At 46.7% G+C, this 134,765-nt stretch overlaps 2 protein-coding genes across 10 annotated transcripts; one reads left to right on the forward strand and one right to left on the reverse strand.

Moving 5' to 3' along the window:
• The first annotated feature begins 7,050 nt into the window (after positions 1-7,050).
• Positions 7,051-118,430, forward strand: TET3 (tet methylcytosine dioxygenase 3). 9 transcript variants are annotated; one of them, XM_027099092.1, is made up of 12 exons: positions 7,051-7,334; positions 11,454-12,179; positions 26,496-26,552; positions 63,658-65,779; positions 91,849-91,939; positions 99,192-99,285; positions 106,580-106,788; positions 108,186-108,336; positions 110,927-111,016; positions 111,531-111,668; positions 115,248-115,584; positions 116,213-118,430. In XM_027099092.1, the coding sequence occupies exons 2-12, from the start codon at positions 11,877-11,879 to the stop codon at positions 118,015-118,017; spliced, it is 5,397 nt and encodes a 1,798-aa protein (XP_026954893.1). In that variant the 5' UTR covers positions 7,051-7,334; positions 11,454-11,876; the 3' UTR covers positions 118,018-118,430. The 9 variants fall into 9 exon arrangements, with proteins under 9 accessions (XP_026954893.1, XP_026954894.1, XP_026954895.1 ...); XM_027099093.1 differs by lacking the exon at positions 7,051-7,334 and adding an exon at positions 9,062-9,408; XM_027099094.1 differs by lacking the exon at positions 7,051-7,334 and adding an exon at positions 10,141-10,161.
• Positions 9,444-11,556, reverse strand: LOC113616001 (basic proline-rich protein-like). The gene is made up of 2 exons (XM_027099122.1): positions 11,544-11,556; positions 9,444-10,660 (listed from the first exon to the last, which is right to left on the reverse strand). The coding sequence occupies exons 1-2, from the start codon at positions 11,554-11,556 to the stop codon at positions 9,465-9,467; spliced, it is 1,209 nt and encodes a 402-aa protein (XP_026954923.1). The 3' UTR covers positions 9,444-9,464.
• Positions 118,431-134,765: the final 16,335 nt, after the last annotated feature.

Consider the following 134,765-nt stretch of genomic DNA (forward strand, 5'->3'; position numbering starts at 1 on the left):
CGTGCCCCGGTCCGGGAAGATCCCACCTGCCGCGGAGCGGCTGGGCCCGTGAGCCATGGCCGCTGAGCCTGTGCGTCTGGAGCCTGTGCTCCACAACCGGAGAGGCCACAACAGTGAGAGGCCCGTGTACCGCAAAAAACCGCAGCGCATTCTGTATGCTTTCTATTTCACACAGCGCTTTCTCATTCATCCTCTCCTTGAAGCCACACCCCAAATCTTGCATTACATATTACCATTTTACAGATAGACTGACGTGCAGTTAAATGACTCACCTGAAGCACACAGCTAGAGAGGCCCCTTGGCGCTTGATATCAGGTCCTGCAGTTCCTCCTCTGCCAGGCCACAATGGCCTAGACTCCTGGGGAAACGTGTGATGGCTCGTGCAGACACATCCCAGCCTAGCTGCACATTATACCCCCACCCAAGAGTGCCTAGATATTGCCAAGGGCATAATGCCCTGGCCCCTGCTCAGCACGAATCTCCAAGGGTAGGGCCCAGGCAATGGCTTCTTTAAGTCCTTTAGGGTGGCTACAGTGTGCAAAGTCAAAACCATTCTGTTAATCATTATTACTTGGTTCCTGCTCTCTCGAGGACCTGCTTTAAGGCATAAATGTTCCACTTGCCTGTTTTCAAAAATAAGTTTCTATTTCTCAATTATAAGAATTATATCCATTTATTGTAGAAATTTTAGAAGAAAGGTATAAAGAACAAAAATCATCCACAGACCCATTATTAGTATTTTTATGTATTCCCTTCCAATCTTTGTGCATATTGACTTACAAGTTCTTGATAATACAATATATACTGATTATTTTCTTTTGAATTCATATGGTAAATATTTTCCAATATTACCAAATATTTTTCAAAAGCACTATTTTAAGAACAGAAACATTTTTTTTTTTTTTGCGGTACGCGGGCCTCTCACTGTTGTGGCCTCTCCCGTTGCAGAGCACAGGCTCCGGACACGCAGGCTCAGCAGCCATGGCTCACGGGCCCAGCCGCTCCGTGGCATGCGGGATCCTCCCGGACCAGGGCACGAACCCGTATCCCCTGCATCGGCAGGCGGACTCCCAACCACTGCGCCACCAGGGAAGCCCTCAAAAGCACTATTTTAATATTAAGACATAAAAGATTTTTAAAGATATGGTCCACAACATTAATAGTGATTAACACTGGACTGCAGATTCTTTTCAGATTTTTCTTTTTGCTCATTTGTGTACTCATTTTTTTATAATTAACTTGTGTTTGTTTACTTTTTAAATTAATGAAATTATTATAATGGCTGCATCATGTTCTGCTGTGCTTACATCTTATGAATTAATCATTCTTTAATGTTGGACATTTAGGTTGTTTCTAATTTTGTTGTTATAAATAAGCCTTCCATGAAGACCCTTGTACCTTGATTTTTGTGCACCGCTCTCCTAGCAGTGAGATTATTGAGAGGGTATAAACATTTTGAAGGTATTGACAAGCATGTGAAATTGCTTGCCAAAAGGGTATGTGAGTTTATGGTCTCATCAGCGGCATATCTTGGCAAAGAAAACCGTTAATAGTATTTGCAAAACTGAGTACATTTGATCTTTGAACAACACGGGGGTTAGGGCACTGACACTCTGGGAAGTCCAAAATCCCGGTATAATGTAGTCAGCCCTTTGTAGCCTTGGTTGCTCTGTATCCCTAGTTCTGCATCCTCAGATTCGACCAACTGCAGGTGGTGTAACACTGTAGTATTTACTATTGAAAAAAATCCAGGTTCAGTGGACCCACGCAGTTCAGACCTGTATTATTCAAGAGTCAACTGTATTTTCATTTTGTGATCTGTCAGCTTGCTATGATTATGAATGAGGTTGGACTTTTTATATCTTTTTTGGTCATTTGTATTTGTGAGTGTTCACATTCTTTGCCTTTTTGTCCCCTTGTGGGTGACTTTTTTCTTACATAACACTTTTCCTTTTCATTTGTTTTGTAAATATTTCCCCTGAATTTATGATTTAAGTTGGGTTGTTGACATGCAGAAGGATTTAGTGATTTTATGCTTAGAAATACTTTTCGATTGCTTGATTAGGTAAATAGTTACCATTTTTCTTCTACAGGTCTCAATGAATAAATGCCTGCTTAAGTAAGAAAACTTTTTCTGGTTAAGCAGGATTTTAATGGTCTGAACTAAGAAACAGTCCATCTCCTATAGGAACCAGACTTGGAATTATCAAAACGACGATACTTTTATTGTATACGTTCCTTGAACTACCCCACTCGATACATGTAAAAAAACATGTTGGTAGTTCCCACCTTTGTAGGGAAAAACGTTTAAAAAGCAAACTAGATGACATAGTCTCTCACAAAAGACTGCCCACCCTCAAACTAACAAAAGCACATTTCCACTCTGTATTCAAAAACAGGGTGGGTCTTAGGATGGTACTACTGGGCCTCAGGTAGAAACTTCCTCTCAGGTCAACCCCTGCACCCCCTCCGCCCACCGCCCTGGCCCCATGCCTTGGGTACAAACTCTAATCCTGAGTAGGGTTGCTCTGGCATGTAATATATAGGACATATGGACACTAAAATATTAGTTGTTGTTTCTCTGACTTTTGAATTTAACTGGATGCTCTGTATTTTTATTTGCTAAATCTGGCAACCTTAATCCTGAGGTTTTCTTTCAGTGTTGATGTTGGAGGCCACATCCCAGGAGTGCCCACAGATAACAGTAGATAGACCTGGCACCTCTGGCATACCACATGAAGGAATTTACCTGCCTTCCTCCAAAGAGGGCTCTCGCAGCCAAGAGGCCCCAGAGATATTTTCAAAAAAACCCTACTCACTGACTTTTCTACAGAGATCAGCACGTGCTTGTAAACCTGAGCTCTTCTCCAGGTCTCTCAGCGTGTGTGTGTGGGGTGCTTCTAGACTTCCTGTACTTCATTGTTCTTCTTCCTTCTTTTTCCAGCAGCTGTGAGGCTCCTCTTGAGCCTGTGGACCTGGGCAGGCCCTGTTGAGTGCTCACCACTGCTTCACTCAGGTGCCCTTAGCCCACACACATCCCTGTTTTTTGTTTTGTTTTGTTTTGTTTATAAATTTATTTATTTATTTTTGGCTGCGTTGGGTCTTCGTGGCTGTGCGCAGGCTTTCTCTAGTTGCGGCGAGCAGGGGTTACTCTTCATTGCGGTACGTGGGTTTCTCATTGCAGTGGCTTCTTTTGTTGCAGAGCATGGGCTCTAGGTGCGTGGGCTTCAGTAGCTGTGGTTCACAGGCCCTAGAGCGCAGGCTCAGTAGTTGTGGCACACAGGATTAGTTGCTCCGCGGCATGTGGGATCTTCCTGGACCAGGGCTTGAACCTGTGTCCCCTGCATTGGCAGGCGGATTCTTAACCACTGTGCCACCAGGGAAATCCCTATATCCCTGTTTGAACGGCCAATCTTTTTGTTCACTGTGGCCTCTTTCTGCCTGAACACCCATTTTCTGTCTTACAGGCTTTTGACTCACTATAAATAATTAGATTGTTTCCCAAAGGCTCAATGTTCAAATTCAAGTTTTACTGTGGTTTGAGATGGCTGAATATCAGGTGGATGTGGGTAATGGCCTAGTCATGCTACCATTAGGACCATCCTAGAAATTGGCGAGTAGACTGAGACATAACCTGATAATCCCCTCCCTGGTTTAGCAGATAAATAGTACAATGTTGGGAACACAGAATACCTCTCCAGGAACGAGGCTAGAGCGACCTTGAATGACTGGATCCATTAGTGCAGGTATTTCCAAGAACCTCTCTCCCAGGTCCATGGGGGACACCGGTGTCCTTTTTATCTCTAGCCTTCTTATCCCTAGCCCCTGTAGACTCCTAAAGCAGAGCTTCTCAATCTTTAGGGCACCTATGTATCACAATGGCTGAGTGGGAAGAAAGGGGTCTCTGGTAGGGGTTCTGAAGATTTGTCCCCCTGCACTGCACTGTTCCTGCAAATGGGACTTGACCCCCACCCATAAAAGGGTATGGGGAAGGGGAGCCTCAAGGATGATAGAGGTTGATATCAAGTTCAGGTCTCAGGTGGGACAAGTAGTCCCCTGCTCAGCAGGAGATGGGATGGAAACAACATACAGAAATAGGTTATTGAGACAAACTGGTTGAAGTTGAACCAATCTTTTAGGGAGCTCAGCTCTTTCCATGAAGCCTTTGCACTCCTCTAACTGGATTCTCAGGATTTGTAGTTCAGGAATTTCACAATTTTTATTTTCACGTATTTTCTGTGGCTTCCTCCCCCTAACTCCCCACTTTTTTTCTTTTTTTAAAGTTCCTTTTAAAAATGATGACCTCGTTTGAGGATTTGATGTTGAAATTTAACCAAGAGGTAGATCTAGGATCTGAGTGCAGCCACTTTCCCCTCCTGAACCCCAGGCCCTTCTATGCGCTGCTTCCTGGGTCTCTCTGTGGGCCGGTCCCACAGGCGCCTCAAATGGAACATGTCCTTGCTGACCTCGTTTAGCAAACTGCTCCTCCTCTAGGCCCCTTGGTGCTACCATCCGCCCTGCTGCTCTTCCAGAAATCTCCCCCCCACCCCTCATCCAGTCAGCCCCTTCCTGTTATTTGATTCCCTAAATCTCTCCAATACGTACTTTTCTTTATCCCCACCACCACTGCCCTAAAGGAGGCCATCATTTTTTTCCCACCTGGGTTCCTGCAACAGCCTTCCAACTGGTTTCTCTGCCTCTGTTCCAAGACCCCAGACTGAAGCTGGCACTGGACAAGATATGGTCCCCATCCACTACACAGTGGATGGGACAGACTGACTCATTCTTATGATATGATTGGTGGGCCCAGTCTCGAGAGATCATCAAAGGCTTCCCAGGGTGTCACCTGGGTTTAGCCAGGAAGGATGAGTGGGAGTGAATGGCAAGAAGGCAGGAAATGCTTCTGCCACAGCTATGCTGTTTTAGTAGTTTCTTTACTAGGCAGGCCCCTAGTGACATATATACCGAGTCCCTTCCTTTTCTGGATTCTTTTTTAGTTTACACATTAATTTCTACTGAGTTTGCTCCACTGTCACTCTCCTCTCCCACCATGCTTCCCTCAACTCAGGTTTCTTTCTACTAATCTAAATCTCTGAACATGCATAGTGGGAGGAATGACACCCATTAGAGTGGAAATCTCAAATATATGTCCCCAGGAGGGAGAAATGCTCTTGAAATGGGCAGAATTGATTGCATTAACACATGCCTCAAATACACACACACACACACATCCACCGCACACATATGCACACATACTATTCCCTGTGTATTAATTATTAGTGCTGTTAACCAAATATTTTTGCTTCTCCTTCCAGGCACATGGGAGCATTGCACCTATGGCATTCCCCTGCTCCCTTATGACTTGCTTTGGCCAATGAAGTCAGAACAAAAGTGATGTGTGTTACTTCCAGGTAAATGCTTTAAGAGTTAGTGCTCTATTGGCCCCACCCTCATTTCCTGTCTTCAGGGTTGAGGAGGCAACATGCTAGTTGCAGCAGCCTGAGTCCTTAAGTGGCTATGGAAAACAGAGCTCCTGTTGGTCCCCAGTAGACATATTTCATGATGGAGAAATAAAGTTTTGTCAAACCACTGAGACCTGGGGATTGCTTCTTACTCTAGCACAACTTAACTGATCCTGACTGATACACCCAGTCAAATCAAGGTTTGGGGGGCACCAATGCCTTTATTCCTGTTGGGTATTCAGCATCTTGAGTCTCCGAGTCAATTGAAGCTCCCATCCTCCTGCCCGGCCCCCTTAGGCTGGAAGATTTCCAGGTTATTCAATCTCTTTCCCATTATGAAGGGGACACTTGCATGCTCCTTGTAAGTTATGTACCTATTTTATTGAACCTAAATTCAAACTGAAGTCACAGAAATAGCTATAAGACATGAAAGCATTTGCTGAGTTATCCAAAAGCATAATCTAGATACCCTACATGTGTCGCACTAACCAGGGCATGTCCAAAAGCAATGCACTAACGAATCTCCCTTTCACCAAAAGCAAAATGCCAGTTTCTTCCCCCAGAACAGCCCTGGCACTGGTAGGCTAATTTCAGAGGTCCTGGATTGAAGGCCTGATTCTGACACTTAGTAGTGAATGACCTTGGAAAAATTACCCCTCTGAGTCCCAGTTCCCCCATCTGTAAAACGGTTATAATAACAATAATAATTATGTCATAGAAAGAAAAGGAAAGTAACATTTGCACATTTGGTGTACAAGCCACTCTGCAGACAGAACTGGAAAGGGTGTGGAAGTGCTTTGCAAAGGGAAAGCTCTATGCAGATGTAAGGTGATAATATTTTTAACCAACACATGACCAAAGAAGAACACAACAAAAATCAAATGAACGTCCCAATGCCTTCAGTCTTTAACACGAAGCTCAAGTGTGGACATTGGAGTATATTTACGTTTCTGCAAAAGGTCCCGTAATACAAAGCTCATTCTTCAAATAGGACAAATTGCTTATTAGCTAAAGGGAAGGAGTGAAGCCAAGTGCCTCAGAGGAGGTCAGTCACGTTCAATCATTTGCAGGTTGGGCAAACACCCAGCAGTGGCGGCTCCACGCAGTGGCTTCCTGAAGAACCACACGCGCGCACATCCAATTACACTTCTTGTGTCCTTTGCCCAGTGCGGAATTAACTTCAGTTCATCAATGGAAGCCCTACTTATTCCCCAGCCCCACCTCCGTCCCCATCCAGCGAAACGCCCCCTGCCAATTCTGTAGCGCCTGCAGTCCCTCGGGCTCTTCCTTCTCGAGACGGGATTTCCCTTTCTAGTCCCTGAGGCAGCAGCGCAGCCAGGTCCTAACCTCACCGGAGCAATTGCCTAAAAGGCTCTGCCCTCGGCCACTGGGGGTGGGGCCCGCCAAGCCGATTTATAAAAGGAGCCTCCCGGGGTCTGCCTCCTCTAAGCGCCTCCGGCGTGATCTTGGCCGGCGCCTAGGTGCTGAACTTGCTTCTCGCCGGCTTCTCAAACTTGAGGGTGCAACGCCTGAAGGGCTTGTTAAAACAGAACGCTGGGCCCCACCCCCAGAGTTTCTGCTTGAGTAGGTTTAGGGTGGGGTCCGAGAGCTTGCATTTCTAACAAGTTCCCCAGGTGTTGGTGACGCTGCGGACCTGGGACCACACTTAGTGAACCACTCACTGCCTCTGGTTTCAGGCTGCTTTCAGATAGAGAGGCTCGCTCGCCACCTCCACGCCGGTCCCAGCTGTTCTCCTGCCCTGAGCGCTCCTCCAGTAGGGATAACCCGGCGGCACAGGAGGCTGCAGACATAGGAAGGCAGGGCCTGAGGAGTTTGGAGTGCATTTTGAGGGCCCCTGAAGGGTTCGTGCAGGTAGGAAAGCAAGCAGGAATAAACCTTGGAAGCCTGTGGGTGCTGGGCGTTACTGGGATATTTCATTTATCAGGCTCTACTGACCTCGTGTCTGCATTGAACACGTATTGATTGGGTGCTTAGCTTTAGAGTTACAAAGGTGAAAAGACAGGGTCCCAGCCCTCCAAGGGCTCATAGTAACTGGGAGGGAAATGTGCAAATGATTACGATACTGGTAAGATTTTCCTAGGGAGGCAGCGTCAAACTTCTGGGGAGGGAGAGTGTGTGGGACTCTGGAATCTGTCTGAAGAGCTGGAAGAGGTTTCATGGCATTTAAGCCGAGACCTGCAGGATGAATGGGAACTTGGCGGGTAGAAGGAGTAACTGGGAAGGGGTTGAAGTGGGAAGGGGTTTCCTTGGGTAGAAGGAATGAATGACAAGACTGCTGAAATACAAGGCTCCAGAGAGAGACTGACAGCACATCTCAGACCTGGGACTGGTTTTCCCTCCTACCTCTCTGGCCGCTCCTTCTGTCTCCTTTGCTGGCCCCTTGTCAGCTGCTGTCCTCATGAGCTGGTGTTCGCCAGGGCTCTGGCCTGGCTGCCTTTTCTTCTCACTCTCCATGTCCACTCCTAGTGAGGTCCTCCACACCTGAGGCCTCACGAGCTGCTCCCTGTTGGGGCCCACAGCCCCAGCCTCACCTCCTCAGCTCCACACTCAGCTCCACGCAGATGTCCCCAGGCATCTTTCCTCCTGTACTCTGCCTTGGTGAATGGCACCAGCATCCATCTTGTTACCTAAGCCAGAGGATTTAGTAAAATGACCCTTTCATAGATAGCTGGTGAAGAGTAAACTGGCACAGCAAATTGCTGGTGCCATTCACCAAGACAGAAAAAAGGAGGAAAGATGCCGGGCTCAAATTCTGAGTCTACAGTTCACTAGCTGAGTAACCTTGGGCAAATTACTTAATCTATTTCCTTATCTGTAAAGTGGGTTTAAAGATAGTATGTACCTCACAGGGTTTTTATGTGGATTAAACAATAATTGTTACTTACTAAGCACTATGTTAAGTACTTTACTTGGATTCCTTTGGAGATGATGAGTACCTTGTCCAAGGTCACTCTGCTACCAAGTGGCAGAGCCAGGCCTGGAACCCACAGTTCCCTGACTCCTAAGCCACCCTCTTCATTGTCACACTATCTGGAGATTGTCTATCAAATAGGGAAATACTTGCAATATAATGTTAAGTAAAAAGTGGACAGCAAGCTGCATAACCAGTGTGAGTACAGCCATGTTATTATTTTAAAAAAGGAAATAATCTACAATAGAAAAGGCTAGAAGGAAATATAGCAAAAGGTTAAATGTTGTATTGGGGTTATTTTTGTCTTCTAATTTTCTATTGCCTGTTTTCTTTAATATACATAATTTTTGCTAAAAATAAAATACTTAAAACGTTAAACATTCATTACATAAAAAACAAAGTCCACAAACTGTTCTCATGTTTGACTGAAAATTGCACTCTATTGGTATCTCTTCTCAGTTCTAGTCTTACTTCCCTGAACAGAAATTCTTTCCTACTCTCAAAGGCCAGAGTAGGAAGTAGGTATTGCAGCCATGTTCACCGCCCTCCCACAGCTGACAACCTGGCCACTGGAGCAGGCTGTCAAAATCAGGCCTGTGGGGAGGGAAGTTCCAGACGGAACCCGGGCTTCTCCTACTGCCTAGGGCTTTCTGGACAGCGCTACTTGAGATCAATTACTTTTTTTTCTTCTTCTTTTAAATAACCGGCCGAATGCTCTTTTTCCAGTTTTGGCTGAGTTGTTAGCTTCATCCCGGTGGCGACGCCTGCCAGATACCTGGTTCCTTGAACACCGCCCAAACTGGTCAGGCCAGTCCGCCCGTGGTTGTTTCTGCCAGGACTTGCCCGTGTTTGGGTGTGTGTGGTGTGTGTGTGTGTGTGTGTGTTAGAGACCCACCCTTCTCCCCAGCAACCCAGGTAGGTGGAAGGAAGCTTCGGGGACCAGCCTGGCAGTCAGGCCCGATGGGTGGAGCTGAATTAATCTAACCTGGAATTTCAACTTGGCCTGAACAACAGGTGAGGGGAAAAAAAGCAGCAGAGAGAACCGGCAGTTTGGCAACTGGAAAATATTCTTACGCCTTGCCCCTTGGCTGGAAAATAGCCCGGGGTGACTTTTCAAAGTGTCTGCGCTGGGTTATAGGGCTCGGTTCCGCCACGGCCCCCTCGGTGGCTGTCCGAGCCCCTCCTGAACGCTGTCCTCCTCGGTTACCCTCCGCGACGCGCCCGTTTCCCCTCCTCTGGGAGGCAGGGCGGGGGTATCGGATTAGTCTTTGTTTTCGAAGCGAAAGAGCCGAGAGCGGCGCGGGGGAGGCTCGCGATGGTAGGGGCCCGGGGTCCGCCTGGGTAGGGCGCTCGGTCGCCACCCCCGCGAGGGTGCCTCCCGGCTGGCCCTCGGCCTCTTCTCGCGGGTATACCCTCCTAGCCGGCCAGGCTGACTCGGTACGCAAACGCGCGATGTACCCCATTGTCCTGCCTCGGAATGAGCGAGCGAGCGGCTGCCAGGAGATGGGGGTCAGTCGGGCCCGGAGCTCAGGACTCCCGGGGGCGCCGGGGCCGTCCCAGGCCGCTCGGCCCGCAGGGAGTGGCAGGAAGTGGGGACACCGAGGCCAGCTCCGCCGAGGGCCTAGACTGGGAGGTCCGCGTGCCCCACCCCGCGCCGCCCGCCGCGCCCGCCCGGTCTGCAGAAGCGCCGGAGGGCGGTGGCGGCCAACCGGAGGAGGGCGGCCGGGTCCCGGGAGGACCGACCGCTGGGGAGGGGAAGTACTGCAGGTGCAAAGGCGCGGCGTCCGGGCCGGGCCCTGCCCCCACCCGCTCGAGGACTGCCCGCGCCGTCCCCTCCCCCTCCGCGGAACTCCCCCCTCGCGTAGCCCCGAGCCCGGCGGAGAGGGCGGCGGCGGGGCCGGCGGGGCTCGGCGGGGCTCGGCGGGGCCGCACGTGCGCGCCCTCCCGGGCGGGGGAGTCCCCGGGCGAGCACGTGCCGCGGCGCGCGGGGGGCGGGGAGTCCCGCGGACGCCTTCATTGCTGCTGCTGCTGCTGCCGCCGCGGCCGCCGCTGCCTCTTCCTTCCTCCTGCGCCGTCCCCTCCTCGGCCCGGGCGGGGGGCTCCGTGCGCCGAGCTCGGCCGGGCCAGGCGCTCCAGGAGGCGGGCGCCCCAGGCGGCGGCGGCGGCCGCGACGGTGGTGGCGGCGGCGCGGGCCGGGAAACTTTGCCCCTTTGTGCGCTCCGCCCCGGAGGCGGCGGGCAGGTCGGTGCAGTCGGTGCCTTTCCGGCTCCGGGGTGGGGGAGGGGAGGCGTGGGGGGGGGGCCCGGCCCGCGGGGGAGGGGACGGCCCGGGGGCCGGCCGGGGGGCCGCTACTTTGTTGCGGGAGACTAGGCGGGGGTGCTGTGGATCACAGTGTAGCGGAGCCGGGCGGGGGCGGCGGGGCGGGGCGGGGGCTGCGGAGCCGCCGGAGCCGAGCGGCCGAGGCCCCAGAACAAAGGAGCCCGAGAGGCTGCGCGCGCGCGCCGGGCCTGAGCCGGAGCGCGCCCCCCTCCTAGCGCCCCCTCGTCGGAGCGGGCCGCCCTCACGGGTCCGGCCGTCGGGCGGGGAGCGCGGCTGGGCGGCCGGCGCGGGCTACCCCGGGCGCGCCCCTCTCCAGGCCGCTTCCGTGCAGGGGGCGCCCGGGCAGCCCCGCCGAGTGAAGCTCTCTGCAAACTTTATTTTGAAAGCTGTGCTCCCTTGGGGAGGGCCTAGCGACCTCCAGTGAGGGGTGTGTGGGAATTTTGGCAAAACTCTCCCAAGCCCATGGGGGTGGGGCGGAGGACAACTTTCTTAGAAATCTCACCTTGACCACCCCATTAAATTCGCCGTCCAGGTTTCCTTACCACCTCGTCAGGCCCTAGGCCTTCTCCCTCAGGGAGCGGGTGCTAGTGTGCCCTGCCAGAGGTTCTGGGCAGAACTTCATGAGAGCAAGCCCATTCTCTTCCCCCATCTTCCCTTTTCCCAGAAGCAGGAAGAGGTAACATGTGAAAGTTGTCCCCGAGCCCCGAGTGATGCGCTTCCCCTTTCTGTCTCTTTTGCAGGCAGCGCTGCCTTCTCCATCATCCTGACCCGGGAGAAGAAATACAGGAGGAGAAACTCCTCACCCTGCCCTGCCCCCATCACACACCTACTGGCACACCTCATGCCTGGGTCCAGAGTGGGTGAGGGTGAAGAACCCACCCATCCAAGATGATCCCGTCTCTGGGGACTGCCGCTGGTGTCCTCCCCCAGATCCCGGGCCCCATCAGGTGGGAGAGTGGCCCCCAACTGAGTCCTATCAGACTGCTGCAGAGGAGGTGAAGAGGGGTTGAGAAGAGGCACCCATCCCGGAGCCTGGAGCTACTTGCCTTCACCCTGTAGATTTTGACTGCTTTAGGAGAGAAGGACCTGTTGGTGGCCTTTGGAGGCAGGAAGCTGGACTGTGGCTCTGTCCCAGCACCTATGCCCCCACCTCTGGCAGCGTCATGAGTCAGTTTCAGGTGCCCCTGGCAGTCCAGCCAGACCTGCCAGGCCTTTATGACTTCCCTCAGGGCCAGGTGATGGTAGGGGGCTTCCAGGGGCCTGGGCTCCCAATGGCTGGGAGTGAACCGCAACTCCGAGGGAGTGGAGATGGGCGGAAGAAAAGGAAACGGTGTGGTACTTGCGAGCCCTGCCGGCGGCTAGAAAACTGTGGGGCTTGCACCAGCTGTACCAACCGCCGCACACATCAGATCTGCAAACTGCGCAAGTGTGAGGTGCTGAAGAAAAAAGTGGGGCTTCTCAAGGAGGTAAGATGGATCTTGCGTGGCTGCCCTGACCCTTCCTTGAGGGTGCTGTGTTCACAGGGGTCTTGCTAAAGCCAGTTAAGCCCGTTCTCCCGCTTTGATCCTCCTGGTCCAGCTTTGAGTGGGGCCATAAATAGGAGTGTTGCTGTGTTTGGAAGCTGCTTTAGGCTCCTTTGCCGGGCCGACAGTTGATGGGAGAGGAACCGGGTTGTAGAGGGCTCTGAGCTAGCAGTCTCATCTCTGATGTTTGCATTTGATGCAGGACAATGATATCCAGCTTTATCTCTAGAAGTTTCTTGTCCTGCTTGAAGCCTCAGATGTGTTTCAAGGTCACACCAATGCTTGGGTGATGTGGGGAGTGATGGTGTCAGGTAAGGGTTGGAGGCTGATGGGTTTGGAAATGAAAATTTGGAGTGACACGGTGTTTTTTATGCTTCCCTGATGGAGTGGGATGTTTCTTTCCCTAAATCTTTTTGGGTACCATCATTTTTGGGATGATACCTAAAAGTGTTTGGGAACTTAATGAGAAACCCATGATTTGGGTTCCCCTACTAAACAGTACTTCTTGAGGTCAAGGACCATTTATCTCTGTGTTCTCAGGGCCTGGCTCAGTTCCTTGGTGTGTAGTAAGCACTCAGATACTAATTGAATGAATGAATGATTGTTTTTGAGACACTGTCAACCCCAGGAAGGAGTACTTCCTTAATTATGAGCAGGGAGGCAGAGAGAGGGAAGGAGTTGGAATGAGAGCAGAGGAGGAAGTGGAGAGGCAAGTGACCCTGCACTGGCCATCTTTCCTTTCCATTCTGGTGGTGGGCTGCCAGCATGAGGTTGGTAGCAGCTGTAACAGCGGAGAGTTGGCAGAGGTAGGGACGAGTGAAGTTGAGCAGCTTGGGAGGAGCAGTGTAGCGGCCGAGGTTGCTCCAGGCAGCGGAACTGGCGCTGGACAGAGACGGAGGCCTGCACAGTCTGTGGGACTCCCCCGCTCTGCCACTGATTTGTCCGAGGGCTCGGACAACTCAGGTCCCCTCTCTGGGTCTGTCTTCTGCCTGGGGAGATGCAGGGGTTGTGCTTGATGGCCTTTGAAGCCCTCTCTAGCTGGGCTGGAAACCGCTGTACTTCTGAGAGCCGGGGTACCTGTGGCTTCCATGGGCTGGCGGCTTGCACTCGGGATTTCCCTGACTGCTGAGTTCAGAGCTGTGCCGCCAGCTTGGTGGGGCTGTGGTCCCGTGGCCGGGAAGAAAGATCCAAGTGTTTTGGTCAGGAAAGTGGGTGTTGCTGGGATGTTTCTGCCCCTTCTCACCTTGTCTCGCCCACTCCCTGTGGAAGCTGCATATCACGGTCCAGGGACGGCGGACTGATGCTGTATTTCCCCGGTCTCAGGTTAAAGCAGACATCTGGATCACATCTGCAGCTCCCCAGCCCAGCCTGGGAGACCGTGTCCAGCTCCTTTATGTTGCTGGTGTTTGGGGGAGTTGGCATCCTGCTGGCCCAGTGCTCTGTGAGTCATTTCTGAAAGGGAGGTGGGATCAGGGGTAGGCTTCACTCCTGGGCATGAGATCTCGTGTTTTGGTATAAGTAGGACCTGCCTCGGCTACCTTGTGAAGCTTGATTCCTTTGCTTGCTTCCTGGTAGGGTTTACCTCCTTCTCTTCCACCTTTCTCTCACTCCGTTCCTCTCAAACCCTGGGAGATGAAGCGGGCTCAGCTTTCTGGGCTGGAACACGTGGCTCTTGTGAACAGTGTTTAAGCTCTTCTTTCGGCAAAAATGAGGCATACCTGAGTGAAAGGGGCTGGGAGTGAAGCCAGGGGCCTGTCATCCTTGCGTGTAAGCTGCTGGCCTGGGCTTCCGGTGGTCGTGGTTAAGAGACCGGGGATCTGGCTTGGCTCAGGCTTAGAGACAACCCGGCGGAGAGATGTCTGCATCCCTGTGGACCTTGCCGTGGCCGGCTGCCCCTCTAGGCCCCCAGGGTCAGGAAAATGTGGCTGGTGTCCTGTGATCCCCCCTGGACAGAGGGTCCACGTGCTGATCTGTGCACCTGTGCTGTCCCATGACAGAGTTCTCCCAGTTTCTGGAGAAACAATGGAAAGGGGACAATGGAGTGAGCTTTGTCTTAAAGTTAACTTTCTTTGACTTAAAGAGCAGTACTTTGTTTTAAGGATAGATACTTTCTATTTCTTGATGTTTAAAAGTGTGTTTTTTTTTAATGAAATGGAGGTGTTGATAAAAATTAGATCTATTTTTTTTAAAGTCTTTACTTGGCAAAATACAAAATGGTAACTAGTGTCTGTCTCCACAATTTTTTTAAATTGGTCCTTGAAGGCTGAAACTGTGGGAACCACTGTCCAGGCTACACTGCATTTGACGAATGTATCTCTGGCAGAGTTGACAGGCCCGAGAGGCTGTGCCTGAGTGAGGGAGCCCAGGGAACCAGCCCAGCGTTTACAGCCCCCAGGGGACTGCTGAGACCTTCACTAGGTCTGAGCAGCCATGTAGCAGAGGGGACCTGTCCCAGGATTTGGGAGGTCAGCAAAGGAGGAGACCCGTAGAACTTTATTGTTTTTCAAGCTGTACATGCTGTTTATTATTTTACTTTTTAAAATTTTATTTATTTTTTTATACAGCAGGTTCTTATTAGTTATCCATTTTATACATGTTAGTGTATACATGTCAATCCCAATCTCCCAATTCATCCCCCCACCACCACCCACCCCCGTCCCAGCCACTTTCCCTCCTTGGTGTCCATGTGTCCGTACGTTTGTTCTCTACATCTGTGAGACCCATAGAACTTTAGAACTTGGCCCCTGCTCTTCAGGTGGGACAAGACACAGCATCCCAGGAGCCTCTTGGGAATCAGACCCTCTCTTTGCACCTGTGCTTCTCAGCGTCTCCTCTTCTGGGCACCTTTCTTTACTTCCATCCTGTCTCTACGTCCTCCAGCTTCCTTTGGGGCTTCTTCTGAGCTATCTGCTGACAGCTGCTTTGTGTCATCCTGTGAGGGGGGAACATTACCTTGACTATCTTGTCTTCCTTCCCTGCTCCTCAATTTTTTACCCAGTGCGGGTAGGTGGTGCAGCAGAGCCCATCTACTCAGAAAAGTTCAGCATTTTAGTAGTAGAGGCAGCTCCCAGGGCTGGTCCTGTCCACCACAGATGTAGGTGACTACTTACTTCTCTGGGCCCTAAAGAGAGGTAACACACCTGAAGGTGTTCATTCCTGTAACTGAGGTCTTCCTTCCTAGTTCCAGGGAGGATTGAGATCCTAGGCTGATGTCGGAGGCTATTTGACTTCCACATTCTTTTTACCTGAGTGGTGGCTTGTAGCACAGTGAAGACGGCTGATTAGAAAAGTAGGATTTGGTGAGTGTGAAGATACAGAACCCAAAGTAAGGGCTGTGCCGCTGACTCTCTTGAGCATTGGTTTTTTCATATGTCAGATGGGATAACCCTTCTTTGTGAGGATTAATTGAGATAAAATATGCAGAACGTCTAGCACATGGTAGGTAATCAGTGCACGGTGACAACACATTCCTAGAACATCTAGAAAAGAATTAATCTTTATGCATAAAAATTGTGTCTGTTAGTCTCTGAGCTTTAATTGTTTATTAAATGTTTGTTTCAAGACATCCCTGCTTGCTCATAGAACTGTGGGGCCAGGCAAAGGGAGGGAGACATTTGCCGGCCTCTTTGCTGGGGGAGGAGGCTGGACACCCAGGAGCAAGGAGCCGCTGTGGCCCAGGGCCTGACTGAAAAGTTGCTCATGGTGAGGGACATAAATGTCTGATAAAAAGGGTAGGAGAAAACCCCTTTGTGAGAAAAACTTCCCTAGAAGTATGTATACATAAGGCTGGAAGCATGACCGAGAATGGGTGAGAAATGAAGGGAAATAGAAATATATATGGTGTGTCTAGCCCTCAGCCAGTTGAATTTAGTGGCTGAAACAAAGCTCTATGCCAGTTTTGAGACAGGATACCTTGGAATCGGGGATCTCTCAACAATATCAGAACCTGACCACTTCTTGCCTCACCTGCTAGTAGCTCTGGCTTCCTGAAGATGGAGGCTATGAGGAGGGATGCTGTCAGGCGGCACCAGTTCCCACCAGCAAAGGAAGAATTGATTGGTAAAGTAGAAGTGATGAGACTCTTTAGAGAAAGGGACCCCATCTCAGCATTTCTGAATCCAGTGAGAAGCTTGGGCAAGGAGAGGTGTTTACCATAGACTTTAGAAAATTGTTTTTCGGTTGTAATCAGTTTTAACCCCATGGCTACAGACTCTAAAAGGGAAGTTAGCTGGAGGGGTAAGATTGCTTTTGAAAAAGGAAATGCTGACTTAACTGTCCTAAATGGTGCCCTAAGGAGGAAGGTGGTGGGACTGGGGAAGATCTGAACCGTCCATGTGGCTGCTTGGGCTGCTGTCTATGAGTGCAGATAGTAAAAGACCGTGCTTTTTACATGGAAAGGGGTGCGCTTCAAGTGTAGTCTGACGCTTTAAGAGGGACATAAGAGAGTCCAGTGGCCAGAATGTGCTGAGGTGGTGGAAAATGCTCAAGACAATAAAAGGCTTTTATATATTCCCAGCAAGAGCATAGAAGGAAGAGACAGTCTTAGAGCTTTGGAGCAGAACTAGTGACAGAGAGAGAGAAGCCACTAGATCCCTGTCATGCCAGGGAGTGTAAACTGGGGAGAGACCACAGCATGTGTGGTTAGGAAAGGAGAGCCAGCTACCCTACCTGAATCTGAGTCATTCACTCCCTACTGCACACCTTCAGATATACTCATGGAATGATATCGTTATGGAATTCTGATGGTTGGAAGAGGGCCAAAAGACCAGAGACAGGCAGAAAGTTCCATTTTTCAAAGAGATTTTGGAAATTGTAAACCAATGTCAGTTTTTGACAGTTCTAGAGCAGATTTTTTAAAAGGTGGTTCGTGAGATTTAGAAAGACAGTGGTGAGCTTTGAGGGTCCCTGTGGTTCTTTACAAAGAAACTCAATCAAACCAATGGGCCTGGATTTCTGCAGATAAATGTTATTTCCTGCCAGCTTCGTGGACAGATCAGAGGACCAGTTTTTATTTAAAGTCATCCTGAAGAGGGCACAGGTATAACTGCCTTGTTCAAACTTTTAATCAACCAGTGTGGATCAGGGATTCCATGTTGGGATCGCCTGGATCCCACCCCGAGGGATTCTAGTTTGATTGGTCTTGGGTGGATCTCTACTGGGCTGGGGCTCCCCAGGTGTATCTAATGTGTAGTTACAGTGGAACTCCTCTGACACAGGTGAGAGCTGAATGATGGGCACCCACCTGGACTCTTTACTGCAAATTGCTCACCTGAGTCTTAGGGCACCCGAATGGTTTACAGCCATACTTCCTCCTTGCTAATCAGTGGCCCAGCAGCATCGCATCATCTGGGAGGTTGTTAGAAATGCAGAATCTCAGGCTTTACATCAGAATGACTGAATGAGAATCTGCACTTTAACCACATTCAGGTGATTTGTATGTCCATGAGAGTTTGCGGAGCTGGTCTATGGCATTTCTGTGAGTGGAGAAGGGGACAGAAGTAAGTCTTGATGAACAGAGGTAAAGAACTCCAATTGCAGGGACTTCCCTGGTGGTCCAGTGGTTAAGACTTAGCCTTCCGGTGCAGGGGGTGTGGGTTCGATCCCTGGTCGGGGAGCTAAGATCCCACATGCCTCGTGACCAAAAAATCAAAACATAAAACAGAAGCAATATTGTAACAAATTCAATAAAGACTTTAAAAATGGTCCATATCAAAAAAATCTTTAAAGAAAAAAGACGTAATGGGAATAAAAATTTGATATATTACACTTAAAAAAAAAGAACTCCAGTTGTCAACAAGGGTAAGGAGGGTGATCCAACCCATTTACCCTGTATGCCAGGGAGACAAGAACATCTTGAGATTTACTTCATGTTTATTCTTGTTTTTCTGGAGTCCATTTCTTTCTAGTCTAGTGAGTTATCAATAAAATAAGCCCTTTAAGAACTTGTGTGTGTGTTCTGAGAACAGTTGGGAAAGGGTTCTCAGAAGACGTCTGCTGCTCAGCAGTCTGACTTGGAACATGGGAGCCCCACGAGAGAGTATTAGCTGGTGGTAGTTGTGAACAGGAGGAGCACACCCATAGAACCCGGGGTCTCATGGAAGGGTCTGGAGGCTTAGGAGCTGAAGGGATGTGTGCCCCCTCTTCCTAAGATGTAGGTAGGAGCAGGTGTGATCAGTGGGTAGGTGGGTGGTGGCAGCGGTAGTAGTGGTGATGCAGATATTTAAGTTGAATGATAGAACAAGGGGTTAAGAAGATTGGGGGCAGTCTGGAACAATGGGCTTCAGCCAAACTCAATGGAATTTAATCAGGGTAAATCCAAAGCTCTGCACTTGTTTTTAAACAAAGAAAGAAATAGCAGGTAGGAATAGCTGAAACTCTGAAAGGTGTGTTGACAGCCTGTCTCTAGGAGCTCTGTCAGAGTAGTCACATGCAGGACAACTGAAGAAGATGAGTTGTTCAGCTCGGACATGAGTGGAGGAACGCAGGCTAAGACGAGTCCTGTGTGGAAGAGGGAGTCAGTTCCTTTGTGTAGGGGAATGTGTGGAACTTTTATTCGAGGGTAGAAGTTAGCAGGTAGACTGAATCCATGTTTGTTTGTTTATTTGTTTAACATCTTTATTGGAGTATAATTGCTTTACAATGGTGTGTTAGCTTCTGCTGTACAACAAAGTGAATCAGCTATATGTATACATATATCCCCATATCCCCTCCCTCTTGCATCTCCCTTCCACCCTCCCTATCCCATCCCTCTAGGTCATCAGAAAGCACTGAGCTGATCTCCCTGAATCCATGTTTGAAAACAAGAATTTTCTAACATTTATAGCTGTTCCAAGACTGAAGAACCAGCCCTGTGCCTGCGTGGGTCTGCGTAGAGGCTGGATGTTCTGGCTGGGATGTTACAAGGACGTCTTCTGTCAGGCGGGGTCTTCCACACGTGGTGGTCTCTTGCTCAAACTGTGTAAAGTATAACATATTCCTTAGACAACTACATTGCAGAAGAAACATCGCTCTTAGGCCATAACGTTTTTGGTCAATTTCTAGACCTGATTGATCTCAGACCTGGGTTGGAATATGGTCTGTAAACTCTCTGAAAATTTCAGCCAAGTGTGTGAATGTGCAGGGGTATATTTTCTCAGGGGAGAGGGGCTGTGGTTTTCAGCAAATTCTCAAGAGTATTCATGACCTCCCAAATTTAAGAAGCATGCTCTACCTGAGCTGTCCAATATGATAGCCATTAGCCATGTGTGGCTACAAAAATTAAAATTAATGAAAATTAAATTCAGAAACTCAGGCACACTAGCTGCCTTTCAAGTGGTTTGTGTGTTCGATTTTTTATCAATATGAGTAGTTCTACTGGACATGGAGTTTCCCTGCGGGGTCTCTGAACCCTCACTGAAGACTGTTTCTGGGTTGGGGACATAGCTGTCCCAGTTGGTTATTCCTGGAAGGATATTCTGGGATAGGGTTCCTGTTCCCACCCCAAGGTAAGTGGTGAGGGGTATGGAGGGGGCAATGCTTTCCTGGGTTCTAAACAACCCACGGCAAAGCTTATTGCATTTTTTTTTTTTTTTTTTTTTAACTGAGCATGCTCTCTTTATTTATTGCTTCCCTTGAAGGCATGGGCCATGTTTTAATTATCTGCTGTGGGGAAAAACAATAGGAATGCGGTGTGGCTCCCCATCTGAAGGTGCTCTCTGAAGCTGCCTGGGGGAAAGTGGCTTCTCCCACCCTCACTCGTACCCAGCAGCCCCGGTGAACCTTGCCTGAGGGCTCTTACTCGGGCACATGCCCCACCCCAAGTCAGCAGTCACCTCTCTGCCTTGGGCCTCTCATCCTGGAGAAGGGAGTGTGGTGGCTGGGTGAGTTGAAAGACCACATCAGGGGTCTCGGGAGTTGTCACTGATTCCTCCTCCCCATCACTTCTTTATCGTTCCCTTGTGGACTGAGAGCAGGATGCTCAGGAAGAGAGAAGGTGTTGGAGAGGAATACGACCCCTTTATCTACCTTGAGCCCTGCTGCACTTTGGCTGGGAGAGTCCTTTAGGGTTGCTTTGGGCCTCTGCCTGAGTGTGTCTGTGCAGGGCCCAGGCTGCTGGCACACCTGGAGTGGACACACCCCTCTGTGGCCTTGTCTCCTGTCATTTGCTTAAGAAATCTGATAACCTAAGTTTTTATTAGTCACTGAGGGAGGGAAAAAAAAAGCCGGCGCCCCGGTGTGGGGTAACTGGCCAGCCTTCCGGTGACCACGGGGGGTTGCTTGCTTCAGGTCGCACAAGCTCTGTTCCTGCGCTGCTGGCTCTGACCTGTACATGTTCTAACTCCCTTGTGCCCTGTCTCCCCACACCCAGCCAGGGAATTCGTGGACAGAATAATGCACCTCCCACTACTAGTAGAGCAGCAACTCTAGATGCTCCAAATGGAAAGGGAGTTGCATTAGGTAGAGTCATTTGGGAGCGTTTGCCAGAATGCACGTGTCCCATAGTCCCCCACCCCATTTAATTACTGCCAGAGGAAGCCTCAGGAAGGGGTGTGGAGATGCTGGGTCAAAAACAAGTAGCAAGGTACCGGACCATAGAGTCTGTTCCCTTCTGAGCCTTTCTTGTGGGAAGGACACTGGGTGGCTCTCTCTGGTCTCATTTTGTTCTGTCTTTTTCTTGATTTCTCTGCCCTTTAAGAGTAAGCTCTGGGTACCCCAGTTCCCTGGTTGATGCTGGGAATGATCCTGGAGCCCCAGAAGAGAGAGGGAATGGCATTCTCTCACCGTGAGCCTGGGTCCTGTCTGGATGGTTGACGCTGCAGGATGCGGTGGGGGTGTTGGGAGCCAGTGAGAGGAGAAGAGCTGGTGCTAGGAGGATACGGAGGAGAGGCACCTTCCTGGAATGCTTCCTCAGTCCCAGGACCTCCAGCGTCCCCTGTGCCGGGGGAGGGCAGCTTCTCTCTCTGGCGTCGCTTAAGTTTCCAGAGACAGGACGTCATCTGCTTTGACTGGTAAACCTGCAAGTTGCCTTCCCAGCCTCCTTCAGCACATCTCGCCTGGGACTGGCTGTGTGCGAGGCGCTGCGCTGAGCCTGAGCCATCGGTAAAGGGGAAGCAGCATTTACTCTGTCCTTAATGAGCTCACAGTCTGGGGAGGGAGGCAAGCGTGGCAACAAACTATTAGTCTGGTAGGGCTACAAGGGAGGGATGCCTTGAGGGCAGAGACCAGCCTTAGTCACTGTTAGGTGAAGAGAGACCATCGTGGAAGGGAAGGGACCTGTTTTGAGAGTTTCAGCGTAGGGATATGTGAAAGATGAGGGGGGGTACTTCTAGGAGGAGGGAGGCATCTCCCCTGAAACTGAGCTGTGCAGAGATGCTACTCGAATGCTCACGGCTGGTGGCAGTGGTGTGGAAGGACGCGGACAGACCACAGGGCACCAGCTGAGGGTGTTCATGGGTCCTCAAGGTGGAAGGTAAGATGCTTTGTGTTAATTATTCTTGGTAGTCTTCCCCTGGGGCTGCCCCCAGGTTTCTAAACCACTCAGTATTCCTGTCTCAGCTTCTCAACGAAGGTTCTGTGTTATTTGCTTGGATCCTGGAACATTTGGTGGTCCAAGGCTATTGAATTTGGGGTGGGGAGACCGTGATGAGGTTCATAGAATATAAGACCTTCTTATAAGCATTTAGGATGGCTTGTGGGGTGTGGGCAGAGCCACAGCTGCTGCTTGTCAGCCTGGGGGGGTCTGGGTGCATTCTGTTTGTTGGTATGGAAATATGCAGGTGGAGTTGCTGGCTGGCTCTGCTTTCCCTCTGACATCACTGGGTGCCTGAGTTCAGTCTGGTTCTATTGCATCTCCAAGGAGGAGCACCTTTTCTTCCTTTGCTGCTGTTCTTTCACCTCCTTGTCTTTCTCCTCCCTGAGATTGCCGTTGATACAGACTTCCGCTGCCAAAGCTAATTGTGAGGCCTGATCTGTGAATGAAGGCAAAGGCAGTTCCCATGACAACTGCAAAGAGTTTGAAATATAGGGGATGATGTGTGTGTGATGGGCTGCAATTACTTGGGTGGAAATTGATGTGTGGACACCGGTGACTTCAAACATAGGTTCTGAAGGTGGAGAGGATGTTGGGTTTCTTTGGCAGATCCTTTGTGTGATGGAGAGGGAAGGGAAGGTCACAGATTTCCCCCACAGTCGATTCCAAGTGCCTTCAGTGTGTGGAATGCTGGGAAAACAAAACAAAACAAAACAAAAAAAACCCCAGGGCTTTGAAGAGGCACGACTCTAGCCATTCTGGTTGGAGAGGCAGGACACACAGAGACAGATAGCAGTACCAAGTGTCAAATGAGAAACATTGGAAGTGCTGTCAGCTGGCAGAGGTCTAGGGTAATCTGAGAAGGCTTCCTGGAGGAAGTGGGGCTTGAACTGAGCTTTGAAGTAAAGCCCTGTGGGGAGTGACCTCCTTTAGGACACAGGCATGGCAAGAGAGGAGAAGTTGTCATCTACCCCCTGTCAACTCTAGAAAAGGTAGGTTGATAAGAAAATCATAGAGCTACACAGAGCAGCACCAGCTGTATTGCTACGAGTGGCGGGGGGGGGGGGAGGCGAGAGCCCTGCTCAGTCTCCCAATTTTTCAGTCTGTAGAATGGGCATTAATAATTCCTGTCTCATTGGTTTGTTTTGAGGGTTAAATAAGATACAGTACATCATGGTCCGGTTATGGGGCTTGGCGTGGCGTTGCTGCTTGGTTGATCCTCCTATAAACCCCCCCAAATCTGTCTCTGGATGCATCCCCATTTCCTAGTCTTTATATATCTGTGTAGGTTCTGGCCTGTAGGTAACTGTGTTTCTGAGGTTCTCTGTGTTGGGGTATTTTGTGGGTTCTGAGAGTGAGTTAATCCATTCACCTCTCCCTAGTGGGGAGGGCTGTGGCCCCATTCCTCCTGCTGGGAGTGCAGTGGTGTCTAGGGGTCATGATGGAAGGTGGGGAGGGACCTCCAGCTCCTATGCAGAGGGGTCCCAGGCACCTCTGGGTTGGTCACTGTGAAGCCCCAAGTGTAGAAAGAGGGGCAGATAGGGGAGGGGGTCAGGTGTGAGGTGTGGAGAATGTCCCCGCTGGAGGCAGAGTGGCCCCAGCATGCGCCTCTGTGTCTCCTTGGAGCTGTAGCGTTCCAGGTGCTTCAGAAAAGGGCAGGAGGCCAGGGTGGGATAGAGATGGTTGCAGGTGCCCTGCCTTGGGGACCACGGGCTCTGCTAGGGTGTCTGCAGTCTGCGGGGGGTGAGGCGGGACCTGTGGTTCAAGCAGAGAGTCAGGGTGGCTCTTGCAGCCTTGTGAGGAAGACGTGTGCTGGCTGAACAAGGCTCGGCCTCGGCTATAGTTCAGATGGCAGGTCGTGCCCTCCCAGGAGAGCAAGTATTCCTCTGATCCCTGGGGACCTCAGAGAACAGGTCGACCAGGAGAGTGTCCTCTACGTCTCAGTGCCCAACCCCCTGCCTCTCCACCCTCCTTGTGTAGAAACTCAGCTCAGCACATTCCAGCTCTGTGCAGAGCCTAGTGAGTAGGGAAGACGGGGCCCCTGCCCACGTGGGGAAGACGGCCGTGTAAATAAATAACTGCACTTGGTAGTGACGGCTCTAGAGGAGGCCCCAGGAGGAGTGGGTGAAGCTCCTGAGGGCTAGATGAGCTGGGAAGGTAGCAGTGGCAGGTGACATTTGGATTAAGCCTTGTACCATATTAGCTTGCCAGGTGGGGGAGAGGGAAGGGAACCTAGGCAAGGAGCAGCATCGCCAAGTCTCTGAGGCATGAAACTATTACTGTTCTTAGACCCATAGCTTAAAGGGAAGTGGTCTGGTTCAAGAGACCCTATCCCTCTTTAAGTTTCCCTGAGGTTGGCTGGGAGAGAGGGCTTAAAGAACTGGAATGAGAAACACCTGGGTTGGAATTCTAGCTCACCACTCACCAGCTGTGTGTTGATGGGCAAGTAACAACATCTCTAAGCCCATTTTCCCATAAGGTTGTGTGTGGACAAGTCAAATGAGATGCTCCCACAGCATGGTTGGCACAGGGCCTGGTACCTAGCAGGGGCTTGATAAACTGTGGCAGCCACAGCAGCAACGGTATTGATTGTTACTGTCCAAGCAGTGTTAGTTGCTCTTATCCAGCAGCAGACTGTATGAGGGTGGGTGGGGCAGGGGTTTTGGGGACTAGGATAAAGGAGGGACTTCACTTGGCCTGGCCGAGGTAAGAGCCAAGGGGTGCAGAAGCCCATGGCTCAGGACAGTGCTCCTTGCCCTGCCTTGTCACCTGCCTTCCTCCCTGCCCTGGGGAGGAGCCCAGTAGGGCTGCTCTTTGCCCCCAGAGGTGAGGCAGGTGTGGGTCCTGGTGCCTTCTGGAGTCTCCTCACCAGAGCCCAGCTTTGCTGTCTCTCATGAGGCAGCTCGTCCCATTCTGAGTACCCCCTTGGAGCTTCAGGGAGGGGGCAGTAATTGGGCAGGTGTGGTGGAGTTGGTAGCAGAGCACATCACTGAAATGAGCTCTCCCACATCCTAACTAGTCCTACAAGTCACATCTGTGAGTTGAAAAGTAGCACACAATGAACTCTCTCAGAAATTGAGTGGTAGCTAGCAGCACCTGCAGTGTGGCAGGCACTGTGTTGCATTTTTTCACAGAATCCTCACACCTTTGTATGAGGTAGCTGCTTCTGTAAAATAGAACTGCAAAGTAGGCTAAGGGAGGTAAGGTACCACCACCAAGGTCCTGCAGCTAGATAGTGGAGCCAGGAAACAACCAGATACATGAGTACCAGAGACCATATAAGGGTCCCGCTCCTAGAAGACAGAAGCTCTGGGGTGTTCAGCTACAGGGAGGGGATGGGGTGAAGCAGGATGTCTCCTGGGTTGCCTAGGAACTGCAGGGCTTTCCTCTCCCCATTCTGTTCTTTCTCCTTCAGTCTCCTGGGTGCTGCAGCCTTCAGAGGCTCAGAGTCTGGGCTGCCTCCCCTCCTCAGCCTTTCCAGGGGATGGGAAGCCCTGAAGTCTGGAGGCACCTCCTCCTGTGGCCTTTCTAAAAGAGGAGGAAACATTGAGGGTGGTGGTGGTGGTGGTGAGGCTGTCTGGAGGGGGTGGCCTATGTTCAGGCACTAGGGATGAGTATTCCTAGGGTGAGGTGGTGTTCGTGTGCAAGGGAGGGCAAGTCTGACTTGGTGAGGCTTTGAGCCACAGGCAATGTTGGCTTCAAGAGGAAATCTGCTGGAGGGAGGGAGGAGTAGGACTGCATAATGGTTGAGAGTCTGGTCTGTAGAGCCGGATAGACCTGCCTTGGAGTCCCAGTGCTGCCGTTTTCTAGCTGTGTCACCTTGGGTAAGTTACTTCACTTGTCTTGCCTTGTTTCCTCATCTGCAAAATGGGGTAAAGGTTCATACTGCCAAGGCTTTATTTTTTTCTTCTAAGATTGCAGGGGCTATTGCTTTTATAGCGCCTAGCACTGTCCTAGCTGCTGCTAGGATGAGGCAGTTTGCTGGTGTCCTAGGGCTAGAGAGTGGCCTGAGGGGGAAGCCTGCCAGCATCTGCTCGACCCCGACGCAGTCTGCCTTTGACCCTGTAGATGCAGAGGATGCCTCTGGGTATTACCTTCTGGTCCCCGACTCGGGAGTTGTTGAGGGTGTCCCGGGATTCCCCGCCTGTCGGGGAGCGGCGGCGGGCCTGGGCCACAGCCAGCTAGGCTCCGGCACCCTTGGCTGTGCCCCCGCCTCCCGGCTGGGCAGGTCCAACCCCCGGCGGCCCTGCCCCCGCTCGGCCGGCGGCGGGGATTGGCTGGCGAGCGCGCCGCCCCCTCCACACCAGCCTCGCCGGCGGCGGGGAGGGGAGCCAAGCCGGCAGCTGGCCGCCGCCGCCTCTGCAGTGCCTCCCTCCGTGCGCTCCGGCGGGGATAATGGGAGGCCCGCCGGCCGATGCACCAGAGGAGGCCGGCCGAGGTAGAGCGGGCAGGGCGGGGAGGGACGAGGCTAGACCGGACGCAGGAGGAGGGGCAGAGCCCTCTTGGATCTTGGGAGGGTGGAAAAAGGAGAAATGAAAACAAAAACACTCTGGAAGGCGAATGAGCCCTTCCACCGCGCGTCTGGGTGGCAGCTGGAGGCAGGAAGATGGTCCCTGCTATCCTTTCTTTCCGAGGCCCCGTGCCTCCCCTTCTCCCCCTTTCCCTGCAGCGGTGCTGGGGGTGCAGCAGAAGGACTTTGCTGCTTTCCTGGTGTCAGCCTGGCTCATCAGTCTCTCCGGTTTCTTTTGCAGGTGGAAATAAAGGCTGGTGAAGGAGCCGGGCCGTGGGGGCAAGGGGCTGCTGTCAAGGTACCTTGTGTGTGTGTGTGTGTGTGTGTATGTGTGTGTGTGTGTGTGTGTGTGTGTGTGGTAGAGGTGAAGTGTTTGATGGGATTGGATAAAAATAAAGGGTCTCCTCTGGTGATCCCTTAATCTCCCACTGTGTGTGTAGCAGCAGCTGAGGGGGAGGGGCGGCGGGGGTGTGGGCGGCCAATGAATTCTCAGGCCTGTGTGGGTTTTGTTTGGATTCTTTTTGCTTTCTCAGCTGGATGGTTTGGGTGCAGTTGGGATTGGGTTTGTTGAACTGGTTTTTTTTTTTTTTTTAAGACATGCAACCCACTCCCATCCTTGCCTCTGGAAATCTCTCGAGAATGTCCCTGCCACTGTTGGTTTGCATCCAATCTGCAGAAATCCCGGGGCCGGGGGGTGGGGGGGGAGAGGTTAAGGGGGTGGGGGAATTGTGCTCCTGAGTCTGAAGCTGATAGGGTGTCATTAGTCATGCTGCTGTCACCATGGAGATGGCTGGAGGAGAGGAGGTGGTGGGGGTGAGGATATTTTGGGTAGGGTGGGGGCTGATGCAACATCATGACTGGGAATCCTGCAGGCGGTCGACTGCTGTTACTCTGTGCAGCTTGGTGTCTGGGGGACTGGAAGGGAATGTTACCAGGTGCGTGGGAAGTGGAGAAGGGGGCACTGAGCTTCTCCGTGTGGTTGTCTCGGGGCCAGGGCTGGGGTATTTGGGGCAGGGCAGAGTCTGTGGAATATAAGCCATTACGAGGAAACACAGATGTTCCTCCCTGGTTGGCAAGGACCAGGATCAGTAGGTTTCCTTGGGCTTTGCCCTGTTTTCAGGGCTGGGGATCCGCCGTGAGTTTGGGATTACTCAGCAGTATCCTCTGCTGGCCCAGGGTGGAGAAAACAGAGCAAGAGGCAGCTCAGTGTGGCTGCCTCTCAAGTCAAGAGAAGAGAGGCTGGGGAAGGAGTGTAGGAACAGGTAGGCAAGGCAGGACTGGATGGGACTTCTAGGAGGAGGGAGCCCATTCCTGCCCCTGCCTCAGCTCTGTCTTCTCCTTCAGCCCCTGGAGCCTGTGAGGAGCTGGGGGAATCTGGTTGCTTGGGTAGCAGGTGGGTGAGCTGCTCATGTCCCCAGATGCTCTGAGATTTTTCTCCCTGGAAATCCTCCTCTGGCTTCCTGGGAAAACTGCGGGAAGCTCCCTGGAGGCGCTGGAAGTACCACCCTCACTGCCTGGGTGGGGACGCTGTCAGGGAGGGGCTCTGCCTTCCCAGAGGGGATGGGGGCTACTGGGTGAGGCTGCGGGGTGGATCAGGAGCTGGGGTGGTTCCCTGGCTTCCTCCCAAAGGAACTTACATCAAGGAAGTACTTGGGGGAGGGCAAGAAATTTGCTTCTGGGAGAAGGAGAAGGGCCAGGTGGCATTGGCTCTCCTGGGGAGCTGGGCAAGCCTTGATGAGGACGCTAGTAGTGGGTGACCACCTGGGACAAGACCGTGGTAGGCCCCTGAGGCAAGCAGAGGTGGTTGATACTGGCGATGCTGTGCGTGGGGAGGAGAGAGCTGTGAGCTCACTCCACACCCCTTCTCCAGTGAAACCCCCAGGTGTCACCTCCACTTCCGCCTCTGGCCGCCCACTGCTGTAATCACCTGTGTGCTGTTGAGGGCTGTGGACACGGAGATCATGGAGTACACCTGTTCTGCCCCCCACCCTGGGGAAAGCAGGACAAGGGGATGAGGACAGGTAGGCTCAGGGAAGGGGCAGCTCCCTCCCTCCTCTGTGTCTTTGGCCTTGTCAGGCAGAGCTTCTCTCTCTGCTGGGAGGAAGGACTGCTGGCAGGTTTGTTTACTCCGGAAAGCACCCCCTCCTGCCTAATGATGGCTTCTTTTCAGGTCTTTCCAAGTGTGTTCTCCTTTCCTCCCTGCCTGCATTCTGCTGTCCCTGCCGTCCTGATGGAAGCTCCCAGCTTAATACCACCACCCTTAGTGTTGTGGGCATGGAGCAGGGCTGCCTGGAAAAACAGAGGACGCCCTTCAAACATGTCTTCCTCCTTCCCCCTTCTCAGAGTGGGGCCTGAGCTGGTGGCGTTTTTATTATTTATTTATTTTATAAAATGTATTTATTTTGGCTGCGTCAGGTCTTAGTTGTGGCACGCGGGATCTTCATTGTGGCACGTGGGATCTTTCGTTGCAGTGCGCGGGCTCTCTAGTTGTGACGCGTAGGCCCTAGAGCTCACGGGCCCTAGAGCGCGGGCTTAGTTGCCCCGCAGCATGTGGGATCACAGTTCCTGCGTCCCCTGCATTGGAAGGTGGATTGCTAACCACTGGACCACCAGGGAAGTCCCGGGCAGCGTTTTTAAAGCTCTGAGGTGTTTGTGCTTGTTTTCATCGTTGTCTGTTGGAAAAGCCTAGCCTCCTCTTGGTCCAGGTTGCCACTGCCAGCAAGCACTTGGATCTGAGCCCCTGTTCCTGGTGCCACCTTCCCCCCAGATAGTTTTCTTAGGTGGCCAGTTGAGTGTGGTGTCCCACATACTCTGGTGGAGCAATTTTGCTAGATCCTCTTCCGTCAGGAGGTGGTGGTGTAGGAAGATGTGTGTGGCGTGTGAGCTCATTCAGATCAGGCAAAGACTCTGGGACACAGGACAAAGGGGTCTCCCAGTCTGTGTTCCCACAGGATGGGCACAGGATGGGTAAGCCCCCTGGGTGAAGGGTATCCAGCAACCAACGGGAATGTGCTCATCTACTGTGTGCTGAGTCCTGCCAGGGTTTCAAGAATATTCATGATGTAGGGTGTGCGTCATGCCTGTCACAGGCATAGAGTTGAGCTTGATGAACGCACGTGGTCATTTACTGTCTAGCGTGTTACATGTCTACTCACGATACCCCGAGGAACATGCCATAGCATACGCTGTTGCCACTGCCTCCCTCTTCGCAGCCTGGACAGGAGTGAGTGCCCAGTGCCGAGAGCACCAGGCTGCCCTGCTCTCGGGCTCCCACACTGCTCCCATACTCTGCCCCATGGGAACCCTCCACTGGCTGAGGATGTGTGGAAACTGTTTTGGAACTGTGCCCGGGATCTCTGCCTTCTGTCTCTCCTTTGGGCCACTGCTCCTTTTGTCAAGGATCTGTGATCCTCAACTTGCCACACACCGTGGGTCACTCCTACTAGTTCTTTCTCGCCTGCTCTTCCCACTCTCCAGCCCTCTGTGTGGGTCCAGCAGGAAGTCTTTTCTCTCTGAGGTATGTTTACAAGCAGTAGTGAACTTGGGGAGATATGGAAGCAGGTGAGCATATCAGACGATGGTAGGAAAGGAACCAACCAAGAGGATTTCAGAGTTGAGTTTGAGAATGGAAAGAGAGGGCTTCACCATGCACAATAAGTGGTAGAGTTAGAGTCCCAGAGCTCAGCTCCACCTCCTTGGTGACCCCAGCCATTTTTTAATGTTGTGGGAGAGCGGGAAGACTTTGTAGTACAGGTAGGTGAGTGAGCCGAAGGGAGAGCCTTCCTGCCCACCACGGTGCAGGCCCTGGAGCTACCTGCAGGGGTCACTGTGATGGCTCCTTAGCCCCCTTGCTGGGCTGGCTGAGGAGGGACCTAGGTGCTGGGCTCCCTCCAGCTGTAGATGGACATTTCTGCTAGAAACCATCATTGTGGTCTTGCCAAGTCCCCTCCCATGCCCCCGAGGCTGTAGCAGATAGTTTGGCTGGCTGGGGATGGGGGCAGGGAGTATTGGGAGGCCTTGGTTTGGCTCAGCTTTTGGGTATCTTGTCTTTCCCACCCTGACCTCCTGGGCTTTTGGCCTCATTTTCTCTCCTACTCTGGCATCTGGCAGTCAGCTGAGGACTCCCCCTCATTACCAGCCTGTCTGGAGCTTCTGAGGAGGAGATAGCTTCCTTATGGATTAGTTTAGGAAGCCTTTGGGCAAATAGAGATGGGGTGGCTGAGACAGTTAAAATCCACAGATTATCACGCTATCCAGAACTGTGATCCTCTTCCCATTCACTTTATCTCCCTTTCTTCCTCCCTTTGTCTTTCTGCATTTACTGAGTGTTTACCACGTTCCAGGTATAGTACTAGGTCCTGAAAAATAAGAGAAATTATGATTTGATGTTCACAATATCACTAGAAGTAAGAGACATCGACCAAGTTGCCTAAAACTGTAACACTGAGCGTGAAAACCATCACTGGCAGGTGTTGTCGTTGTTGTTTTTAAATACAGTAAATGCTTTTGATCTTTGTGCTGTGGTTGTGAACTGGCACGGGGCAGACCAAGCCTCTCACCCCCAGCCAGCCCTGCTCTTTACATCTGCTTTCATCGTCGACTTAGTGGACCTCCTAGGACTTTGAAGGAAGCATCAACATGCCAACCGTATGTTCAATAAGTTAGTGTTTCCAGGATCTGGCGAGTACAGATTAGCGTAGTGGGGGTCAGAAATGGACCTGCTGAGACGATAGCTTAACTTTGTTTTGTTTTAATTTTTAAATTTTATTTTAATTTTTTTGGCTGCACTGGATCTTCGTGGCTCCGCGCGGGCTTTCTCTAGTTGAGGCGAGCGGGGGCTACTCTTGGTCGCGGTGCGTGGGCTTCTCATTGTGGGGGCTTCTCTTTGTTGCGGAGCACAGGCTCTAGGCACGCGGGCTTCAGTAGTTGTGGCTCGTGGGCTCCAGAGCACAGGCTCAGTGGTTGTGGCGCACGGGCTTAGTTGCTCCGCGGCATGTGGGATCCTCCAGGACCAGGGATCGAACCCGTGTCCCCTGCATTGGCAGGCGGATTCTTAACCACTGCGCCACCAGGGAAGTCCTGATAGCTTAATTTTGAAAGGAAGGTGTTGGCTTTAGATGTGTTGGGTTTGAGATTCAGGAAAAGCTGGAAGAAAATACTGTACCTGGGCAGTTTACCTTGAACCTGAAATTGTCTTCTACTCATTTGAAGTGTGTGGGTCCTGGAGCCCTTACTGCTTTAAGGAGCGCCCATGAGGCCACTGGCTGGGAAGAGGAGGATGAGAAGTGCAGTTGTCCAGTTTCTTTTCCTGTCTAATCCCAACTCTCCTACTCTTGGGTTCTTTCATTAGCCATGCGGCAGTCCCTGGACTTTAGTCTCCTCTGTAAAATGAAGGGGTTGCCTCCAGAGTTAGTTTTTCTCAAACTAAAAGGGGGGAAGGACCTTTTTCCGAATTCCCAAAATATTGCAGACCAAAACAGGTCCTACTTTGTACAACTAGTTGGCAGCTCTAGCCACGTGTGGCTCACCTCAGGAGTTCAGCACCATCTAGACCAATCTGTTAGCCATTGGATGAGATGGTCCAGCGAATGTATACTTGGACGGAGCAGCAGGTTCAACTTGCAGTGCTGGTTTCTAAAGGCTTATTCTTGGTTCCTGTGTTTATGTTGTGGTGAACTGGTGATAAACAGTTTATGGGCCATTCCCTGAACAGCATTACTTTAGAACTTTGCTTCTGGGAGAGCAGAGGGTCTCTGTTTTGACCCCTGTCTTCCGTAGTCTCAATCTTGGGGACAGAGCCACCACTTGGAAGAGTAGAGATCTTGCTGCCCCCGAATTCTCTTGGAATACCTCAAAAGATTTTACTTGCATCTCAGCCTCTGTAGATAAGGATGCCTCCTGTCTGTCCTTTTATATCTGCAAGTCTCAGGTTCTCATGGTGGATCGTCAGAACCTATGGGGCAGGACTGTGTGTGTGTGTGTGTGTGTATGTGTATGTGTTTGTGTGCTGCAGGACTTAGAGGAAGAGAACAGTTAAGGCAGAGGCCAGGCCCCTGTAGTTGCCAGAGTGAACTTGGGCCCTGCCAGACACTAAAGTTCCATTGCCTTGGGCAGGGTACCTTGACTTCTGAGCTTTCTCCATTTGGTGGCTTGAACAAGTTCAGGCTGTGTGAAGAGGGTGCTGCCTGACTGTACCAGGCTGTGCTGGAGCCAGAGCCAGGAGACCGTGCCTTCCCAGTTGGGATCATTGTTGCCCTGTACCAGAACTCTAGTGGGGGAATACAGAAATGGATTTCCAGTGGAGTGCTGGAGGCTGTGCTCAAGAGATGCCTACCCTGTTTTCCCTGGCACTGCAGATTCCTTTCTCTTCTCCACCTGTGCTCTCCATCCTAACATGCTCTTCTCACAGCCTCAGCCCATCCCCATTCTCACCCCTCGTGCTTTGAGCTCAGCCCTAAGTAGACTGAGCAGAGAGAGGGCCTCCAAGAGCACTGCTTTGCAGGGCATGGGCAAAGGACTCCTTGTGTCAGAGTTATCTAGGAGCTTGTAAAAACGCTGCAGGGCTGCCAGGCCGAGAGAGCCATCTGTTGGGGTCACTCCTGTGGGTTCCAGTCACATAACTAGGTAGAATGGATGCAGGATGACTGGGTGTGGGAGCCCCAGAGGTGAGGGTTGCGTGGCATCCCCTTTTCACGGCCCCTACCGCTTGTCCCTGAGTCAGGTCCTACCTGACGATTGAGCTATACACTGACCTCTGCCCTGTGGCCCTTTTTTCCACTGTTACTTCCCCTTGGTTCCTGTTTTCCAGCTGTGGGTTCCCAGTGGTGTCATTTGGACCCTGGGTAGTAGTTAGGGCTTAGTTCTGGGGTTGTGTGGTTGGAGTGGTATATGCCTTGGGGCTGTATTGACAAGTGATCTGGAGCAGTCTGAACACCCAGCTGGGAGCCAGAGCCCAGGGTTCGGTGTCCAGCCCCTGGGAAGCCCCTCCCCCTTACTTTCCAGAGGCTGCCTCCTCCATGTGGGGGTCTCTGCTGAGGTCTGGGGAAGCGGCATGTGGAGGGAGACCTGGGCGGGTGGCAGGGCGCTTCAGCCCTAAATACTTGCTCCCCTCCACAGCCTCCACCAGGATGCGCAGGGGCCACGCTTCAGCTTGCCTCCAGAGTTGCCAGCGGCCGGGCCCTCTGGTTCAACTAGTTTAGTGCATATTAGAATCGTCTGTGGAGCTTTTGAAAAAGAAAATATCAATGTCTAGGCCTCAGACCCAGAGAATCTGATGTAACTGGTCTGGGGTGGAGCCCAGGCCCCAGCATTTTTCACAGCTCCCTAGGTGACTTAAATGTGCACTCAGGGTTGAGAGCCACTGCCCTCATTCATTTTGGCTTTCCCTGTGTCTCCTATATCCCTGGCTTGCCCTGGAATTTTTTTTCTCATCTATTGATAATTATAGTGAAAATCTTTCCAGATGCTGTATTTATTAAGACAATGAGACATGTCAGGCAAAATACTGGATTGAGTGTTCTGATCCATAAGTTCATATTAAAACCAGAATTTAAGAGGGAAATTCTGTAGCTGATGACAGAAACTCAGTGTTCTCTCAGCTTTTAATTTTAAAAAACTTTTATTGAAGGATAGCATCCACACAATAAAAGCACATACTGTGTACAGCTTGGTGAGTTTTCACAAAGTAAGTACACCTGTGTAACCAGCACCTGGATCAAGAAATGAGTACCCTCACCCCATTGCCATTGTTCAGAATTTCTGAGGCATTTGGGCAAAGTAGGTGAAGCTATGCTTAGTATAGCAGTGTTTGCTTGCTTTGGGCCTGGAGGACTTCAGCTGGTCCTCTCTCAGGAACACCTTTACATGCCTGTGTGGGTGTTCCTGAAACTGAGTGGATTTCGAGGTGATAGGGCGCAAGGCAGAGGAGTCCTGCAAGCCCCTCCCTGGTGTTACCCTCTATTCTGTCTACCCTTTACTTCCTTTTCCACCTTGGCCTTTAGGCTTGCCAGTCCTCAATCTTGGCTAAATCCAAAAGTCTGTAACATCTTTTGGCTTTTTAATCTCTTTTTTGATTGTATAGATACTACATGTTCCTTGGAAAAATTAGAAAATAGAAATAAATAGAAGGGAAGAAATTTGTCCATAACTCACAACCTGTTTAACCATTTTTAACTGGAATATCCCTCTGCACTCGATTCTATGCACACTGGATGCTTGTTCCGTGTTCTTTATAAAATTGGAGTCATGCTGCATTATAGCCCACTTTTCCCTACATAATAACTCACTGCAGTGCTATCTGTTGAGCACTTACCATGTGTGTGTCTCATGGGGCAAAGTTTTCATAGTTCTCTCTCTCATAGTTCTCATGACAGCTCCAAGTCAGATGGTGGTAGCCCCACCTTTCAGATAAGAAAACTGAGATTCAGGACAGTAGTATGACCAAGGGCCCATGTTTCATAAGGGGGTGGAGCTGGAATCGAGGCCAGGGATGTCTTTTTAACATGGTTTGAAGATAAAAGATATTTCTCCTTCACCTACTGATAAGGTGAACTGTGTTAATACAACTCTTAATACTGAACTATCTTTGCATTCCTGGAATATACCATGGTTGGTAATGGGGAATTTTTTTTTTTTTTTTTTTTGCGGTACAAGGGCCTCTCACTGTTGTGGCCTCTCCCGTTGCGGAGCACAGGCTCCGGACGCGCAGGCTCAGTGGCCATGGCTCACGGGCCCAGCTGCTCCGCGGCATGTGGGATCTTCCTGGACCGGGGCACGAACCCGTGTCCCCTGCATCGGCAGGCGGACTCTCAACCACTGTGCCACCAGGGAAGCCCGGTAATGGGGAATTTTTTTAAACATGCTGTTTTGATTTGATTTATTAATGTGGGAGTTTAGCATCTATATTTGTGAGTGAGATTGATCTATAATTTTCATTTTGTGTTTTTATTGTCAGATGTTGGTATTAGAGTAATGATAACTCCATATAATGCGTTGTGAAACTTTTATTCTTTCTTTATGCTCTGGAACAGTTTAAATAGTCATTTTATTCCTTAAGGATTTGGGGAAAAAAAAAATCTGCTGGTGAAACTGTCTGAGCCTGGTACCTTTTTTGATGGATGGGTCTTTGCAGCTTTCAGATGTTTTTCCCCCTGTGGCTGTTGGTACAAAACACTTACTTTGCCTTTTCCATGAGATCTGTTTTCAGATTTATTATTGATAGCATAATGCATATATGGTTATTGGTTTTCAGTTTCCTCAGTATCTGATTTTTTCACTTTCTTAATTTCTAATGTTGTATATTAATTTTGTCTCTTTTCCTTCCTTAGCTTTGCCAGTTTTATGTGATATAAAAGCAGATTTGTCAGTTGTGCTTTCTGTTTTCTAAAGCATTAATTTCTGCTTTCATCTTTATTAATTGTCTTTTTCTTAGGTTTATTTGGTGCGTACTTTTTCTTTCTTTAAAATATTTATTTATTTATTTATATGGTTGCACTGGGTCTTAGTTGCGGCTCACCAGCTCCTTATTTGCGGCATTTGGGCTCCTTAGTTGTGGCATGCTAACTCTTAGTTTCAGCATACATGTGGTATCTAGTTCCCCGACAAGGGATCAAGCCCAGGCCCCCTGCATTGGGAGCAGAGAGTCTTACCCACTGTGCCACCAGGGAAGTCCCCAGTATGTGCTTTTTCTAGATTCTCAGTTGGATCCTCAGGACACTCTATTTTTTCTATCTTTGTCTGCTTTTTTCTTCTTTGATCACAAACACATTTAAAAATATGACTTTTTCTCTAAGTTATACTGTGGCCTCCTTCTCCAGGTTTTGATATTTTATGTCTGTTGGAGTTCTTGGGGAGATGCCGATGGCTTACCCAACCTGAAAATACCACATCCTGATGTAGCCTGACTCCCTTCCTCCTAACACAGGCCTAGTAGAGAATCCCTGTATGTGGAAAAATGTCAAGGCCAGACAATGCAGTGCCTGCTTACTTTTGGGGGCTTTGTCTTCAAACCCCTAGGAAGGGACCTAGTAATAGCTTACCAGCTTAGCAGACGGGACCTGTGGAAAACTTTTTTTTTAAACCCAACAAGCAAAATCAATTTGAATTACTAGGACCAGAGCATATCCTAAGCCCAAATTGAAGTTTTAGTAGTATTTAGAAAAGCCTCACACATTAGCACCGGAGAAAATGAAGCTAGAAGCTAAGGATAGAGAGAAAGAAACATTTGACCTAGAGCTCATGGCCCAGCTGAGCTGGCCTAGGCTGCAGGTTCAAGTCTTGCTCCCTGTTCTTTCATGCACCTCTAGAAGCTATGGCCCAGTTGGTGTCCTTGAGGCTGTGAATAATGTCCTAAGATGGAGAGGACAGTAGAAGACAAGTGAGGGATCCATAGTGCTAGAAGAAACAGGGTGGGCATTGATCTCCTCCTGTGCTCCGCTGAAAATCCGTTTCTGTGTTCCCTCCTAGAACTCGGAGTGCTGGCAACAATGGTTCCAATTAGGAAGGCAGAGTCTCCCCTCTCTGGGTGCAGCAGGGCCTGGTGTGGTGTGGGGAGGCCTCTGTAGCCAGCCTGAACTTGTTCAAGCCAGCAGAGAAGGACTTGGCCCAGGGGTCACACTAAGGGAAGACAGTGCAGCACCTTGCTGGGTAGAGTTTCTCACCCTTTATCTTGACTCCCTAGAGGACACTAAAGGCCAGGGGGAGGGTATGGGCAGGGGACAGAGAAGGGATGAACTTCGAGTTCAACCTAGAGACCGATGACAAAATTATTTTTATTCTTTCGTTTTCTATTTTTCTCCAAAGTGGAAAAGAAATTTTGGGACTTTAAATAAAAGTAGTACAAGCCCATTTAAAGAAATAAAATAATATCAAAGTATGTAAACTGAAAACTGAAAATCCGTTTATCTTCTCCATCCCAGTATAATCTCTATTAACAATCCAAAATAAGTACATGACCCCAAAATGAGCACATGAACGTAATGCCTTTCCTGCAGTAATGTGTTCATACCATACCTTTTTTGGGGTAATCTTTTTTTTTTTTTTTAAATACAGTATGTTTTATTTGTTTTTAAAATGTTTATTGGAGGATAGTTGATTTAAAATGTTAGTTTCTGCTGTACAGCAAAGTGAATCAGTTATAGATGTACATATCGGGCAATCTTTTATTTGCTCGTAATATGTTGAGGCTATCTTTCAGTGTTGGTACACTTATCTTAGCCTTCTAAATGGCTGTGGAGTCTTTCATTTTATGGGTTAATTGTAATTGTTTCCTTATTGATGGACACTTATAGTTACAATTTCTTGCAATTATAAATGATGCAGTAGTTTACATATTTGTACATATATTTGGGGGTTCTTTGTTCAGGTGTTTGTATAGGGCAAAATCATATGAATGGAGTTTTAATTGACACCACCAAATTACCCTCCAAAAGGTAATTTGATAATATCTATCAAATTTGCTCTCCTACTAACACTGAATGAGGAATTACCAGTTTTTAATTTTTGCCAATTTGGTAGGTGAAAAAAGATATATCATATTAGTGTATTTAATTAGTGAACTTGAGAATGTTTTATGTATTTATTTATTTTGGCTGCACTGTGCGGCTTGCGGGATCTTAGTTCCCTGACCAGGGATTGAACCCAGGCCACCACAGTGAAAGTGCTGAGTCTTAACCACTGGACCACCAGGGAATTCCTGAGAGTGTTTTAAATGTTAACCATTTTGCACTTATTCTGTGTATTACCTGTTATGTCCATTACCTACTTTAAATTAGATTGTCTTTTTATTGATCCATTAAAGTTCTTAATATATTATCAGCATTAACCTCTATTATATTTTGAAAAAAAAATTTGGCTTCTCATTTGTCTTTCACTGTGTCTGTCAAATGGAATTTGATTTTTGTACAATTGGAATTCATCAGTATTTTGACATCCAAGTTTTTACTTTTTTTTAGAAGGGAACCATGCAACTCTTTGTTTTTTAAGTTAATTAATTAATTTTTGTCTGCGGTGGGTCTTCATTGCTGTCCGTGGGCTTTTTCTAGTTGCTGGCGAGCGGGGGCTACTCTTCGTTGCGGTGTGCGGGCTTCTCATTGCGGTGGCTTCTCTTGTTGTGGAGCACGGGCTTTAGGCGAGCGGGCTTAAGTAGTTGTGGTGCATGGGCTCAGCAGTTGTGGCGCACGGGCTCTAGAGCGCAGGCTCAGTAGCTGTGGTGCACAGGCTTAGTTCCTCCGAGGCATGTGGGATCTTCCTGGACCAGTGATGGAACCCGTGTCCCTGCATTGGCAGGTGGATTCTTAACCACTGCGCCACCAGGGAAGTCCCGAGTTTTTACTTTATAGTATAGTCTTATTTTACATATTTAGATCTCTTTAAGCTGAGATTTATTTTTGTATATGGAATAAGATAAGGATTGATTTTTCCCAAATAGAAAGACTGTTATCTCCAGTCTGTTTATTAAATATTTATAGTTTCCCAAATGGTTTATAATTCTACCTTAAGCATTTTATAAATACCCATATATTCATGAGCAAATGTTTTAGGACCTCTCTTCAGTTCCATTGAATTATTTGTCTGATTCTGTGTCAGTATTTCATTGTTTTAATTACTGCAATTTTTATGTAACAATTTGGTTTAAACAAAAACAAACTCATTTTTTTCCACAACATTTCTTTGGCTTTTCTTTTGCCAAATGATTTCCTTTTCCAAATATGCTTACAAACAATTTGTCAAGTTCTGTGAAAAATGTTGGGATTTTTCAATTGGGATTACATGGAATTTATAGATTACTTGGGGGAGAATGGACAGCTTTATAATGAGTCTTCCTATCCAGGGAATAGGAAGTGTATCTGTTTATTCTAGTCTTTTTGTGTGCATCAAAGTTTTTTAAAGTTTTCTTCATATGGTTTTATACATTTCTCATTAAGCTTATTCCTTGGATACTGTAGATTCTGTTGTTGTTTTTGCCTTTATACTTTCTAGCCGGCTATTGCAGGTATATTAGAAATGCTCTGGTTTTTGTCGGCTCCTCTGTGATGGCCAAGCAGCCCCTTGTTCCCTCACTCCCTGTATGCACTGTCTGTACCAATGCAGTGATACTTTAGTGCCTGGTATGAATTCCTCGTGGTGAGGTGCTCATCTTGCTCAATTTCGTTCCCTAGTACCTGGCACAAAGCCTGGCATGCAGTAAATCCTTTTAATAAATGCTGTGGAATCAAATTGATGACAGAGACAATGAGCTTCACCTCCTCAAAGTGTGACAACCTAGGCCAACGTGAGGAGCAGAATCTAAAGCAGCCCTGGCAGCCAAGCCTGGGAGCTGTGAGGCGGGTAACAGAGACGGGGCACCTGCCCTGTCCCCACAGTAAAAAGAAGGTCCTGGGCCATTTTCCCACAGGCCGATATCAGGGAGGAGCCCTCTGAACCCATACCTCATAATTACCCTGGGGCTGATGCCCACTGGTCATTAACCCTCATTAGCACTAAGTAATAGGGAGAGCTGCCCTCGTGGTTTCCAGATACCTGAGGACGGCATAAAACAAACTTATCTGCAACTGCTCTTTGGGGATGAGGATTCATCAAGGCTGGAAGCAGAGCTTGTAAGACCACTGGTGAAATTGGCTCCGCGTCTGTGTGGCTGGTCTCCTTTCTCAAATGTAGTGTCTTCTCTCTACTGTTCTCTTCCAGAGTCTATGACCGCCCCCCGCCCCCCCCACCCAGCCCCCCGGCCAGGATTTCTAGGTGAAGTTTATTCCTGTCAATGTGCTAATCCTTCTCATTGTGTTTTCATTTTAAGTTTTTACTTGTAACTGGGGAATGGAAGGCACATTTTCTTGGTGGAACTGTCCAGTGCAAGCCACTCTGCCTTGCTGCCCTGCCGGTCTTACCATAACCACAGGTCCCTGATTGCTGCTGCCTAGGAAGGCTGGACCCACCAGGACCCATGAATGAGGGACTCCTCATCCCTGGGGCATGGGGTCTACAGACCCAGAGACACGAGAATCCCCGCTGCCGTTAAGCAGAGGTTGGGATTTCTGCCTCTTGGCCTGTGTAAAAAGAAGGTGGGGCCAAGCCACAGGAGAGCCTTTCCGGCACCACCCTCTAACCTGTGCCTTGCACCAAGTAGAAAATAAACTCCAAGCAGCCAGCAAAAAAAAAAAAAAAAAAAAAAAAAGGTGTGGGGGAGGGAACCAGCTTGGCTCGTGCATGTGAAAGAAATAGCAATTACAGGTGGGCTGTGAGCCACTTCCCAACCCTTGTGCATCTGGTTCAGTGTGTCACCGCGTTGCGTTTTACTGCAGCAGTGAATGGTTCTCATTTAGCCTGTGGTCTGTGCTCGCCCTCTCCTTCAATGCTCAGGGCGGCGGAGGAGAGATAGAAATTCTTTCTCTGGCTCTTCTGCTAGTTCATTTAAACCCCTGGAAACGGTGGAACCCAGGGTACCCCCATGAGGCCAAGGAGGAGGCGGGAGCACTGCTCTGGGCCCCTGCCCCATCCGAGTCTTACTCCTTCTTCCAGTGCCCAGCTGGGGTGGAGGAGGTCGCCATGGGCCCTGCTGGGGCCATGACGAGTCCTCCAGCTCCTTGTGGCAGCCCCAGCTGCATCTCTGCCAGCTCTGGAGGAGCTGCCTTCTCAGGGTGCTGAGCAGAAACTCTTGACAGATGGGCCTCTGTGAACCCATGGAGTTGGTCCAAGTGCTTCTCCCAGAGCAGAGTGCATTCCGGCAGTTACGCTGCAACGTGGGGCTGCTCAGGGCTTTGGCTCACCTGTTGGAGAAAGCATTTTCCTAGGCCCGACCCATACCTGCTTGTCGCCCTCTTCCAGGAGTAGGGGCACTGACCCCTGACAGGTGGAGCCTGCGTGTGCACATGGTGGGTGGAAAGAGACTGATGTTCCCTGCCAACCAGGAAGACACTCAGTTCACCCAGTTTCTGAACTAGCTGGGACTTCCTGCTTTTCTGCACTCACCCTCACTCCCATAGGGTTATTGGAGGGGGATTCTCAAAGGGTAGTTTGAGGACCACTGTGTCTGAATCCCCTCCATAGACACACAGGGTTGCTATCTGGGGGTGGGACCTGGGAATCTGCATCTGCGGCCAGCTTCCTACAGGTAATTCCTCTGTCCACAGGAGTTTGAAAACCTGCCAGTCTATGGAGTAATGTAAAAGGGGCTCTGTTTATTTGGGGCTCCCAGTGCTTGATGAGGACAGAAAAGACATGCCTTTAAGTGCTCTGATGGTTTGTGGAAAGGCATTATGCAAACGCTTGTGAAAAACCAAGAGAGACTAAGTGTAAAAGCTATTAAATTTCAGATAATATCAAACTCTAGGAAATTGTTAACTTTTTTGTTGTTTATTACGAAGAATGCAAGTTCATTGTAGAAAAATCAGGAAGTTCAGGTATGCAAATAGAGAAAATAAAACATCTGTGATTTTACCACTCAGAACTCCTGTTAATATTTTTATAGCTTTTAAAATTTTATAATCTTTTTATAGCAGTCATATTTTTTAAAATTTAAAAGTCTTTATTGATTTTTACCCCCGATTATAAAAATAATGCATGTTTATTATAAGCTATTTTTTAAAATAAATTTATTTATTTTTGGCTGCGTTGGGTCTTTGTTGCTGCGCACGGGCTTTCTCTAGTTGCGTCGAACGGGGGCTACTCTTCGTTGCAGTGCGTGGGCTTCTCATTGCGGTGGCTTCTCTTGTTGCGGAGCAGGGGCTCTAGGCGCGCAGGCTTCAGTAGTTGTGGCATGTGGGCTCAGTAGTTGTGGCGCACGGGCTTAGTTGCTCCTCGGCATGTGGTATCTTCCTGGACCAGAGGTCAAACTCGGGTCCCCTGCCTTGGCAGGCAGATTCTTAACCACTGCACCACCAGGGAAGCCCTAAGCTATTTTTAATTGGTATAAAAATTGGTGTAAAATGTTTTGATTTGCAAAATTTTTATTGCTATATTTAGTTGTGATCTGCACTTCTTTGTGAATATATTGTTTTGCTTTGCCTGTTTTTCTTTTGTGTGATTTTTCTTATGAATTCATAAGAGAGCTTTATATTTGTGTTAGTGGTATTAATGCTTTGTTGTACCTTGGCAAATATTACAAATGTCTGTTACTTTTTTTGTGTGTGTGTGTGTTACTTTTTTAATGTTTTTGTTTTACTTTGCCAAACTTTTTTTTTTACATGTTTGTATGATTAAATCTAGTTCTAGTAGTTTATCAGTTTTTTTGGTTTTTGGTTTTTCCAAGAAGAACAATCACTGCTTTTGCATATTTTAAAAGGAATTGGACAAGGTCAGACAGATATAGGCCTGACCTATGCGTCTCACATTTTAATGTTCATCCAAATCACCTGGAAATTTCTGTACAATACATTTTCTAATTCAGCAGGTCTGGAGTGGGGCCTGAGATTCTGCATTTCTAACAAGCTCTCTAGTGATGTTACTGCTGATGTTCATTGAACCACACTTTATTATTTATTTATTTGGCCCTGCTGCGAGGTTTGCAGGATCTTAGTTCCCCGACCAGGGACTGAACCCAGGCCTCGGCAGTGAAAGCGCAGAGTCCTAACCACTGGACCGCCAGGGAATTCCCTGGACCACACTTTAAGTAGTAAGGGCCAGAAGTTTCCAAACCTGGCTGATCACAGAGGTTCTTAAGGAGCATTTTAAAACACTGAGTTTTCTGGGCCTTCTCCTGGAGATGTCAGGCTGTGGCCACATCTGGCTGGGTGATTGAGAGACAGTGCCTTGACCCTTCTGAGCCCTTGGAGTTCTTGTCTATAAAACAGAGAGATAGCGCTTACCTCACAGGGATGTGGGATAATTAAAGAATAAGAAAGATCAAAGAAGGAGGAGATATGGGGTATATGTATATGTATAGCTGATTCACTTTGTTATAAAGCAGAAACTAACACACCATTGTAAAGCAATTATACTCCAATAAAGATGTTAAAAAAAGAAAAAAGAATAAGAAAGATCAGCATTTTTTATGAGCTAGAAAAATAATGTAATAAACAAGTACCGGGCCTGGTGCCTTTTTTCGAGGGTAGCTCTCTGACAGATTTCTACTTGTTTCCTGATTAATATTTTTAATATTCCCACCTCTTTCCTAGAAAATCATTCTTTCATCCATGTTTTCAAGCTTTTTAGTAAAGTACTTCATGTCTTAATCACTGATGATGGTTATATTCTTTTTACATTTCTAATGTAAATTATTATGTTTTCTTTTAAAAATCATCAACAGAAGTTTGCTTATTTTATTGGCCTTTTGGTGAACCATCTATTAGAGTCATTTATAAATACCACTACATTTTGTTTTCTAATCAGCTGTTTCTGTCTTTACTGATTTCTCTTTCCTGCCTTTTATTTAGTTCTTATTTTCTAGCTTCTTGGATTGAAACCTCTGTTTACCTTCTTACTTAACAAAAGTATTATAGAAGCATGAATTTTTCTCTGTTAATAATTGATGTTTTCATTGGTATTAATTAATCTTCAAATCTGTAATTGTGACCTTTTTCCCACAGAAACAACTTTATTTTTATATTCATATCACATTATATATTAATGATGTTTAAAGTACATACTTACCATAACAAGTACAACTAGCATAAACAGATTGGAAATAAATGTAACTGTGATTTTGATTTTTTTTTTCCTCTTGACCCTAGAGTTATTTAGGAGACTTAAGATTTCCAGATGCTGTGTTCTTTTTGGTCAGAGAGGGCCAAAGGCCGCCCTCCCAGGGCTGTACTGCTTGTCAGCTCAGGCTGTGATTCTGTGCTCCACATGAGCCTGTGTGTTCTGTTGGAGCTTGTGTGTGTTGCTAAAGCTTCAGGTTAGCCCTCTGGGGTGTGCTCTGTACATGTAGGGGGAAGGGGTCTAGGTGGGGAGTGGAATAGCCCACATCCTGAGGCTCTCCAATTCTCCCGACAGCCAGCCTGACACTGCCCAGGTGTCCTATTTCTTACTTGCCTTCTGCTCTGCAGTTCTCATCCAGTGCCTGGGGTAGCGTGTGGGGCTCACTGTCCTTCAGCGGTGGGGAGAACTTGGGGTCTGGTGGCGGGGCAGGACTTGATCAGAGACCTGAGTTCTAGAGCCTTCCTCCTGCTGCCGAGGAGCTGTGCTCACCCTGTTTCCTCTTCCTCGTCTGTAAGATGCGGATAATGTTACCTTTTCACAGAAACTGGAAGAGTCTTAGAGATCATCTAGTAACATAACTCTTCTAAAAAATATTTTGGGGCTTCCCTGGTGGCGCAGTGGTTAAGAATCCGCCTGCCAATGCAAGGGACATGGGTTTGAGCCCTGGTCCAGGAAGATCCCACATGCCCCGGAGCAACTAAGCCTGTGTGCCACAACTACTGAGCCCACGTGCCACAACTGATGAAGCCCGTGCACCTAGAGCCCGTGCTCCACAACAAGAGAAGCCGCCACAATGAGAAACCCGCGCACCGCAACAAAGAGTAACCCTCTCTCACCGCAACTAGAGAAAGCCCGCACTCAGCAGTGAAGACCCAATGCAGCCAAAAATAAGTTTAAAAAAAAAATTCGATTTTGGCACAATTTCAGAGTTTTAGAAAAGTTGCAAGAATAGTACAAAGAATTCTCTTCACTCAGATTCCCAAATGTTAACATTTTGCTACATTTGCCGTATTCTTTTCTATCTCTTTCTCTATAATTTTTATTTGAACCATTTGAAAGTAAGTAGCAAATGCGACACGCTTTACTTCTAAATACCTGAGTGTGGAATTTCTAAAATCACATAAATAACCAAAGTGCAATGATCAAAATCAGGAAATTAACATAGATGCAACACCAATGTAGACTTAATCTTGTGAACACTAATAACACTAATCTGCAGACCTTATTCAAATTTTGCCAGTTGTCACTACCTCTTTTGTAGGGGGAAACACCCCAGATCACACATATTCATTGGTCAGGTTTTTTTAGTCTCCTTTTGTCTGTAGCAGAATCTCAGTTTTCCCTGACTTTTTTTTTTTTTTTAAAGCAAGTGGCCCAGATAGATAAAATGACTGGTCCAGGACTCACTGTCAGGCAGTCTTAGAAGAGCTGGGGCTAGGAATCTGGTCTCTCTGCTCAAGTGCTCCTGGTCACATGCCCCTCCAGCTCAGGTGATCACTTAACTCCTAGGACTTTCTCATTTGCCAGCTCCCCAGGCAGAGAGGTGGCACGGGGCCCAGTTCTCCAGGGAACTGCCTTCTGCACTTCCCTTTGCCCCTCTATCTGCAATGCCAGACCACAGCGCCCCTCTCCACCCCTTCCTCAGCTGGTTTGGTGTTGGCCAGGGATCATGGCCAGAGGTGGTGAGAGAGAGGGACTTTAAAACTGGTCCAGCCAGCATTACCTCAGGACAAGTTGCTTCACCTCCTATGCGTCAGTTTTCTCTTGTGTAAAATAAGGGGTTATGAGGATGAAAAATGTAAAGCTCTTAGAACATGCTTGGAAAGTAGAAAGTGTTATATATACGTTAGCATTTGTCCAGCCTCTGAGTCAAGTAGAAAAAAATCCCCAAATATCTAAATAATTCACACTAAAATGCTCTGATAACTGAAGCCAAATAAAAATATGCTTCTCATTTTCTACAAACAGAAAAACTGGTGCAGCCACTGCCACTGCCACTCCCTTTTGCGAAAAGGGCTGAAGAGCAAGGATCTCGCTGCCTTGGGTGGGGCATGGCTGCTTTCTGAGGAGTGACACCTGGGCTGGAGGTGTGGGATTAACCCCTTTGGCAATTTTTGGGTTAGTGGCCAGACAGCCAAAAGTGGGAGCCTTGGATATGTCCCACGGCTTGGCCAGAGCTAGCAGGTCACCAGGCCCCAGGTCCTTCTGTGGAGGTTCTGGAGTGGTCATTTGCATCACAAGGGGGACATGGAACAGATAGTTATCTTGCCGTGGCAGCACCCTCTTGTATTGTGGGTATTAAAAACATGATTCATTTTTTTCAACAAAACTTAGCTTTTGGGCTTCCTGGTGGCGCAGTGGTTGAGAGTCCGCCTGCCAATGCAGGGGACATGGGTTCGTGCCCCAGTCCGGGAAGATCCCACATGCCGCGGAGCGGCTGGGCCCGTGAGCCATGGCCGCTGAGCCTGCGCGTCCGGAGCCTGTGCTCTGCAACGGGAGAGGCCACAACAGTGAGAGGCCCGCATACCGCAAAAAACAAACAAACAAAAACAACTAAAAAACTTAGCTTTTTAAGGGCATACTAATTGCTTAATACATATTCTCTATCTTATTTGTTATTTTACTGAATCTCTTGCAAACTTCTCCCCCGCCCTTTTTTAGAATAATAAGGACCTTTTGAACCATCCTACATTTCTTGTCTGACTCATCTGTGACTCTGTTCAGCTGCTCAGCAGGTTTTATGTCAATGGTTCTTGGTTTGGGGGACCTTGGCATATGCATTTTCAGAGCTCATCTCTTTCTTCCTCAACCCAGAGCTCATGGCCACACCAGCTTGATTGCCATTCCTCTCAGAAGTTATAACCCTGCTGTCCTAAGGGGTCTTTCCCTTCAAAACTTGGCAATGGAGTGGGAGGTGGTCTCCCCATCTTGACTACCACTATTTTCCCTGAGATAAGGCCTCTTGTTTTCACTTTCATTTGTAACCCAATGAGGAAATAAGAGGAGTGATAAACACTTATGTGAGGGAGTTACTAAGAAGAGTTTTTTTACGATATTCCTGTCATTCCTCCATCCTTTTCCCTCCACCTTTGGGGTGGGCTCACCAGCTCAGCTCTCCCCTCCTGGAGCAAGTATTCATTTTCTGCTTTTGTCTTGAAGTTTCTTACAGAGATAGAAATGAAGGTTTTCTCTAAAGGTTTTTTTTTAAATTTCAGTTTTATTGAGATTTAATTCACATAACATACAATTTCTCCATTTAAAGTGTACAATTCAGTGGGTTTAGTATATTCACAGAGTTGGTCAACTGTCAGCACTACCTATTTAAGAACATTTCTGTCATCCCCAAAAGAAACTTTACCCACTAGCATTCACGCCCTTTTTGTTTCCCCCAATCCCCTCAGTCTTAGGCGACCACTAATGTTTTTGTCTCTATGAATTTGACTAATTTGGACATTGTTGTTGTTGTTTTTAAATTTTGGCTATGCTGGGTCTTCGTTGCAGTGTGCAGGCTCTTCATTGAGGGCTACTCTCTAGTTGTGGCATGCAGGCTTCTCCAGTTGTGGCGCACAGGCTCTAGAGCACGTGGGCTCAGCAGTTGTGGTGTGCGGGCTTCTTTCTAGTTGTGGCACACGGGTTTAGTTGCCCCGTGGCATGTGCGATCTTAGTTCCCCGACCAGGGATTGAACCTGTGTCCCCTGCATTGGAAGGTGGATTATTAACCACTGGACCACCAGGGAAGTCCCTAGACATTTCATGTAAGTGGAATCATATAACATGTGGCCTTTTGTGTCTGGCTTCTTTCCTTTAACATAATGTTTTCAGGGTTCATCCATGTTGTAGCATGTATCAGTACTTCATTCCATTTCATCGCTGCATAATATTCCTCCCCAAAGGCAGACTAGAGATACCTTCTAAGTTGTCACCCAAATGAGATGAAACCCTTGTGCTAATGTGAGTGAAATCCTACCGTTCTTATCAAGGTTGTTACATATACAGCCTCTGGGGCTGTTAGAATCCATCCATTTAGCGGACCAGAGCCCTGACTTAGTGCCCAGTATTCCATCCCTGTCCTCAGAGGAATCACAGGCCCAAATAGAGGTGGGAGAAGGAGGAAAGAAACTACTCTGACAGTTAGTATGTGTCATGGGAATGTAGCAAAATGTGAGAGAACTAGATATTCAACATCAGGGGCTGTACATGTGCTATATATGTGCCAGGGAAAGCAGTAAGATTATTAGAAATGAAATTCTTGAAGAAGAGTTAACGCTATGGGAAAATACTTATGATACAGTAGGGAAGAAGTTATCATTTTAAAAAACCCAGATATACTCAGTGACCCCAACTTTGTGTACATTGCATAGGAGAAAAAAGGTGCCAGATGTAAACTATGGTCATCTCTGGGAAGTGGGAGTTTCTTGTTTTGTTTTGAATTTCTTGTTTTTACCTCTTCATTTTTTAAAAAAAATTAATTTACTTATTTATTTTTGGCTGCGTTGGGTCTTCGTTGCTGTGCGCGGGCTTTCTCTAGTTGTGGTGAGTGGGGGCTACTCTTCATTGTGCTGTGCAGGCTTCTCATTGTGGTGGCTTCTCGTTGCGGAGCATGGGCTCTAGGTGTGCGGGCTTCAGCAGTTGTGGCACACGGGCCCCGTAGTTGTGGCTTGCGGGCTCAGTAGTTGTGGCTCACGGGCTCTAGAGCACAGGCTCAATAGTTGTGGTGCATGGGCTTAGTTGCTCCACAGCATGTGGGATATTCCCGGACCAGGGATCGAACCCGTGTCCCCTGCATTGGCAGGCGGATTCTTAACCACTGCGCCACCCTGGAGGTCCCTACCTCTTCATTTTTCACTTTGCAATGACAGAAGTTTCTTTTCTTCCATCTCTCTCAGTATCTTCTACAACTGTTCTTTACTGTCCTTGTCGTTCTATTATGATCTTTCTTTATTCTCTTGGGTCATCTACCAGGGTTTTCCCTGGCTCTATAATGAGTTTTAGTATGCCTTTGATATTCTATCAGTAATTACACCAAGGGCAGCTTCACTTAGAGATAAACTTACAGTTAATATCAGTTTTCATTGCTTTCATCACATACTCAAAGTCACAGAGTACGTGACAGATTTATACTGCTACACACATTTTAGAGATAGTGGTACGTGTTCTGCCCTGAAGGAACTTACCTTTGAATGGAACCCAAGACAAATCCAAACATCTAAAAAGTCTGTCCATGAGGCAGGGACTGCTCGGTCACTGCTGTATCCGCAGTGCCTAAAACTGACACTCAGATAGTAAGTGCTCAGTACATATTTGTTGGAGGGATAAATAAATGAATGCATAATTTTATATATTCATATATGAAATGTATGACTGTTAAAATGTGCTGATAGCATCTGCAGGTGAAATTTCATAATTCTTCGGGGCTACTATAGCTATTTTCACTTTAAAAACCCTGCTTTCCCTCTTTTATCATTTGCATGCATGGTTTTACATAGTCCATACAGTATGGTGTTTACTTGCCACTTCACCCAATATTTTCCCTGGTGTTCATAATTTTTGGGTTTTCATGGGTATATGATATTCCACTGAGTTGTATCATAATTTACTAAACTGTTCCCCTCATCCTGAGTTTTCAGTTTTCACTAAAGTGTAGAAAATATTTTTTGAAGTGCAAATTTATAAACTTAAGTTCCCAGGAGCAGCACTATGAGATGCAAAGGTCTTTATTGCTCTTGATACATTTATCTGTCTATTTATTTGCTTATGTACTCGTTTATTTCTGTCGTATCAAAAGAGAAGATTGAAGTAGTGAATTAGTGGGCACCCTGGCCTGGGAGTTGGGGGATGTGGGCTCAAGGTTTAGTGGATTGAATCTGATTCTGAGGGTGATGTGCTGGGGCAAAAGCAGAGGTGGGTTGGCCAGTCAAGGAGCCTCCTACGATTGATTGTCCCTGTGAGAGATAAGTAAGGAGAGAACTGAAAGAAGGCAGATCTGCAGTACTGTCCAGAGGAGCAGTTGACAGGACTAGGGTCTGCTTGCATAGGGAAACAAAGAGGAGGACTTCAAAGGTGACCGAAGGTTTGAGCCAGGATACTCAAGAGAATGACTCTTTACATGAGTTTTAAGAAAGGAAAGTCCAGAGGAAGAGTTGCTGGAAAAGGGGGACAGGTGCTGGATTAGGTTTTAAGTGTGTTGGACTTAAGTTGCACCCAAGTGGAAACATGTGCTGCTTGGAGAGCAGGGCAGGAGCTTGCGGAACAGTCCAGGAGAAAGGAAGCTTTTGGGTTATTGGTGCAGGCTGAGCAGTGGAACCTTGGGTGTAGGTGAGGTTTCCAGGAGGGCTGAGAGGGTGAGTGCGGAAGGGTGGAGAGCAGCTCTGTGGAGGGGACAAAGGAGGACCAGGATCCAGCAGCGTCACAAAAACCTAGGGAAGGAGGTGTGGGGGTGGGTGGGAGAATGGGGGTCTGCCACAGAGAGGGAGGGGGATTCCTACCGACTTCCTCATCACCCCTGACCTCAGGAAGGAGAAAATGGACGAGGAAAGGCTGAGGTTCCTGTTTCCCTTTTTTCCCAACATTGAAGACAGGACTTTCAGATGAACATGTACAAGAACCCAGGTTACTGGCATCTTTCAGTTATCTGGGCTAACAGACCTGCAGTGACTGCAGATAACAAGACTTTACACTGAGATGTATTGTGTGATTTTTTTCCAGGGGTTTAGGATAAATAGAACTTGTTTGCACTCCCCAATTTCCTGCCTTCTGGCTTCCCTAAATGTCAGCTTCCCCCTTTTTCCATTTCCTAGCCCACTATGTGAAGACTGTCTTACGACTGGCCTCCAGCAGCCTCCTCTGTCAAAAGTTACTTTTCCTACAGATTTTTGGGTGTTGGCTTAAAGATTCATTTCTTTGAATGAGAAAAACTTAAGTCCTCTCGAGTCTTTGAGAAAGGAATGGATGAGGGCAAACTCACTCAACAGGGGTTCAAGTAGGAGGCTGAAATCCATAGTTATTGAGACTCTCCTGCAAATGTGGGAACTCATTCTCTGAAAGACTAGAACCCTGGTAGCTAGGAGGCCATGGGCATCCACTGTCGGCCCCATGTTAGATTTAGCCTTTGCCACTCACCCATTTCCAGCCTTTGGAGTAAGTTAGTTAACCTCTCCATGCCTCAGTTGCTCATCCACTAAAATGGGGGTTGGGTTGTTGGAAGACTTGAAAAGGTTCTGTTTAAACATGAAAGTGCTTTCTTAATGCAGAGGACAGTACCCAGCACTCAGAACTGTTAGCTGTGCTCTCATCATCGTCCTCTAGCGCTGGTCCTTTTGACACACCGGAACTGCCCGTAGGTTTTATGGGGTTTGGGGCACCTTTAGGGAGAGTGCATGGAGCTATTAGTCAAGGATTGGCTCTCTGTCAGTGGACTGTGATGTTGGCAAAGTTTCTCACTTCCTTAGCTTTTCAGACTTTGGGGGTAGGAGGTGGGTGGTAAGAACTGAGTACGAGCAGCTGGGTGGGTGGAGCCGGGGGCTTGCGCGGCCGGGGTGGGGACTGATGGGGGCTTTTCTGGCTGTGGGACACGCGCTGCATGGCTTGGGCGATGGTCTCGGTGGCTGTGGCGCTGTGTGTGTGGGGTGTGTGCAGGGTGTGTGTGTGTGTGTGCGCGCGCGCGCGCGCTGGGGAAGACGGGCTGTCTCACTGTCTGGCTGAAGGGCCGCCTCTGCATCCTGACCTGGTTCTCTGGTTCTCTGATTCTCGTGCGCTGGCGGCCTCCGAGGCAGCTGCCGCTCCTTTCGCCAGGCCTCAGATGTGGTCGGCTCCATTTCCTCCCGCTGGCCTCGTGCTGGGCTGCTGCTTGAGGCAGGGGCTTCCGTCTGGAGAGCCGGCTGGGCTCGGCTTCACCCCGCCCCCGCCGGGGTCGCTGTGGGGAGGAGCAAGCTGCTTGGGGGGCGAGGGGTTGCTGCAGGGGTCGGCCTGGTAGGGCTGTGCTGGGCACAGTGACTTACAGAGGACTTCTCATGGGTGGGGAATCTCAGGCTTGGCACCCCGCCTCAGCCAGACCCAGTCTCCCTCCCAGAGGGCTGCTCAGCGCGGGCGCTCTCTCTCTCTCCCTCTCTCTCTCTCGCTCTCTCTCGCTCTCTCTCTCTCGCTCTCGCTCTCGCTCTCTCGCTCTCTCGCTCTCTTTCTCGCTCGCTCTCTCGCGCGCGCTCTCTCTCTCTCTCTCTCTCTCACAACAGAAATAGCAAGAAGAAAATGCACCCACGAATTCCTCTCCGTGAGGCTCCAGTTTTTCTTCAGAGGCCCGTATAGTTTGTGCAGGATTTTCAGGTGTGTTGTAGGTACTCTATTCTTAAGCTTTCCCCCCTAAATAAAAATGTAATACCTACAGTAAATTCTGGAGACTGTGAACACGAGAATATACCCATTCTCTGCTACCCAGAGATGAGCACTGTTAACATTTCTGCATAATTCCTCCTGTTGTTTTGTTTGTGTGCACAGACATGCATTGTTAACAGAATTGGATTCTTAAATTGGGCAATAATTCAAATCCTGTTTTTTTCCACTTCAAGTAGTGTAAACACTTCCCCTGTCATAAAAACCCTCAGAAAGCATCTATTTATGAGTGTAAGTACATTCTTGAGTTTCTTTTTTTATTGAAGACATTTCCCTGTGTTTTCATTCTTTATCATTTTAAGTAGTCATGTATCTACTGATGGAATATTATAATTTTTCTTATGTATTATTTGAAACATATACTTGACGTAGTGTTTCATATATGTTAAACATACTGCAATATAAAGCATAATAATAAACACATGTAAACTCCCTACCTGCATTAACAGCTAGGATGTTGCTAACATCACTGAAACTCCCTGGATGTTTCCCCAACCCTGTCCCCCTTCTTCACCTCCAGAGGCAACCACTACCTTGACTTTTGTGTTTATCATTCCCTTCCTTTTTAAAAAAGTTTTAATTACATGTGTTTGTATTCTTACACAATACTTTTATATATGCTTTTTTTTTGAGCTTTTTAGAATTGGTCAACTATATACAGTCTTTTGAGGCTTGCTTTTTTTTTTTACTCAGTGTAGTTTCTGAGATTCATTCATGTTCCTATGGTTCATTCATTTGCACTGCTGTATAATATTCCATTGTCCATTCTGTGGTTGGTAAGCACTTAGAATATTTCCACAATTTGGTTTTTATGAGTAATGCTGCTATGAACATTTGTGTACACATTTCCTGATGCACATATGCAGCGTGTCTCTAGGACTAGAATCATAGGGTATGTGCATGTTTACCATTAAAAGATAGCACCACAGACCTTTCCAAAATGGTTGTTTTGTCCTCTGCCAGTGGTTCATAAGAAAAAGTTCCTGCTAAATCCCACTAGCACTTGGTATCAAACTAAAATACCCTTTCTTGGTGCTTGTACCTGTAAGTGTTCTTCATATGTTAATTTGTTTAATCCTCATGACCATCTGTGAAGTTAGGTACTGTTATTAATCCTCGATTTACAGATGAGGAAACAGAGGCATAGAGAGGTCAACTTTTAACCCCAGATATACAGATTAAAAAATGAAGAACAGAGAGGTTAATTAACTTGTTCAAGGTCACACAGCTAGTAAGTGGTGGCGGCAAGATTTCCACTAAACATACTTGCTCTTAAATTCTCTGTAATGGATATAAAATGGACTCTCACAGCTGTCTTATTTTATATTTCTGTTTACTAATGAAGTTGAGTATTTTTTTACTTACGTTTATTCCGCATTCTCTTTTCATGAAAAGAAACATTTTAAAACCATTCACCTATTGTTGGGGCACTTAGGTTATTTGTAATTCTTTACCATGAATGCTTCGGGGAGAATCCTTGGCACATATAATTTTAATATTTCTTCTGTTGTCTTATTTATTTTGTTTGCGTTTCCGTAAGTGAGATTGAGAGCGGTTAAAAATGTCTGCTCTTTTGGATTGCTATCTGATACTGTGTCCTCATCTGTGGAGGTGAGCCTCTGCCTTCTGGGAGTTTATGAGACCGGAGAAGGTTAATGAGTGTACCGTGATTAGCATGATACTCGGCCTATCATAAGAATACTGCATCATAGTTACGTAGAGACTTTTCCGAGTCGCTTCTCTTCTTTTCCTTTCTTCCCCGAAACCACATTAATTACTCTTAGATCGGGGGCATGAACAGTCACAGTCCTGTGCTTCCGCCAGATACGATGACCTCAGGGAATTAGGCCTTGCTTCAGCTTCTTCCTGAGCATCACCCCAACCATTGAGCTTTGCTGTATCTGTTCATTCTGTAGTAGGAAAAAAGTTAGATTTTAAAATATGTTATTGGTATGTACGTAGTAACCACATGAAACATTACCTCCTGCCACTCACACAAGGACACCCACTGCTACACGTGACAGTCTCTAGAAGTTAGGTATAACTTTCTGAGATTTGCCGTCTACAGAGAGAGCTCAGATGTGGAGAGTGTAGACAAGGGACTGGGTTAGCCAACGTGTGTACTCACACACACACACATACACACTCACACTCACACACACTCTCTCTCTCACATTCACTCCTGCAAAAACAAGCAGATGTGTGCATCCTCTGAAAGGGTTCCCCTAAAAAGGTCTCTTTCCCTACTTAATAGATTTGTATCATCAATAAATCCCAGGAGGGGAGAATTCTCTGAAGAGATGAATAATTGATCAACTCTAGACAGAAAATGCCATAAATACAACCCCTGTGCTACTGGGGGGCGGAGTGGGGCCATCCATTTCGGGGAGGGAAGGAAGGAATTGGTTTTATGTGGAGGTGGCTGCTGAACTCTAGGGCTGGGGAAAAGGATGGAGCTGGAAAGTAGCCGTTGAACAGCTGCTGGAGGAGCAGAGGAGCTGAGGTGGTGGTGCGGGCAGCTGGGAAAGTGCAGGGTTGGGATTTGCTGGCCAGCCGGCTGGGGAGCAACCACTCTTATCCTGGAGTCCCATGAGAATTCATTCTTGGAGATGCCTCTGTAGAGGATGTGCCGCAGATTGGCCCTGCCTCCTGGCCACTGGCCTTTGTGGAGCCTGCCTGCAGGCTTATTCATCCTGGCTAAAAACACCTTCTTGGACATGTTTCTTCCAACACGGTGTATAACTGCTGAACAGCAGGACAGACCCTGGGACTCTGCCTCTTCTAATATCCCCCTTCCCAGAGGCCCTAAGAAGGATGGTGAATGAGAACTTTGATCTCTCACAGTAGTAGCCTTTATCTTCCGGCCTTCCTTCCATTTCCCTTTCATAGAGGATTGCTGATCTGGTTTCATGTGTTGGCATTCTGAGAGTCAGGAAAGACTCGGAAAACCTGGTGTTAGTTCCACGCCTCTCATTGTGTTGTGGATAAAATGAGGTGTTTGGGGGTGGAGTTCCACACTTCTTCAGCCTTGCCTGACATCCAGGGGGCTGTGGAGCCCCTGGGGTGGGGAGGCAGGCTGTTGCTGTTGTTGGGTACCTGCAGATTGTCTGAGGGACCAGCTGTGGGGATGGGGAGCTTAGAAAGGAGCAGCCTGTAGAGGAGGAGGGATGTGGGACCTTGGGAGTCCTGACCAAGCAGGGTACAGGGACGAATTCCAGAAGGGTTCCTGGGCCCCTGGAGGAAGACCTGGAGTCTTCTGCAGGTGGCGATGCTGTACATACATGCCAACCCTTCATGAAGTAGGTGAGGGGTTAGGTCTCTTGGCTGTAGAAGGGCATCTACTCTGCCTGTCTTCCAGTGACAAACCCCTGCTGCCCACCGCTTGGTGAGGGGAGCATACCCCCAACCTGTCCACACCAAGCCTGGGATGGGCTGGAGCTTTCCTAGTGAAAGCAGAGAAGAGACCTGGTAAGACTGAGTGTGCAAGTCCCAGTGAGGGCAGGGTGGGGTTCTGTGCCTGGAAGGGGGCTCTGAGAAGGGGCGGCACCGACACCTTTGGTGGGCCTCTCTGTGGAGGCAGATGGGGGTGCAGGTCGTTCAAGATCAGTTGCTGATGGCATTGGCAGCTTTGCAGACCTCTACGTGTGTGCACCGTGACAGGCGCCTTAGAGAGGAGGACTGCAAACTCTGCCCAGAGCTTCAGCTGGCAGCCTCTCACAGTCCAGGGGTGAAGAGGCTTGTACCAGTAGGTCCCCAGAGGAAGAAGTAGCAGACCATTTTGAGCACATACTGAGCACTCTGTCAGATTCTGAAGATGTGATGGAAGCCTTGTCCCTTAGGAGTTTTTATAGTGTAACTGGTCATCCTCTCTTAGAAAAGTTTCCCCAGCAGAAGGTGGCTGTATGTGGTGACCGTGTAGGATCTGGTTCAGACCTGTGGTGAGCAGGACTGGTCCAGGAGGACTTTATCAGGAGGCGGTTATTTTGTTCCTTGTCTCACCCCCTACATCTAATCATTTGCTTCCATAATCACACTTCATTCCCATCTCTCTGATGTTGTTTTAGTTCAGGCCCTTATTATCACTGATCTGGACAGTGGCATTAGTCTCCTAACTGGTCTTCACGCCACCAGCCTTGAAGTCTGCAGTCAGTGCTCTGTGAAGTCATTTGAGCGCCCCTCCTGAAACGTAAATTTGCTCCGGTGTGTTCATGCTCTGAGCCACACATCTGCCCTCCCCACGCTTCACGCTCAGGATGTGCCCAGCAGCTCACCCTTCCCCCGGCCTACCGGGCCTTCTCATGATTCTGTGCCTTTGCCTATGTGAGTCCCTCCATCTAGAATTCCTCCTCCTTCCCCTCCTCCAAAATACCTACCCATCTTCCAAGGCTCGTCCTGAAGGTTTCTTCAAGGTGAAACCTTTCTTGACAGACACGTCCACCTTCCCAGAGAGAAGCGGCCCCTGTGCCCCAGGCCCTGGGTAGACTGCTCTCATGGTGCCAGTATGCTCCAGGGCATTTGTTTGTTTATGGGTCTGTCTCTTGCCTTTTGCTTTATAAACTTCTTGATGCTCCTGAAATATACAGTCTGGTCTGTTGTAGGGTAAGAAACCACCACAAAATTTAGTGGCATGAAACAGCTATCATTTTATTATGTTCATTGAGTCTTTGGCCCTGGAAGTCAGGAAGGAAATAGTGTGGGTAGCTGGTGTCAGCTCCTTGATGTGTAGGGCCTCAGCTGGGAAGTCTCAAAAGCTAGAGGTAACTGGACAGCTGGGCTGGAATCCTTGCAGAGCTCCTTCACTCGTGTGGCAGGTTGATGCCCACTGTTGCCTGGCACCTCAGCTGAAAAGGTCCACGGACACCTTCACGTGGCCTTTCCACATGGCCTGTGTTTCCTCACAGTGTGGTAGCTGGGCACCAAGAGTGGGTGTCCCCAAGAATCAGGCAGAAGCTGTATTATCTTTTATGATCTAGCTTTGAAAATCATGACAATGGCACTTTGACCGTTGTGACGAGCTCACCCTGATTTAAAGGGAGGGAACGTAGACCCCACCTCTCCATGGGAGAAGTGCATGTGGGTGGAGGGGTTGTGGTGTCCATCTTTGGAAAGTAAACTCTGCCACACCTGCCAAGTAGTGGGGGCGTGCAGAGGGCACTCTTATTAAATTCTGAAGGCTGAGCAAGGGTGGCGTATGAGGAAGTGTTGTGAAGTTGGCGCTGGGAGTCTCGAGGGAGGGATGTGATCCACAGGCAGATCGTAGGGTGGAGAAAAGACTGGGGGGGGCTGGGGAGCTCCTGTCAAGTTGGACAATTAAAAAGTGTGTACGCACACCAAGGTCCCAATTAGGAGGGCAGGAAGGGAAAGGGAGGAGATAGAACAGAGAGGCACTCACGTTTAGAATTGTTTGGACCTGGTGACTGGTCACATTAGAAGGACGTGAAGGATGTCGGGGTTGGGGACACTCGTGGGAATAGGAGTCGGGGACGGAGCTGTTGGAGGTGGGATGGGGAGTTTGGTCTGTTTTATCCAGGCTGCTCTCAGTGGGCCTGTAGCGTGTTCCAGGGGCTAGAGGCAGCTGGAGACCAAACTTCAAGGAGCACCCTCAGAGCAGTGCTTGCTGCAGCCCAGAGGGGAGTGAGAAGTAAGGGATATAAAGTGTGGAGGGCTTTAGGGTTGGGGCATGTCTAGCTGGGACTTCGCAAGCACCTAGACTAGCCTCCATCCTCCGCCAGCATCGTCCTGCGCCTTGCCAGTAATCATCAAATAACTGCTCGGTTTCCTTTTCAATACCCCCTGCTTGGTAGGGGGACAGGATTTCAGTGTATTTTTTAGTATCTCTCAGTATTAAAACTTTTCCTAAATTGAGCCTAAGTCTTCTCTTCTTCCACTTCTTGGGGCCACCTGAAACAAGTTTAATTTTTTCCCCAAATGATAGGCCCTCAGATGTTTAAAGGTCTTCTTGAGTTTTGTCTTCTTCGGAACCAAAAGGGACCTGTTCCTCTTATGGTTTTGAACTGTCCTGCTTCCTTTTTCGCCAGAGGGAAGCCTGGGAAGTTTTTCGCCAGAGGGAAGTTCAGGTAGGGACTGGCCAGGCAGAGCAGGGCTGTTGCTGCCTGTGCTGCCTGTCCTGTTCCGGTCAGTTCCTATCTGTGTGTGTCCAACTGCAAATGGGTTGGGACCTGTTAGTAGACTGTGAAATCAACTTAAATTGTTGCAACCTGCAAGAAAGAGGGAGGGAGGGGTTTGTGTATCTAGTAAGGGGAAATACTATTTTACAAACTTGTCATATATATAAGGATATAATGGATCACAGTGTAAAATGTATTTCTTACTGTGGTTTGTAGTAAAAAAAGTTTGAAGAAACCTTGAGTAATAAGACCTTTTGAAGCTGTCAGATCACATCATATTGCGTATACCATCAATAAGTCGTTTTTTTTTTTTTAAATTTCTGGCTGTGTTGGGTCTTTGTTGCTACACGTGGGCTTTTTCTAGTTGCGGTGAGCAGGGGCTACTCTTTGTTGCTGCGCGCAGACTTCTCATTGTGGTGGCTTCTCGTTGCGGAGCACGGGCTCTAGGCACGCAGGCTTCAGTAGCTGTGGCACGCGGACTCCAGAGCACAGGCTCAGCAGTTGTGGTGCATGGGGCTTAGTTGCTCTGCGGCATGTGGGATCTTCCCGGACCAGGGCTCGAACCTGTGTCCCCTGCCTTGGCAGGCAGATTCTTAACCACCGTGCCACCAGGGAAGTCCCCCATCAGTAAGTCTTTTATCCCTCCTGATTTCTAAGACATTTTCATGTGCACTGCTGCCATTGTTATGTGCTTCTTCCATCTTTAATTTGCACAGATGTGGCTTAGGACCCTATTTACCCTGTTAGATCTTTTTCTCTCCTGCCTCTTGACCTTTTGGCACCTGGTCCTTTCACTTAACGTAGTTTTATCCCTCCTGTTTTCAACATCTCTCTATTTAATAAGTGTGCCTTCACTATCATTATTAATAAATCTGTTGAACAGGACAGTTCCGAGGACAGAGCCCTGTGGCAGGCCACTACAGACCCCCCCCCCCCCCCCCGCCCCACAGTCGATACACCACTCTTACTCTGAGCGGGGCATGGCCATTCAGCCATTGGTGAGCCAGCCCATTCAGCCTGTCATTTTCCATAGCTGTCCCTCAAAGGGGTCACAGCCAGCCTTGTGGAACTTCAGTGTCTGCAACCTGATTCGCAAACCCAGGGCCTTGGCAAGGAATACAAATGAATGAAGTGATAATTAATTCAGGCAATTAATAAATAATCCCTGACTCCTGGCCTGGGTTTCAAGAAGGCAGTGCAAATGATGTGGCGGGGGGTGAGCTGGAGCAGTAGTCAGTGCTTAGTTGTAGACGAGGTTGCCGGGCAGGAGTGTGGACCTTCAAGAAAATCTGGGTTTCATGTGAAATTTGATTTTTTTTTTTAACATTGGCAAAACAAACATAAAAGCCAAACAAAACATTTGTTTTGTGGCAGATTTGACCTGCAGCCCTTGAGTTTGTGACATCCTTACCTCCTGGTCCCGTGACCACACAACACAAAGCACTAAGATTAGTTGCGTGTGGATGGGTTGATGGCCTTCATTGAACCTGACTCCTTGAGGTCCCTTCGGTTACCCACTCAGGGCTCTCACACGGACTGAACTCACCCAGTGTTCCGAAAGTTGGGGGTGATACTTGCTCTTTTCTCACCTGTTGTTGGCACCTTCTCCTGATGGCAAGTTTCTTCCAGGATCACTGGCAGGTGTGAGGAATGTGTCAGTGGGATCCCTTGGCTGGGAAAACTGGAATTTAGAGTTTCTTAAAGTCTCCCACCCAGCTTGGTTTCACTTTCCTCTTATCTGTATCTACTCTTCCTTTTCTTTTCTCTTTGGTCTGAAGAGCATTTTCCTTCCCAGGGAATTCACAGGCACAAGAGCGGGCCTAGGCCTTCCTTGTTCTTCTTACTCACACACCAAAAATAACTTTTAAAAATCCTTTTAAGGCTTCCCTGGTGGTGCAGTGGTTGAGAGTCCGCCTGCCGATGCAGGGGACACGGGTTCGTGCCCCGGTCTGGGAAGATCCCACTTGCCGCGGAGCGGCTGGGCCCGTGAGCCATGGCCGCTGAGCCTGCGCGTCCAGAGCCTGTGCTCCGTAACGGGAGAGGCCGCAACAGTGAGAGGCCCGCGTACTGCAGGAAAAAAAACAAATCCTTTTAGTTGTCTTGACCATTTGGGGAAGCCTCAGCTTATGCAGCATTAGTCTTCCTGACACTGTTTTTGTAAATCCATGCTACTCTCTCATGTTTCTTCTTGTTTATGCCTGCTTCTTCTGTCTTTTATACATAAACATGTAAACATGTAAAATTTGATCACTTCAGATTTTGTAGCCTTTGCAGCCACGTTAGTTTAGGTTTCGAAGAAGGAAGGAAGGGAGAACTGGGTGATCAGCCACATTCCTGGAGGAAAGGTATTTGTTCCTAGTTTCTAGTTCTGAAAGATAGTAGTCTTCCACCAGCGTCAGGGAGAGGCTGGCGTATTCCATGGCCTGTGGGGCAGACGGACGGTGGACTGGGCAGGAGGCACAGAAGTCATTACGATTGGGCTCTTGTGCTGAAGGAACTACCATCTGGTGGGGGGAGGCAGCTGCTTGGCAGGTGATAAGTGCTAATAGAGGCACGTTTAAGGTGCTGTGGGAGCCTAGGGGAAGGAGCATCGGTCAATCTGCGAACCAGGTCAGAGAGGAGGTGACATTGAGCTGATGCTTGAGGGGATAAGCCAAAGAGACCTCACAGAAGCTGGGAAGGGCATTCCAGGCAATGAGAACTGCGTGTGCAAAGCTCAGAAAAGCATGTTGGAAAAGCATGAGGGTCCTTAGTGGCCAAAATTGCAGTGATGAGAATGAGATGGGAACCACAGACTGGGGCCTCTGCTCATCTCCCAGAGGCCTGTCCCAAATCCCAGCTCCCCGCTACCGCTTTGGAGCCCATGATGGCCACGTTTGACAATCTGGGGACTAGTATCATTTAACCATCTGTTTAATATACTGTATGTTCTACCTGAGGGACTAATTTCTTTTTTACAGGTCTTTTTAAAAAATTTATTTGTTTTGTTTATTTATTTTTGGCTGCATTGGGTCTTTGTTGCTGCACGCGGGCTTTCTCTAGTTGTGGCCAGCGGGGGCTACTCTTAGTTGCGGTGCACGGGCTTCTCATCGCAGTGCCTTCTCTTGTTGCGGAGCATGGGCTCTAGGTGCGCGGGCTTCAGTAGTTGTGGCTCGCAGGCTCTAGAGCGCAGGCTCAGTAGTTGTGGCGCATGGGCTTAGTTGCTCCGCTGCATGTGGGATCTTTCCGGACCAGGGATCGAACCCACGTCTGCTGCATTGGCAGGCGTATTCTTAACCACTGCGCCACCAGGGAAGTCCCCTAATTTCTCTTTTAACTTTTTATTTTGATAGAATTTAAAAACTTATAGAAAAGGTTAAAGAAGAGTACCTGGGACTCCTGTATACCCAAAATTGTTTACATTTTGCCGTATTTGCTTTATCATTTTCTCTATGTGAATATATTTTTATATATGCATATACTTTTTTCCTGAACCATTTGAGATTAAGTTGGAGATACCCTTTATCCTTAAATGCTTCAGTGTATGTGTTCTAAGGACAAGGACATTCTTTTACATAACCATAGTATAGTCATCCATGTCCAGAACACAGAGATTGATGTGATATGATCTTATCCACATCCATATTCAAATTTCATCAGTTGTCCCAATGATGTACTTTATAGCTATTTCCCCCCACTCCAAGATCTAACCCATGAGCATGCATTTTGCTGTCTCTTTAGTCTCATGTCAGCTGGGAGAGATGTTTGTTTTTCTTGTCTTTGAAATTTTTGGAGAGAACAATCCAGGTGTTTTCTAGCATACCCTTTAGTTTCAGTTTATCTGACGTTTCCTATGATTAGATTTAAGGTTATATGTTCTGGCTGCACGTCTGTGTGAGTGATGTTATATTCTCCTTCTCAATGTTATCATATCAAGAGACACATGATGTTGGTTTTTTCCCAATATTGGTGATGATGATAACTTTGATCATTTGGTAAAGGTGGTGTCAGCCAGATTTATTTCTCCACTATAAAGTTGCTGTTGTATTTAAGTTATTTTTGAAGAGATGTCTTTCGTGTTGTTTTTTTGGGTTTTTTTTTGCGGTACGCGGGCCTCTCACTGTTGTGGCCTCTCCCGTTGCGAAGCACAGGCTCCAGATGCGCAGGCCCAGCGGCCATGGCTCACGGGCCCAGCCGCTCCGCGGCATGTGGGATCTTCCTGGACCAGGGCACAAACCCGTGTCCCCTGCATCAGCAGGCGGACTCTCAACCGCTGCGCCACCAGGGAAGCCCTGAAGAGATGTTTTGAGGCCATGTATATATCCTGTGCTTCATCAAGCTTTCACCTGCTATTCATAGCATCCATGATGAGTTTCTAAATCCTTCTATATCCTTCTATATTTTTCATTGGCATTCTACTGTAGGGAAGATCTTTCCTTTCTGGTGGGATGAATTCTTGCAGACTCAGATCTGCCTCGTATTACCTTTTAACTTGCTGGACTGGACTCTGGGCCCACTTCCTCTTGTGCTCTCCCCCTTCAGTGTGCTTTGGGTGGACATTAGATGAATAATGGTGGTTCCTGGGAAGCTTGGCTCTTCTTCCAAGCAGCACCTCACTTGTCATTGGCGTGACTGGCTTGGCGTGGGGCTAAACACACACTGTATTGGATGATCAGAGTTTCCTCAGGCCTAGGGCTGGGTGGGAATGTTGTCTTGTCAGCTCTCTGAGCTTAAGCGAGGACAGTAATGGGCAGAGAAAAGAACTGTGGGTTCCTTCCCCTGAGAAGCCATGACTGATTCCTTGTCCAGGCTGAATTCGTTAGTCCAAGCTGCTCCTTCCCTGCCCGTTCACACACAGCCTTCGCACTTCTGGTGCATTGTTACACGGATGCTTAGTTAGCTTTCTTTTCCTCCTGACAAAAAACAAAGGTTCTGGTGTCACTTTGGTCATTGTGAGTTAAAGCCCTCTTTGTGTGTCCTCAACAAATGCCTGGTTTCAGGGGAGTTTCATCGGTGTGGCTCAAAAAGGGTCTGAGCAACATTCAGAATTCTGCGTTAGGATCTCTTAAAGACCTGCTCTCTGTTTCTGCAGTGCAGCCAACTGAGCCATGAGGTGCGAGAAGATGAGCTGAGGTTCAAGCTCTATCAGAGACAGGGAGGGTTTGCAAGGAAAGCAGGGTTAGTTGTGCCTCTGAGTGGTGTGGTGCAGGACAGTGCTTTTCAAATACTGTGGCTCATCTTTTCCCCTTTTGTTCCTCCTCCTCTCTCTCTCTTCAGACAGGCTCAGAGCTCAGCCCAGTTGATGGACCTGTTCCAGGTCAGATGGACTCAGGGCCAGTGTACGATGGGGACTCACGGCAGCTAAGCGCCTCAGGGGCGCCAGTCAATGGTGCTAGAGAACCTGCTGGACCCAGTTTGCTGGGCACTGGGGGTCCTTGGCGAGCAGAGCAGAAGCCCGACTGGGACGTGACCCCAGGACCAGCTCATACTGCTCGCCTGGAAGATGCCCACGATCTGGTGGCCTTTTCGGCTGTGGCCGAAGCTGTGTCCTCTTATGGAGCCCTTAGCACCCGGCTCTATGAAACCTTCAACCGTGAGATGAGTCGCGAAGCTGGGAACAACAGCAGGGGACCCCGGTCAGGGCCCGAGAGCTGCTCTGCTGGCAGCGAAGACCTTGACACGCTGCAGACGGCCCTGGCCCTCGCTCGGCATGGCATGAAACCACCCAACTGCAACTGCGATGGCCCAGAATGCCCTGACTACCTCGAGTGGCTGGAGGGGAAGATCAAGTCTGTGGTTGTGGAGGGAGGGGAGGAACGGCCCAGGCTCCCAGGGACTCTGCCTTCTGGTGAGGCTGGTCTTCTGGTGCCAATCACCAGGCCACTCCTCAGCTCTGAGGTCCCTCATATACCTCCTCCTCCAGAGGGCCTGCCCCTGTCCCAGAGTGCCCTGAGTATCGCCAAGGAAAAAAACATCAGCCTGCAGACCGCCATTGCCATTGAGGCCCTCACACAACTCTCCTCTGCCCTCCCCCAACCTTCTCATGCCACCTCCCAGGCTTCTTGCCCCCTTCCTGAGGCCTTGTCCCCTCCTGCCCCTTTCAGATCTCCCCAGTCCTACCTCCGGGCTCCGTCATGGCCTGTGGTCCCTCCTGAAGAGCACCCATCCTTTGCTCCTGATAGCCCTGCCTTCCCTACAGCAACTCCTAGAACAGAGTTTCCTGAAGCCTGGGGCACTGACACCCCACCAGCAACTCCCCGGAGCTCTTGGCCCATGCCCCGCCCAAGCCCTGATCCCATGGCTGAACTGGAGCAGTTGTTGGGCAGCGCCAGTGATTACATCCAGTCAGTATTCAAGCGGCCTGAGGCCCTGCCCAGCAAGCCCAAGGTCAAGGTCGAGGTACCCTCTTCCTCCCCATCCCCCATTCTCCAAAGGGAGGCCCCCACACCGTCCTCAGAGCCCGATTCCCACCAGAAGGCCCAGACGGCCCTGCAGCAGCACCTCCACCATAAGCGCAGTCTCTTCCTGGAACAGGCCCACGATGCCTCCCTCCCCCCTCCCTCAGAGCCTCCTCCCGGCTGGTGGGCACCACCCAGCTCACCTGCCTCACAGCCATCCGACAGACCACCCAAGGAGAAGAAAAGGAAGCCCCTGGCACCAGCTGGAGGTCTCGTGGGAACAGACAAAGCTGGCCCTGGGATCAAGCCCAGTGTCCGGAAGTCCATTCACATCAAGAAGTCCAGGCCACGGGAAGCACAGCCCCTCTTCCCACCTCTGCGGCAAATCATCCTGGAAGGGCTGAGGTCCCCAGCCTCTGAGGACGTGCAGGCACATCCACCTGCCCCCGTTCCTGCCTCACAGGGCTCTGCTGTCCCCCTGCCCCCAGAACCTTCTCTTGCGCTATTTGCACCTAGTCCCTCCGGGGACAGCCTGCTGGCCCCTACTCAGGAAATGAGGTCTCCCAGCCCCATGGCAACCCTGCAGCCAGGCTCCGCTGGCCCTCTTCCCCCTGCCGATGACAAGCTGGAAGAGCTCATCCGGCAGTTTGAGGCTGAATTTGGGGATAACTTTGGGCTTCCTGGCCCCCAGTCTGTGCCCATTCAGGACCCCGAGAACCAGCCAACCTGTCTCCCAGCCCCCGAGAGCCCTTTTGCTACCCGCTCTCCCAAGCAAATCAAGATCGAATCTTCAGGGGCTGTGACTGTGCTCTCAACCACCTGCTTCCATTCAGAGGAGGGAGGCCAGGAGGCCACACCCACCAAGGCCGAGAACCCACTCACACCCACCCTCAGTGGCTTCCTGGAGTCACCTCTTAAGTACCTGGACACACCCACCAAGAGTCTGCTGGACACACCTGCCAAGAGAGCCCAGGCCGAGTTCCCCACCTGTGATTGCGTAGGTAAGTCCTCCTGGGTGTCAGGGAAGGGCAAGGGGATGTGACCTGGCAGGCTTGGATTTCTAGGCACTGTTTTTTATCTGGAAAACATTCACTGTGGGCCAGACACCGCACCGGGGCCTGTGGGCACAGAATTGAGCTCCAGGCTAGTGGAGAAGACATTGAAGGAAACTGATGGTGATGCCGTGTGGTGTATTGTGTGTCGGTGGAGGTGCTTTGTCGTACAGATTGAGGTGAAGGCATCGTGGAAGCCTTCCCGTGGGAGGTGGTGCTTGTGCTGAGGCCGGTGGGGCTGTCGGGTAGAAAGAAGACATACTGAGAAGAGGGAATAGCTTGGGCAACGGCTCGGTGGCTGTGACAGGGTCGTGCTAATTTAGAGGGCTTATGCTCTGGGGGAGCGAAAGGGGAGGAGTCTGTGTGGAGATGAGCAAAAGGTGGCTAGAGCGGCAGGCAGGGGCCAGATCTTGCGGGGCCCAGTGAGCCACAGTCGGGAGTTTGACTTGATCTCTGGTAATACATCGTGAGCTCCTGAGAGTTTTAAAGCAAGTGATGACCAGTCATCACCTTGTGCTTCTGAAAGACTATTCCGGCTTGTGGTGGGGAGGAAAGGTTGGCGGGGGAGCCTGTAAGAAAGGTATTGTTGTGAGCCAGGCAAGAAATAACAAGGGCCTGTACTGAAAGAGTAGGTGGGCAGAGGCTGCAGAGTGAGTGGCCTCTGAGGAGGGGGGCTATGGGGATGCAGACCGCTCAGGTCTCCGCCTTGGTGGTGGGGGGCACTGAGAACACGCGTGTGGAGAAGTGGCGAGTTCTGTTCGGACCGACTGAGTTTGAAGGGGCTGAGAGATTGGAGGTCGGGCTCTGAGTTAACAGGGTTTGGATGTAGTTAGCATTCAGGTGATGGTTGAAGCCATGGTGTGGGTAAGAGCACTGAGGAATTGGGTCTGTTTCTGAGCCTTGTCTTCTGGAATAGAAGTAGGGCCCCGGGCCTCTGAGGACTGTTCCTGGGGATGTCAGCTCTCTCCAGGGAGGTTGTGGATGCCTCAGGAAACTCCAGGTCCACTCTAAGCTGTGGTCCTCTGCTACTTACCAAGCATTCCATAAAAGATGTGTGTGTTGCAGATGTTGGCAAAACACACGATGCTGATGCTGAGCATGTTGAATTCTTGTGATTTTATGACACACAAATAGGTCTTATGAAAAGCCTGTCTTCTCTGCTTGTTTAAATACACTAATATCCGGTCAATTGCGTGATTTGTTGGGATGTTGTACCCCAGTCAGTAAGGAGAAGCTGGGCTGTCCTGTCCGCTCCAGCTACCCCAGAATCCTGGGGTACAAGACAGTGGGACCAGTGACAAAGAATCACTTGGGGAACAAGGAAAAGTTGGCCCCAGTGCTTCTCTCTGGGGGGAACAGATGTGCAGCATCCTGCCAAAGGCTCACAGACGTGCTCTGAGATTGTGGTTTCCACCGAGGGCTGACCCTCTTCGTTACCGGGTTTAATAATGATGTGACTTTGAATGCCCCTAATTTCCCACCATTTGGGAGAGACTTGTTCTGATCATAGGAATTGGGGCCCCACTTTCTCTCTTTGTGTTTTTATGTGTCTGGCCTATCTTCCTGTGTTTAGGGCCTCATTTGCTCTTTCTCCCCCTCCGGGGTAGGAAATATTCTTTTATAGGGCTGAGGACATAGTTGATGCATAATAAATATTTTAATTGTGGAATTCAATTATATAGATATTATGTTTGGTCAAGCTAGTTTTTTTATTTAATTTGAATTTTAATCCCATCACTTCCTCATGCCTAAAATGAAAGTGCTAATAGTACCCTTTCACCAGGGTTCATCTGAGGATTAAATTAGTTAATATGTATAAAGCCCTTAGGACTGTGACTGGCATGTAGGAAGAACTGTAAGAGTGCTTAGCTGTTACCAAGCCTATCAAGTGCAAAAAAGCAAGAGAAAGGTGTAAAAACATATGTATTATGAAGGGAGAAAAGTGTTGGCTGTTACTTTATTCATCAGTCATTTATTGTTTACCTAGCCCAGTCCTAGTGACCAATAAGATAAAAATTAAGAGAAACGGTTCATCTTTGAAGGACTTTGTGGTTTGCTTGAAGAGACAACACAAACAATGAAATATCCAGTCGCCCAATCAGTGGGTATCTGCCAGGTGTCTGTGCTGTCATACGGAAGTGGTTGAACTGTCAGAGTGCTCTGAAATACCAGGCTTGGCTGTCATCATGGAGGGTAATGCTTTACTTAGGAAACTATTCAGAGCTGGGTTTTGAAAACTGTAATGAACACAGATGGGGAGAGGTGAGTAGGTAGCCACTCCAGACTGAGGAATTTATGAGCACCGTCTAGGAGCAGACATGAGCAAGCTCGCATGAGGTAAGGCCACTAGCACACAGTGGACCCAAACCCTCAGTGTTCTCCTGAATTCCTTAGGCCAGAGGAGCCCCCTAGCAGAGGGGACAAGTCTCAGCTAGTGAGCAAAAAGCACAGGCAGTAGACTGTCAGCATCAGAGAAACCCAGTGTGGCCATGCTGGCAACCTGTTGCCTTGGCAGGCAGGTGGATGGTGGGAACAGTGGGCAAGAGGTAAGGTGAGCCACCACCACCAATCATCTGTTGCTCCCATTTGTATTTTATTTATATGTAATACAGATAAAATATTTGTATGCTATCTAATGTAAACAAAGAATTAGAAGCAAACCCCCCTTGTGTTGTTAAATGTTAAATTATGGGAAAACACTGAAGTGAAAACAGCAGACACAAAGAGTAGTTAAATGATCAGCTCACCTAGGTTAAAAAAAAATAGAGAAAAGACTAGAAGGAAATATACCACCAGTGGTTGTATCACTGTTCAGACTGTGGGTGACTTTTCCCTCATTACGTTTTCTGAATTTTCTCTAATGACATATGTATTTTATAATCAAGAAATATTTTTGAAAGTACCTCCTCCTAGAAGTAGCACAGAAGAGTGAAGAGTGATAATCTTGTGGCAGACCACTTAGGAAGCTACTGAGAATAGCAATAACCACCACAACAATAGTAATAGAATATGAAACACTTGCCCTATTCCAGGCACTGTACCAAGTGCTTTGTAGTCACTACCTCATTTAATCCTCTATAACATCTATATGAGGCGGGTACTGTCAGTAGTTCCATTTGAGTGATGAAGAAAGCAAAATTAGATTCAGTGATTTACCCAAGTCATAGAGCTAGCGGATGGTAGAAGTGAGATTTGAACCTAGGCAGCTGGACCACCATGTCATACTGTGATTAAAGTTGTTTAGCTGAGAAATGAGTCCTTCTAAAACAGTGGTATTAGGCATGAAGAGGGCCAAAGAAGAAAGCATTCACTTGGAAACAGTTTCTGGAGGTGTTGAGGTTGTGTTAGGGAAAGCCTCCACGTCTGGACAGGTGCTTTCATCAACTGGTTTGATGAACTTGTCTTTGCGAACTCAGGCTTGGGCGGGACAAGGGTTAGGAACGAAGCTTGTTCACTCTGGGATTAATGTTAGCTAGGAACCATCTCATATTCCAGAAACTCAGCCCCTCAACAGTGGTAGATAGAAAGGTGCAGATTGTAGGTCACTATAATGAAGAATTTTCCGTAGAAGCGACAGTGAAATTTGGAGATGCCATTAAGCGCTCATAACAGGCAATTTAAGTATGGAAACAACTTTATAAAAACATGGAAAGGTCTTATAGCAAAAGAAACCTAATATTCAAGCTCCATGGTGATTTTTGGCAAATAAGCAATTTTGGCCAATGTGGGCATCACCAGGTAACCAAAAACTGCCAAACACCAAGAGCATTGTCTTACACTTGTATGAAGATTACAGGTGTTCTGAAGGTATGGATGGGATCCATATCTACTTGTTCTCTGAATCTTGAAATACTAGAATTAAAGGTACCCCTTGAGGCTTCAAAGAAATAAATTTAAAAGACATGAAAGGAAATGCTGTACTCCAAAAGGTAGTATGATAGGTACAGGCTTGAGAAAACAGCACAAGTTGAAGTTCTGCATTGAATTATTGGGAGAAGAGAGTATTGGCGCATTCCTAATATGTAGGGGCACACATTGGAGATTCCCCTAACCACCACTTAGCCTTCCTGTAACACTTCTGTCAGAGGCAGGATGATGAACTGCAATGCCTGTTGGCTACGCCCTTTATGTACTTTATCTATTCTCAGAAATGGGGACATTCACAGGGAGAGCCAGCTTAGGACAGGGAATGAGTCCAGATGATGTTTTAGTGGGAAGAGCATCCTTTGAGATCATCTGCTCATCATTTTATAGATAAGGAAACAGGTCTGTGTTAACTTTCAAGTCTTGTCCTGATGTCTCTGAGGAGCAGTCCACAGGTAGCTGGAGACATTTAACCATAGCAAAAGCAATAAACTGAGACATAGATCTTAAGAGGTTGTTTTCATAGGAATGCTGTATTTTTATCCAGTTGCTCATCCTGCCCTAAAGAAGTAGCCAAAGATGAATAAAAGAAAAACATCTCCTTTGCCTGCCTGAAGCATGGTAAAAGTTTGGATGAGGGAGGGATGTTGCCCAGCAGACGTGGCTGATAGCAGCACCCACTGGGTGACTTCAGGATGAGCCACAGTTCTGAACAGGGGGACACAGAGACTGACCTCTGTTTACAGTAAAGTCTGTTTCCTGTAGTTTTTATGAGAATGTATTTTCCTCCTTTGTATGCAGTTTGAGATGAATAGGAATTTCGTGTCTTTAAAATATTGTTTTGGCAATAGAGTATTTGTATACCAGTATAAAGTGGGGAATAAGACTCTGGGTAGGAGGGTATCAGAAAGAACTTCCTGGATGAAGCGATGTCTTATGTGAGTTTTAAAGGATAAGCAGAAGTTTAATAGATTAATAGGGAGAAAGTAGAGTGTTCTAGGCAAAGGGACATGAAGATTATAGAGATGAAAAATACACGAAAAACCACATGAAGACGTGTAGGCGAGAAAACATGGAGAAATACAAGTAGTTCTGGTATGACTGGTGTGTTAGATGAAAGATTGGGAGTGGCTGGAGAGGAGAGTTTCAGGGCATGAGAGGATGATACCAAAGGCAGAGAGTTTGCAAGCACAGGCAAGAAATTATGTGTGCCTGAAGTAAGAATGACATTGAGTAGGAGGAAGGAGAGGAGGAGTGGATAAAAGAAAGAATGAGAGAAAGAACTAACTGGTTCAGTGACCTGTTGAATGGAGGAGTAAAAGAGAAGCAGTCACAGATGACTCCTGAGGTTCCAGGTTGGATGACTGGGTAGATGGTGGCGCCATTCACCAAGATTTGAAATACTGGCGGGGAAGCAGGTTTGGGTGTATGACTTTGACATGTCTGGGGGACCAGCAGGTGTGCATCCAGTTGGATCTGCGAATCGGAGGTTCTTCAGCAAACTGATGGTAGTTGAAGTCTCAGTTACAGACAGTTCACCAGGCTGACTATGTAGATCAAGAATGGAGGATACTGGGACTTCCCTGGTGGCGCAGTGGATGGTACTCCAATGCAAGGGGCCCAGGTTCGATCCCTGGTCAGGGAACTAGATCCCACACCCATGCTGCAACTAGGAGTTTGCGTGCCGCAGCTAAGGAGCCTGCCTGCAGCAACTAAGACCCGGTGCAACCAAATAAATAAATATTAAAAAAAAAAAAAGAATGGAGGATACTGTCTTTTAGGGTAGAGAATCTCAAACAGGAGGCCATGAGGGAAGTATGGAAGAGATGTGGGAAGAAACTGAGGAGAGGATAGGTTAGAACAAAGAGATAGTTTGGGAGAGCCAACAACATCACTACTGAAGAAGGGTCAATATTTAAGGTCTCATGTGATTTGTTATTATATGCATACTAGTCTTTTCAGTTAAATCCCAGGTTCCTTAAGAACAGGGACTCAGTGTTGTATTTCTAAAACATCTAAACTGGTGCCGATCATATGGTGGTGCCCTACATATTTTTTGGTCAACTGGTCAGCCTTATTCTACCTCCATATTAAATTCTACAAAGACGTCAGATAGGTTTGGGCATGATCTCCTTACCTTTAATCTTTGTCATCAGTGAGTGTGCCCATTGTTTTTTTTTTATTATTTTAATTAACTTATTTATTTATTTATTTTTGGCTGCGTTGGGACTTCGTTGCTGCTTGCGGGCTTTCTCTAGTTGCGGCGAGTGGGGGCCACTCTTCATTGCGGTGGGCAGGCTTCTCATTGTGGTGGTTTCTCTTGTTGCAGAGCACAGGCTCTAGGCATGCGGGCTTCAGTAATTGTGCGTGGGCTCAGTAGTTGTGGTGCGCAGGCTCAATACTTGTGGCTCACGGGCTCTAGAGCACAGGCTCAGTAGTTGTGGCTCACGGGCTTAGGTGCTCAGCGGCATGTGGGATCTTCCTGGACCAGGGCTCGAACCTGTGTCCCCTGCATTGGCAGGCGGATTCTTCACCACTGTGCCACCAGGGAAGCCCGAGTGTGCCCATTGTTATGAAAGTCTTTCTGCTACCAGCAGACCCAGCATGCTGCCCATGAACTCACAGGCAGATGACCTGAGATTTTAGTTTTAAAAAAGTTCACCTGGCACACCTGATCCAGGGTGGGGCCCAACCATCTGCCTGCCCACGGTGTGGATTTGTGATTGCCAGGAGGCAAAGTTCTAGCCGTCAGTTATTGACTTTCATGCAAGTGGAATTAGTTGTATAAACTTAAGGTGTTTGGCTTTACGTCCACTAAAATTACATCAGGAAACTGGAGCATTATATAGGAAAAAGAAGATGGGTACAGTAAAACCTTTGTGTGATTTTGACACCTATGCATTAACTGTACACCAGTTATCAACCGTCTCTTTTTATCAATGTCATAAAGAAAAGAAATGCCTCAGCCTATACCTATACCTGGCTGTGAGGTTCCCCACTGGGAAAGTGTGGGTGCCTTAGTCTCTGTGTAGAGAGGTGGTAGAGAAGGTGGAAGGTTCATTTAGAAATTAAGGACCCCTCTTTCTGCTAGGTAGTAATGAGTAGTTTCTTGTGTTTAATATCTCTTGCTGATAGCACAAAGGATACATTTCATTCTCTCCCCAGCCTAGTGCAAAAGTGGAACAGATCATATTTTTCTATTTTGAGTATAAAATTAAGTGCACAGGGAAAAAAAAAGCACCTAGAGCCACATAACCAGCATTTCCTCAAAAATTGGATCTTGTTCTCCTGAGCTCTACCCCAGAGCTTTCTACTATGTATTTTAGGAAAAAAACGTCACTTCCCTCACTGCTCAAAGAGAGACGTAAAAGAGATTTTACTTTAGGAAGAGTTAAGCCATTTCCTTGCCCTGTCACTTAACCTCTATGGAAAAGGAAGAAATAGTACACTGGGGACTAAAAGGAAAAATGATGACTTAACAGTAAGATAGCAAAATACTCCTTTTCTGAAACCTGGTGAAAGGGACCAAGACAAACAAAAATGTGAGAGGAAATTTCATCAACTGAAATTTGAAAATGGCCCCAATCTTAAACTATGAATTCCAAGTGCTGTCTGCCAACTAAAGATGAATTTGAATTGAAAACAGTGATGACATGAGGTATATACAACTCCCAGGGTTAGGAAAAACAACAGTGGAGGCTCAAAAGGACTCCCCAACTTGGAGAGGTGGGCTGGAGACCACACATCTAGCAAGCATGCACTTTGGAAAGTCTCCTTTTCCTGCTCTTCTCCAGTTTCTGATGGGGTTAAGGTCTGGGGTGAGGATGGTTGGCTGGAGAATATGAGAAGCCATCTTAGGAGCCAGCTTTGCAGCCAAGGGCCAACAGCACCAAACAAAGGCCATTGTGTAGAGGAAAATATTTGCTGAACCACCAAACAAAAATTCTGCAAACCATGGGGCTTTATTTCAACTTGATGTCTTGTCAGAGTGACCAGCCCACTCCCATATGAGGAAATAAACCAAAATCTTAGCATCAGGACAGAGCACAGCCCAAGCCTCCACACACGAACGTACATACACATTGAGAGGCATTGGCTCCAAGAAACAGAGGGCATGTAGAGATGACATTTCCCAGCTGCAGCTGTCCACAGCCAGCCCCAGATCCTCATAGGCCACTGAACTTTTGAACTAATAATTGAAACCTCCACAACATCTAATTCTCTAAGCTTAATTTCTAAGGGAAGAATTTGAGTAGTATCCAGGTAAATACAGAAGAATAGGGAGATTCTACGCATTCTGCTTTTGGGCAAATGAGTCTAGACCCGTGACTTTCAACTGAGTGCTCTTTTACCCCTCTTCACCCCAGGAGACATTTGGCAATGTCTGAGGACATTTTTGGTTATCACACCAGTGTGGTTCTACTGGCATCTAGTGGACAGAGGCCAGGGATGCTGTTAAACATTCTACAATGCACAGGACACCCCCCCCGGGCCCCCCCCCCCACACCACCCCAATAAAGAATTATCTAGTCCAAAGTGTCAATAGTGCCAAGGGGGAGAAAGCCGGGAGCTAAACTCCATTGAAAGACCAATTAACAAGCAAACAAACAAAAAATTCAACGTGCAACCCATTCAGATTCTGTGGGGAAAAGTAGAGGGATTAAATAGGATATTCAAGTGAAGACTTACATTAGGAAATACAAGAAGAGTTTGAACAACTAATTTATACCTTCAAGAAAGTTGACTAAAATGTTCATTGTGAAACCAGAAATGAAAGATGAGGTCCTAGATTAAAGTGACAAAGAAGTCACAAGAGGTATGGATTAAACTGCAGAAATGTGCCACTTCACAAAGCACTTACAGTGTACTAGAAGCTGCAAAAAGCAGAATCAGAGTTACAGAAAAAGCCAATCAGTGAGGAAGAAGGACAGGCTTGAAAGACTGCTCCAAAGTAGAAGAAGAAAATAGAAATGAACATAATCAGAGTGGAGATAAGGGATACAGAAGAGAGGCAGGAGGGATTCTCCACAGATTCATTCTGTCGGGAATATTGGGAACATTTGCTGGTGTTTCCAGCAAAGATCATGAAACAAATTGAACACAGGCAAGAGTCAAAGATAAAATAGAAAATGTTTTTTAAATGAAAGAAAATGAATAAAAATTGACAAATAATCTGGATGAACTTCAAGATGAATTCCAAGGATGAAGAATTCCCTACAAATAAATTAACCAAAAATTAAGTTGGTCATACATACTTGGATTTTTAAATTTTTTTTTAATTTTTTTTTACCATTTAAGATATACTTTTCAAAAACATTCTCTTAGGGACTTCCCTCATGGTCCAGTGGGTAAGACTCCGAGCTCCCACTGCAGGGGCCTGGGTTCAATCCCTGGTTGGGAAGCTGGATCCCGCATGCATGCCGCAACGAAGATCCCACATGCTGCTGCAGCTAAGACCTGGCGCAGCCTAAATGAATAAATAAATTTAAAAAAACATTTTTAATGTTTAATTTTTTAAAAGCATTCTCTTAATTGAAACACATATTGGAAGGTATATAAATTGTAAGCATACCTCGGAGATATTGTGGGTTTGGTTCCAGACCACTGCAATAAAGTGAATATCACATTAAAGCGAGTCCCATGGAATTTTTGGTTTCCCAGTGCTTGTAAAAGTTATGTTTGCACTATACTGTAGTCTGTTAGGGGTATAATAGCACTATATCTTAAAAAAAATTAAAAAGTACCTTAATTTAAATACTTTATTGCTAAAAAATGCTAACTATCATCTGAGACTTCAGCGAGTTGTAGTTTTTTTTGCAATAGTAACATCAAAGATCGCAGAGTACCATAACAAATACAATAATAATGAAAAAGTTTGAAATATTGTGAGAATTACCAAAACATGACACAGGGACACGAAGAGAAGCAAATGCTATTGGAAAAATTGCACTGATAGACTTGCTTATCGCAGGTTTGTCAGAAACCTTCAGTTTGTAAAAAACACAGTATCTGCAAAACACAATAAAATGATGTATGCCTGTACAGTTTTACAAAAAGCATGTACTTGTGTAACCACATCTAGATCAAGAAACAGAACTTTACCATCACATCAGAAACCTCCATATGCCCCCACCCAGTCACTTACACCTGACTCCCTAAAGCCAAGTATGGCCTGCAGACCAAGTCTGGTTAACATCTGTGAGCTAAAAACAAGTTTGTTAGGTTTTTAAATTGTTTTTAAAAATCAAAAGAAGAATAGTATTTCATGACTCATGAAAATTATATGATGTTCAGATTTCAATGTCGAAGTTTCAGTGAAACACAATCACCCTCATTTGTTTACGTACTGTCTGTGGCTGCTTTTGCTCTACATTAGCAAAGAGGAACAGTTGCCACAGACACTGCATTCCCTGCAAAGCCTTAAACGTTTGTCATCTGGCCCTTAACATAAAAAGTCTACTGACTCCTGTCCTAAGGTAAGTACTATTCTAATTTCTAACCACGTTGATCAGTTTGGGCTGTTCTTGAACTTCACATGTACGTATTTTATATTCTGGCTTCTTTTGTTCAGTGTTGTATTTGTGAGGTTCATCTGTGTTGTGTAGCAATATTTGTAGTTCATGCATTCTCATTGCTATATAGTATTCCATTTCATAATATGAATATACCACCATTTATCCATTAGATTGTTGATGGTCTTTTGGATCGTTTCCAATTTGGGGTTATTATGAAGCATGCTGCTATAAGACGTTCTTATATACATCCCTTGGTACATGTATGTACACACTTATATACTTCTATTGGGTGTATACCTAGGACTGAAATTGTATGTGTTCAGCTTTTAGTAGGTACTGCCCGTTTTCCAAAGTGGTTGTAGCCGTTTAAACTCCCACCAGCAGTACTCCACATCTAAACCAGCAAATGGTATCAAAAGACTTTCTGCCATTGTGGTAGGTATATCATCACACCTCATTGTGGCTTTAATTTACCTTTCCCTGATCACTAATATATGTCCTCTTTGGTAGAGTTCAAGCCATTTTCCCATTTCTCTGTTGTGTTTCTGTCTTTTTCTTATTGATCAGTAATGTGAGTTCTTTGTTGGATATATGAATTGCAGTTCTCGGGATATTGAGATAAAATGTTTGGCTTAAGAATTCTATGCCCAATAAAGTTGCCATTCATGTGTAAAGACCTCATAAAAACATTTCCAAATATATTAGAACTTAAATTTTCTGGAGGTGAATCAAATAAGTAACAGATCGGGGAAGCTGTACTGTGAAGGGGCTGGCAGTGAACGCTAAATGTATTATTTTTCTGAAACAAAAGGTAATGTATTTATTTATACTAGAACTTTGTTTTATATTAAATATCTCTTTTATAATGGGGGGGGTGAAATATGTTCACAAGGATACCAACAAAAAGCAGGAGGTAAAGTGAGGGAAGAGGTGTGAGAAATTGTATAAGGGTGCTGACTTCTTTCTTTCCCACAGTACCATTAGCATTACTAAAAGCATACTATAGATTGGTGGGGCAGGGGGAAGTAAAAGAAAATACAAAATCTATTTAAAAAGATAGGAAAGAGGGCTTTCCCTGGTGGCGCAGTGGTTGAGAGTCCGCCTGCCGATGCAGGGGACACGGGTTCGTGCCCCGGTCTGGGAAGATCCCACATGCCGTGGAGCGGCTGGGCCCGTGAGCCATGGCCGCTGAGCCTGCGCATCCGGAGCCTGTGCTCCGCAACGGGAGAGGCCGCAACAGTGAGAGGCCCGCATACTGCAAAAAAAAAAAAAAAAAAAAGGAAAGAAAACAAGGAAACATAAACATGGAAAATATAAAATGACAGAAGACCATGTACATGTTACAGTAATAAGTATAAATAGGGTAAACTCATCTACTGGATTTGATTAATAGCACTAGACAGCACTAAGAATGTTAATAAACCTCATTTTACTATGGGAAAACAGAAGCATATATTTGTCACTGATTCAGAGCATATACTATATTCTATAGAACCTTACCCCAACCTTGCAGAGTATTGTCACCTGTCTGGCACTGTAACTAACTACAAGCCCATTGCCACGCTAAAGATATATATATAAAATGAGGATATATATATATAATGATATATATCCTCATATATATGTAAATATATATACAAATTAGGAGAATTAAATTTGGGAATGTCTACTAGTTTTATAACTAAGCATATTAGGCTGTAAGTCCAGTTTCTTCCCATAGAATGTCTTCTCCCCCGTACAGACATCTAATCAAGGAAAGGGAAATGCGTGTATATGTGTATATATATATATATGTATAATCAGGGAAAGGGATGTAATTAAGAAAAACAAGACTTCTAAACAACTACTTGGGATGCCTTGTAAACAGCAAAAGGGAGAGAATGACTTTGGTATTGCTTGACACTTGGAGCTGTGTCTGCCCTTTGTGTGTTAGTGGCCTTCCCAGAGGAGCTTGACCATCTATTATAATTTTCAGGTTAGCTTGGTTTTGGAGCTTCATATCTTTTCCCCTAGCTGCTAGGATAGAGTTGCCAAGATTTTCTTCTGAAAATCTCCTTTCTCTGCCTTTAACTGTAATTTTGAGTTTTTCTGATTTGGGACAGAAGGTAATCACCAAAAAGTACATTATATTCTAGTTCCAGTGTGACACCCTACAGTCAATCCATTACTTTGACTTTTCTCCAGACAGTAGAAACTAGAAAAGAGCCCAGAAGCTCTGGCATATTCCTGTGTTCTATTTTCCATATAGGCTGTAGTATTCTAGCACCTGTAAAGAGATTTCAGACCACTACTTCCAACACCCATATTCTTACGTTCTCTCTCCCTACCCAAACCTTGGTCTCTTTCCCTCCCCCACTTCACATACATCCTTCTATGATCCTCTCTGTCTTATGGTTCAAAACAGTGCATATTTGGAGCAAGTAATTTTTAATCATTTAGTTGAAAAGGATGAAAACATTTAAGCATGGATAGGTTGAGGACTGTGCTAGGTACCTTACATATCATCTAATCCTCAACAAATCTAAAATATAGAAACATTACTTTCACTGCTCTAAAGCTCATAAGGGCTGTGTAACTTGGTCACAATCATACAATTTGTTTGGCAGAGCCTAGACAGCAGCTACATACTCAGTTCATATTATACACCAAATACTGCACTTGGCCCTTTATGTATTTTACACAAGAAGGTGTGAGGATTAGAGAGGCTGGGAAGATAACTCATCACAGTTGCCCAGGTCTCTGTAAAATCTGTGTTCATTCTGCTGTGACATGGTAACAATAAAAATGTGATACATGGTAACAATAAAAATGTGATATTTTTGTTGTATGAAAGGTGCTCTGGGAGTCCAGAGGGAAAAGGAGAAGTTCAGTGGGGTTTCACAGAAAAGGTGGCATTTAAACTAGGCCTTATGACATGAGTTTTTCCAAAGAAGGAAAGAAATGAAAGCACTGTGGTCAATGAGAAAACGTGTTTCAAGACACAGGAGTATTGCATGGCTGTGTAAAAGAAGCTGTGGTAGCTGTCGCAGGATGCAAGGCTGGGCAGTGTGCAGAGATGGCTCCTCGGGGGCCTTGTGGACTGTGTTCTGGAATTTGGGTTCTGTCTTCTGTCTAGCATGGAGTCATCAGTGGGAACTGGTCTGATCAGATTTCTGTTTTGGAAGTATAACTGGTGGTATTAGGTAGGATGACCTCAGAGGGCTGAGACCAGTTAGGAGACCATGACAATAATACAAGGGGGGATGAAGAGTCTCCATGAGCAGAAACCATAAGTGATAGACAACTTGCATCAGTTCATCTACTGGGATGCACATACCATTGCCAACCTTTTGTTTGCTTGTTTTAAACTAGGAATACAGCTGAACTCATTTTCACAACATGAGTCTTACTCTTACCCTTATTCTTAGTGTGGGTAATGACATATACACCTTTAGGCTTGCATATGTGTGTGTATATACTAATGTATATGTGATTGTGTGTGTATACTAACTATAGCGTATTACACATGCTATACTGAAATTTGCTTGTTTCCTCACTTAAAATATCTCGGAGGTTATTTTTTGGTCAGTATATCTGAAGCTGCCTAACTCCTTTTGATAGCTGCTTAGTATTCCATTATATGGTTGTGCTATAATGTATTTATAATACATAATGTATTATGGACATTTAAGTTTCTGATATTTTGCCATTAAAAATGATGCAGTGAGGGACTTCCCTGGTGGCGCAGTGGTTAAGAATCCGCCTGCCAATGCAGGGGACACGGGTTTGAGCCCTGGTCCAGGAAGATCCCACGTGCCGAGGAGCAACTAAGCCCGCGAGCCACAGCTACTGAGCCCGCGTGCCACAACTACTGAAGCCCGCGCGCCTAGTGCCCGTGCTCCGCAACAAAGAGAAGCCACCGCAATGAGAAGCCTGCGCACCGTAACAAAGAGTAGCCCCCGCTCGACGCAACTAGAGAAAGCCCGTGCACTGCAATGAAGACCCAACACAGCCAAAACTAAATAAATAAATTTATTTTAAAAAAGATGCAGTGAGTATTCTTGTATATACAATATCACTTTGTACATATGCAAGTATATCCAAATTCCTAAAAATAAATTCTTAGAAGAATTTGACATTCTTTGAAATTACTGAGTCAAACAGATTGGGCATTTGTAATTTTAGTATATTGCTAAATTACTTTCCATACTGCCTGTTTTCCTGTACCCTCACCAACAGGAGGAGTTATCAGACTTTGATGGTGACTCATCTGAAGGGTAAAACTGGTACTTTATTGTACCTTTACATATGTTTGACCCATTTTCATTCCCTTTCAAAGAACCAGTTTTATCTTTTTTTCATTTATCTCTTGTATTATTGACCTTATTTAGCTGTAGGAGTTCTTGATCTGTTAAAGAAAGCAGTGTTTGTCTGGTGTGAGTTCCAGATATTTCTCCCCAGTATTTGTCTTTTGGCTTGACTTTTGGTAGTTATTACTATAAATTTTTCTCTAGTTATATTTATCAGAGTTTTTGGTGTGTGTGTGTTGGCTTCAGAATTTCATGTTATACTTAGAGAAGACCTTCCCACTTCTATGATTATTTTTAAAAACTCATCCATTGTTTTTCTTCTAGAACTTGTATAGTTTAATTTTTTGTATTTAAATCTTTCAACCACTTGGAATGTATTTTGGGGTAAGTTATTAAGTGTGGAGCAAAATTTTTTCCTCAGTTGTTCCAACACCATGCATTGAAAAATTAATCTTTCCCCATTGACTGGAAATGCTATAAGGTATCTTCTTATATATGGGTCTTATCTACCCAACTAGACCATACACTTTTTAAAGCCCCAATTAGTTTTGTCCTTCTCGCTTTCCCCATAAAACTGAGCATGATGTTCTGCATAGAACAGGTATGACATTAATTTTTTACCTTTTAAAAATTGTGAACTCCGTATATAGGCAAGTACACAAAGCATTCATGTACAGTTTAATGAAAATTTATAAAATGAACACCTGTGTAACCATCACCTAAATCAAAAAGTAGGCCCTTTCCAGTTCCCCAGAAGTCCCCTGTATACCTTTCCCAATCACATTCCTCTCCTGTCCCCCAGAGGCGACCACTCTCTTGACTTGTGACAATGATTTCCTTGTATTTCTTTAAGATTGAGCTGTATGAAATTGCCATTTCTGTAGGCAAAAAATCATTTTTTTATATTTTATATTTCAATTTAATAATTTTACCACCTATGTATGGATCTCTAAACAGTATAGTTTGGTTGAACCTGGTTTTGAATATCATTTAGATATAATCTTACTGTATTCTGTGCTGTGCTTCGTTCACTAACTATGGTGGTATGGTATTCAACCATTTTGTTGCAGTTTGTCAATTCTCATTGCTGGATATATGCCATTATATGATTCTACTGTGTTTTATTTATCCATTCCACTGTTGCTGGATTATGGGTTGTTTCCCATTTTGACTACTGCAAATATGTTGCTGTGAAAATCCTTGTACATTTTTTGATGCATGTGGCCAAGATTTCCTCTAGGACAGGATCAGCAAATTAGGGTCCCCTGCATAGTTTCTTGTTTTTGCTTGTTCGTTTTATTAACTTTTTACTATGAAATAATTTTACATTTATAGAGGATTTGCAGAGTTGGCACAGAGAGTCCCTGTATGCCCTTTATCCAGCATCCCATAATATAAACATCTTACATATTTATGGTGCATTTAAAACAGACGTTAATGTTGGCACAATACTATTAACTATAGACTTTGGATTTCGTCAGTTTTTCCACTAAAGTCCTTTTTCTGTTATAGGACCCATTGCAGGATAACACATCGCGTTTAGTTGTATGTCTCCCTAGACATGAAACAAATTTACGCACTGTAGTACAGTATTTGTGTAAAGTTGTTTTTGTTTGTAGCCTTATAGTATCCAGTCAATGTAGTATTTTCCAGAGTTACTATTACATCGTCCTTTGAGTCTCATTTCTTTCACTTAGAAAAACTCATTTAAAAATCATCCATGTTGTTGTGTGAGTCAATAGTTTCTTTTAATTGTGGAGAACTTCACATAACATAAAATTTATTTATTTTTAACATCTTTATTGGAGTATAATTGCTTTACAATGTTGTCTTAGTTTCTGCTCTGTAACAAAGTGAATCAGCTATATGTATACATATATCCCCATATCCCCTCCCTCTTGCGTCTCCCTCCCACCCTCCCTATTCCTCCCCTCTAGGTGGTCACAAAGCACCGAACTGATCTCCCTCTGCTATGCGGCTGCTTCCCACTAGCTATCTATTTTACATTTGGTAGTGTATATATGTCCATGCCACTCTCTCACTTGGTCCCAGCTTACCCTTCCCCCTCCCCGTGTCCTCAAGTCCATTCTCTACGTCTGCGTCTTTATTCCTGTCCTGCCCCTAGGTTCATCAGAACGATTTTTTTCTTAGATTCCATATATATGTGTTAGCATACGGTATTTGTTTTTCTCATTCTGACTTACTTCACTCTGTATGACAGACTCTCGGTCCATCTACCTCACTACAAATAACTCAATTTTGTTTCTTTTTATGGCTGAGTAATATTCCATTGTATATATGTGCCACATCTTCTTTATCCATTCATCTGTGGATGGACACTTAAGTTGCTTCCATGTCCTGGCTATTGTAAATAGTGCTGCAGTCAAAATTGTGTTACATGACTCGTTTTGAATTATGGTTTTCTCAGGGTATGTTCCCAGTAGTGGGATTGCTGGGTCATATGGTAGTTCTATTTGTAGTTTCTTTAAGGAACCTCCATACTGTTCTCCATAGTGGCTGTATCAATTTACATTCCCACCAACAGTGCAAGAGGGTTCCCTTTTCTCCACACCCTCTCCAGCAATTATTGTTTGTAGATTTTTTGATGATGGCCATTCTGACTGGTGTGAGGTGATACCTCATGGTGGTTTGTGTGTTTGTTTTTATAAATGTATTTATTTATTTTTGGCTGCATTGGGTCTTCGTTGCTGCGTACAGGCTTTCTCTAGTTGCATTGAGTGGGGGCTACTCGTTGCGGCGCACAGGCTTCTCATTGCGGTGGCTTCTCTTGTTGTGGAGCACAGGCTCTAGTTGTGCGGGCTTCAGTAGTTGCGGTGCATGGGCTCAGTAGTTGTAGCTTGCGGGCTCTAGGGCACACGGCTTCAGTAGTTGCAGCACATGGGCATAGCCTCTCCACGACATGGGAGATCTTCCCGGACCAGGGTTTGAACCCATGTCCCCTGCACTGGCAGGTGGATTCTTAACCACTGTGCCACCAGTGAAGTCAGGCCCCTCATTGTGGTTTTGATTTGCATTTCTCTAGTGATTAGTGATATTGAGCATCCTTTCATGTGTTTGTTGGCAATCTGTATATCTTCTTTGGAGAAATGTCTATTTAGGTCTTCTGACCAGTTTTGGATTGAGTTGTTTGTTTTTTCGATATTGAGCTGCATGAGCTGCTTGTATATTTTGGAGATTAATCCTTTGTCAGTCACTTCGTTTGCAAATATTTTCTCCCATTCTGAGGGTTGTCTTTTTGTCTTATTTATGGTTTCCTTTGCTGTGCAAAAGCTTTTAAGTTTCATTAGGTCCCATTTGTTTGTTTTTATTTCCATTTCTCTAGGAGGTGGATCAAAAGGGACCTAGCTATGATTTATGTCAAGGAGTGTCCTGCCTATGTTTTCCTCTAAGAGTTTGATAGTGTCTGACCTTATATTTAGGTCTTTAATCCATTTTGAGTTTATTTTTGTGTATGGTGTTAGGGAGTGTTCTAATTTCATTCTTTTACATGTAGCTGTCCAGTTTTCCCAGCACCACTTATTGAAGACACTGTCTTTTCTCCATTGTATATTCTTGCCTCCGTTATCAAAGATAAGGTAACCATATGTATGTGGGTTTATGTCTGGGCTTTCTATCCTGTTCCCTTGATCTATATTTCTGTTTTTGTGCCAGTACCACACTGTCTTGATTACTGTAGCTTTGTAGTATAGTCTGAAGTCTGGGAGCCTGATTCCCCCAGCTCCGTTTTTCTTTCTCAAGATTGCTTTGCTATTCAGGGTCTTTTGTGTTTCCATACAAATTGTGAAACTTTTTCCTCTCGTTCTGTGAAAAATGCCATTGGTAGTTTGGTAGGGATTGCATTGAACCTATAGATTGCTTTGTGTAGTATAGTCATTTTTACAATGTTGATTCTTCCAATCCAAGAACATGGTATATCTCTCCATCTGTTTGTTTCATCTTTAATTTCTTTCATCAGTGTCTTATAGTTGTCTGCATACAGGTCTTTTGTCTCCTTAGGTAGGTTTATTCCTAGGTATTTTATTCTTTTTGTTACAGTGGTAAATGGGAATGTTTTCTTAATTTCTCTTTCAGATTTTTCATCATTAGTGTATAGGAATGCCAGAGATTTCTGTGCATTAATTTTCTATCCTGCTACTTTACCAAATTCATTGATTAGCTCTAGTAGTTTTCTGGTAGCATCTTTAGGATTCTCTATGTACAGTGTCATGTCATCTGCAAACAGTGACAGCTTTACTTCTTTTCCGATTTGGATTCCTTTTATTTCTTTTTCTTCTCTGATTGCTGTGGCTAAAACTTCCAAAACTATGTTGAATAATAGTGGTGAGAGTGGACAACCTTGTCTTGTTCCTGATCTTAGAGAAAATGGTTTCAGTTTTTCACTATTGAGAATGTTGTTGGCTGTGGGTTTGTCATATATGGCCTTTATTATGTTGAGGTAAGTTCCCTCCATGCCTACTTTCTGCAGGGTTTATATCATAAATCAGTGTTGAACTTTGTCGAAAGCTTTCTCTGCATCTATTAAGATGATCATATGGTTTTTATCCTTCAGTTTGTTAATATGGTGTATCACATTCATTTGTGTATATTGAAGAATCCTTGCATTCCTGGGGTAAACTCCACTTCATCATGGTGTATGATATTTTTAATGTGCTCTTGGATTCTGTTTGCTATAATCTGTTGAGGATTTTTTCATCTTACGTTCATCAGTGATACTGGCCTCTAGTTTTCTTTCTTTGTGACATCTTTGTCTGGTTTTGGTATCAGGGTGATGGTGGCCTCATAGAATGAGTTTGGGAGTGTTCCTCTGCTATGTTTTGGAAGAGTTTGAGAAAGATAGGTGTTAGCTCTTCTCTAAATGTTTGATAGAATTCACCTGTGAAGCCATCTGGTCCTGGGCTTTTGCTTTTTGGCAGATTTTTAATCACAGTCTCAATTTCAGTGCTTGTGATTGGTCTGTTTATATTTTCTATTTCTTCCTGGTTCAGTCTCGGAAGGTTGTTCTTTTCTAAGAATTTGTGCATTTCATCCAGGTTGTCCATTTTATTGGCATATATAGTTGCTTGTAATAATCGCTCATGATCCTTTGTATTTCTGCAGTGTTACTTCTCCTTTTTGCTTTCTAATTCTTTTTTTTTTTTTTTTTTGCTGTACGCCGGCCTCTCACTGTTGTGGCCTCTCCTGCTGCGGAGCACAGGCTCCGGACACGCAGCCTCAGTGACCATGGCTCACGGGCCCAGCCGCTCCGTGGCATGTGGGATTTTCCTGGACCGGGGCACAAACCTGTGTCCCCTGCATCGGCAGGCAGACTCTCAACCACTGTGCCACCACGGAAGCCCCTCTAATTCTATTGATTTGAGTCTTCTCCCATTTTTTCTTGATGAGTCTGGCTAATGGTTTATCAATTTTATCTTCTCCAAGAACCAGCTTTTAGTTTTATTGATCTTTGCTATTGTTTCCTTCATTTCTTTTTCATTTATTTTTGATCTGATCTTTATGATTTCTTTCCTTCTGCTAACCTTGGGGTATTTTTGTTCTTCTTTCTCTGATTGCTTTAGGGGTAAGGTTAGGTTGTTTATTTGAGATTTTTCTTGTTTCTTGAGATATGATTGTATTGCTGTAAAGTTCCTCTTAGAACTGCTTTTGCTGCATCCTATATGTTTTGGGTCATCGTGTTTTGTGCTTTTTTTTTTAACACCTTTATTGGAGTATAATTGCTTTACAGTGGTGTGTTAGTTTCTGCCCTATAACAAAGTGAATCAACTATACATATACATATATCCCCATATCTCCTCCCTCTACGTCTCCCTCCCACCCTCCCTATCCCTCCCCTCTAGGTGGTCACAAAGCACCGAGCTGATCTCCCTGTGCTATGCAGCTGCTTCCCACTAGCTAGCTATTTTACATTTGGTAGTGTATATATGTTCATGCCATTCTCTCACTTCGTCCCAGCTTACCCTTCCCCCTCCCTGTGTCCTCAAGTCCATTCTCTAGTAGGTCTGCATCTTTATTCCTGTCCTGCCCCGGGTTCTTCAGAACCTTTTTTTTTTTTTAGATTCCATATATATGTGTTAGCATATGGTACTTGTTTTTCTCTTTCTGAGTCGTCGTGTTTTTATTATCATTTTTTTTAGGTATTTTTTGATTTCCTCTTTGATTTCTTCAGTGATCTCTTGGTTATTTAGTAATGTATTGTTTAGCCTCCATGTGTTTTTATTTTTTACAGTTTTTTCCTGTAATTGATATCTAGTGTCATAGTGTTGTGATCGGAAAAGATACTTGATACAATTTCAATTTTCTTAAATTTACTGAGGCTTGATTGTGACGCAAGATATGATCTATCCTGGCAAATGTTCCATGAGCACTTGAGAAGAAAGTGTATTCTGTTGTTTTTGGATGGAATGTCCTATAAATATCAGATAAATCCATCTCGTCTAATGTGTCATTTAAAGCTTGTGTTTCCTTATTCATTTTCATTTTGGATGATCTGTCTTTTGGTGAAAGTGGGGTGTTAAAGTCCCATACTATTATTGTGTTACTGTCGATTTCCCCTTTTATGTCTGTTAGCATTTGCCTTATGTATTGAGGTGCTCCTATGCTGGGTGCATAAATACTTAAAATTGTCATATCTTCTTCTTGGATTGGTCCCTTGATCATTATGTAGTGTCCTTCTTTGTCTCTTGTGATAATCTTTATTTTAAAGTCTATTTTGTCTGATATAAGAATTGCTGCTCCAACTTTCTTTTGTTTTTCATTTGCATGGAGTATCTTTTTCCATCCCCTCACTTTCAGTCTGTATGTGTCCCTAGGTCTGACGTGGGTTTCTTGTAGACAGCATATATATGGGTCTTGTTTTTGTATCCATTCAGCCAGTTTGTGTCTTTTGTTGGAGCATTTAATCCATTTACATTTAAGGTAATTATTGATATATATGTTCCTATTACCATTTTCTTAATTGGTTTGGTTTGTTTTTGTAGGTCTTTTCCTTCTCTTGTGTTTCCTGCCTAGAGAAGTTCCTTTAGCATTTGTTGTAAAGCTGGTTTGGTGGTGCTGAATTCTCTTAACTTTTGCTTGTCTGTAAGGGTTTTAATTTCTCTGTCAAATCTGAATGAGATCCTTACTGGCTAGAGTAATCTTGGTTGTAGGTTTTTCCCTTTCATCACTTTAAATATGCCCTGCCACTCCCTTCTGGCTTGCAGAGTTTCTGCTGAAAGATCAGCTGTTAACCTTATGGGGATTCCTTTGTATGTTATTTGTTGCTTTTAATATTTTTGCTGGTTTTAATATTTTTCTTTGTATTTAATTTTTGTTAAATTAAATAACTTGTTTTTAGTTTTTGATTAATATGTGTCTTGGCATGTTTCTCCTTGGATTTATCCCATATGGGACTCTCTGTGCTTCTTGGACTTGATTGACTATTTCCTTTCCCCTATTAGGGAAGTTTTCAACTATAATCTCTTCAAATATTTTCTCAGTCCCTTTCTTTTTCTCTTCTTCTTCTGGGACCCCTGTAATTCAAATGTTGGTACATATAATGTCCCAGAGGTCTCAGAGACGGTCCTCAACTCTTTTTTCTTTATTCTGCTCTGTGGTAGTTATTTCCACTGTTTTATCTTCCAGGTCACTTACCTGTTTTTCTGCCTCAGTTATTCTGCTATTGATGCCTTCTGGAGAATTTTAAATTGCATTTATTGTGTTGGTCATCATTGTTTGTTTGCTTTTTAGTTCTCCTAGGTCCTTGTTAAACATTTCTTGTATTTTCTCCATTCTATTTCCAAGATTTTGGATCATCTTTACTATCATTACTCTGAATTCTTTTTCAGGTAGACTGCCTATTTCCTCTTCATTTGTTTGGTCTGGTGGGTTTTTACCTTGCTCCTTGATCTGCATATTTCTCTGTCTTCTCATTTTTTTACTGTGTTTGGGGTCTCCTTTTCGCAGGCTGCAAGTTTGTAGTTCCCGTTGTTTTTGGTGTCTGCCCCCAGTGAGTGAGGTTTGGTCAGTGGCTTGTGTAGGCTTCCTGGTAGTGGGGACTGGTGCCTGTGTTCTGGTGGGTAGTGGGGACTGGTGCCTGTGTTCTGGTAGGCTTCCTGGTGAAGGGGACTGGTGCCTGTGTTCTGGTGGGTGGGGCTGGATCTTGTCTTTCTGGTGGGCAGGGCTGTGTCTGGTGGTGCGTTTTGGGGTGTCTGTGACCCTAGTATGATTTTAGGCAGCCTCTCTGCTAATGGGTGGGGTTGTGTTCCTCTCTTGCTAGTTGTTTGGTATGGGGCGTCCAGCACTGGAGCTTGCTGGCCGTTGGGTGGAGCTGGGTCTTAGTGTTGAGCTGGAGATCTCTGCGAGAGCTCTCACCAATTGATATTACATGGGGCCGGGAGGTCTCTGGTGGTCCAATGTCCTGGACTTAGCTCTCCCACCTCGGTGGCTCAGGCTTGGCACCCGGCTGGAGCACCAAGACCCTGTCAGCCACACGGCTCAGAAGAAAAGGAAGAAGAAAAAAGGAAGAAAAAAAAATAAATTAATACAATAATAAAATGAAAAAATAATTAATAAAAATAAAAGAAGAGAGCAACCAAACTAATAAATCCACCAATGATAACAAGCACTAAAAACTAAAATAAATATAAAAATCAGAAACAGGGCTTCCCTGGTGGCGCAGTGGTTAAGAGTCCGCCCGCCGATGCAGGGGACACGGGTTCGTGCCCCGGTCCGGGAAGATCCCACATGCCATGGAGCGGCTGGGCCCGTGAGCCATGGCCGCTGAGCCTGCGCACCCGGAGCCTGTGCTCCGCAACGGGAGAGGCCACAACAGTGAGAGGCCCGTGCACCGCAAAAAAAAAAAAAAAAAAAAAATCAGAAACAAATCAGTTGCAAACAGCAATCCCCAAGTCTACTGTTGCTCCCAAAGTCTGCTCCCTCGATTTTGGGAACATTCGTTGTCTAGTCAGGTATTCCACAGAGGCATGGTTCATCAAGTTGATTGTGGGGATTTAATATGCTGCTCCTTGGGCTGCATAGAGAGATTTCCCTTTCTCTTCTTTGTTCACACAGCTGCTGGGGTTCAGCTTTGGTTTTGGCCCACCTCTCTGTGTAGGTCACCCTCAGGCATCTGTTCCCGGCCAGACAGGAGGGGGTTAAAGTAGCAGCTGATTAGGGCACTCTTGCTCACTCAGGTCGGGGGGGAGGGAGGGGTACAGTAGTCATAACTGGAATGCAGGGTGAGCCTCCAGCGGCAGAGACCAGCGTGACATTGCAACAGCCTGAGGTGCGCCGTCTGTTCTCCCAGGGAAGTTGTCCCTGTATCTCGGGACCCTGGCAGTGGCGGGCTGCACAGGCTCCTGGGGGTGTGTGGATAGTGACCTGTGCTCGCACACGGGATTCTTGGTGGCTGCAACAGCAGCCTTAGTGTTTCATGCCTGTCTGTGGGGTCTGAGCTGATAGCCGCGGCTCATGCCAGTCTCTGGAGCTTGCTTAGGCGGTGCTCTGCCTTTCTGTGGGCACACTGGGGAGGAATGCTCTCTCCTCGTGCACGCTGAAAGGATGGTCTCTTGCCTCTTCAGCAGGTCCAGACTTTTTCCCGAACTCCCTGCCGGCTAGCTGTGGCGCACTAGCCCCCTTCAGGCTGTGTTCACGCAGCCAACCCAACCAAGTCCTCTCCCTGGGGTCTGACCTCCGAAGCCCCAAGCCTCAGCTCCCAGCCCCCGCCCGCCCCTGCGGGTGAGCAGACAAGCCTCTCAGGCTGGTGAGTGCTGGTCGGCACCGATCCTCTGTGCGGGAATCTCTCCGCTTTGCCCTCCGCACCCCGGTGACTGCGCTTTCCTCCGTGGCTCCAAAGCTTCCCTCCGCCTACCCCCGTCTCCTCCAGTGAAGGGGCTTCCTAGTGTGTGGAAACTTTTCCTCCTTCCCAGCTCCCTCCCAGAGGTGCACGTTCTTTTGTCCCTATTCTTTTGTCTTCGTTTTTTCTTTTTCCTTTTGCCCTACCCAAGTATGTGGGGAGTTTCCTGCCTTTTGGGGGGTCTGAGGTCTTCTGCCAGCGTTCAGTAGGTGTTCTGTAGGAGTTGTTCCACGTGTAGATGTATTTCTGATGTATTTGTTGGGAGGAAAGTGATCTCCATGTCTTACTCATCTGCCATCTTGAAGGTCCCCCCCCCCAAATTAATCATTTTAAAGTGTACAATTCACTGACATTTAGTACATTCACAATATTGTGAAATAATCACCTCTATCTAGTTCCAAAACACTTTCATCATTCTAAAATAAAATCCTATACCCATTAAGTAGTAACTCTCCATTCCTCCCTCCTCCCAGCCTCTGGCAACCATCATTCTGCTTTCTGCTTCTATGGCTTTACCTATCCTGGATTATTTCATATGAATGGAATCACGCGATATATGTGATATTTTGTGTCTGACTTTTTCACTTATTGTAATGTTTTTGAAGGTTCGCCCACATTGTAGCATGTATCAGTACTTATTCCTTTCTCTTTTTTGAATTGTGGTAAAACATACATAATATAAAATTTGCCATTTTAACCATTATTTAGTGTATAGTTTAGTGGCATTAATTACATTCACAATATTGTGCAACCATCACCACTATTTCTAAAACTGTTTCAACACTAAACAGAAACTCTACCTATTAAGTAATAAGTCCCCATTCCCCACTCCTCCCAGCGGTTGGTAACCTCTAATCTAATTTTTACCTCTATGAATTTACCTATTTTAGATATATCCTGTAAGTGGAATCATACAATATTTGTCCTCTTGTGTCTGGCTTATTTCACTTAGCCTAACATTTTCCAGGTTCATCCGTGTTATAGCACGTATCAGAATAAATCCTTCTTATGGTCGAATAATATTCTGCTGTATGGATATACCACATTTTGTTCATCTGTTGATGGACACTTGTGTTGTTTTCACCTTTTGGCTCTTGTAATAATGCTGCAATGAACACTGCATACAGGTGTTGTTTGAGTCCTTGTTTTCAGCTGGTTTGGGTCTGTATCTAGGAGTGGAGTGGTTTGCTGACCTCTGGTCTAGATTATGTATAATGATAAACTAAATTCCAGAGTGGTTAAGCCTCAGTCTTGATAATGCATAGTTTTATCAGATTTCTAAATTTTTGCCAATTTGGTCTGTGTGTAATGGTGTTTCATTGTGATTTTAATTTGTATTTCCTGATTTCTAATGGGGGTGAACATATTTCCACATGTGTATAAGCCATTGAATTTCCTGTTTTGTACTATGCCATTAATTTTCCTATTGATGGTTTGCCTTCCTAAATTAATATTAATGAATTGATGTCTCCAAATAATGTTTACTTTGTATTTCTGCAGAACAAATAGTGGAGAAAGATGAAGGTCCGTATTACACTCATCTGGGATCTGGCCCCACGGTAGCCTCCATCCGGGAACTCATGGAGGAGCGGTGAGTGATGCACAGATGTCCAAGGAGAAGTGGGCAAGTTGTTAACAGAATATGGCTTTTAAGCACCTCTCGTTTTCATTGCCTTATACTAGACAGCCTACAGAAAGGAATCCCTGATACACAGACTGAAAAGTTGAATGTGGGATTTTCACCCCCAGGGCCCAGGGTTTCTTTTTTCTATAGGTCTGCCCTTTACAGATCCCCATAACCCCCTTTTATCTCACTCTTTCTTGAAACAGTTTTTATTAAAGAAATGGGGTTAAATGGTTGTGTGTCCTGTAGAGTTTCTCATGGTCTGAAGTTTGCTGCTACCTTTCCTGTGGTATTGTTTAACAGGTTCTTCTGCCCTGTGTCGTGTAAATTGGTTAGATCTAAAGGCTTGATCAGAATCAGATTGTTTCTTTCTTTCAAAATTACTTCCTAGGTGGTGTTTTGTACCACCAAGAGGAGAAATGTATGCCTCGTCTTTGGCCAGTGGGCACCTATTCACGTTGTCTCCTGAGTCCTTTTGACATGATCCTAGTTCTTGATTTCTCGTATTTTTATTGGGGGAAGAAATATTTAGAAAACAGACTCTGGGTGCTGGGGGTGCTCATTTTTCTAGGCCATTTCAGTAGAAAGAGCCAAGAGGTATGTGTAGGTTTTTTAGTTTTGCTACTGTTTAGTGATTAAATACACACACTGAGTTTATATACACTTCCAATTCGAACTCAAGACTATAGGGCTTTTACTTGACAGCTCTGTTTTGCTTTTTTAAGCAGTTTTGTACTGATAGAAACTTTAAAATCTATGTACGTGTCCACAGTAGCTATTAAATACTGTGAGTTCCAGTGTGTAGAGGTAAAAATAGCTTGGTGATTGAGAGCACATGGACACTGGAGCTAGACTAAGGTCCAGTCCTGGCCCTTCCACTTACTGATGAGTTCTTTGGTAAGTTGCTTTTCTTCTCTGTGACTCGGTTTTCTTATCTGCAAAATGGAGAAAATAAAAGTACATACACTGGAGGAGAGTTATGAGGATAAACTGAATTGATGTCTGGAAAGCACGTAGTGCTTACTAGTAAATATTACATACAGGGTGTCTACATCATATCTGCATTTACTGACTGCATTTTTATAACAAACATTAGTATTTTAATAGCAAAGGCGTAAATTATGTAAGACATAAACATGTTTGCTCATACATATACGTAGACATACAGATGTGTGGAAGGCTGGGGGCTGAGAATTATAGCTTAGAATTTCTACAAATTTGGGGACCAGATTTTGTCTGACCAGGGTAACTAATACTGTCATTAATATAGCAGGGAACATGATTTTGAACTAAATAACTGTAGTGATATCCCTGAATGAATAAAAGGTAAGATGGATGGAGCACAGTGATCTGCTGTAAACACTTATCGTGTACCATCTGGAAAAATTTGTGTTCATAGAAGCCCATCAGAAAAGCATTTGATCCAGGACCCAATCTGTAAATTCAAGACTGATTGAAAGAGCACCTCTGAGTCCATAAGAATCATCAAAAAGTCTACAAATAACAAATGTTGGCAAGGATGTAGAGAAAAGGGAACCCTAGTACATTGTTGGTGAGAATGAAACATTTACAACAGTGTGTGGGTTATTCACGCACGCCTGCATGTGCCCACATGTGTATGTGTTACAGCTTCGAGGTTGGAGCGGGCATTATTTTGGCCAGCGAGTTTTTTTTTTTTTTTAACATCTTTATTGGAGTATAATTGCTTTACAGTGGTGTGTTACTTTCTGCTTTATAACAAAGTGAATCAGCTATACATATACATATATCCCCATGTCTCTTCCCTCTTGCGTCTCCCTCCCTCTCCCTTTCCCTCTCCCACCCCTCTAGGTGGTCACAAAGCACCGAGCTGATCTCCCTGTGCTATGCGGCTACTTCCCACTAGCTATCTATTTTACGTTTGGTAGTGTATATATGTCCATGCCACTCTCTCACTTTGTCACAGCTTACCCTTCCCCCTCCCTGTGTCCTCAAGTCCATTCTCTAGTAGGTCTGTGTCTTTATTCCCGTCTTGCCCCTAGGTTCTTCGTTACCTTTTTTTTTTTTTTTTTTTAGATTCCATATATGTGTTAGCATACGGTATTTGTTTTTCTCTTTCTGACTTACTTCACTCTGTATGACAGACTCTAGGTCCATCCACCTCACTACAAGTGACTCAATTTTGTTTCTTTTTATGGCTGAGTAATATTCCATTGTATATATGTACCACATCTTCTCTATCCATTCATCTGTGGATGGACACTTAGGTTGCTTCCATGTCCTGGCTATTGTAAATAGAGCTGCAATGAACATTGTGGTACATGACTCTTTGAATTATGGGTTTCTCAGGGTGTATGCCCAGTAGTGGGATTGCTGGGTCGTATGGTCATTCTATTTGTAGTTTTTTAAGGAACCTCCGTACTGTTCTCCATAGTGGCTGTATCAATTTACGTTCCCACCAGCAGTGCAAGAGGGTTCCCTTTTCTCCACAGCCTCTCCAGCATTTATTGTTTCTAGGTTTTTTGATGATGGCCATTCTGACTAGTGTGAGATGATACCTCATTGTAGTTTTGGCTTGCACTTCTCTAATGATTAATGATGTTGAGCATTCTTTTTGGCCAGCGATTTTTGTGAGGAATCTTGACACTATTTTTTACAGGTTGAGGGCTGCAGGGGAGTCAAATGTACAGGTTTGATCTGGTATAGTTTTTATGTGTGTTTGTTTTTTGGTAGCAATTTTGCAAGATTTCTAGACAGCTCTCTCAATAACTTTTAGTTATAGAAGAGTATGTTTTGAAATAAGGATTAAGAGATAATGATAAAGTTGAGATTTGTCCTTTTTTTTTTTTTGTCATTGCTTTAAAAATAACAGCCAAGTGTAGATTCTCCAGAAACTGATCCAAGGGAGGAATTCCTCTCAAGACCAGGAATACTTGTGTTTTTCCTCAGCAACTGGTTTATTTTTATCTTAAGGGCCTTGTAAATCATGGAACAGATTGTGTTTCCATCTTTATGTTGGCTGCTTGTAAGCTTAGAGCCAGATTTGTGTATCCTCATTAGGAGGAACGTAATTTCTCATCTTTGGCCCGTGGGAGCCTATTCAGGTTCACTCCTGAGTCCTTTTGACATGACCCTAAGGAGTCTTCATTAGCTTCCTTGATTTCTCATGTGATGAAATGTTCTAGGCTCATCTCTTAAAAATATGCACAAGATCCCACCATCTGCATTTTGCATAACAACATCATGTCTATCTGTTTCCCCCTTTACTCTGATTTCATCACCTGTTATTTTTATCACATAGACATCTTTTTAAGCTCCTTCTGGAACAGGAGGGGAATGAATGATTGCTGAAAATCACCTGGAGGGGGGTCTAGTTTGTGAATGATCCAGGCTGTCTCTTTCTCTAGACTTCCCGCCCAACCCTTACTCTGCAGGACCACTCCACTGCCAGGAGTTGGCCAAGGCAAAGAGGGAAGAAAACTGAAATCCAGGGGATGTTGGTGCTTTTAGTTTATCTGGGAAAGACTGTGAAAGGAGGAGGTTGAAAGCAAGTCCTAAAATATTATCAGATTTGTTAATGGGTTCCATACCTCCTGGGTACCCAGGTCCTTGTTGTCATAGATAATTGGAGTCAGGTGTTCAAACCCATATCTGAGAATGGCCTGCTGCACAGGGCCACGTGTCCTCTAACTGGAAAGGGGATTCTCTGCAGCCTAGGAGTTCATTAAATGTTCATGCTAGGAATGAAAGCACCAACACCGTGCCAGCAAATCCTCTGAGTGTGGGGGGAACTGGTCTTATTAATGTGTGATAAAGGTAACCCTGAAGAATCACAACTTTAGATCAGCGGTTATCAAGCTTGAGCATGCTTCAGGTCTCTGGAGGACTTGTGAAAGCGCAGATCGCTGGGCCCCACCCCAGGGCTTCTGACCCAGCAGGTCTGGGATGGGACCCGAGAGTCTGCATTCCTCCCAAGTTCCCAGGGGATGCTGGTCCCAGCACCACCTTTGAGAATCACTGGCTAAGACGATGAAGTTACCCTTTAGAATAAGGTTTCAGCCTACCCTTCCAGACTTAGTGTAGGGTCTAGGAGTTCACCTGTATCCTAGCCTCTTAATGATAGGCCGGAAAGTAAGACATTTAAGAAAAAAGAACTAAATCCAGAGTTGGTTGGTTGTCTTTAAACACAGAGATGGTTCTGGTTAAAAAAAAAAAAAAAAAATTCTAACTGATCAGACAGTGCTTGGCCCTTTTATTTGCTCTCAAATATGAAGTTCACTACAGGAAGCATTTCTCACAAGGATGAGACGGTGGGAAAGGTCTTGGTCAGAAAGCCCTGGTCTGTGTCCTCAGCTCACCCTCCTGTGGGGAACACGATATCCTGTCCGTTCCAGTGCGAACAGTATGGTCACCTCAGGTTGTTCTTCCCACAGCGACCCCAGGACACACTGAGTGTCCAGGCTCTGCGCTCCTGATAGATGCTTGTGGAGCTGAAAGTTTTCCAGGAACCAAACAAAAGCAGCACTATCTGGTCTTTTCCTCTTGAGCCAGACCACGCTATATAAACTCCCCAGAGTCCTGTCTCCAAACACATTCTATAAGGGACTAACGTAGCCTTAGAATTTTAATGTGGCAGTTATCAGCTTTTCACCTCATTCCTGAGGTCTTGAGTGAAATAGAGAACATTGAACTCAGAGAAACCTTAGATCAGCACTTTTTTTTTTTTTTTTTTTTTTTTTTTGCGGTACAAGGGCCTCTCACTGTTGTGGCCTCTCCCGTTGCAGAGCACAGGCTCCGGACGCGCAGGCTCAGCGGCCATGGCTCACGGGCCCAGCCACTCTGCAGCATGTGGGATCCTCCCGGACCGGGGCACGAACCCGTGTCCCCTGCATCGGCAGGCGGACTCTCAACCACTGTGCCACCAGGGAAGCCCAGAAGCATTTTTTTTAATATTTGTTTTCTTTTCCAATTACAAAAATAAAACATGTCTATAAAAGTCTGTTTTTTAAAAGTCTAGAGTGAATAAAGCTCTCTAATAATTATCCTTCTTAGAAGAAAAAAATTTTTTTTAAGTTTGACGCATACGTTACTATTTTTTCTAAGCATTTGTGAAGAGACACATACGTATATAGAGAAATTTTGAACAAAATGGGGTCAAGCATACTATCCTCATGTTTGTAGCTATTACCCCCCACCCCACTTAATTTCTTTCGTGTCAGTACATACAGTTCTGTAGAATCCTTTTTGACAACTACATGGTTTTCCATTGCATGGACATTTGTTTTATTATGTTTTATTTAGCCAGTCCTATACTGGATATTTAAGTTCTTTCTAAATTTTCTCTTGTAGATGCAACAATGAATATCTTGTTCCTAAATCTTGGTGTATTTGTACAGTTATGTCTGAGGTAGAGATTCCTAGAAGTAGAGTGGATGAGATAAAGAATTATGTGTAACTATATATGTATTTATATAAAGAATATGTAAAACAGAATATGTAGTAGCTATGATAACATTATCCTCTATTAAATAGTATATTAAAATATGCTGTGACCAAATTGGATTTATTACAGAAATATAAGGATTGTTTGCTTTAGACAGTCTGTTAAAATAGCATACCTTGTTAATTGACCAAAGGAGAAAAACCATTCAATCATCTGTGTCCTTAGTTGCTAAAAATGTATTTGATAAAATTGATCGATTCTTGATTAAAAATCCTTAGAACAAGGACTTCCCTGGTGGTGCAGTGGTTAAGAATCCGCCTGCCATTGCAGGGGACATGGGTTCTAGCCCTGGTCCGGGAAGATCCCACATGCCGCGGAGTAACTAAGCCCGTGCACAACTACTGAGCCACGTGCCACAACTACTGAAGCCCGCGTGCCTAGAGCCCGTGCTCTGCAAGAAGAGAAGCCACCGCAACGAGAAGCCGGCACACCGCAACAAAGAGTAGCCCCCGCTCACCGCAACTAGACAAAGCCCGCACGCAGCAACGAAGACCCAATGCAACAAAAAAAACGAAAAGAAAAGAAAAAAATCCTTAGAACAGGAAACCCTTAGTAGAGCCCTTCAAAGTAAGGGAGTCTCTATCTCTGTCCCAAAGTCAGCGAGCTTCATGCCCAGGGATGAGTAGTTAGAAACATTTCCAGTAAAGTCAAGAAATAAGCAAAGATGCCTGCTAGTGCTTTGGAAGGGGCTGGCCAGTACAGACACAAAAGAGATGGAAATAGAGGCATGGAAAGTGGAAAGGAGGAGGTGGCAAATAACCAGTACTTGTAGACAATAATATTATTGTACTTGAAACTAAAAAGCTATTAAAAATAAGACAATTCAGCAAGATGGATGTTTACAGTATTAAGAATAATTAATATTTACTGGGCTCTTCCCTCATGCCAGGAACTTCAGAGTACTTTAAGGCACTCCCTGTGGATTATCTCATTTGATCTTTTCCCAAGCCTAGGAGACAGGAACCATTTTTATATCCATTTTACAGATGAGGAAACTGAGGCTTAGAGAAGTTCAGTCATTTGGCCATGGTCCTGTAACAAGGAAGTGCTGCGCTGGCACTCAAGCCCCAGCTCTCTGACCTCCAAGGCTGCACTTTAACCACCACTGCCCCCAGGTAGCTGTGTGGTCTTGGGCAGGTCAGTTCAGCTCTGGGGGCCACAGTTTCATCACCTCTGAATGTGGTGAATCCCTGAGTGTGTGCACACATGTATGGGCCAGGGCAGGGGTGTATGCAGGAACCAGACGTGTTTACTGTCCAAGGGAATCTCAGAGCCAGTTTGTACTGGGTAGGGTCACTTCCCCCTGGCCTCAGCTATCTTGTCCTCATCTGTTCAAATGTCATTTGGGGATTGTTGAAAGAGAATAATAAAGGTTTCCCCATTTGTTTTGTCTGTTGCATTTTACTGAATTTATAAATAACTAACTCTGCTAACAGGGCTGGATACAAATGCCTGTGTTGAGCCTTGCGTTTGAGTGCTCAGAGGTAATAATCAGAGACCTTCTGCCCTGGGACAGAGCGGAGCCGGGTGGACCAGAGGCCCTGGGAGTCTGTAAGTGGAGCTGTGTCCACAGAGGCTTTCACACGGAATAAACATTTAAATCTTTCTCTTCCTTCTCTATTGCCCCACAGTAACTAGAAACCCTAGCTGAAACACACTGAGGCTTGCCTTCTTACCAAGACTTGCTCTCCTTTGGGCTTCAGCTGTGCTAATGGTCCCTTCTGTCTCCCTCTCCAGGTACGGAGAGAAGGGGAAAGCCATCCGTATCGAGAAGGTCATCTACACGGGGAAGGAAGGGAAGAGCTCACGTGGCTGTCCCATCGCAAAGTGGGTACGTGTCAAAGCTCCACAGCCCAAGCTGGGCCGGGGAGTGGAGGGCAGGCGTGTGCACTGTCCAGGGAGCTGTGAGCCAGCATCTGGTGCTGGTTAGGGTCATCTTCCCCCAGCTTCAGCTGTTAGTCCTCACTTTGTTTAAATGCCAGCCTCTGATGTCCAAGGCTGGCCTTGGAACTGCTCTGGTCATTACGCTCAGCTCGTACTGCCCCTGTGGTTCAGGGCTGCAGAGGGAGGGAGGAGAAGCGGAAGCTGGAGATGTCATCTTGCTCAAGGCTGAGCCCCACCACGGTCCCTGTGACTCCTCTGCCCGCTTTGTGTGCCCTGAAGCTGCAGGTGTTCCTGTCTCCTGTCCACAAGAACTAAGCCTCTGGGCAGGGGCAGGGACAGCATTGCTTCTGTTTTACTTCTGAGCCACTGTTTGCTATAAGGCAGCCTGTGTGTCTTGGCAGAGGGGAGGTCAATGCCTCAGACCCCAGTTTCACCCAAAGTTTTCTGACCTTGCCCTTCCAGTCCTCGTAGAGCCCTGTGGAACCGGTGCCCAGAGCAGCAGCAAGGTTATCAGGTAGCTGTTTGCTCAGTGCTTGGTAGGGAGAATACGCATGGAACATAGAAGGCTCCATCCCTGTGTTCAAGCTGCTTATGATGTAGAGACACAGGAAGTAAGATCACGGAGACTTGAATAATCGAGCTTTAACACTGAGAGGCAGACTTGGTGCTGTAGAGTTCAGGGGCAAAAGGGACATGACTGGCAGGAGGAGTGTTCAGGCAGTTTCCCAGAGAAGGTGGATATGCGTGGGGCCATATTAAATGGGCCAGGAGAAGGTAACAGCATTCCTGGTGAGGAGAATCATATTGACAAAGGCAAAAAGGCTGGGTGAACATACACACGGCTCACTTTGAGTGAGGGATGGTGGTAAGATGAACTTTGTCATCCTCTGTCCGTCTGCACACATGCCTGTTTTTATCTGGTCTGTACCACATGCCTTTGCACCTTTATGTTTAACGAAAATAAAAGGTGTCTGAACCTGCACTACCACATATCCGTTTGTAGCCATTTTCAGACAGTAGTGAAGAATTATCTGGAAAAATTTGGAATACTTAAGAGTATTCACAGGTATGTAGAAGCATGTTGTCCCCACCCTTGTGAAAGACGGTCATTACAGTGGGAGGTTGACTATGTCTGCGGCTGAGCAGGGTGGGGTGTTATCCCCCCAGAGAACCTGTTAGAGAAATGGCATTGTCCCTCTCTCCTGCTAATTCAGGCAGTTGTTGAGGAATTCCAAAGTCTTGGGCAAGAAACTGAAGATCCTTGGGGCATAGGTAGAGATAGGGACTTCTCAGCTTCAGAAACAGCACCTTAAAGAAAGAAAACACCTGGCTATGTGGATGTGTTGAGGATGAGAACATGCATTTCCAGTCCCCGGACACCCATGGTCAAGCTTTAGCTCTTGACCAGCACTTGTATGTCTCTGCTGAGGGCTGAGGAGGAAGTTGCCCAGGTAAAGCGTGAGATCAGTTTCTGGGGCTGTGAGAGGAAAGCAGAATGATGGGGGAGGAACTTGGTCCTCAGAACTTTGGTCCTCCAGAGTCTGTGGACAAACGCCCAGAGCGGGACACATGTAGCACAGTGCTTTGTCCAAAGGTTGGAATAACTTGTGGGTATCACCAAGTCTGGTGGGGGATGCCAGCTTTGAAAGAAAAGCTTAGATAGAAGGGAATACATAGTGACAGAGAGGTGAGGAAATTCTGTATCTGATGAGTGAAGATAAAAGGAGAGAGGAAAGAAAATTTTTTTATGAGAAGAGTGGTAGATCATAGAACTGTTACAGTGGCAAGAAAAAGGCCGTGCTGAGTTCTGGGGTTTTTTTTTTTTTTCCTCTTTTATAACCATCTCTCATAGTGTGGTGGACTTCTCTTATTTTTTGCCTGCACAGCCACCAAATACCCTATGTATTTTGGTTGTAGAGCTCATCTAGAGTTCCACCTCCTTGGAAGTTAGAGAAGAGGCAGGTGTTCCCTTTCCCTGCCCCCCACCCCTGGGGAAGTGACCCACAAATGCTAAGAAGGACAGATTATCCTTGGTGGCGGCATGGCATCAAGAGCGCAGGAAGTGGTCCCTGGCCACGGGGGACTGGCAGCATCCAGCTGCCTGTGGTGGACAGTGCCTTCTGTGGCTCTCCCCACTTCCCCTGTCCCATGTCTGGAGCCTGGGTTTTCTTTCCAACTGGGGTTCATGTCTGTGTTTGCAGCCTGAACCCCCAACCAATACCTTCATTACAAGCAGTGTACCTGACAAGCTCTAGACTTAACCGGCTAGGAACTTGGGGGACAAAGCTGAGGTGCATCATGGATGTCCAGCAAATGTGTGTTGAGAGAATGATCTAAGAAGGCAATGGGGACTACCCAGAGAGCCTGCTGGTAGTCTCTGATTTTAAGGTGGCCTGTACAACGTACGGAAGTCACCAAGCATGGGAGTAAGGGAGTGACCCGTGGAGCATTCCAAAGGCTCAGAATAAACAGAGGCAGCCAGAAGCAAACACTGCAGATGGGAAAAATGGGCTTTCGGTAGAAGAATCATAGAGATACTGCTTCGCCAGCCTGTAAAGGTAACAGGTCAGAGGCAGATATTTGAAGACCCTTCAGGGGCATGGTAGAATAGACTTGCTGGGGAACCCCGGTAGTTGGAACTAAGTACCGAGGGTGAGAGTTATGGGGGAACAGATTTGAGTTTCTGCCTGGTGCTGTTCTAGGTTCAGCGCTCAGGGAATCCCTGCCCAGAATCTAGGTGATCTGTTTACAGTCCTGTGATGGCGTGTGAACAGTCTGCGTTGCCGTGCTCGAGTGTTGGTTTGTTCACACCTTACGTTGGCCTTTGACTTTCGCACTTTGTGTATTTCACCCTGCTGGGTTCCTTCCTAGAGTGTGGATAGGGAGCTCCGCTTTGTTATAGCTTTTTTGAGTGTACCCAGAGACCTGTGAGGGTGCCACAGGGCTGTCTGCTCATGCCTAGGCACCTTTATGTGTTTGTCACTTGGGAAACCCAAAGGGCGTGACCTCAGTCTCGACTTTGACAGGTCGGGTGTCTCTGTGTGCTCTGAACGTGTGTTGCACATGAGTGCAATTAGTCGATGCACTGCCCAGGCAGTGAGCAGAGGTGGACAGTAGTGTCTCAGAAACCCTAGTACCTACGATGCGTGCAGATGCCCATGAAATGCCCGGCTCAGTCTGCAGTAGGCCAGTCACACAGGGATATGATTAATGGCGTATATTTACTGAGCCACAAAAACAATTTTATAAATAATGATGTAATCGATGCTTCCACAAAGGGTGAGGGTGGGGGACACCATTATTGCTGTGGCTCAAAACAGGAACTCTTGGCCAGTTATATGTTTTGTGTAGCATACAAGGTGTCCTTTAAATTTTTGAAGCAAATTCTGATACGTGCTGCATCATGGATGAAACTTAAGGACATTATGCTAAGTGAAATAAAGCCAGTTATTAAAGGACAAATGCTGTATGATTCCACTTCTGTGAGGTACCCAGAGTAGTCAGGTTAATAGAGTCAGAAAGCAGGATGGTTGTTACCATGGGCTGTGGGCAGGGGAGAATGGAGAGTTAGGGTTAAATGGGTGTAGAGTTTCTGTTTGGGAAAATAAAAAGTTCTGGAGATGGAAAAAGTTCCGGTGATACTTTGCACAACAGCGTGAATATACTTAATGCTACTGAGCTGTACACTTAAAATGCTAAATTCTAAGTTACATATATTTTACTACAATTTTAAAAATTGAATTTGGTGTTCCTGTGTTTAAAAGGAGAGATTTCATGTGAAAATCTGGATTTCTGTTTTCTTCTTGCAAAACTGGAAGAGGTAGGTACACTCGGCTGGAGTTCCCACCAGGCAATGGTTGATGGAGAGAGGTCTGGCTTCCCACCCCCACCCCCACCCCCAACTCTTTAGTTGTACATCTGGCCTGCTTTCCTTATTGCTATTTCCTGCCCGGTGGCTCTCTCAGCATCTCCCTGCACTGACGTACTCATGACCAAGTCTGTCTCCAGCCCAGACATCTCCTGAGCTCCACACCCATTCTGTTGGGGCTGCTTAGAATAGCCACTCCAGTGTTCCAGAGTGCCTCTGGCCTCAGCATGCTCCCTGCTAACCTGCCAGGAAACACGGCCCACACTCACCCACTTTTCTGCGCCACGAAACGTGGAAGTGATTTAAGACTTTTCCCTGTCCCTCAGCTCCTATAGTCAGGTGGTCCCAAAGTTCCCTTTCTTCTAAAGGTCTCTAGAATCCATTCCTTTTCCTGTTTCATTCCCCCCATTGTTCTAGTTCCGACTTCATCTGTTTTGCTTGTGTTACGTCAGTGGTCTCCCCATTTCACCCCTCTCCCGACTATCTGCGCCCCTTGCTAAAGCATGTAGTTATGTATATAAGTGAGCCCCCTGCTTATAGTCCTTTGTAGAAGCCCCGCCTCGAGTCCTTGTCCCTCCTCCTGCCACTCAGAGCCCTTCCCAGTCTCCCCTCTTCACAGGTCCCCACATCTTATCGAGTCACAGAATTCCCTGGGATTTTGGGGGGAGATTCAGCCACCTCATCCCCCACTCCTGGACCCTTTGCCTTGACACATCTTTGTGTGAGCCAGGACGGTGTTTAGGGAATGAGTGAAGAGGAGAGCAATGCCCAAGGCCTGTGCTTTTTTGTTTTGTTTTGTTTTTATTTTAATTTTTTTTTTGCGGTACGCGGGCCTCTCACTGTTGTGGCCTCTCCCGTTGCGGAGCACAGGCTCCGGACGCACAGGCTTAGTGGCCATGGCTCACGGGCCCAGCCGCTCCGCAGCATGTGTGATCCTCCCAGACCGGGGCATGAACCCATGTCCCCTGCATCGGCAGGCGGACTCCCAACCACTGCGCCACCAGGGAAGCCCGCTTTTTTGTTTTTAAACAGCCTTATTGAGATATAATTCACACACCATACAATTCACTCATTTAAAGTATATAGTTCAATGGGTTTTGGTATTATTAATTTTTTTTAATTGTGTTAAAATATACATAACATAAAATTTGGCATTTTAACCATTTTTAAGTGTACAATTCAGTGGCATCAATTACATTCACATTGTTATGCAACCATCACCACAGTCTATTTCCAAAACTTTTTTATCATCCCATACTGAAACTCTATACCCATTAAACAATAACTCCCCAAACCCTCTCTCTCCGCCATCCCAGCCCCTGGTAACCACCATTCTACTTTCTGTCTCCATGAATTTAACACGTACAGGTACCTCACGTAAGTGGAATCATACAGTATTTGTCCTTTTGTGTCTGGCTTGCTTCACTTAGCATAGTGTTCTCAGGGTTCACTCATGTTGTAGCATGAGTCAGACCTTCGTTCCTGTTTAAGGTTGAGTAATATTCCATTGAATGGACGTGCCACATTTTGTTCATCCATTCGTCAGTTGACGGACTGGGCTGTTTCTGCCTTTTGGCTATTGCTAGGTAATGCTGCTCTGGCCATGGGGGTACAAGTACCTGTCCAAATCCCTACTCTCAATTCCCTTGGGTGTATTCTTAGTTGTGCCTGGTTATATTTGTTTAAATTTTTGAGGAACTACCAAAAACTGGTTTCCACAGCATCAAGACCCTTGCTTTTTAACTAAAAACATACAGATATGCACCGTTTTCTCTGCAGATGTTTTAGGACAACATAAAAAATCTCTGAATATGTTTTGGCTTATAATTTTATCTATGTTTTGGGTTGGCCAAAAGGTTCGTTCGGCTTTTTCCGTCAGTTGGCTCTAGTAGCGTTTAGTTGTCTTTAACTTCATTCGAAACAATTGGATTGGATTGTGACAGCTGTCATATCAGAGTGCATTAAAAAAAAAACATCAAAATTGGTGAATTTTTGTGTAGACATTTTAATGTTGAAGATGGAAGGAAAAACAACATTTTTGGCATATTATGATTTATTATTTCAAGAAAGGTAAAAACGCAAAAAATGATTTGTGCGGTGTATGGAGAAGGTGGTGTGACTGATCACATGTGTCAAAAGTGGCTTGTGAAGTTCCGTGCAGATTTCTTGCTGGACAGTGCTCCACAGTCGGGTGGACCTGTGGAAGTTGATAGCGAATCAAATCGAGATATTAATTGAGAACAATCAACGTTATACCACGCGGGAGATAGCCGACATACTCAGAATGTCCAAATCAAGCGCTGAAAATCATCTGCACCAGCTTGGTTACGTGAATCGCTTTGATGTTTGGATCCCACGTAAGTTAAGCGAAAAAAACCTTCCTGACCGTATTTCCACGTGCGATTCTCTACTCAAACTTAATGAAAACATTCTGTTTTCAAAACAAATTGTGACGGGCGATGAAAAGTGGATACTGTACAATAATGTGGAATGGAAGAGATCGTGGGGCAAGCGAAGTGAATCACCACCAACCACACCAAAGGCCAGTCTTCATCCAAGGAAGGTGATGTTGTGTATGTGGTGGGATTGGAAGGGAGTCCCCTCTTATGAGCTCCTTCTTGAAAACCAAACGATTAATTCCAAGTACTGCTCCCAATTAGACCGACTGAAAGCAGCGCTTGATGAAAAGCGACCAGAATTAGTTAACAGAAAACGCATAATCTTCCATCCGGGTAATGAAAGACCGCCTGTTTCTTTGATGACCAGGCAAAACCTGTTACAGCTTGGCTGTGAAGTTCTGGTTCATCTGCCATATTCACCAGACATGGCACCTTCGGATTTCCATTTATTTAGGTCTTTACAAAATTCTCTTAATGGAAACAATTTCAGTTCCCTGGAAGACTGTAAAAGGCACCTGGAACAGTTCTTTGCTCAAAAAGAAAAAGTTTCAGGAAGATGGAATTATGAAGTTGCCTGAAAAATGGCAGAAGGTAGTGGAACAAAAGGGTGAATATAGGGTTCAATAAAGTTCTTGGTGAAAATAAAAAATGTCTTTTATTTTTACTTAAAACCCGAAGGAACTTTTTGGCCAACTCGATATTCTTATCCCTAAGTCTATATACATCACCAATGACTCAGGTTTTGTAGTAATTGTTTTTTTATTTTGCTATTTAATGTTTTTCTTTCCCTAATTATAATGATCCTTTAGCCTGTGTGGTTGCTGTCGCCGAGGCGTGACGCCCCTGGTACACTGCCCTAAAGATCTGCGCCCGCAGGTCTGTTGGGCAGAGGTGAGGGGGTGTGGCATCCATGCAGAGGATCATGGGTGCCCGGCTCCTGTGATTCACAGCACCCCCGCCCCACCTCCCTGCAGGTGATCCGCAGGCACACGCTGGAAGAGAAGCTGCTCTGCCTGGTGCGGCACCGGGCAGGCCACCACTGCCAGAATGCCGTGATCGTCATCCTCATCCTGGCCTGGGAGGGCATCCCCCGAAGCCTCGGAGACACCCTCTACCAGGAGCTCACCGATACCCTCCGGAAGTACGGGAACCCCACCAGCCGGAGATGTGGCCTCAACGATGAGTATGTGGACGGTCCCAGTGGGCAGGGGTGGGGCAGTGGGGTCAGGGCCCTGTGTGTCCTGCCAAGTTAGGACTGTGGTGGAAAGAATGCTTACCTACGGATCTGGCCTGGGGTCTGGCCCTGGCTGGGGAGGCTCTCTTGACTCAGCTTAGCTTTGCTTTCCGCCCCAGGTTGACTCTGAGGCTCTAATAGTGGTAACAAGTGTGGAAAAGTGTGAGAGCCCCGCTAATATAAGGCATCAGTGGTACTCACAAGACCTACCCTTATAGGGTCCCCTCCCCCATCTTTTAAATTAAGATATTTTTACTTACAGTAAAATTCATCCTTTGAGGTGTACAGTTTGAAGAATTTGACAGATGTTTACGGTCATGTAGCCACTGCCACAATGAAGATATAGAAGAGTTGCATCACCCCCCAGACTCCACCGTGCCCTTTTATAGCCAGGCGCTTCTCCCCACCCCTGGCAAACACAAATCTTATTTCCTGGGGCTTCCCTGGTGGTGCAGTGGTTGGGAGTCCGCCTGCTGATGCAGGGGACACGGGTTCGTGCCCCGGTCCGGGAGGATCCCACATGCCGCGGAGCGGCTGGGCCCATGAGCCATGGCCCCTGGGCCTGTGCGTCTGGACCCTGTGCTCCACAACGGGAGAGGCCACAACAGTGAGAGGCCCGCGTACCGAAGGGAAAAAAAAAAAAAATCTTATTTCCTGTCCCTGTAGGGTTGCCTTTACGAGAATGTCATGTGAATGGAACCATACATCATGTAGCCTCCTGAGTCTTGCTTCTTGCCCTGAGCACAGTGTTCTGAGTTTCATCTATGGATGTGTGTATCAGTAGCTCATTCCTTTTCACCACTGAGCAGTATTCCACTGTGTGGGTGTGTCACGATTTGTTTATTCATTCCCCAGTTGGAGGGCATTTGGGTTGTTTCTGGATTTTATTAAGTGTTGGATGGTAAAGTCAGTGTTCATTGGTTTAAAGGCCTGTCAGCACCTGGGCCTGCAAGAAGCAGGCATGTTCAAACTCTGTGGTTCACATTCTTCCCGTTTGTGTGGTCTGTGTTGGAGCTGGTCAGGATATTAAAGTTAAGGCAAAGTGTAAACGTTATTGGGTTTTTGATTAGATCCTCCCCAGCCATCTCAAACAGCCCGTGTGCTTCTCCCCGCAGCACACTCTCAGACTTCAGGCTCGGGTGGGAGCCAAACAGGCTGCTCGGAGCTGATTCCCTGCCCACAAGGGTAGAGATTTGGGAAAGGAGCTGAGGTCAGGGAAGGATGTCATGGCCGTCACTGGGAGGCCAGTGGATGCCAGGCCTCAACAGGGCCTCCCCCCGAGGAAGGGGGAAAATTCCAGAACTAAAAATGTGCCTCGTATGCCTAACATGTGATATATGTTGCAGCCGTACCTGCGCTTGCCAAGGCAAAGACCCAAATACCTGTGGTGCCTCGTTCTCCTTCGGTTGTTCCTGGAGCATGTACTTCAATGGCTGCAAATATGCTCGGAGCAAGACTCCTCGCAAGTTCCGCCTCGCGGGGGACAACCCCAAAGAGGTGAGCACAGCCCCACAGGGAGCATGAGACCCTCCCACTCACCCTGTTCCACCTACTGCCTTTAATAGTCCCGGTGGGATGTAGGATTAGCACACTGTGACTCAGATGTGTAGAAAATGGAACTTCCTTTCTTTTTTTTGAACTGACCTTATCTTGCAGTGAAATAAAGTATGTGGGGTGTAGTGTGGAGGAATACGATGAGTGAAAAATTAGACTTACCAATTACAGGTACCTCAGACTCTTGCAGTTTAGAAAAGTCTCTTTAAGGTAAATGTTCAGATTCCTCATTAGAACTTGACCCACTTAAAGGGTTATTTCTCCCCTCCATTCTTCTCAAGACATCTTTCTGGGTGTGACGTGTGGCACAAAGAGGGGCCACTGGCCCTCAGGCCACCTTCTGGCCGATGCTGGATGTCCCGAGGTGTCCCTCATCCTGCCTGGCTGCTGGGCCCACATCTCTGTGCACTTGTCCAGTTGTCTAGGTCCTTGGTGTCTCCTTGCTGGGGGCCTGGCACGGTCCTCGGGCACTGGTCTGGCATCCACATGGTATGGCCACTAGGCCTGAGGCCTCCTCCCGCCCACCAGAGCTCCTCCCCAACCCAGTGACAGCAGCACAAGGGGCCTCAGGGTCTCCTCTGCAGGCCGAGCTTAGGCTGGGAACCAGAAGCGTCAGGTCAGGTCACCTCCCACTCTGCCACTTCTCTGTTGCCCTGGTTATGAGGGCCATCCCAAGGGGGTCTCCACTTGGAGTCCAGATGCAAAGCAGGCATAGGCCTGAGTGGTCTCTCTGTCATGTCTCCTCCAGCCTCCCTGCCTTCTGCCTCTGCTACTGTGAGAGGGGTACTGGATCCAGGCAATACCTTGATCCCAGCCTCTACCTTCCAAACCTCTCCAAGCTCCTTTTACCAGAAGGGCTTCCCCATTTTCCAGGAGACAGGGACTCTCCTGGGGCACATTTTTTTTACACCACATGTAAATTTCTATGCTCAGACTTCCAAGCTTTGCATTTCAGAAATAAAAGGAAGCACGTCCAAATTTAGAACCCCTTTTTTCCCCTCAAAGCCCAGCTTTCTGACTATTACACGACCTAGTCTAAGAGTCTGATTTGACACTAGACTTTTACTTATGGCAGTGCCTGGCCTCCCCCAGAAGCAGCAAATGCAGTTGCTTCAATGAATGGAGGAGTCCCAGTGCCACCAGGAACTAGGAATTACCATGAATGAAAATAATGGCTTTAATTTCTCACAAATACTTTCCCTGTTCCATCAGCTACCATTTCCTGTGCACTAAGTGCTGGGTACTCCGCCCAGCACCTCACAGGTGTCTCAGTTAATCTCATGACAGCCTGAGGATCTAGGCCCTGTTACTGCTCCCTTTACACGTGAGGCAAATGGTTTGCCCAGGGCCATGTGACAGTGATGATGAAGTCAGCATTTAAACCCTGGCCTGTGTTTCCCCAGAGCTCACAAGCCTCACCCCCGTGTTGTGCTGGCTTCCGGCCCACTATGCTGGTGGCAGCGTCTGGAAGGCAGCCAGGGAGGTGCAGTGAGGCTGGCTGGCAACTCTGGCCGCCCTGCTGGACAGACAGCTGAGCCATTGGTCTCACCCTTCCATTTCTAATTCTGTGAGTTTGGTACCTTTTTTCTTCCCTCTTCCTCTTCTTTCTTCTCCGTAAACTCTCCATGCCTGTGCTCAAGGCTGGCTAGGAGCCCCCATAGCCCAACTTGTTACCCTCAGAGAGCCAGAGAGAGGCTGCAGATACCTTAAACTCTCTGCCAGTCTGAGGGCTGCTGCTCTGTCGAGGGCAGCGCTATCCAGTGGAACGTTCTGTGATGATGGAAATGTTCTCTGTAGAAAACACAGCCACGGGAGCCACATGTAGCCATTGAGCATTTGAAACGTGGCCAGTGCAGTGGAGGGGCTGAATTTTTTTAAATTTTTAAATTTAAAAAAATTAATTGAAACTTCTTAATTTTAAAAAAAATTTTATTTAATTTTAATTAAAATGAATTTATATTTCAATAGCCACACATGGCTTGTGGCTAAACACATGAGATGGTGCGGGTCTAAAGGACAGAACATTGTGGTCTGGCCGTGTACCTGGCTGGTGATGGGCGCTGGGCCTAGCTGGCTGTGGGATTTCTAGCACGGGCCTCACCCACCTCTCCCTGCCTTTATTTACCTGTCTGGACCACTGCAAGAAGGACCCACGCCTGCCGCTCGTGCTTGTACATGCCTGCCATCCCGCACCTCCGACCTAGGGTGTTGAGCAAGTGCTTAGCAAGAGCAGGAACCTGTTCTAGGTGTTCTGAGCAGCACTGGGCTGGAGTCTGGCAGAACAGGTGCTTAGTAGTCAGGGTGACCAGACCCTCAGGCAGTGTCTTTCCTGGTGAGCTTCAGCGTCTCCAGCATTAAAACAGACCTGGCACCCCTCCCAGAGGGAACACCATAAAGATACCTGATAGCACCTTACTTCCTGCCTTCCCAGAGGCACCCCGGCAGTGGTTCTAGAATGGAGGTCAATTTCCCATGTGCAGAGTTTGCCAGGCAGGGCTGCCCTGGAGGTGTGTGACTGTTCTTCTGTCCACAGGAAGAAGTGCTCCGGAAGAGTTTCCAGGACCTGGCCACCGAAGTTGCTCCCCTGTATAAGCGGCTGGCCCCCCAGGCCTATCAGAACCAGGTACTGAGTCTTGGGCTGTTCTGTGCCCACATGTCACCCACATCTCTGCCCAGGCTCCCTGAAGTGGGGGAACAGCGGAGTGGGTTCCTTACGGGAAAAGCCCAGCCAGAGCTAGAGCAGTGATCTTTGTTAAGGTCTTTGTTAAGATCCCTTGTTTACACCAAGCCGACCACATCCCAGGCTGTCTCTCCTGTATCCTTGGTCTTTGTCTCTCTCCCCTTAATAATCCTCCACCTCCTCTGCTCTGGTTTCTACTGGGGAGGCTTGAGTTTCTCTCACCTGTCACTGCTGCACCCCATAGACGAGGTGAGAGGGACTTGAGATAACCCAGAAGGAAGTAACCCCTTATAGGGACTTCAGCCAGAAAACCTCCCTCCTACAGCCCAAGTACAAGATGGCTGTGGTCCTTAACCTCCTTCCTCCCTCCTTCCCTCTAAGACCTGGCCTCCCCCATGCCGAATCAGGGCCACTCACCTCAGGTCACTCGAGCAGCTGTCCTTGGCCATCCACACAGGTGACCAATGAGGAAATAGCGATTGACTGCCGCCTGGGGCTGAAGGAAGGGCGGCCCTTCTCAGGGGTCACGGCCTGCATGGACTTCTGTGCCCACGCCCACAAGGACCAGCATAACCTCTACAACGGGTGCACGGTGGTAAGGAAGCCTGTGACCTGTCACAGCCCCACCTGAGAGACGATCCTGGGAGGGCGCACACCTGTTCTCTGCAGATAGGTGGGCTCAAGGCAGGGAGGGTCCCTGCCAGACTACCTGCTCCTGCCCACTTCTCTGGGAAATGCAGGGGCAAGGCTGGCTTGGGTGCTGCAGAATGCAGCCTCTTGGGCACCCACTGTCTCCCAGTTCTCTAAAGTGTGCTCCAGGTCTCTCTGAGCACTAGGATTTAAGTCCAAACAACCTTTTGATTCATGCATTGAGCAAATGTTTATTGTGCCTCAGGTACTGCTCTAGATGCCGGGGAATAAACCGGACAGTGCTGCCTAAAAATGTGATATAATGTCCAGTAGCAAGGAAGGCTGTGAGGAGAAGATGAAGTAGGGTAAGGGATGAAATGACAGCACATGCTATTTTAGATGACATGGAGAGAGGCCTGTATGAGGAGGGGCACCTGAGCAGAGATGCGGAAGTAAGGGACTGAATGCGTGAGGGTGGGGTGCTCCAGGCAGAAGGACCAGCGCAGGCAAAGGCTCGGAGGAGTGAGATTAGAGGGGCAGGCAGGGGTGAGGTCGCAGGGAGCATGGGAGGCTGGGAGGGCTGTGGGTTGTGCTCTAAGTGTGATGGGAAGCCCTGAGATCTCATTTATAAAGTCAGAAGCACTCTCTTGCTCCTGCAGATGGAGAATAAAATATGTTGGGGTAGGGGTGGGTGGGGGAGAATCAGAGCAAGCAGGCCAGGTAGGAGGCTGGGACACTTGTCCAGGCCAGAGGTGACAGGGCTCGGGCAGGAGTGAGGGTGGGGTGTGGGGAGTACTTGGACAGGTTGTGGGTTGATTTTGAAGGCGTAGCTGAGAGTAATTGCTGTTGGGGTGGACCTAGGATGTGTGAGTTGCTTGAGCAACTAGGCAAGTGTTGGTGTTTACTGAGATATAGAATACCAGGAGAGACCAGTTTTGGGGTGAAAAACAATAATTCTATTTTGAGATGCCTGCTGATGTCCAGGTGGAGATGTAGAGTAGGCAGGGGAGAGGGAGGGTCTGGAGAAATGAATTTGAGACTGGGGAGCACTGAGTTCATAGCCAGTGGAGAGCACTGAGTTTATAGTTAGGGCCATGAGCCTGGATGCTGGCCCCAGAAGAGTGAGTGCAGATGGAAAAGAGAGGAGGTTTGGGCTTGGTTGGGGGCACCCTGGAAGGGGTAATGTGGCTGTCTTCTCTGCTTTTTAACTAGGTCCTAGGAGACAGGGCTCCCAGGGGGGCTGTGGAAGAGGCAAGGGCACGGGCATATTCAACTGAAAGGGGGCTCCCAGAGTCGGTATAGCTTGTGTCCCCAAGGGGATGAATGGCCCAACCCTAGGATTTCATTTCTCCACCTTGTCCTCCTTTTCCATGTCCAAGACTGAGAAGCAAGATGGGGCAGGCTTCTGTCTACACTGTATTGTGAAGGTTTCTAGCTAAAATACAGAGAAAGAAGGAGGGGCCCTCCAGGATTAGGAGAGGGGGCAGGGAAGGAGGGTGGGGCACCAAGAGAGAGGAGCACAGTGAGGTTATTTGGATCCCAGAGCTTCCGGAGTTTGGAGTGAAAAATAAGTTTTTTCCAAAAATGAATAATATTTTTTGTTCTAATTAAACAATTATTTATTGTAAAAAATAATTTTAATACTACGAGCAAGTATAAAGCAAAAACGCCTGTTATCTCATAGGTAACCTGTGTTAGCATCGTGATGGCCGTCCATTCAGACACCTGAATGTGTGTGTGTGCACAGTTGTATACATCTTACACACTATGTGTATGTGCTGTTCCATGATCTTGCTTTTCTGAACCCAAGAATATGTGGTGGACAGCTTGCTGGTCAGTGGATATAGGCAGCACGTTCTAAGGCTGTGTGTGTGGCTGTGCCGCCACTTATCGACCAGTCTCCTGTGGATGGCAGTCAGTGCTTTTGGACTCCTCTAGAGACCACAGGGAGGGCGTCCTCAGCACAGCTTTGTGCAGTGGCCCCAGGATGAGGACACTTACAGCCCTGGAGTCCTCATTTGGCAGCTCACTGGGCAGCAGCAGGGTTTGTCAGGAGGCAGAGAGGGGAGAGAATAGCCCAGAGCTTTCCTGGGGATTTCGTGGAAAGGAATGGGCAAGGTAGGATAAGTAAGCTGAATAAGTTGAGGGTGGAGAGTTTGAATAATTTCTGCGGGCTCTGGGCTATAGAGGTGGTCCCTAGTTGTCAATACCTAGCCCTGGGGTGATTTAAGGCAGAGAGAATATTTGCCTGGTGTGTGAGAGTTTTATAAAGGAGATGGTTGGGGGTGGGAACTCTGGGTTGGTTGGTTTGTGTATCAGAGTTGCACTGGCAGGGGATCATTTGCTATCTATAGGAATTAGCTAGTCTTAGGGGAGGGACGGTCCCTCCAGGATCAAGGCCCCAAATGCCAGAACATCAGGAATACAGAAAATAAAATATAGTCAATATAAGAGTAAAACGTAAATGAGAAAAAAAATCAATCAAACCTTATTAATAATCAGAGAAACACATACCAACGACGAGGTACATTTTGATAACAGGCGAAAGTTTTAAAGAAATTAATAGCAAAAGTATCAGCAAAAGTATAGGAAAATTGAAACTCATTCTGCCAGGGTAAGTGAAACACTGACGATCATCATTTTGGAGCGCAGTTTGGCAATATGTGGCAGTTCTCCCTTACGGCTTTTATTCTAAGGAATTAAGTATCTTAGAAAATCCAGTGAAAAGGATAAAAGTATTATTTATGATAGGGAAACAGGTTTAAGTGGTCATGAGGGATTAGTTAAATTAACACATTGATACAGTGGAATAATATTGTGTGGCTCTTAAATCATATTGGGGAAGCAACTTAACATGTAAGAAAATACACTGTGTTAAGAAAAAAAAGTTATTCTAAAACTGTATGCATAATATAAATGATCCTATTTAATTATTAAAAAGTGAGTGTGTTCTTAATAACATTAAATAAATAACATTAAAGTCTAAAAAAAAAAAAGTGAGTGTGTATATGACCAAGTATATGCAAGGGTTATTTCTAGTTGGTGGGATTATGGAGATAATTTTTATGTCCTTCGTGCTGGCCTAAATTTTCTACAACCAGCATATATAATTTTCAATTTTAAGGGCAAAAGGAGGCTGAGTGTTGAAGGCAAGGAGGGTAATGGTGGAAGGTCCGAGATCTGTGTGCTGACATGTAATGGCAATGATGGCAGTGGAGGGCAGAGCACATCTCCCAGTCGTGACCTGGCCCCTTTCTGGCCTTGTGACCCTGAGCCGGTCATCTTATCCCCCCAGAGCCTTGTTAGACAAAGTGAACGGATGTGCTTTGAAAACTGTCGAGCAGACTCTAAACGCTGGTGATACCGTTACTCTGTAAAGCTAGACAAATGCGCTTTTTAGATGCTCCGGAAAGTAATAGTGGATAGCTGGGGCTGGGACGGCGTGGGGAAGGGGCGGCCTTGTGTGCGGGACGCTCAGCCCCTCCCGCGCAGTGTCTGGCTACCCCAAGCCCAAGCACCCTCCCCGTCTCTATGTTTGGGGCAGGTCTGCACCCTGACCAAGGAAGACAATCGCTGCGTGGGCAAGATTCCCGAGGATGAGCAGCTGCACGTACTCCCCTTGTACAAGATGGCCAACACGGATGAGTTTGGCAGTGAGGAGAACCAGAACGCCAAGGTGGGCAGCGGGGCCATCCAGGTGCTCACCGCCTTCCCCCGCGAGGTCCGGCGCCTGCCGGAGCCCGCCAAGTCCTGCCGCCAGCGGCAGCTGGAAGCCAGGAAGGCGGCAGCCGAGAAGAAGAAGGTTCAGAAGGAGAAGCTGAGCACTCCTGAGAAGATCAAGCAGGAGGCCCTGGAGCTGGCTGGCATCCCCACTGACCCAGGTGTGTGGGGAGAGGGTGCCCGGCGGGGGTGGCACGGGCACTGTTGGGTGGGGGGCCCTGGACGGCTCCCTTACCACCACTCTTCCTGCCTTGAGGTAGAATTCCATACAGAAAAGTACTGGGGTCTCTCAGCCACCTGGACCATCAATTGTCTTAATTTTGTCAGTCAGCGCCATAGCTGCAGCAGCCCCGGGAAACCAGGCCAGATGGGAGGCACCTGGGAGCCAAATGAAGGCGGTCTCCCTGTCTTCCCAGAGGGCAGCTGGGCGTCCCCCCGGCTCACCGGCTCTCCTCGCTGCGGAAAGTACCGAGGCGGCAGGCGTGTGGTCTGCAGCAGGGTTTTCGGGTGTGGGGCGGCCCTCGTCCCTGCAGTGGCTGGCACGAGGGGCCTTCAGTGAGGCCGGGTTGAGTTCGCTAGAGTCGGGAAGAATGACAACACCGGAGCCCTGGGCGCTGCCGGCTGCTCTTCTGGGGCTTCCGTGGGGCCGGGCCACGCTGCGCTGCACTGGGAGCAAGTCCAGCCTCACTCGTCTCGCCCGCCCAGCAGAGGAAACCTCTTGGCAAGAGGGAGCGTCCGTCTCTGTGCTTCTCTGTGCTTCTTCTCTGTCTTGCCTCCTGTCTTCCTCAGGCCTGTCTCTGAAGGGTGGATTGTCCCGGCAAAGCCTGAAGCCCTCCCTCAAGGTGGAGCCACAGAACCACTTCAGCTCCTTCAAGTACAGCGGCAACGCGGTGGTGGAGAGCTATTCGGTGCTGGGCAGTTGCCGGCCCTCCGACCCGTACAGCGTGAACAGCGTGTACTCCTACCACTCCTACTATGCACAGCCCGGCCTGGCCTCCGTCAACGGCTTCCACTCCAAGTACGCGCTTCCATCATTTGGCTACTATGGCTTTCCATCCAGTAACCCCGTCTTCCCCTCTCAGTTCCTGGGTCCTAGCACCTGGGGGCACAGTGGCAGCAACAGCAGTTTTGAGAAGAAGCCAGACCTCCACGCTCTGCACAACAGCCTGAGCCCAGCCTACGGTGGTGCTGAGTTTGCCGAGCTGCCTGGCCAGGCTGTTCCCACAGACACCCACCACCCTGCTCCACACCACCAGCAGCCTGCTTACCCAGGCCCCAAGGAGTACCTGCTTCCAAAGGCCCCCCAGCTCCACGCAGTGTCCAGGGACCCCTCTCCCTTTGTACAGAGCTCCAGTTGCTACAACAGATCCATCAAGCAAGAGCCAGTAGATCCACTGGTCCACACCGAATCTGTACCCAGAGAGCCCGGCAAGATGGGCAAAATGCCTTTGCCCGAGGCATCTCAGAATGGGGGACCCAATCACCTATGGGGACAGTACTCAGGAGGCCCGAGCGTGTCCCCCAAGAGGACTCACAGTGTGGGTGGCAGCTGGGGTGTGTTCCCTCCTGCAGAGAGCCCTGCTGTTGTCCCCGATAAGCTTGGTTCTTTGGGGGCTGGCTGCCTGGCCCCTTCCCACTTCCCAGATGGACAGCATCAGTGGGGGTTATTCCCTGGCGAGGGACAGCAGCCAGCCCCGCAGCCCGGAGGACGGCTGCGGGGCAAGCCGTGGAGCCACTGCAAGTTTGCGAACAGCGCCTCGGCCTTGGCTGGGCCCAGCCTAACTGAGAAGCCATGGGCAGTAGGAGCCGGGGATTTCAACTCTGCCCTGAAAGGTGGTCCCAGATTCCAAGACAAGCTGTGGAGCCCCCTGAAAGGGGAGGAGGGAAGGATTCCAACCCCGGGGGTGAGCCAGCTGGACAAAGCCTGGCAGTCCTTTGGCATGCCCCTGGGCCCCACTGAGAAGCTATTTGGGGCCCTGAAGACCGAGGAGAAGCTGTGGGATCCCTTCGGCCTGGAGGAGGGGACGGCGGAGGAGCCCCCCAGCAAGGGCACAGTCAAGGAGGAGAAGGGCGGCGGAGGCGGCGGCGCTGCTGGGGCAGAGGAGGCAGAGGAGGAGCTGTGGTCCGACAGTGAACACAACTTCCTGGACGAGAATATCGGCGGCGTGGCCGTGGCCCCCGCTCACGGCTCCATCCTCATCGAGTGTGCCCGGCGGGAGCTGCACGCCACCACACCCCTCAAGAAACCCAACCGCTGCCACCCCACCCGCATTTCGCTGGTCTTCTACCAGCACAAGAACCTCAACCAGCCCAATCACGGGCTGGCCCTCTGGGAGGCCAAGATGAAGCAGCTGGCCGAGAGGGCGCGGGCGAGACAGGAGGAGGCCGCCCGGCTGGGCCTGGGCCAGCAGGAGGCCAAGCTGTATGGGAAGAAGCGCAAGTGGGGGGGTGCCATGGTCCCCGAGCCCCAACATAAGGAAAAGAAGGGGCTTGTCCCCACCCGGCAGGCGCTGGCCGTGCCCACGGACTCAGCAGTCACCGTGTCCTCGTACGCCTACACGAAGGTCACGGGCCCCTACAGCCGCTGGATCTAGGCGCCAGGGTGCCAGGGAGCCAGCGTACCTCAGCGTCGGGCCAGGCCCGAGCTGCCTCTGTGGTGCTTTCGCCCTCACACCTGGGGGCGGGTTGGGGGTGCAGAAGTCTTTTTATCTATATATACATATATAGATACGCATATATATGTATTTATGGTCCAAACCTCAGAACTGACCCGCCCCTCCCTTCCCCCCAATTCCCCAGCACTTTGAAGAAGAAACTACGGCTGTCGGGTGATTTTTTCGTGATCTTAATATTTATATCTCCACGTTGGTTTTTTTCCTCCCTTGTTTGGGGGGACCTTTTATTTTCTCTTGTTTTTAAAACTCTATCCTTGTATATCACAATAATGGAAAGAAAGTTTATAGTGTCCTTTCACAAAGGAGTAGTTTTAAATTCCATTTAAAATGTGTATTTATTGGATTTTTTTAAAAGTGACAATTGTAATGGTAAAGGATCGGCAGGAAAGGCCAGAAGCACTCATTCCTGCCCAGTTGTGCTGGGCCTGGTGAGCCTGGCCCTCTTGGGAGCTGACAAGGTTCTCTCAGCCATCGGCCCCTCATGAGCCAAGTGCAGGTTGTAGCCACCCACTGCATCCCTCCTGACAGACATGCCTTCCCTTCAGGGGAGGGAGCCCTCAGGACAGCTTCTGTCCTCTCCGGTAGGATGGGAGAATCTGTAGGAAAACAGCTGGGGTCCCTTTTCCAGTCCCCGGCTTGGAGTCGGGGATGGGAGCAGGTGCACCCCAGGCCAGGCACCTGAGATGCTGGCATAGATTTTCCCAGAAACCAGGTTGGAAGTAGACAGCTTCAAGCTTGCTAGTCTCCACACTGAATCCTCTCTGTCCCTTAGCTATCAAGTCACGTGATACCGTGGTCCCCTCGGCAGCACCTCGGGATGGCGCTGGAATCCAGAGGCTCTCAGGAGCCTCTTCCGCCGAGCTGACTAGCCAACGAATACTGGCCGAAGGAATTCGTCTTAGTGGCAGATTTTTGTTTTAAAAAATGCCCCAAAGTCTGTGCTGATACCGAAAAGGGCTACTGTATCTTTAAAAACAGGAAGTTGAACCCAAGCTGTGAAAAGCCAGCGGTGCTGTAGTGTTGTGCTGGGACTTCCTTGACTCGGGCAGGCTGTGTCTGCAGGAGCTCCGCACAGCAGTGTGACAGCAGTAACGCATCTCCTTATCCCTGGATTTCACATCGGACAATGGTGCATGCCTCATACCTGAGCCCACCCCCTCCATGCTATCATCTGGGGAGTGGGGCCTACACTTAATGATTTTAAAATGCAAGAGTCAAACGTTTTCAGCAGGTCGCTATGATTGTCCTCCCTAATTGGTGCCATTTCTCTATTTGGTCATTTTCTCCTTTCCTTCCTCCCCTCTCCACCCACTCGAACATGCCCGTTCTAAAATTCTGGTGCATTCATTCAGTTCTTTGAAATGAGAATGTGGTGCTTAATTTTTTCAACATCGTTGAGAGAGGTTGGGCCTGACCGGTGGAAGCAACATGCGTTGACAGCAAGTCAGACTTCTTGGAGTGTCTGTTTTTCCTGTGGTATTAGCAGAAATTATATCCAGCTACCCATGTGGATGTGTGTGGTGAGTGGGAGGCTTCGTAAGGACACAGAGGGGAATGTGGCCCCACAGTGAATGACAGCCAAGCCCTGAGATAAACATCAGATATTTATTGAGCAGTTTTATTCAGATGTGGGTCTTCATAAAATGAGTTTAACAATCAGATGATGATGCTAAAGGCAAGTTCCTGAGCTTCCAGGTGCCTTGTGTAAGAGCTGAGAATTGACCCGCTGGGTGTTTACTGTAACTGTTCCAGAAGCACTGGCGGAGAGTCGCTGTGAGATGTCCTGAGCATTTATGTGGTCTGGTTTTAACTGTAAATAGTGAAAAAAAAAATTTTTTTAAGCACTTTTGCCTAGATTTAAACAGCAACTTGAAAAAAAGTATGTTTTAACATGTAATTGTGGGAGAAATTGTAAATAGTAGCTGAATATTTAACGTGCTTTGTCTATCCTTCACTTTTACCATATTCTGTAAAGTTGCATTTATTTTACAGGACAAAAATGAAATATTATTGCTTTTGAAATAAATACCCAAGAGCTTATCAGGATTTCGAATTATTCAGAACTCAGATTTATAGGAAAACCTCTGACCTTCAGTTTGACAAGCTAAAGGAAGCAGAGTCTTTAATGAGCATGCTGATTTTCTAGTTTTGAGGAAAAGTTGGGTCCTTTAAATGCTATTTTGCTTATCGCATCAGTACTTTTATGCAGGTCTCATTTGACTCCGTGCTTAGGTAGATGCGGGGGTGCCTTGAAAACTTCATTTTAAATTATCTTAAGCAAGAAATACAATATTTTACAAAACATTTGGAGAATGTGACCGTCTGTATGACCCGGGAAAGCCCCAGGTTGGCTGTTGGTTTGGAAGGTCCTGAGTGTAACCCAGGTGATTCTGATGCTTGGCATGTATGAATCTCCTTGATGTGTGTTAAATAGACTCTTCCCCTCATCCCCCTTTGGTAGCAAAGCCATTAGATGAAAGAAGAAACCAATACAAGCTAAAAGCATGTGATGTCTGTCCCCCCAGCCCAAACAGCCTTCGGTTCATAAATTCTAGATCAGCAAATAGACTGCTGAGAAGCGAGTCAAGAGGCAGTCTCCATTGGACGTCCCCATGCCCTTCAGAACGGTGTTTCAGAAATTAGGTGGTGCTGTTGCCATGCTCAAGCCCATGCTGATTTTTACACACTACATGTATAACCTACCTCAAATCTCAGTCATTAAATTAGCATGCTTTAGACGTATGTTTAAAAAGTAACTATGCACAGCTCTTTATCGCCCCCCCCCTTGCTGCTGAAGGTTTCTTAAAGAGAAAAATCAAATTTTTATTTTTTACTGGCACTATCATTTTTTAAGTCCTAAAGATGATTAACAGACATTTTTATCATGAGAAGAAAAATAAAGCCATTGCAACTAAAGAACCTAACAACATGATCAAGTTTTAATAATAGTATAGCAGCGGAAATGATGGAGTCTTAAGAGTCATCCCCCAGTGTGCCCTGTCCACAGACGCCATCCACATGCAGTGCAGACATTTGGTTCTTCTTTTCTTCTGTTTTCCCTGCCTTTTGCTTGCAAGGAAAGTACTTGCAAAGTTTTGTGCTAAGAGGTTTTTAAAATAAAAATCGCTTTGCGGCAGGTTCTCGCAAAATAACTGGTGCTAGCTCAAGAAACCGTTATCTAACCATCAGAAATCTTGAGTAAGGTGTTTCATGGATTTTGAGGTTTCTTGTTTTTGTTGTTGTTTGGTGTGTTTTTTGGCAGGGCCTAGGTTTCCCACACTCTGGCTTCGTGGGTACTGCTTTGCTGTCTCACTGAGATGACAGGTATGCATGGAAAGAGATCATACCCACCCCTCTTGGTCCTTTCACCAGCCTCTTTTGGAAACAGTAGTTTGCAGAACAAGGGACTTTTAAAGTGCTAAAGTAAGGAAAGAAAGAGCAGATCTTAATTGCTTTGTACCAGGCAGCAGTGGGTGTGCGAGGACGGGTGACAGTGAGTAAGTAGATGGTAACCTGATTCCACTGAGAGAACCCGGCCAGGCTTCATGAAGTTAACCACCGCCAGATCTCACACCAAGGCAGTGCTGTGGAAAATTAAAATGATAGCCCTGACGTGCCTCAACCAATCTCTCTTTCCTTTTGTTACTGAAGTGTGTTTTATGGACTAGGAAGCATTTTTATGAATTGAAATAGTATAAATAAAATGGTGCTATGGTGTTTTAATGTGACTGTCCCTGATCCTGTCCTGCTGAGGTGCTATCAAGGTTCTGAAACCACAACCAACCAAAAACAAGGTGGGCTCCAGTCTCTCTTGGCTTCTCCCCCCCCTCCCCCCTTTTGGTGCTGTCTCCTTAGACCTCTGTTTACGTGCTAGAACCTGCTCTGAGCAGTTTTTCTGTTTTGTTTTATTCTTCCCTTGCTGGCCAAATAGAAAGGCAAGTCTCGAAGGCAGCCAGCCCCCTTATTACGACAGGGGAATGGGCCTTCCTGGCTTGGAGGTGGCGGGGCGCTCTCGTTTCACATCTGTCCTCTTAGGCCTGATAAGAAAGGAGGTGTGAAGGGCTTTTCTTTTTTCTTTTTTTTTTTTTGGAGGAAGGGGAGTTGGGTACTCCTGCCTCTTCTAACGTGGCAGGCATTCTCATAGCCAACACATGTTTTCCTCCTGCAGTCCAGGGTGCCAAGTAGATGTCTCTGAGGGTTCCAAAGGTGCTCTGCATACCAAGGTGGGCCAGATGGGCCTCCTTCCTCACCTAGCACTGGCCAGGACCATGGTGGGCGGGGGTCTCATTCCTTTGCTCCCCACAGCCTTTGCCCCAGCAATGCTTCTGCTTCTCATTGGGAACCCCTCATGTTCAAACTTAAAGGAAGGAGCTTTGCTCACTCAGTGCCACTGAGGCTCTTTTTAGTTGGTGCTATTCTAAATTTCTTCTTGGGTCCACAAAAGTTGATATTTTAAAAACTCAACAGGAAGCTCCATTTTGTGTCATCCACTGTCACAATAATTTTTTTAAATACCTCAAAAATGGGACACCGTGACAACTTTGGTAAAGTAGATTCCATGAGGGTCTGATACATACAGGTTGTCCATTTGGTGACATACCTGACCTTGAAGAATCTGGGGTCATTTTGTGTTTCATTCTTCAGTTAAAATGGCAGAATGCCTAAAGGAAGGACTGTGGTTGACTTTATTTCATTTCCTTTTTTTGCTTTTGAATAAAATGTGAATTTCCCATGCCCATCTCATTGAGCTTTTTCAGTCATCGTTGCTGTCATTTGAAATGACTCCCTCAAAACCTAGTTTTATTAGCCAGTTGCATCTGCTGTAGTACATGGCCAGCTTCAACATACCCTGGACCAAAATGAACATTTTTGGGGGTGCATACCCCCAACATAGGTTATATAGTCCCACACCCACATGTGCAAAGAGTTTTTCCATGTGTGAGGCCCCTGTCTTGGCACTCCCAGCCCTTCCTTCTGCAGAGCTGCCGACAAGAGCAAAGCAATAGGCTTCTTCCCTGAGCAGAGACTGCAGCACAGAAATGCAAAGTCTAAAGTTGCTTTTTGCCTAAGAATCAGTGAGAATTGGCCTACTTCCTTGTTTGCTTCTATTCTGATATCAGGGATGCTTTTTGTAGTGGTATTGTTTGCGCTCTTTTCTCATTTTGACTACCTGTCATTCAGGGATAACTCATCATTATTCACGTGAGGATTTAAAAAATACTATTTGGCTCATTTGAACATCCAAATTTTCTTGGTTCCAGTACTTTTTTTTCTTTTGAGGGGAAAAAGGAGGAGAAAAACAGGAGCGATGTAATTTCTTTTTCACGTATTCTAATTTAAAAAAAAAAAGAAACAAGGACAGGTCATATTGTGGCATATTAATGCATTAGACTTCATCTAGAACCCCTGTAGCTTTTTGGTGTGTTTTATTTCTTCTCTCTTTGAATTCCTGTTTGGTTACTTGGCTTCCAATGGAGGTGAACTTAACAACCATACTTGAATATTCCGTCTTGACTTTGTAACTGTGGCTACTTGAAATGAAGTTTATCTGGGGTTGATGGATGAATGGTAGATTTTTGCAATGTCTCAAGGCAATAGGATGTGTATTATTAAACTGTAGATATTCTTAGTACAGTAAATTTATGCTGATAATTTTATTTTGTATAATTTTTACTTTTTTGTTAATATTTTTTCCTCCCACTTTATTGGTTTGCCTCCTGAGCTACCCTCCTTGCCTTCCCTTCTCCCCCAGTGTTTCAGCAGATTTAATTTAGGGTGCCTAGAAATTGCAAGTATGTATCCTTTTTTGATTTGTATTTTATTATAATTTACACAAACAACTGGGTTTGTGAACTGTATTACTCCTGGTATCTTTAAAATATTGTGGGTGTTTTAATAAATTTTATATTTATTTTTTGCACTCAAATTCTGTGTGGCTTCTTCCCCCACCCCACCCACCCCCTTGAATTGGGCCCAGATTGTGGTATTTAAGATTCCCTGTAATCCCACCCTCCCCCTGCAGGTTGTAGGTACACAAAGGAAGCCCTGACTAATAGCCTGTTCCCCTTCCACCTCCCGCATAAAGTGATGTTCAAAGACTGGAAGCTGTTAAAGCTGCTATAAAGGGGGAAAGTAGACGTGGCCTTTTACTCATCTGTTTCTCTTTTTGTTTGTTTTTCCCCTTTGATCTTTTTGTCCCATCTTTCCATTCAGTTTGGAGACTCCCACCCCCCGCCCCCATTAAGATTGTTCACTTCTGATGTACTGTTTGCTAAGGATTGTTGCATCCTGCTCCATTCTGATGGCCTCAGCAGCACATCCAGTAGGAAGGGCCTATCTTTGGAGAGATGAGCTTTCCCATAAGTTCCCATGCCTGGGGCTACCTCTTTTCATTCAGATTGCCAATTATGTTGATGGCTGAAAAGGGAACTATAAGTTGAAGAAAGGAAAAGACAGAAGGGCAAATGGGAGGAGGAGAAACCATCCCTTCTGCTTGAAGCATCGGACTAAAATGCATTCAGCATCTCTGAGGGACAACCAACCCCGCAGTCCAGCACTCTCTCCAGTTGATGCCAGTATCCTGTTAGGTCACTAGACAGGAAAGCTCCTCTCTGAGGACATTTGCGTGAAAACCCCATCATTGCAATAGGGGTGCCAGATGACAGCCTTGGGGGTTCTCTTCTCTGTTTCAGTTGCAAAGGAACCCTCTGGAAATGCCTGGGCACACCAGGGTCACCAGGGCTTCTCACAGATGTTCGTGTGTTTTATGAAAGTGGGGTCACACTGTTTGGTAACCTGCTTTCCACTTGACATCTTTGAGTTGAAAGAGACCTAGTGTCCCCTTTCCCAGCCCCTGTTGTGTTGGCCCCATTTCCAGACCCTGAGGTGAGGGGCTAGGAGATTACTGCTTCGGCAGGGACTGACTCACTACTGGGTAATATAAATACGCTTTCATCTCTTCTTATACAAATTCCGTATTAAATATAGAAAAATTAGAAGACAGGAGTTTTAAAAAGTTATTTGAAATCCCACTACAAGAGAACCACATATTATTGGTCACAAACATTTTCTGACTATTTAAATATAACCATATGTGTGTGTGTATATATATATATATATATTTTAATGGAATAAAACAATAATACCATGTTGTGATCTTCTTTCACTTAACATATCTTCAAGTATCAGTAATACAGAACTAATACAGAACTATAGTTGACCCTTGAACAACGCGGTGGTTAGGCGCACCAACCCTCTGCACAAAGAGCCCCAGATTAATTACTAGTCCACCCTCTGTACCTGCAGCTCCTTGGTATCTGAGGTTCCACGTCTACCCACTCAACCAACTTGGATCCTGTAGGACTGTAGTATCTACTATTGAAAACAATCTGCGTTGGGACTTCCCTGACGGTGCAGTGGTTAAGAATCCACCTGCCAATGCAGGGGACATGCGTTCGATCCCTGGTCCGGGAGGATCCCACATACCACAGAGCAACTAAGCCTGGGTGCCACAACTACTGAGGCCACGTGCCGAGAGTCCGTGCTCTGCAACAAGAGAAGCCACCGAAATGAGAAGCCGGAGCACTGCGATGAAGAGTAGCCCCCACTCGCCCCAACTAGAGAAAGCCCACGTGCAGCGACGAAGACCCAGTGCAGCCAAAAATAAATTTTTAAAGATTAAAAAAAAAAATCGGCGTATAAGTGAACCTGTGCAGCTCAAACCCGTGTTGTTCAAGGGTCAACTGTACATCTTTTTAGAGAGTTGCCTAGTATTTCATTGTGTGGATTTACTCATCCACACATTACTATTGAACGCTAAGATTCCAACTTGTTGCAGTTATAAACTGAACTAGTCTAAATCTGCCTCCATCATATTTCCACTAAATTTCTTTGTACTCCAAGAAGCATCTCAATTCATCCCTCTGAGCCACATGACTGCATCCTTAATTCCCTGAACCTTCTTGTGACCCTATACTACCCCCACCATATCCCTGTTCACACCTAGAGCATCCTTCATTATAGTGGGATCTCTAGAAATGACCAACGTCCCAGATGGGATCTGGCTGGCCTAAACCAAGCACACAGACACCACGGAGTCCCACAACCTGGACACGCCATTTTTATTAACACACACCAAAGTTTATTAGCTTTTTAAGCAGCTGAGTCACGCTGAGGGCTGTGTGGCTCAGTGGAAAGAACATGGCTCCCTCACTTCCCGGTTGTGTGACGTGAGATGAGCTGTTTCATCTCCCTGTGTCCTTTTCTTTGTCTGTAAAGCAGGCTAATAACACCACATAATATGGATATGAGGATCAAAAAGAAATACTAGAGGAGTAAAAGTACCAGCCATCTGAGATGTGGCAGGTATAGAAGCTATCGTTATCACTCTGGGCATATACAAAGCTTTAAGTCACTAAAGAGTCCAAGACTGAGTTATGGACCACAGAGTGACCCCTTATGTGAACTACTGCCAAGTCAGGCTCCCGAGCTCCAGCCTTTATGCAATTCATCTTGTGTTTTTACGTCTACACGCGGCACTTGAACCTTAACCATCCTAAATGGGCTGTTTAACCCATCCTCCCCGCCAGTGTTGAATCTTAATTTTGTCCATATTATTTAACCCTACATAGCTAGCTATGCAAACTTGTTCGACAATCTTATCACAAGTTCTGCTGATGCTCTTGTAGGCTGCTTAACCTAGGAGAGCTGTTAGTCATTTTATGTCTCCCATTGTACTCTGAAAATAATAGGCACTCATTGTCCTGTAAGAAGAAATGAATTGATACCCTTAGGGAGCGGGGGATCAGCTGAAATACATTAAACACATGTAACAGCGCACGTTCCCGTCAGAGACACAAGCACACCACAGAAGACGCAAGAGGACCACACATAGAAGACACCATAGAAGACATAATCAAAGCTTCATCAAAATCTAGATCCAGGGCTTCCCTGGTGGCGCAGTGGTTGGGAGTCTGCCTTCCAATGCAAGGGACACAGGTTTGAGCCCTGGTCTGGGAAGATCCCACATGCCACGGAGCAACTAGGCCCGTGAGCCACAACGACTGAGCCTGCGTGTCTGGAGCCTGTGCTCTGCAACAAGAGAGGCCGCAATAGTGAGAGGCCCGCGCGCCGCAATGAAGAGTGGCCCCCGCTTGCCGCAACTAGAGAAAGCCCTCGCACAGAAACGAAGACCCAACACAGCCAAAAATGAATGAATTAATAAACTCCTACCCACAACATCTTCTTAAAAAAAAAAAAAAATCTAGATGCTTCCAATGCTACCCTGACTCCCACCTGCAGAAGCCTTGGCAGCTACCTGCTCTCTTCCTCTGCCAGCAAGCCCAAACCCAGGCCCAATAGCCCTTCCCTACCCTTCAAATATCTTCCCTATTTTGTCTCTTTTCTTCGCACACATTGACTCCTACTCCTTGGGACTACTCCCCTCCCCCCGGACGTTTTCTCTTGATTTGCACCCTTTGCTTCCCCTCTGACATGCCTCGTCAACTATCCTCCTTCTGCAGCTCCTCCCCTCACCGTGCTCTCAGGACTGTCGGCCTGATCCTGCTCTGCCCTCAAGCTCACCGCCTTTCTCCCTGCTTCCTATCACCACCACGTTTCTGCAGGTGTAGACAACCTCCTGGCTTCAACATCCACACTACTCACTCACCGTGTCTTTGTTCCTCCAGAAAGAACTGTCTTCTAGGCAAATGATTCTGTCTTCACTGATCTCTCAAAACCCTCTACTCCTGGGATGTACCACCAGTGACGTCCCATTATCCCAGAACCCTAAAGCCCTCTGCTCTTCTCATGGCCCCTTTTTACTCTCATGTCCATCAAACACATATGCCCCCCCAGGAGAATAGGCTCAATTCTCACTACGACCTATAGGCTTTCCCTCAGAGGCCTTGCTCAGCCACCAGGCCTCAACCATGACCCTGATGCCAGTGATTTCCAAAGCTGTGTCAAGCCCTGAGACCCTCATGAGTTTGGGCTGCTGGATAGCTCTGGATGGCTGTTTGGCAGGGCCAAAGTCTTAACACACCTAAAATTGACCTCTCAAGTTTCTGCCATATTTTCCTCTGGCTGTTGATGGCCCCATCATTCTACTGGTCACATCCTGACACCGGCCAAGGCTGGATTTTACCCCTTTAGTGTCCTCAATCCTGCCTCCTCTTTTCACTATTATTAGCAGTCCACACTGGGCAGTTGCACAGGATGTGCACTGCACAAGTCTGGGGGGCACCATTCACATAGACTAACATGTGGGCCTTGATCATTGGCATAGATTCCCTGTGGGCAGCAGGGCCTTCTAAAGCCAGGGGCCCAGGGAAGAGGCCTCTCATACTTTGGTCTAAAAATGAGAACTTTCTGAAAGATTAAGTGACTTGCCCATGACCATCATCTAGGAAGTGGCAGAATCCGGACTCAAACCAGGTGTGTCTGACACCGAAGCCTGAGCCCTGTCCAAATATACCCCTGCTTCTTCTGCACCTTAAGAGCCATGCATCCAAGGGATACACATTGTTCTCACTGGCAGGAATCTACCCACAAGCTGAGCTTAAGGTATGGCTGGCAGCCTGCAGGTCTATGAGTACAAGAGGCATAGGACGAGGTGGCTCTGCAGGAAGACTTGTGCTTTTTAGAGCTTTTCAAAAGTAACAATATTGGAAAGTCTGTATTTTGGCCCCCATTTTATCTCTCTGCTCACCTCACCAAAGCTGATCTCCTTACCTAGATAATCTTCCTTAAACCAAAGAGGATGATACTATTTCCCTGTAATACTCCTCACTGCTCTCCATTTGGCACAGCTCTCAGGGTAAGGTGCAACACCCTAACTCCGTCCGAAGGCCCTGCAGCACATGGCCCCAGTTCACAGCCCATTCGGTGTCCTTGTCCGATGATCTCCTCAGTGCCTGCCCCCACCCCGGCCAGGTGGCTTCTCACATATGAAAGTGCTCTCAGGCTAATGGTAGTGCAAATAATACCCCCAAGAACTCACTCCTTTTAAAATCCATTAAAATATTTACATAAACTATAAAACTACTCAAAATAAATTATCAGTAAGAACAAAAAGATCAACAAGATTTTACTCAAGGAAGTATGAATAAACAGGAAGTCGAGTTTTCTGAAACCAAAGAAGAACTTTTACTGCACAAAGAACCTCAAACATTAATTCAGAGACTAGCAATGAATCCTTTGCAAGAAATACAGAAGGTTAGACAGTGATTGCAATCTATTCTCAAAAGAAAAAAGAAAAAAGCTACAAGTGTATATTGTACAACACAGGGAATATAGCCAATATTTTATAATAACTATAAATGGAGTATAACCTTTAAAAATTGTGAATCACTGTACTGTAACCTGTAACTTATATAATACTGTACATCAACTACACTTCAATAATAAATAAATAAATGAATAAATAAATAAAAAGAATATCTCACTCAACAAAAGCAAGATTCCTCGATAATAGACTAAATAGTATCGATGCTGAAAGCACGACAGATATGCTGAGAACAGAATAACTAAGGTATATCAGGAAACAGCTATTTAACACAAAAGATTACATAGGGAGATGCACAAGCCCATAAAAGACTATGAGAATAGAGCAATGAAATGCCTCTTGAAAATACAGAATTCCCAACATCATTAATCATTAGAGAAATGCAAATCAAAACTACATTCATCTCACACCAGTCAGAATGGCCATCATCAAAAAATCTAGAAACAATAAATGCTGGAGAGGGTGTAGAGAAAAGGGAACACTCTTGCACTACTGGTGGGAATGTGAATTGGTACAGCCACTATGGAGAACAGTATGGAGGTTCCTTAAAAAACTACAAATAGAACTACCATATGACCCCGCAATCCCACTACTGGGCATATACCCTGAGAAAACCATAATTCAAAAAGAGTCATGTACCAAAATGTTCATTGCAGCTCTATTTACAATAGCCAGGACATGGAAGCAACCTAAGTGTCCATCCACAGATGAATGGATAGAGAAGATGTGGCACATATATACAATGGAATATTACTCAACCATAAAAAGAAATGAAATTGAGCTATTTGTAATGAGGTGAGTAGACCTAGAGTTTGTCATACAGAGTGAAGTAAGTCAGAAAGAGAAAGACAAATACCGTATGCTAACACATATATATGGAATTTAAGAAAAAAAAATGTCATGAAGAACCTAGGGATAAGACAGGAATAAAGACACAGTCCTACTAGAGAATGGACTTGAGGATATGGGGAGGGGGAAGGGTAAGCTGTGACAAAGCGAGAGAGAGGCATGGACATATATACACTACCAAACGTAAAACAGATAGCTAGTGGGAAGCAGCCGCATAGCACAGGGAGATCAGCTCGGTGCTTTGTGACCTCCTGGAGGGGTGGGATAGGGAGGGTGGGAGGGAGGGAGACGCAAGAGGGAAGAGATATGGGAACATATGTATATGTATAACTGATTCACTTTGTTATAAAGCAGAAACTAACACACCATTATAAAGCAATTATACCCCAATAAAGATGTAAAAAAAAAAAATACGGAGTTCCCAATAAAGGACACAGAATAAATGGTTCTGAATCAGTAATCAAAGGTCTATGGGAAGGGCTTCCCTGGTGGCGCAGTGGTTGAGAGTCCGCCTGCCGATGCAGGGGACGCGGGTTCGTGCCCCGGTCCGGGAAGATCCCACATGCCGTGGAGCGGCGGAGCCCGTGAGCCATGGCCGCTGAGCCTGCGCGTCCAGAGCCTGTGCTCCGCAACAGGAGAGGCCACAACAGTGAGAGGCCCTCGTACCGCAAAAAAAAAAAAAAGGTCTATGGAAGAAAAATGTTCTGAATGAGGTCAGGTGGAATTGCTACCTTCAAGGCATTGCAGGCTCATTTGATCAAGAAGTCCAAGTCCTGGAGATTAACCTCCTCCTCATTGGCTGAGGAATCACTTCTGCAAAAACATTTCAACTCTTCAGCCATGTTTACATTCGGAACCCTGAGCAAAAGCTGTAGGCCCACAGCCCACAAGTCTCAGATCCACTCAGTCCATAGCCAGCACCGAACGCCTTGCTCTCAGAAGCTACTGTGCTGGGTTCTGGGCACACACCGCCAGGCCCAGACATCCAAGCAGTTCAGAGCAGAGGACCTCACTGGAGACTAAAATGTCCGGCTGGTTTTTACTGTCCCTGTGCACTGGCGATTCTAAACAATGTCATTGCTAAGGCAATAAATGAGGTAAATATTATGGTACAAAAAAGGAAAAGTGAAATAATGCTTTGTTTTAAATTAATAAACTTGATTTGTAGAGCAGTTTTAGGTTTATAGAAAAATTTATTAGTAAGTAGAGAGTTCCCCTATACCCACCCCATCCTCCCCAATTTCCCCTATTACTAACATCTTGCATTAGTGTGGTACATTTGTTATGATAGGTGAGTCAATATTGATACAAAATAATGAACCAAAGTCTATAGTTTACATTAGGGATCACTCTTTGTATTGTACACTCTACGGGTTTTAACAAACGTGTGATGACATGTATCCACCATTGCAGCATCCTACGGAATAGTTTCACTGCCTTAAAAATCCTCTGTGTGCCACCTTGTTCATCCCTTCCTCCCCTCCAACCCCTGCCAACACTGATCTTTTTTCACTGCCTCCATAGTTCTGCCTTTTCCAGAATGTCATATAGTTGGAATCCCACAGTGTGCAGCCTTTTCAGATTGGCTTCTTTCACTTACAATATTCATTTGAGTTTCCTCATGTGTTTTCGTGGCTTGATAGCTCATTTCTTTTTATTGCTGGAATTGACACTTTAATTGCATTAACGTGTGTTTTGTCTGCTGGGTGAGCACTGAGAAGCGCGGTGGAGAAACTTCACGTCATAGGCGGCCTGGAGTCCCCAGGCTGGGTCTTTGCTTTCAGCGGGCGCTTGCAGATGGCCTCCCCAAGGAGCCCACGTTGTGGGTCTAACAGTTGTTGTGGTTCCTGTTTTAACAATAAAGAACCTTCAGATTAGCACTTTTTTTTTAATTATTTTTTTTGATGTTAACATTTCATGGGTTTTTTTTTAACATCTTTATTGGAGTATAATTGCTTTACAATGGTGTGTCAGTTTCTGCTGTATAACAAAGTGAATCAGCTGTACATATACATATATCCCCATAACTCTTCCCTCTTGCATCTCCCTCCCAACCTCCCTATCCCACCCCTCTAGGTGGTCACAGAGCACCGAGCTGATCTCCCTGCAGATTAGCACATTTTAAAATTACTCTTTAATAAACATTACATTCTGCAGGCAAATTAGTACCAAGTCAGCCCCTGACACGCAGACTCAGCAGCATGCTTTTTTTTTTTAATTATTACTATTATTTGGGTTAAAGTGAGTTTTCCCCTTGGTTTCTGTTTACTTAGCAATTTTTCCAATTTATTTTTTATTGTAAAATGTACATCAAATAAAGTTTACTATTTTAACTATTTACACGTTTACAGTTCAGTGGCATTAATTACATTCACATTGTTGTGCAGTCTCCACCATCCATCCCCAGAACTTTTTCATCATCCCAAACAAAAACTCTCTGCCCACTAAGCAATAACTCCTCATCCTCCCCTCCCGGCCCCTGGCAACCATCTTTTTACTTTCCCTCTCTATGAATTTGACTACCTAGGTACCTCATAGAAGTGGAATCATACAATAGTTGTCCGTCTGCGTCTGGCTTAATTCACTTTGCATTAATGTCTTCAAGATCCATCCATGGAATAGAATGTGTCAAAATTTCACTCCTTTTTTTTTGCCGTACACGGGCCTCTCACTGTTGTGGCCTCCCCCGTTGCGGAGCACAGGCTCCGGACGCGCAGGCTCAGCGGCCATGGCTCACGGGCCTAACTGCTCCGCGGCATGTGGGATCTTCCCGGACCGGGGCACGAACCCATGTCCCCTGCATCGGCAGGCGGACTCTCAACCACTGCGCCACCAGGGAAGCCCCTAGCCGCCATGTTTTAAGAGTGAATTTGTAAAGGTTCTGAATCTTTGGTTCTGGCTTTGAGCTCCTTAATGCCTCTAATTACCCCCTCCCGCCATACCCTGCTTTAAATTGTACATTTGAAATACAGTCCCCACAATAAAATGTAAGGATGAGGAAACAGACATATTATTTCAATTCCATCATTCTGTGTGGCCACTTTGAATTGTATGTTTAAAACTTTTAACTTGGAGACAAATCAAACCCACTAGAATCAGTCTTGAAAAAAAAGACAGACATAATTGCAATTTCTGGAATTCATTGTGAAAAGACACTTTTATGAATCTCTGCTGCACTTTGCCTTTTTTTTTTTTTTTTTTGGCTGCGTTGGGTCTTCATTGCTGCACGCAGGCTTTCTCTAGTTGTGATGAGCGGAGGCTACTGTTTGCTGCAGTGCGCGGGCTTCTCATTGGGGTGGCTTCTCTTGTTGTGGAGCACGGACTCTAGGCGCGCGGGCTTCAGTAGTTGTGGCACGCGGGCTCAGGAGTTGTGGCTTGCGGGCTCTAGAGCACAGGCTCAGTAGCTGGGGCACATGGGCTTTGTTGCTCTGCGGCATGTGAGATTTTCCCGGACCAGGGCTCGAACCTGTGTCCTCTGCATTGGCAGGCGGATTCTTAACCACTGTGCCACCAGGGAAGTCCTCCATTGATTGTTGTGCGAATCAACTATTAACCATGGTTGTTACAAAAATGGTAATTTTCCAATGTTATAATTCCTACATTTATTGGTTGGCATTCTTCTATTTTAAAAAAGCACTTTTCCTTCTCCCTCCTTTTGTATTATTAGTAGTAATATTAGTAGTACTATGAACTCGTAGATTCTTATTTATAATTGCATGTTATTAAACTATTCATTTTTGATACACAAGTTGTCTCTACTTTAACCAGTGGCAGCCCCTCAAGCTCATGCCTGTGACCTTTGATATGTCCTCATCATTCAAGTGTTTTCTTGTTTTCTGTCACACAATATATTCCAGGCTTATCTCACACTTTCCCTGCCCCAGTCCTGGAATCAGCCATTTCTCCAAGAAGCCCTGGTTCTTTTAAAATGGAAAATATTTAGAAATCAAAATCTGGGAGATATTCATGTCCAGTGCTACTTGGAGTATCGCTTCCCAGTCCTTTCAGTTGACAGATTTAGGAGATACATGAACACATTTTTTAAAAAAATCATGAGCTCAAACAGATAACCCTAATTCCCCTCTAACACCACAGGGCTTTTCCTCTCCATTCTGTGTTCCACATCTGTATTGTAAATTTCCTTCATCAGCTAAAGGCCACCAGGAGCACACCTACAGTTAAACGAAGTTAGATTTATGACCTGTTGCAACAAGGGAAACTGCTCAACTTGAGGAGCCATGGGACGTCCCGGGGGAGGGTGTCAGAAAGGACTTAGCAGGATTTGGGCTTGTGTTGGGTGATTATGGAGGAAGGTTTGAGGGAGTGCACATTGCTCTGGATATGGCTGTAAGGAGGCAGGGCTAACTCTATGGGCAGGTATCTTAACTCTTTTCTAGAAAGAGAGAAGCATGGGAACAAGGCTACCAATCACAGGGTTTGGCCATTTTTGTGGTTTTAAACAATGTTCAAGTTTTTGTCTCTGTTTGGACATGATTATGAGGTGGTCCTCTTTTTATTTGGATCCATCACCATC

This window comes from Aethalodelphis obliquidens, unplaced genomic scaffold, assembly GCF_003676395.1.
Source record: "Aethalodelphis obliquidens isolate GAN/ISIS:26980383/991018 unplaced genomic scaffold, ASM367639v1 scaffold128, whole genome shotgun sequence".
Lineage (NCBI taxonomy): Eukaryota > Metazoa > Chordata > Mammalia > Artiodactyla > Delphinidae > Aethalodelphis > Aethalodelphis obliquidens.

What these genes read in the sequence shown, in the direction of transcription:
- TET3 (XM_027099092.1), top strand. Translation starts at nt 11,877, where the DNA reads ATGAGTCAGTTTCAGGTGCCCCTGGCAGTCCAGCCAGACCTGCCAGGC. An exon ending in GGCAAGGGGCTGCTGTCAAG is followed by an intron (nt 26,553 to 63,657) that starts GTACCTTGTGTG and finishes CTCTCTCTTCAG; the next exon opens with ACAGGCTCAGAGCTCAGCCC. An exon ending in CCCCACCTGTGATTGCGTAG is followed by an intron (nt 65,780 to 91,848) that starts GTAAGTCCTCCT and finishes GTATTTCTGCAG; the next exon opens with AACAAATAGTGGAGAAAGAT.